The 110,535-nt window shown below is 41.7% G+C and overlaps 3 protein-coding genes and 1 long non-coding RNA gene across 5 annotated transcripts; 2 read left to right on the top strand and 2 right to left on the bottom strand.

Annotated features, from left to right (window-relative positions):
- Positions 1 to 20,348: 20,348 nt before the first annotated feature.
- Positions 20,349 to 27,781, bottom strand: LOC132864786 (uncharacterized). Its single transcript, XR_009650250.1, has 2 exons — positions 27,706 to 27,781; positions 20,349 to 20,664 (listed from the first exon to the last, which is right to left on the bottom strand). It is a non-coding gene; the product is annotated as an uncharacterized LOC132864786 (long non-coding RNA).
- A 6,590-nt stretch (positions 27,782 to 34,371) lies between these two features.
- On the top strand, positions 34,372 to 51,436 carry nos2b (nitric oxide synthase 2b, inducible). Its single transcript, XM_060897767.1, has 26 exons — positions 34,372 to 34,474; positions 34,608 to 34,712; positions 34,954 to 35,055; positions 39,819 to 39,967; positions 40,055 to 40,217; positions 40,323 to 40,414; positions 42,227 to 42,368; positions 42,498 to 42,637; positions 42,747 to 42,921; positions 43,015 to 43,116; positions 43,223 to 43,417; positions 44,371 to 44,456; positions 44,567 to 44,711; positions 44,826 to 44,930; positions 45,179 to 45,228; positions 45,320 to 45,494; positions 45,575 to 45,695; positions 45,795 to 45,873; positions 45,971 to 46,161; positions 46,418 to 46,584; positions 46,686 to 46,896; positions 47,038 to 47,125; positions 47,990 to 48,111; positions 48,222 to 48,370; positions 49,638 to 49,832; positions 50,973 to 51,436. Exons 2-26 carry the CDS (start codon positions 34,659 to 34,661, stop codon positions 51,009 to 51,011), a joined length of 3,237 nt encoding a protein of 1,078 aa, XP_060753750.1. The 5' UTR covers positions 34,372 to 34,474; positions 34,608 to 34,658; the 3' UTR covers positions 51,012 to 51,436.
- Positions 51,437 to 55,891: 4,455 nt separating this feature from the next.
- mrps23 (mitochondrial ribosomal protein S23) lies at positions 55,892 to 88,572 on the top strand. Of its 2 annotated transcripts, XM_060898207.1 has the most exons (6): positions 55,892 to 56,017; positions 64,410 to 64,589; positions 64,687 to 64,764; positions 68,980 to 69,106; positions 75,795 to 75,939; positions 88,247 to 88,572. In XM_060898207.1, exons 1-5 carry the CDS (start codon positions 55,971 to 55,973, stop codon positions 75,936 to 75,938), a joined length of 576 nt encoding a protein of 191 aa, XP_060754190.1. In that variant the 5' UTR covers positions 55,892 to 55,970; the 3' UTR covers position 75,939; positions 88,247 to 88,572. The 2 variants fall into 2 exon arrangements, with proteins under 2 accessions (XP_060754190.1, XP_060754189.1); XM_060898206.1 differs by lacking the exon at positions 88,247 to 88,572 and having other exon boundaries at positions 75,795 to 76,565.
- Positions 88,573 to 93,763: 5,191 nt separating this feature from the next.
- LOC132864789 (olfactory receptor 2W1-like) lies at positions 93,764 to 94,600 on the bottom strand. The gene has a single exon (XM_060898208.1). It carries the CDS (start codon positions 94,598 to 94,600, stop codon positions 93,764 to 93,766), a length of 837 nt encoding a protein of 278 aa, XP_060754191.1.
- Between the last annotated feature and the right edge of the window lie 15,935 nt (positions 94,601 to 110,535).

Below are 110,535 nucleotides of genomic sequence, written 5' to 3' on the forward strand. Positions count from 1 at the left end.
TGAAGGCACAGAGAAGCTACCAGCTGTAGTCAATCATTATCACTAACAGGAAGTTAAGAGACCTCGGCCTTGGCAAGATAAGAGACATTTTGGAAGTTTCAGCACCTCTGAATTAATAATCGAAGTGAGTGCATGTGTATTTTTGACCTTGTATGTATAATTTTGACCCTGTGTTGATTTCAGAAAGCCCAAAGAAAATTAAAACTTGTGCACCAAATTCTAGTGTGTGTTTTTTTAATGAAAGCTGTGTGCTGTACAATCATTCTGCCACAGAAAAAGAACAGTTCAAAGAAATGACTGAAAGCCCAAATATTGCCATGACATTCATATCCGAGTTTCTGCCTGCTGATCTGGAATTGCTTGCAAGCTTCAGTTAAGTCGTGTGCCAGTCCAACCACAGCACATGGGTGCAACTTTGTTTTGAAATTCCCTAGTGGCAAAGATAAGGGCAGGAAGAAAAAAGTAAGATATTTGTATGGGCTCACAATAATATTGTGTTATAAACACTTTTAAACACAAATCTCATGTCCTAGAGATTGGAGTACGCATTTAATTACAACTCTATGATTGCAATAAACTACAGAAAGTTATTTGTCATTTTTCATAGCTGTAGGCGTACTGGTCAACTGAATTATCAGCAAAGTGATATTTGTATTCACGTTGGGCCTCATTAAATCCTCAGACTAGTGAGGATTTAATCTTGAATTTGTTCAGATAGTAATCAGACTTGAGTGCTATTCAGACAGTTCCACATGTAGAGTAGAATTTACTGAAAAACAGAGGCGGGCCTCAATTATGCACAATTCTTACCTTGAAATTAATTTTTTCTTGCTCAGAGTGAGAAGCACTTTCAAGACCAATATTAAATATATGAATATGACACTATTAAGTAATGAATAGTATCATCTCGGGCGGCACGGTGGTGTAGTGGTTAGTACTGTCGCCTCACAGCAAGAAGGTCCGGGTTCGAGCCCCGTGGCCGGCGAGGGCCTTTCTGTGCGGAGTTTGCATGTTCTCCCCGTGTCCGCGTGGGTTTCCTCCGGGTGCTCCGGTTTCCCCCACAGTCCAAAGACATGCAGGTTAGGTTAACTGGTGACTCTAAATTGACCGTAGGTGTGAATGTGAGTGTGAATGGTTGTCTGTGTCTATGTGTCAGCCCTGTGATGACCTGGTGACTTGTCCAGGGTGTACCCCGCCTTTCGCCCGTAGTCAGCTGGGATAGGCTCCAGCTTGCCTGCGACCCTGTAGAACAGGATAAAGCGGCTACAGATAATAGATGGGTGGATGGATATTATCATCTCTTTAAAGTGTACAAAAAGGATTTTTTCCCACATGGAAGACATGTATACTGAGATGTATTTTAATCGGAGATATTGCTAATTTGTTTTATGAATAAAATGAATAAATAATAAAGTTAAAGTAAGTTTAGTAGACAAATGCTTAACCAGATTATCCTTTAAATCTTGCATAGTGTTTATTAACAAAAATCAGTACTAAAATCATGATAAAATAGCATTCATCCTTGATAGAGATATTTGTCTGGCTTGCTTGCAACGTGTTAAATACTTGAACCTTATGTTTGCTTGCACATCTGCTCTCTGTTTTTCATCAGGCGATCCCGATCAGTAATTTTTCAGCACCCGTTGACACTACGCGATCACACTCAGCTAAGTTGGCTTTCTGAAATGACATCTTCCAATCATGTAGCTTCACCACACTCTTGAATGTGGATATATACTCATGTTTCTCTTTCAATAAAGTGAGAAACATCTTTAGACAGCTGAGGCAGAATCTCCAAGGCAGCAGAGATCATTATATTTCTCGATCACTCATATTTTATCCATTCAACTTTCTTTAGTATAGACGAATCAAACCTTATCAATCCTGCACATATACACTACCGTTCAAAAGTTTGGGGTCACTTTGAAATGTCCTTATTTTTGAAAGAAAAGCACTGTTCTTTTCAATGAAGATCACTTTAAACTAATCAGAAATCCACTCTATACATTGCTAATGTGGTAAATGACTATTCTAGCTGCAAATGTCTGGTTTTTGGTGCAATATCTCCATAGGTGTATAGAGGCCCATTTCCAGCAACTCTCACTCCAGTGTTCTAATGGTACAATGTGTTTGCTCATTGCCTCAGAAGGCTAATGGATGATTAGAAAACCCTTGTACAATCATGTTAGCACAGCTGAAAACAGTTTAGCTCTTTAGAGAAGCTATAAAACTGACCTTCCTTTGAGCAGATTGAGTTTCTGGAGCATCACATTTGTGGGGTCGATTAAATGCTCAAAATGGCCAGAAAAATACCTTGACTATATTTTCTATTAATTTTACAACTTATGGTGGTAAATAAAAGTGTGACTTTTCATGGAAAACACAAAATTGTCTGAGTGACCCCAAACTTTTGAACGGTAGTGTATTATGATTTCATGAACTTGGATTCAGTATCTCATGGCTTTATTAAGATGTGTGCACAACTGATTGCACACAATATGAAAAACAATAAAGTATAATAATAATTATAATAATAATAATAATAATAATTTCAATTTATGGCGGCACGGTGGTGTAGTGGTTAGCGCTGTCACCTCACAACAAGAAGGTCCGGGTTCGAGCCCCGAGGCCGGCGAGGGCCTTTCTGTGTGGAGTTTGTATGTTCTCCCCGTGTCCGCGTGGGTTTCCTCCGGGTGCTCCGGTTTCCCCCACAGTCCAAAGACATGCAGGTTAGGTTAACTGCCGACTCTAAATTGACCGTAGGTGTGAATGTGAGTGTGAATGATTGTCTGTGTCTATGTGTCAGCCCTGTGATGACCTGGCGACTTGTCCAGGGTGTACCCCACCTTTCGCCCGTAGTCAGCTGGGATAGGCTCCAGCTTGCCTGCGACCCTGTAGAACAGGATAAAGCGGCTAGAGATAATGAGATGAGATGAGATTTCAATTTATATAGCACCTTTCTCACACCTATTTAGAATTAGAGAGGGGAAAAAAAAAAGTCAGCCAAAAGAGGGTTAGGATGTAATTCCAGTGGTATAGCTGCCCACAATCCCACCAAAAGGCGCACAAAGTATGTCTCACACCGCTTACACAGCCACCACGACGCCACTGGGCAACATCGCCTGGAACACCGCGCCATTGATCCATAAAACGAACACAAAAACACTGCTTTTAAAAAGAGCAACAAGCTCACTGTAGTCTATAGCGAGGAGCACAGGCATCACCCAGAGCGACTCAAGGCCTGAAGGGAACCGACGCCCAAAAGTGGGTCCGGAGCTACACCGCAACCGGCAGACAAAACACCCAAAGAAAGAACATTCAAACAAAGAACAAACCTCAAATCATACAATCACAAAAAAAAACAAAGGGGGAAAAAAGAAAAATAAAAAGCTCCAGTGAGAAGCGTCAGCCAAAATGCGCACAGCGTACTCTCAACCGGAAATGATGATGATGATGATAAGATTTGCTGGATCAAGTGTGAGTTAAAAGCAGCAGAATAATGAGTATGGAAGTCATTTTATTAAAGTAAAGCAAATTCACAGTGATTGTCATAATATATTCGTCATGGATTCGATTTATTTTAATGCTTGCCATCTTCTCTTTCATATATCACCATACCAGTATATAGTCTCTTTCTTTGAGGTTGCATTGTATTACGTTTATATTTCCTTCTTCTTCAGCCTATATTTTCTATCCCTGCTTAAATATTGATATGATTTTTGAACACCAAAAGAAGAAGCCTTTATTTGTCACATGCACACTCAAATTCGTCCTCCGCATTCAACCCATCTGAAGCAGTGAACACACACACACATAAGTGAGCAATGAGCACACATACATACCCAGAGCAGTGGGCAGCTACGCTACAGCACCTGGAGAGCAGTTGGGGATTAAGTGCCTTGCTCAAGGGCACTTCAGCCCAACCTTCAGCCATGGCTGCCCCATGTTAACCAAACTGCATGTCTTTGAACTGCAGAGGAAACCCACATAGACACAGGGAGAACATGCAAACTCCACACAGAAAGGCCCCCTGTAGGTCACTGGGCTCGAACCCAGAACCTTCTTGCTGTGAGGCAACACTGCTAACCACTACATCACCATGCCATCAAGGTCCTGAACAACCTTTCAACACACTTAGTAGGCTTCCTGTTTGTTTTTACTCTTCTACACCGATACACTCGAATGATTTCTAAGCCCACTATCCGATATCACCCGGAAGATGATGGGTTCCCTGTTACGTCTCAAGATTTCTTCCTGATGTGATCTCAGGGAGTTTTGCGTCACACGCTGTCAATAAATCTATTTTGGGATTTCCTTAAAGCTGCTTTGTGAAACTGTCCATTGTTTAAAGAGTGAATTGCAGTACAAAGTATATTTGCTAAGAGATATTATGTAGCAAAGTCTGCCTCAATGTGTCTGAAGTTTCCATATGTCTTCATGATTAAAACATGTGACTTACGGTACTAAATGAATTTTTGGTTGCACTTTGAACAAGAACACTTAAAGTTAAATATTTTTATATGCAGATATGTATAGTAATGACTGAAAGCATATACAGTATATAAATATAGCGTGTGTGTGTGTGTGTGTGTGTATATATATATATATATATATATATATACAGTATATATATATATATATATATATATATATATATATATATATATATAACATATTTGTACTTGAAACAAGACCCATGCCAGAGCTTTCCCATGCAGTCATCAAGAGGAAGCATATTCATATTTTTTATCTGAGAATTTTCCTTTTCATCATTTTTCACATGCCAAAGCCATTTTATAAGAAGAGGCATGCTGATTTAAAAAGAAAGCTATCACTCCTTTTAAGATAATTTGTAGGACTTCCTGATTCCTATCATGACTCATTAAGCATTTTATCTAAGATGGAAACATCTCATCTCATTATCTCTAGCCACTTTATCCTGTCCTACAGAGTCGCAGGCAAGCTGGAGCCTATCCCAGCTGACTACGGGCGAAAGGCGGGGTACACCCTGGACAAGTCGCCAGGTCATCACAGGGCTGACACATAGACACAGACAACCATTCACACTCACATTCACACCTACGCTCAATTTAGAGTCACCAGTTAACCTAACCTGCATGTCTTTGGACTGTAGGGGAAACCGGAGCACCCGGAGGAAACCCACACAGACACGGGGAGAACATGCAAACTCCGCACAGAAAGGCCCTCGCCGGCCACGGGGCTCGAACCCAGGACCTTCTTGCTTGCTGTGAGGTGACAGCGCTAACCACTACACCACCGTGATCAATCCTGAAAGATGTTACTTTTCAAGAATCACGAAAAGTCCTCGAGGGAAAGCGAGAGATTTGCGAAAACAAGGAATGCTTTAGAAACTGATTCAAACATGCAAGATAGTCTCGCGCCCTGATTGGTTCAGAAAACTTGAATGACAAATGTTGTGAACTTGAATGGCTTCCGAAGTATGAATTTGGCCCAATATATTATAAACAAGTAATCGTATGGTTCCTTGTAAAATTAAGGATCAATTTCACTCGTGATTTCGACGTTTTGAAAATTTTCAAAACGTCGAAATCACTCGTGAAATTAATCCTTAATTTTACTCGGCCCCATACGATTACATATACTAAGTACAGTATTAACATTGGGCGGCATGGTGGTGTAGTGGTTAGCGCTGTCACCTCTGTGTCTATGTGTCAGCCCTGTGATGACCTGGCAACTTGTCCAGGGTGTACCCTGCCTTTCGCCCGTAGTCAGCTGGGATAGGCTCCAGCTTGTCTGCGACCCTGTAGAACAGGATAGAGCGGCTAGAGATAATGAGATGAGATGAGATGAGATTATTGCACAGCATAAGTGCTGCTGGGCGGCACGGTGTTGTAGTGGTTAGCGCTGTCGCCTCACAGCAAGAAGGTCCGGGTTCGAGCCCCGTGGCCGGCGAGGGCCTTTCTGTGCGGAGTTTGCATGTTCTCCCCGTGTCCGCGTGGGTTTCCTCCGGGTGCTCTGGTTTCCCCCACAGTCCAAAGACATGCAGGTTAGGTTAACTGGTGACTCTAAATTGACCGTAGGTGTGAATGTGAGTGTGAATGGTTGTCTGTGTCTATGTGTCAGCCCTGTGATGACCTGGCGACTTGTCCAGGGTGTACCCCGCCTTTCGCCCGTAGTCAGCTGGGATAGGCTGCAGCTTGCCTGCGACCCTGTAGAACAGGATAAAGCGGCTAGAGATAATGAGATAAGATGAGATAAGTGCTGCTGCAATTCTGGCTAAGTCACCCAAAAAAAGCATGGCTTGCCTCAAGCCTGGATCGGGCCTGGCAGTGATGGCGACAATGTTACATGTTTAATATGTGATCGTGTGAAAAACATGAGAAAATGCCTTCCAACATGATAGATATAGATAATGTGAATTCCAGTAATCAAGGTATATTGGGATATTTTCCTCTTATAAATGCAAATTAATGCACTTAAAAATGTGTATTTTTAAGTGGGGAAACTATGGCCTAAAGGTTAGAGAAGCAGCTTTGGGACCAAAGGGTTACTAGTTCGAGTCCCTGGATAAGCATTAATGGTTGAAGTGCCCTTGAGTGAGGCTCTAGGTGAGGCACTGAACCCCCAACTGCTCCCCAAGCTGCCCACTAATGAGCGACGTACAACAGGACCCATGTTAGGGTCCTGTTGTACATCGCTCTGGATAAGAGCGTCTGCTAAATGCCTGTAATCTAAAAGTAGAAACTTGCATGTTACATTCGATTACATTAATGGCATTTAGCAAATGCTCTTATCCAGAGCGATGTACAATACACCCGGAGCAGTTGGGGGCTCGGTGCCTTGCTCAAAGGCACTTCAGCCATTCCTGCTGGTCCAAGGAATCAAACTGACGACCTTTTGGTCCTAAAGCCGCTTCTCTAACTATTAGACCATGGCTTCCCCTATGTTATCTTTCAGCAAATTCCTCAGTGTTGAATTAACACTTTCAGAGTTAATTTGTGTCCAACTGGACCTATATAAACACAGTAGGGTGTTAAATCAACACTCTGGGTGTTAATTCAACACTGGGGATTTTGCTGTACAAGTTTTGACATAAGCCTTGCATTCATTGGGATCCAAATGTCTGAGAGCACCATGCATCTATTTTTCATTATTTTCTAATTTAATGCTTTTTTCCCCCATTACAAATTATATTATCAGCCATAACTTGAGCAAACAGGTGATTCTTAGAAATAGTCACAAGAATTTGACTGGGACTTTAACACGGGCAACATTACAAATTCACCTAAACGTTGACTATTTTCTTCTCCTTCCTTGTCCAGCACAATTCCCACACCAACCCTCAATTTCTGAGCTTGGGAAACAACTGTTCACACCTAGGAGCAAATTAGAGTAGTTAATTAGTCTAACTGCAAATCTTTGGACTGGGGGGAAACCAGAGCACCTGGAGGAAACCCATGCGGACACGGGAAGAACATGCAAACTCCACACAGAAAGGCCCCCGTCAGCCGCTGGGCTCGAACCCAGAACCTTCTTGCTGTAAGGTGACAGTGCTAACCACTACACCACCGTGCCACCCCTCAAATGTTAACTTTTTTTTTTTCAAAAATCTAAAACTTTGTTTGCATATGTATTTATTTATTCTTTATTAGGAAATTAGGGTTAGGAAATTTTTGAAAACATATTAGCTCAGACTGACTTTTTTATTCCGTGCATGAGCTCTGATACGCATGCTTATAACACATTATGTGCATAAGAAGGCTTTGTTTGCTGATTTAATTTTTTTTAATCCGCAAGAGGGGAAAAATAGCTACAAAGCAACTATGTGTATAATAACAAAAGCAGCATATTGTCAAAAGCAAACCAAATAATGATGGTGGGTAATTATAAAAAGATGAATTATTATACCTTATACACATTTTTTTAATACTCTGTCCTTTGTTCACGTCTGCCGACAAAAACATTAGGAATAATAGTCCTATGTTGTTTTGCAGTGTCATTTTTAACTTCCTGGCTCAAAAACAAGATGACAGTGAAAAATATGAAATAGGGACATTCAGATGAGAACATTCTTCATGATTATCATGTAGACATCTTGAAGAGAACAAATATGAGACAATCCTCTGTTGTCATGAAACACTGACTGTGATGATTAGGTTTTGTGCATATTTTTCTGTCAGTTTTTCATAATTTTTAAAGAGTGAGTTGTTCTTACCACAGTATGGGGAACCCCTTAAGGGAGAAAACATATTTAATTGACATTTTATACTAGATGTTTCCTTGTTGTTGAACAATAAGACCATTCATAATCTCTATCAACAGAGGCTGAAATGAGCTGAGATGCCAGCTGGTGATTTTTTTTCTTTTCTTTTTTTTGTAAGCATGCAGATTAAAAAAAATTCTCATTTAATTCCCACAAATGAAATGAGAGCTGTTAAATGGTATAAGAAACATCATATCATTTTCATTTTGCTTGGTGTATGCATGTTTATTACAAAACCTAAGAATTTCGTCATTAATTGAATAAAAAAAAGCAGATGACTTAGTAAAATAATTTTAGCTTGAATTAGAATGTATTACCAAAATTAAACTTAATAAATAATATATTTTTAAAAAATTTCAATAATTTTCTCACACACTGTTGACAAACTGGAGATCCTCGGCACATCTTTACTCCTCAAAGACTAGGCCTTTCCTGGATACTGATTTTGTCCCATATCATGATTACAATCACCTGTTGACATCACCTTTAATTGTTTTACCTCATTACTCGCCCTAAATTCCCAACTTTTTTTGAAATGTATTACAGGCCTGAAACACAAGAGTGGATGTATATTCACAAATGAAATGAAGTTGACCAACAAAACATGAAATATCTTCGGTTCATTCTGTCTGCAATGAAATACAAGTCAAAGTACATTTAGAAATCACTGCTTTCTTTTTTTTATTTGCATTTTCCATACCATACCATTCAATATGGGTGACACAACGGTGCAGTGGTTATCGCTGTCACCTCAAGGCAAGAAGCTTCTGGGTTTGAACCTTGTGGCCACATGTTCATCCCCTCCTGGTGCTCTGGTTTCCTCCCACAGTCCAAAGACATGCTTATTAGGTCACCTGGGTACTCTAAATTGTTCATAGGTGTGAATAGTTGTTTGTCTTTCTGTTTGCCCCATGATAGATTGGTGACCTGCCCAGAGTGTACCCTGCCTCTCACCCAAAGTCAACTGGGATTGACTCCAGTTTGCCCTGTGACTGACAGATAAGTGGTATAGTTACATTATATTACATGAATGGCATTGAATAGACACTCTTATCCAGAGTGATGTACAACATACCCAGAGCAGCCTGGGGATCAGTTGGGGATTAGGTGCCTTGGTCAAAGGTACTTCAGCTAGTCTGGCTGGTCCAGGGAATTGAAACAGTGAACTTTTGGTCCCAAAGCTGCTACTCTAACCTTTATGCTTCCCCCAATACACACCTTTAGGGGTACAACAGCATGTATCTGGGGCAGTACCCTCTAAAGTACTTATTTGTACCCTTTATATACTGCTTGGGAACAAATATGTACTGTTTTGGCCTTAAAAAGGTACACAGAGTTACCTTGACGTCCAAAAATGAGCCCTAGGGGGTACATTAGTGTACGGTAGATTGTACCTTAGGGGACAGAAATGGACTCCTACTGTACCCCTATTTCTGACAGTATAGGTAATGGATGGATGGATGGATGGATGGATGGATGGATGGATGGATAAATTCCGGTGGAGTTGTACCTTGGATGTGAAATACTGTATCTATTGTAGCCAGCTATATTCGATTATACCATGCCTTGATAGTTGTTATACCTGTGACATAAATGATTGGTTTATATCAATGCACTGATTGTCATATGCTATCATACTTCTGTAACTATATAATGAGGTTTGGCAGCATGGTGGTGCAGTAGTTCACACTGTTGCCTCACAGCAAGAAGGTTCTGGGTTCGAACCTTGCAGCCAACTGGAGCCATCCTGTCTGGAGATTGTATGTTTCCCCCGTGCCTCTGTCAGTTTCCATTCAAAAACATGTTACCTAGATCAACGGGCTACCCTAAATTTCCCATAGATGTGAATGGATGGTGAAGTTTTATGTTAGAATGTGTTTAATATAATATTTATCTCACATTACATTTTCTCTTTTCATTTTTGTCTTAGTAATGTCAAACAGAGAGAAAAAAAAAGAGAGGCTGCTACAGTAACAACTGTTTATATAGTAGTTGTTGTTATACCGTCAGTGACAAGACAAATTTGTTGGGTCATTTTCACATGGAAGTTCCATAACATTAAATGCAACTATAAATGATTAAACAATGTGACGTCATAAATTAATAAATTAAAACTAGTCTAAAACTTTTCTGACACGACACAGCCTTCAGAACAGAGGAGCTATAATGGAAGTGAGAACAGGAAGTGATTTGTTTCATAGATGTTCCACAATTTTTAAATGCAATGGTAAATGGTTAACAAGTATTTTATCTCATTATCTCATTCTCATTATCTCTAGCCGCTTTATCCTTCTACAGGGTCGCAGGCAAGCTGGAGCCTATCCCAATTAAAAAAAAAAATACTCTCAATGAGGCTGTAGCTCATAACGGCCAAGACACCCATAAAATCGTAAATATGACAGGTGGTGTCACCATCTTGACAAGTTTTATGCACATCTACCCAGGGAACATTGTATGTGAGTTTGATCAAAATCCGATCAATCCTATAGGAGGAGTTGCGATTTTTGTAAATTGTGGATGGACGACAATGGACATTGGACGGACAACAGACAGATGATGGCTGACACGTGATCGCATAAGCTCATCTGGTCTGGCCTATGGCCTGGTGAGATTTAAAAAAAAAAAAAATTATCCAATGCATTGACTATTTAATCCATGACTAAAAAGCCTAACGATTTTTATTCAGTGTATTTTATAATACAGAAGGTGTTTCTCAAATAAAGTTTTGTAATGTGACAGTGTAGCGTAAACAGGAATTGTGTTAAATGTATAACTAATTTGTAATCCCTGTAGCAGGTTTCCCATTAACTGCTAATAATCCCTTGCAGAGTATGTAAAACCCACATACCTGAAAACCACATGTAAATTATCATGGGCTTATTAACAGGTGACGTTATGCAGCATTTGTGTACATGATTCCTTGTTCATAATACAGTGGGGCAAAAAAGTATTTAGTCAGTCAGTCACCAATTGTGCAAGTTCTCCCACTTGAAAAGATGAGAGAGGCCTGTAATTTTCATCATAGGTACACTTCAACTATGAGAGACAAAATGAGAAAAAAAAAATCCAGAAAATCACATTGTCTGATTTTTAAAGAACTTATTTGCAAATTATGGTGGAAAATAAGTATTTGGTCAATAACAAAAGTTCATCTAAATACTTTGTTATATACCCTTTGTCGGCAATAACAGAGGTCAAACGTTTTCTGTAAGTCTTCACAAGGTTTTCACACACTGCTGCTGGTATTTTGGCCCATTCCTCCATGCAGATCTCCTCTAGAGCAGTGATGTTTTGGGGCTGTCGCTGGGCAACACGGACTTTCAACTCCCTCCAAAGATTTTCTATGGGGTTGAGATCTGGAAACTGGCTAGGCCACTCCAGGACCTTGAAATGCTTCTTACGAAGCCACTCCTTCGTTGCCCGGGCGGTGTGTTTGGGATCATTGTCATGCTGAAAGACCCAGCCACGTTTCATCTTCAATGCCCTTGCTGATAGAAGGAGGTTTTCACTCAAAATCTCACGATACATGGCCCCATTCATTCTTTCCTTTACACGGATCAGTCGTCCTGGTCCCTTTGCAGAAAAACAGCCCCAAAGCATGATGTTTCCACCCCCATGCTTCACAGTAGGTATGGTGTTCTTTGGATGCAACTCAGCATTCTTTCTCCTCCAAACACGACAAGTTGAGTTTTTACCAAAAAGTTCTATTTTGGTTTCATCTGACCATATGACATTCTCCCAATCCTCTTCTGGATCATCCAAATGCTCTCTAGCAAACTTCAGACGGGCCTGGACATGTACTGGCTTAAGCAGGGGGACACATCTGGCACTGCAGGATTTGAGTCCCTGGTGGCGTAGTGTGTTACTGATGGTAGCCTTTGTTACTTTGGTCCCAGGTCTCTGCAGGTCATTCACTAGGTCCCCCTGTGTGGTTCTGGGATTTTTGCTCACCGTTCTTGTGATCATTTTGACCCCACGGGGTGAGATCTTGCGTGGAGCCCCAGATCGAGGGAGATTATCTTGTATGTCTTCCATTTTCTAATAATTGCTCCCACAGTTGATTTCTTCACACCAAGCTGCTTACCTATTGCAGATTCAGTCTTCCCAGCCTGGTGCAGGTCTACAATTTTGTTTCTGGTGTCCTTTGACAGCTCTTTGGTCTTGGCCATAGTGGAGTTTGGAGTGTGACTGTTTGAGGTTGTGGACAGGTGTCTTTTATACTGATAACGAGTTCAAACAGGTGCCATTAATACAGGTAACGAGTGGAGGACAGAGGAGCCTCTTAAAGAAGTTGTTACAGGTCTGTGAGAGCCAGAAATCTTGCTTGTTTGTAGGTGACCAAATGCTTATTTTACCGAGGAATTTACCAATTAATTCATTAAAAATCCTACAATGTGATTTCCTGGATTCTTTCCCCCATTCTGTCTCTCATAGTTGAAGTGTACCTATGATGAAAATTACAGGCCTCTCTCATCTTTTTAAGTGGGAGAACTTGCACAATTGGTGGCTGACTAAATACTTTTTTGCCCCACTGTATATAGATTTAGGCAGTGCCTAAAAGCAGAGCTCCTATCTGTTTCTGGGTTGTAGAATTTTCTTATATCATAGCCAGCCTCTTTTGTTTTATTTCGTTACCGTTATATCGACTTTTATCCAAAAAGTAGAATGAAGAAGAATGAGTCAGACTTTTTAATCGAGAATCGCCAAAAAAAAAAGAAATTCAGGCATGACACGCGTGTATGGTGCATGGAGAGTTTCCTGCCATGATTGGGTTGCCTGTGACGGCAGGCACGTGAGTACGCGACACACAGCGACGTTGGGCGACAACAGTGACAAGTTACTCACTACTATACCGTCCCGACTACTACTCTACTTCACACTTCACGACTCTTTTCACTAGTTGTCGGGTTTCCTGTGGTGGCGGCATATATGTCAACCTATACGGAATGTCCGTATTTTATACGGATTTGATTCAATAAACGTAGTATACGGGCGTACAAATAAAGTTATATGGATTCTTTAAAAAAACCTTCAATATTTATTTAGAGCTATAATCAATTCCCACGATGATAAAAGAGCGCATAACATTTACAAACGTACTGTACACTACAGAAAGCACTGACAGCCAGTAAAGAGTCTTATGAAATCACGTGTTATCTTGTGGTAGCGAGACTTCGTTTCACTTCTGATCATGCTCACACTGCATTGTGAGAATCTCGCCAACCAGGAAGTAACATTTCCACCTGAGCGACTTTCACTAGCGACTGAAAAGATTCTGAATGGGCACTCCGTCAAGATCAACACAGACACTTGCTGTGACATGCAGCCTAGTGAGGTATTGGTGCAGAGTGCTAAAAAAAGCTGTCATGGAGTACAATTCAGAACATTAGAGTGACACTTTGTGTTTTTGTCAAACATTGGAGCTTTGTATTCATTCTGAAGGTTTATTGTTATTAATATTGAATAAAAGTAACTGGGATATATCATTGTTAATTATCATTTGAATTTTAGGTAAATTATTTTAATTTGCATCTTATACGGATTTTATAAGGGAAATACGGATTTTGGAGGTTGGTTATACAGGTTTGATGGACCAAAGGTTGACATATATGTGGCAGGCACGCATGCACAGGACCGAAACCATCAGAAAACAACTCGATGGGCTTCCTTATGTATCCACACTCTATGCCTTTGGGGCTCTGCTCGCATAAATTACAGGTTTAATTATAGCCTTAGGAAATTACCAACATAAGGCAATGATTATTAACTTGGCAAATGCTCCTCTTATTAACTTAGCAAGTGAGTCCTTGCCACTGAAACTAGTTCCAGCAAATGGTTTACCCTCATGTGAAAACAGCCAGGAAGTTTTTTGACCTTCATGAATATGGGCAAAATAAGCCTGCGATGCATGTACAATAGTGTAAGTCCATTGTTAATCTTCAGTCAAGCATGGATCATAGTATTCAATTAAAAAAGTTGAGTGCATTAGTTGTTGGCTGCTGGAGCTTCAGATTACTTCTAGAGCAGGCTAAGTTTTCTGTGTTTTGGCAGTTGTTTTTGTGATTGGAATACTGTGTGTTTTTCTGCTGCTTGTACCTGTTGAATACTCTGCTTATCTGCTGCTTGTCAGGTGTGTGCTACTCCTTGTGTTTACATCTGCTTTGCTATTAGACGGGATTCACCCATCAGTTTCAATTGTGTGAGCAATCAACTGTTTTTCATTTGCCAATTAGCTGGACTTTTAGTATGGTTTTGAATGATGCTCCTTCCCAAAATTTCTGCCTCTCTCTTACATCTCCTATAATCTGTTCATCATGTGTCTCGACACCATTCCTGTTTGTTGTCTCACCCACAAGCGGTGCTTCCGTCGTTATGGCCCTCCATGAGGACGATGCCTCTCCAAACTCATCTACCCTTCAGCTACCTCCACTGACACCTTCTTGATCACTGCTGGACTATGGAACTGCCAGTCTACCACACACAAGGCTGATTTCATCTCTGCCCATGCTTCCCTTCTGTCCCTCCACATCCTTGCACTGACAGAGACCTGGATTTCACCTGACAACACCACAACACCTGCAGTACTCTCCACCTCCTCCTCTCACACTCCTCGGCCGTCTGGTCATGGTGGTGGTAGCACTGGTTTGTTGATCTCTCAGTCATGGAAGTTCTCACCTCTTCCACTGTCCCACCTTTCCATCTCCTCCTTTGAATTTCATTCTGTTTCAGTCTCTTCTCCTGTTAACCTTTTTGTCATTGTTGTTTATTGGCCTCCTGGCCCTATGGGATATTTCTTTGATGAACTGGACATCCTACTCAGCTCCTTCCCAGAAGATGGCACCCCAGTATGGTGTAGTGGTTAGCACTGTCGCCGGACAACAAGAAGGTTCTGGGTTCGAGCCCATGGCTGATGGGGGCCTTTCTGTGTGGAGCTTGCATGTTTTCCCCTATGTCTATGTGGGTTTCCTCCAGGTGCTCTAGTTTCCCCAACAGTTCAAAGACACGCAGTGGTGCTTGAAAGTTTGTGAACCCTTTAGAATTTTCTATATTTCTGTATAAATATGGCCTAAAACATCATCAGATTTTCACACAAGTCCTAAAAGGAGATAAAGAGAACCCAGTTAAACAAATGAAACAAAAATATTATACTTGGTCATTTATTTATTGAGGAAAATGATCCAATATTACATATCTGTGAGTGGCAAAAGTATGTGAACCTCTAGGATTAACAGTTAATTTGAAGGTGAAATTAGAGTCAGGTGTTTTCAATCAATGGGATGACAATCAGGTGTGAGTGGGCACCCTGGTTTATTTAAAGAACAGGGAACTATCAAAGTCTGATCTTCACAACACATTTGTGGAAGTGTATCATGGCACAAACCAAGGAGATTTCTGAGGACCTCAGAAAAAGCATTGTTAATGCTCATCAGGCTGGAAAAGGTTACAAAACCATCTCTAAAGAGTTTGGACTCCACCAATCCACAGTCAGACAGATTGTGTACAAATGGAGGAAATTCAAGACCATTGTTACCCTCCCCAGGAGTGGTCGACCAACAAAGATCACTCCAAGAGCAAGGCGTGTAATAGTCGGTGAGGTCAAAGGACCCCAGGATAACTTCTAAGCAACTGAAGGCCTCTCTCACATTAGCTAATGTTAATGTTCATGAGTCCACCATCAGGAGAACACTGAACAACAATGGTGTGCATGGCAGGGTTGCAAGGAGAAAGCCACTGCTCTCCAAAAAGAACATTGCTGCTCGTCTGCAGTTTGCTAAAGATCACGTGGACAAGCCAGAAGGCTATTGGAAAAATGTTTTGTGGACAGATGAGACCAAAATAGAACTTTTTGGTTTAAATGAGAAGCGTTATGTTTGGAGAAAGGAAAACACTGCATTCCAGCATAAGAACCTTATCCCATCTGTGAAACATGGTGGTGGTAGTATCATGGTTTGGGCCTGTTTTGCTGCATCTGGGCCAGGACGGCTTGCCATCACAATGAATTCTCAATTATACCAGCAAATTCTAAAGGAAAATGTCAGGACATCTGTCCATGAACTGAATCTCAAGAGAAGGTGGGTCATGCAGCAAGACAACGACCCTAAGCACACAAGTCATTCTACCAAAGAATGGTCAAAGAAGAATAAAGTTAATGTTTTGGAATGGCCAAGTCAAAGTCCTGACCTTAATCCAATCAAAATGTTGTGGAAGGACCTGAAGCGAGCAGTTCATGTGAGGAAACCCACCAACATCCCAGAGTTGAAGCTGTTCTGTACAGAGGAATGGGCTAAAATTCCTCCAAGCCGGTGTGCAGGACTGATCAACAGTTACTGGAAATGTTTAGTTGCAGTTATTGCTGCACAAGGGGGTCACACCAGATACTGAAAGCAAAGGCTCACATACTTTTGCCACTCACAGATGTATAATATTGGATCATTTTCCTCAATAAATAAATGACCAAATATAATATTTTTGTCTCATTTGTTTAACTGGGTTCTCTTTACATACTTTTAGGGCTTGTGTGGAAATCTGATGATGTTTTAGGTCATATTTATGCAGAAATATAGAAAATTCTAAAGGGTTCACAAACTTTCAAGCACCACTGTATGGTTAACATGGGATGGCCCTGGGCTGAAGTGCCCTTGAGCAAGGCACCTAACCCCCAACTGCTCCCCTGGCACTGTAGCATAGCTGCCCACTGCTCTGGGTATATGTGTGAGTGCTCATTGCTCACTTTGTGTGCATGCATGTGTTCACTGCTTCAGATGGGTTAAATGCAGAGGATGAATTTCACTGTGCTTGAGTGTGCATGTGACAAATAAAGGCTTCTTCTTCTTTACTGATGCTCCTGGGGGACTTCAGCCTCCATCTAGAAGCCTCCTACTCTGCTGCCTTCCATCTCCTACTTGACTCAATTGATCTCTCCCTGCTGTACTCTCCTCCAACCCATAAAGCTGGCAACCTTCTTGACCTGGTCTTCCTCAGAACTGCTCTGCCTCAGATCCCACAGGTACTCCTCTCCATCTGTCTGACCACCACTTCATTTCATTCTCCCTCCCTCTTCCTCTCCACCCATCATCCCCCTCCTACTCTGACTGTTACAGTCCGTCGTAACCTCTGCACCCTCTCTCCCTCCTCTCTTTCCTCCTCTGTCACTGCCTCTCTCCCCCCACTTAGATTCTTTGCCAGTCTCCCCACTGAATCTGCTGCATCCTCCCTGCTCCTCTCTCTCTCTCTCTCTCTTTCTCTCTCTCTCATATCACTGGACACATTATCTCCTCTTGTCTCCAGGCCAGCAATATCTTCCCCTCCTAGTCCCTGGGTGTCTGAAACAGTTCGCACCTACAAAATCAATCTACGTGCAGCAGAGAGGAAGTGGAGAAAATCCAGGGCCCCTGCTGACCCGTCCCACTACCAGTCCTTCCTTGCGGAGTTCACAGCCTCGCTCAAATCGGCCAAGATCAAGTTTTATCACTCCAAAATTTAACCTTCGTCAACTGTTTTCTGTTCTCTCCTCAACTCTCCACCAGCTGCACCTCAGTCATCCATCACTGCAGAGGACTTCATGGTCCTTTTTGAGGAAAAGATCATCGCCATCCACAATTCCTTCACCACACCTGCCTCCCCACCCTCCCTGTCTCTTCCCCATTGATCTCTGCTTCCCCCGCTTTCCAATTCAGATGTCTCCCAGCTCCTGCTCTCTCATTGTCCAACTACCTGTGCCCTTGACCCTATCCCCTTATCTCTCCTCCAGACCATCACTCCTGACATCCTCCCATTTATCACCTCCCTTGTCAACTTCTTCTCCTCTGGATGCTTTTCCTCCAGCTTTAAATGGGCTCACATCATGCCTCTGCTTAAAAAAACAAACAAACAAAAAAACCTACCTTAGACTACTGTCATCCAGAACCATCACCCCATTTCTCTTCTCCCCTTCCTATCAAAGACACTTGAATGCACTGTTGCTAACCATCCATCCCTCATCTGTAGCCACTTATCCTGTTCACAAGGGTCGCAGACAAGCTGGAGCCTATCCCAGCTGACTATGGGCGAAAGGCAGGGTACACCCTGGACAAGTCGCCAGGTCATCACAGGGCTGACACATAGACAACCATTCACACTCACACCTGCGGTCAATTTAGAGCCACCAGTTAACCTAACCTGCATGTCTTTGGGGAAACTAGAGCACCCAGAGGAAACCCACGCAGACACAGGGAGAACATACATACTCCACACAGAAAGGCCCTTGCCAGCCGCTGGGCTCGAACCCAGGACCTTCTTGCTGTGAGGCAACAGTGCTAACCACTACACCACCGTGCCACCCCCTGTTACTAACCAACTTTCCTCTTTTTTCTCATGAAACAACCTCCTGAATCCTCACCAGTCCAGCTTCTGAGCCCGACACTCAACCGAGACTGCATCTCTCCATCAGTGAGGCACTTCATGCAGCACGTGCTGCCTCCCTCTCCTCAGTCTGATCCTCCTTGATCTTTCTGCTGCATTTGATACTACTGATCACCCCATCCTTCTGTCATCCTTATCAGCTCTAGGCACTGCTCGACAAACCTCATGTCTGATCATCCGAGACAACTAAAGTCTATGCAAGGATGAATAAAACTTTAATGGTAATTGTCCGAGTGGACGACAAAAGTTAGTGCTGGCAACCTAAGCAACACAGGCACACAGGTGCTAAGAGAGCAGGGAACCAGTCTAAAGTAGCTCATCTCATTTCATGGGAAATGCATTAAGTTTTACAACCCCAATTCCAAAAAAGTTGGGACAAAGTACAAATTGTAAATAAAAACGGAATGCAATAATTTACAAATCTCAAAAACTGATCTTGTATTTACAATAGAACATAGACAACATATCAAATGTTGAAAGTGAGACATTTTGAAATTTCATGCCCAATATTGGCTCATTTGAAATTTCATGACAGCAACACATCTCAAAAAAGTTGGGACAGGGGCAATAAGAGGCTGGAAAAGTTAAAGGTACAAAAAAGGAACAGCTGGAGGACCAAATTGTAACTCATTAGGTCAATTGGCAATAGGTCATTAACATGACTGGGTATAAAAAGAGCATCTTGGAGTGGCAGCGGCTCTCAGAAGTAAAGATGGGAAGAGGCTCAACAATCCCCCAATTCTGCGCCGACAAATAGTGGAGCAATATCAGAAAGGAGTTTGACAGTGTAAAATTGCAAAGAGTTTGAACATATCATCATCTACAGTGCATAAGCTCATCAAAAGATTCAGAGAATCTGGAAGAATCTCTGTGCGTAAGGGTCAAGGCCGGAAAACCATACTGGGTGCCCGTGATCTTCGGGCCCTTAGACGGCACTGCATCACATACAGGCATGCTTCTGTATTGGAAATCACAAAATGGGCTCAGGAATATTTCCAGAGAACATTATCTGTGAACACAATTCACCGTGCCATCCGCCGTTGCCAGCTAAAACTCTATAGTTCAGAGAAGAAGCCGTATCTAAACATGATCCAGAAGCGCAGACGTCTTCTCTGGGCCAAGGCTCATTTAAAATGGACTGTGGCAAAGTGGAAAACTGTTCTGTGGTCAGACGAATCAAAATTTGAAGTTCTTTATGGAAATCAGGGACGCCGTGTCATTCGGACTAAAGAGGACAAGGACAACCCAAGTTGTTATCAGCACTCAGTTCAGAAGCCTGCATCTCTGATGGTATGGAGTTGCATTAGTGCGTGTGGCATGGGCAACTTACATATCTGGAAAGACACCATCAATGCTGAAAGGTATATCCAGGTTCTAGAGCAACATATGCTCCCATCCAGACGATGTCTCTTTCAGGGAAGACCTTGCATTTTCCAACATGACAAGGCCAAACCACATACTGCATCAATTACAGCATCATGGCTGCGTAGAAGAAGGGTCCGGGTACTGAACTGGCCAGCCTGCAGTCCAGATCTTTCACCCATAGAAAACATTTGGCGCATCATAAAACGGGATATACGACAAAAAAGACCGAAGACAGTTGAGCAACTAGAATCCTACATTAGACAAGAATGGGTTAACATTCTGTGGTATGTTCCCTATGTGTGGGTGGAGCACAGGGGACGGCAGGACAGAGATCAGGTTTACAACTAGGCTTTATTGCCACACTTTTCAGTCTAACAATATCCAGTGACTAACACAGACACACACACACACAACCGGCGTCTGGTTTAGGGATGAGCTCCTTCCGCTCTCGCGCTCCCTCCTGATATAGGGCGCGGTCACTGGGAAGACACACAAACACAGGTTAATTGCTCTCAGGTGTAGTGATTCTGCCACTTACCTTCCCTGACTCCGCCCTCCTGTCACAGACCGGCGCTTGACCACGCCCCCGCTGCCACACATTCCTATCCCTAAACTTGAGCAACTTGTCTCCTCAGTCCCCAGACGTTTACAGGCTGTTGTAAAGAGAAAAGGGGATGTCTCACAGTGGGAAACATGGCCTTGTCCCAACTTTTTTGAGATGTGTTGTTGTCATGAAATTTAAAATCACCTAATTTTTCTCTTTAAATGATACATTTTCTCAGTTTAAACATTTGATATGTCATCTATGTTCTATTCTGAATAAAATATGGAATTTTGAAACTTCCACATCATTGCATTCCGTTTTTATTTACAATTTGTTCTTTGTCCCAAATTTTTTGGAATTGGGGTTGTATTCATCAACATGACAATATATAAAAGTACAAAAAATATTTTGAGGAAATCAATCAAATTTCCTTGTTTTTGGTTATAATTTGTTGAAGTATGGTTGTGTTCAAGTGTACTGGAAAAGCTCGGTTCAGAGGGGTCCACATAATGACGTAATTATACCAGCTGGCTAAGGACGACAAGGGTCAAGGACATCGTGTGCCAGCAACGCGGTTGAAGCGGGCAGGTTTCAAACTTGGAACTTTTATATAACGATTTGAGTTAATAATAAATGATATCACTGAATGTTCTTTACCTCGATCCAGTATATATGATTTTTTATTGTTTTTGATGGTTTCATATATTTCGTAATGATATTTTTATTTTCTAAATATTTATCGACATACCGCCATTGTGGCATGGGAGCCTGTGATTGGTGGACAGCTGACAAAGGGTGTCTCCCACTGGTTGTAAATCGTGACATAAAAATTGTAAACACATAAGGGACTCGCTGATTGCCTGTTCACATACAGAAGCCAAGCAGAGATGGCCGGCATCTGTTGCTGTTGTCCGAAGAAAACTACAGCTAAAAAAAGCTCTACTACCAGATTACTTGGACAGTCTTAGTCAGAAAGAAGCGCAGGATAGATATCCACAGAAATTAGAGTTTTTTAGCGGTTCTGATCCGTACAAAATTCCTCAAAATGACTGGAGTGACAGCGCAGATTTGTGGCCTAGCGTTAGCTACATGTTGGAATATACATTCTTTTTCCCGAAAAGTCCCGACACAGAAGAACAGTTTAAAAAACAAATCAAAACAAACAAACAAAAAAACCTACAGAAGCAAGAAAACCTTCTTTGTGTAAAGACTTTTTCCCGACATCAGCTTTTGGGAACAGAATGTTGGGAAAGCCAAAGCATTTACTCTCAAAGGGCTCTGACCTGAACTGTAGGCTAGATGGTATTACTGCCTCTCCATGTTTCATCAACCCCAAGAACATGTAGTTACACAGCTATCTGCACAGTGATGCTTATTATTGTTCAAACAATATCTGAAGTGTTATTTGTCTCATCTCATCTCATTATCTGTAGCCGCTTTATCCTGTTCTACAGGGTCGCAGGCAAGCTGGAGCCTATCCCAGCTGACCACGGGCGAAAGGTGGGGTACACCCTGGACAAGTCGCCAGGTCATCACAGGGCTGACACATAGACACAGACAACCATTCACACTCACATTCACACCTACGGTCAATTTAGAGTCACCAGTTAACCTAACCTGCATGTCTTTGGACTGTGGGGGAAACCGGAGCACCTGGAGGAAACCCACGCGGACACGGGGAGAACATGCAAACTCCGCACAGAAAGGCCCTCACCAGCCACGGGGCTCGAACCCGGATCTTCTTGCTGTGAGGCGACAGTGCTAACCACTACACCACCGTGCCACCCGTTATTATTTGTAAAATAGTAAAATATTTTGCTCTAGACTGTCAAACAATATTATAAGATTTTATTGGTACAATAATTATAAACACTAACAGAATCAGTACATTTCAGTTGTAGCTATAGTCATATAGTAACTATAATCATTTTTGTCATGATTTCAATAAACGGTTAATGTTCAGTTCCCTTTTCATTAATTCTCGATTCAAAGTCACAGCTGAGTCACACAGGTTGATCAGTATGTAACGGACAGAAACAATTTTATCCAAAATAGTTTTTCCTGCCTTAGTTGATTTATTCCCATTTCACATGCGTGCAGCTGTTGTAAAGTTCAGTGTGTTTGTGTAGAACTTTCTTGAACTGTAGGTACCGTACATTTTGCACAGGACTGTTCCTTTAATAACAGAAACAAAGCTTTAGCATTATTATTGTACTCATTCAAAACTCTCAACAGCTTAATATACCCTAAATTATTAATTCATCTGCTACTAGAACTTCTTTCTTTCTGAATGTTTCTGCATATATTGTCAGTGTTGGGCAAGTTACTTCAAAACTGTTTTGCATTATTTATTACTTGTTACTGTCATTTTAAAGTAATTAGTTACATTACAATATTACTGTATTTAAAATATAAGGCATTACACTACTATTGCATTACTTTTAAGTTACTCTCACCAAAATAACTGGAAGTATGGATTTGGCAATCGAAATGTAGCTCAAGACGCTCAATTAGCTCATCACACATCCAGTGGAAGGTGATGTGGTATCTGACTGAGCTAGGCTTATGGTTAAAAACAGTAGAATATTATAGCCACAGTGATGGCTCATGGCACAATATAAGGAACAATCATCGCAAGAACAGACAAAAGGTGAAAGTCTGGCAAATTGTGATAGAAATACTGTAACTTTAGGCCTATTCATCTCATCTCATTCTCATTATCTCTAGCCACTTCATCCTTCTACAGGGTCACAGGCAAGCTGGAGCCTATCCCAGCTGACTACGGGCGAAAGGCGGGGTACACCCTGGACAAGTCGCCAGGTCATCACAGGGCTGACACATAGACACAGACAACCATTCACACTCACATTCACACCTACGCTCAATTTAGAGTCACCAGTTAACCTAACCTGCATGTCTTTGGACTGTGGGGGAAACCGGAGCACCCGGAGGAAACCCACACGGACATGGGGAGAACATGCAAACTCCGCACAGAAAGGCCCTCGCCGGCCCCAGGGCTCGAACCCGGACCTTCTTGCTGTGAGGCGACAGCGCTAACCACTACACCACCGTGCCACCCAGGCCTATTCATATTAACATTAATTGAACTGTATTGTATTGTAATGTCTAAAGATATGACAGGATATAAAATTAGCATTTCTATGCCTTTATTGTTTTCAAGTTTACAGCATTAAGCATAGTTTATGCTTCATAAAAAAAAAAAAAGATTAGCCCTAAGGGATATGACTCCATTTCAGAAATTTGACAAAAATGAACATATTATGGCAAATCGTAGCCTACAATAAAACTGGCCTGAAAAAACCCACAAGCCTTTTAAATCACAGCTAGACAATGACTATTAGCTATATGAGGCTACCCAGTCACATTTCGAAAAACAGAATTAGAAATAACAAAATCAAAGTGCTTTTAATGATATTGAAGTGCTTAGGCCTATTAGCCCTCGAAGGAAAGGCAGATCAATCACTTTAGTCTGACTTCCGACCAGAAAAAAAACTCTGTTGTACTGTATGTTGCTCTGGATCACAGTATGCACTAAATGCCATGTTGTAATAGAACGGAATGTACAACCCCAATTACAAAAAATTGGGGACAAAGGACAAATTGTAAATAAAAACGGAATGCAATGACGTGGAAGATTCAAAATTCCATATTTTATTCAGAATAGAAAGGTATATCCAGGTTCTAGAGCAACATATGCTCCCATCCAGACGACGTCTCTTTCAGGGAAGACCTTGCAAACTTACAGCATTAAGCATAGTTAAGCATAGTTAAGCATAGTTTATGCTTCATAAAAAAAAAAAAAAGATTAGCCCTAAGGGATATGACTCCATTTCAGAAATTTGACAAAAATGAACACATTATGGCAAATCGTAGCCTACAATAAAACTGGCCTGAAAAAACCCACAAAAAAACCCACCTTTTAAATCAGCATTCCGTTCTATTACAACATTCCGTTCTATTACAACATGGCATTTAGCACCTACTGTTATCCAGAGCAACATACAGTACAACAGAGTTTTTTTTCTGGTCGGAAGTCAGACTAAAGTGATTGAGCTGCCTTTCCTTCGAGGGCTAATAGGCCTAAGCACTTCAATATCAAAATTCCATATTTTATTCAGAATAGAACATAGATGACATATCAAATGTTTAAACTGAGAAAATGTATCATTTAAAGAGAAAAATTAGGTGATTTTAAATTTCATGACAACAACACATCTCAAAAAAGTTGGGACAAGACCATGTTTCCCACTGTGAGACATCCCCTTTTCTCTTTACAACAGTCTGTAAACGTCTGGGGACTGAGGAGACAAGTTGCTCAAGTTTAGGGATAGGAATGTTAACCCATTCTTGTCTAATGTAGGATTCTAGTTGCTCAACTGTCTTCGGTCTTTTTTGTTGTATCTTCCGTTTTATGATGCGCCAAATGTTTTCTATGGGTGAAAGATCTGGACTGCAGGCTGGCCAGTTCAGTACCCGGACCCTTCTTCTACACAGCCATGATGCTGTAATTGATGCAGTATGTGGTTTGGCATTGTCATGTTGGAAAATGCAAGGTCTTCCCTGAAAGAGACGTCGTCTGGATGGGAGCATATGTTGCTCTAGAACCTGGATATACCTTTCAGCATTGATGGTGTCTTTCCAGATGTGTAAGCTGCCCATGCCACACGCACTAATGCAACCCCATACCATCAGAGATGCAGGCTTCTGAACTGAGCGCTGATAACAACTTGGGTCGTCCTTCTCCTCTTTAGTCCAAATGACACGGCGTCCCTGATTTCCATAAAGAACTTCAAATTTTGATTCGTCTGACCACAGAACAGTTTTCCATTTTGCCACAGTCCATTTTAAATGAGCCTTGGCCCAGAGAAGACGTCTGCGCTTCTGGATCATGTTTAGATACGGCTTCTTCTTTGAACTATAGAGTTTTAGCTGGCAACGGCGGATTGCACGGTGAATTGTGTTCACAGATAATGTTCTCTGGAAATATTCCTGAGCCCATTTTGTGATTTCCAATACAGAAGCATGCCTGTATGTGATGCAGTGCCATCTAAGGGCCCGAAGATCACGGGCACCCAGTATGGTTTTCCGGCCTTGACCCTTACGCACAGAGATTCTTCCAGATTCTCTGAATCTTTTGATGATATTATGCACTGTAGATGATGATATGTTCAAACTTTTTGCAATTTTACACTGTTGAACTCCTTTCTGATATTGCTCCACTATTTGTCGGCACAGAATTAGGGGGATTGGTGATCCTCTTCCCATCTTTACTTCTGAGAGCCGCTGCCACTCCAAGATGCTCTTTTTATACCCAGTCATGTTAATGACCTATTGCCAATTGACCTAATGAGTTGCAATTTGGTCCTCCAGCTGTTCCTTTTTTGTACCTTTAACTTTTCCAGCCTCTTATTGCCCCTGTCCCAACTTTTTTGAGATGTGTTGCTGTCATGAAATTTCAAACGAGCCAATATTTGGCATGAAATTTCAAAATGTCTCACTTTCGACATTTGATATGTTGTCTATGTTCTATTGTGAATACAATGTCAGTTTTTGAGATTTGTAAATTATTGCATTCCGTTTTTATTTACAATTTGTACTTTGTCCCAACTTTTTTGGAATTGGGGTTGTAATAGTGATGCATATTTAACACCATACCTTAATCAGCCTGCTATGCATACACAATAGTCCAAAAGTCCATTGCATGCACAAAAATCCACTGTTAATTTTCAGTCAAGCATTAATCATAGTCATGCATATTTACCACCATACACTCCTTTACTTTTGATTCAGCAGCTGTCAAGAATAAAGAAAGCCTGACCAAAACAAAACATGAACATAAGGAAAAATAAAAACTTACGAGAATATGTGTTGAAACAAGGAAGTTCATTTTTGAAAAGGACGGAACATTCTATTCTGCTTCTGTTTGTCTACGGGTTTTTGTTATCTTTGTCTCAAATGTATTCCTGTCTGAATCAATGATATGTAAACAGTAGGCTTGGCACGGTTATGGGAAAAAAACCGAACCGTACGATACGCCTGTTGTGGTGCAATACGCGTATAAACCGCGGTACCCCTATTTAAGACGTTCGCCAAAAAAAAAAAGCCGAATGCCCGTATGAAACCACGTGGTTCTCTTTCGCGCGAACAGGGGTGATAGCGTTCCGGCGCCGCGCCGGATTTCCGGCGTACCGCGGCGCCGGAAAAAAAAAAATCTAGTTCGCCCATTATCCTGTGTCATTCTGAGATGTGCAGATAGACAGTAAAGGGAATTCGGAATTCCCTTTACTGTCTATCTGCGCATCTCAGAATGACACAGGATAATGGGCGAACTAGATTTTTTTTTTTTTCCGGCGAGGGGAGGGGAGGTTTGTTTTAAACAGTGCAGTGATTGGTTTTATTGCAATATTTTATATTGGCTGTGTGTGTATTTTGTTATAAATCGTTCTAAGAATACAGTGGCACTTTAAGATTAGATAAGAAATCCAGCCATACGTTTCAAAACACTGCACTTTAATTTCAAGTGAAAAAATACATCCTCACTCTCAGGGATTAGAAGAGTTTTTGATTCGGTTTTTGTATATAGGTGGTTGGTTGGTCGCCACATAAAAGTTTTAACACACACATCTTTTCAAAAGTAAGCTTTAAGAACTCATTTTTATTTCTTCCAATTATGAAAACTCTGTATGTGACAAAAGACACCTGGTTCCTCTAGATGCCACAACATGGCAGCAAACACTCCTGACACTTTGTATAAATACTGTAGTAAATAAAAAAGCTGTTGAAATCATCCATGTCTTCCCTCTTGCTGTTTCAAAATACTACCTGGCTTTTCATCAGAGATTGTTCATAAAATGTGCTTATGTCAACTCAAACTCAGTTTGTGCATGATTATTTCATTGTAACTATAATTTTAACCTCTCTTAAATGCTGTATCCTAAACTATGTTTACTTAAGGTAAATAGTAGGCTATATGCCCAAATACAGAGTACTTAAGATTTAAAAAAACCGCAATCCGCACCGAACCGCAGACCTCAAACCGCAATACGTACCGAACCGCGACTTTTGTGAACCGTGCCACCCCTAGTAAACAGTGATAAAATAATCATGTTTCATTCATTATAGTTCTTACCCATTGCAAGTCAACTGGAGCCAGAGTGAGAGTGGAGTTACATCCTGGACAAGTCATCCATTGCAGGGCCAACACAGAGACACTTTGGACTGTGGGAGGAAACCCACGCAGGCATGAGGAAAACATGTAAACTCCACACAGAAAGGCCCCGGTTGGCTGCAGGGCTTGAACCCAGAACCTTCTTGCTGTGAGGCAACATTAAGAACCACTGCACCACACTGCAAAAAAATTCTATTTTAGCAAGTGAAAATATCTTGAAAATAGTTGAAACGATCTAGCATTTTCTATTAGAATACAAGACACCAGTTCTAAGATTATTAAACCTAGTTAGAGATTGCAACCAACTTATTCTAAGATGTCTTATCAAGTAAAAATATCTGTCCATACAGCAAGATCGTTTCACTAGTGTTAAGTAATTTTCTGCTCAAATATAGTTTTCAATTTTTTGCAGTGCACCATGCTGCTCTGATTACAAGCCAGTTCAAATATTGTTAGTTTTACCTGTGTACCCAGTTTGGAGAGGATTTTTATTTCCATTTATGCATATCACTTATCCAGCCAGTAAATCCTGAAATACATTTTTTACAATCTGACTGGCTAACAGACACAAATCTGGAGTGATTTTGAAATGCTTCAAACACAAGTCAGAAGGTGAGACAGTCTTCTTCCATAATAATAGTAGCGCACGAGTAAGGAATAAAACACTGTGCTTTTATCGGAAAATAATTAATGAAAAGGTGTTGTGTGAAATGGAGTTAATGCTACCACCCTGAACTTGAGCATGTCCTAAAGTGTTTTATTCCACTTATACAACAGCAGTTTGCCCTCAATAATGTTCACAAATGTTAGATAGATAGATTTATTAAGGTAAAATTACATGCAAGTAGGACAATAAACTCATGTACAATTGAACTAAATACATGAAACTAAACCAAGGATAGCACAACAAAGAGGAAAATACTTTTCCATTGTGGTCCTCAGAAAAGTTACAGGATGGCGCTATGTTGACTGTTTACTCATGGAATTAAGTGTATTATCAATACTAAGTTTGTACAAATAGCACTGAGTAGAATAAAAAAAAATTCTTTAAAGGCACAAAAAAAAAAAACCACCACCACATACTTTTTATTCATCATTACATTTAATGTTGGGGAATGTCCATGAACCAATTTAGTTCCTGTTATTGCTCACCAGCTTCCTTTTTCCTGTTCACATTCGTAAGACAAAATATTTCATATCTACACATACAGACATACATACATACATACACTACCATTCAAAAGTTTGGGGTCACCCAGAGAATTTTGTGTTTTCCATGAAAAGTCACACTTTTATTTACCACCATAAGTTGTAAAATGAATAGAAAATATAGTCAAGACATTTTTCTGGCCATTTTGAGCATTTAATCGACCCCACAAATGTGATGCTCCAGAAACTCAATCTGCTCAAAGGAAGGTCAGTTTTATAGCTTCTCTAAAGAGCTAAACTGTTTTCAGCTGTGCTAACATGATTGCACAAGGGTTTTCTAATCATCCATTAGCCTTCTGAGGCAATGAGCAAACACATTGTACCATTAGAACACTGGAGTGAGAGTTGCTGGAAATGGGCCTCTATACACCTATGGAGATATTGCACCAAAAACCAGACATTTGCAGCTAGAATAGTCATTTACCACATTAGCAATGTATAGAGTGGATTTCTGATTAGTTTAAAGTGATCTTCATTGAAAAGAACAGTGCTTTTCTTTCAAAAATAAGGACATTTCAAAGTGACCCCAAACTTTCGACATTTGATATGTTGTCTATGTTCTATTGTGAATACAATGTCAGTTTTTGAGATTTGTAAATTATTGCATTCCGTTTTTATTTACAATTTGTACTTTGTCCCAACTTTTTTGGAATTGGGGTTGTAATAGTGATGCATATTTAACACCATACCTTAATCAGCCTGCTATGCATACACAATAGTCCAAAAGTCCATTGCATGCACAAAAATCCACTGTTAATTTTCAGTCAAGCATTAATCATAGTCATGCATATTTACCACCATACACTCCTTTACTTTTGATTCAGCAGCTGTCAAGAATAAAGAAAGCCTGACCAAAACAAAACATGAACATAAGGAAAAATAAAAACTTACGAGAATATGTGTTGAAACAAGGAAGTTCATTTTTGAAAAGGACGGAACATTCTATTCTGCTTCTGTTTGTCTACGGGTTTTTGTTATCTTTGTCTCAAATGTATTCCTGTCTGAATCAATGATATGTAAACAGTAGGCTTGGCACGGTTATGGGAAAAAAACCGAACCGTACGATACGCCTGTTGTGGTGCAATACGCGTATAAACCGCGGTACCCCTATTTAAGACGTTCGCAAAAAAAAAAAAGCCGAATGCCCGTATGAAACCACGTGGTTCTCTTTCGCGCGAACAGGGGTGATAGCGTTCCGGCGCCGCGCCGGATTTCCGGCGTACCGCGGCGCCGGAAAAAAAAAAATCTAGTTCGCCCATTATCCTGTGTCATTCTGAGATGTGCAGATAGACAGTAAAGGGAATTCGGAATTCCCTTTACTGTCTATCTGCGCATCTCAGAATGACACAGGATAATGGGCGAACTAGATTTTTTTTTTTTTCCGGCGAGGGGAGGGGAGGTTTGTTTTAAACAGTGCAGTGATTGGTTTTATTGCAATATTTTATATTGGCTGTGTGTGTATTTTGTTATAAATCGTTCTAAGAATACAGTGGCACTTTAAGATTAGATAAGAAATCCAGCCATACGTTTCAAAACACTGCACTTTAATTTCAAGTGAAAAAATACATCCTCACTCTCAGGGATTAGAAGAGTTTTTGATTCGGTTTTTGTATATAGGTGGTTGGTTGGTCGCCACATAAAAGTTTAAGTTTTAACACACACATCTGTTCAAAAGTAAGCTTTAAGAACTCATTTTTATTTCTTCCAATTATGAAAACTCTGTATGTGACAAAAGACACCTGGTTCCTCTAGATGCCACAACATGGCAGCAAACACTCCTGACACTTTGTATAAATACTGTAGTAAATAAAAAAGCTGTTGAAATCATCCATGTCTTCCCTCTTGCTGTTTCAAAATACTACCTGGCTTTTCATCAGAGATTGTTCATAAAATGTGCTTATGTCAACTCAAACTCAGTTTGTGCATGATTATTTCATTGTAACTATAATTTTAACCTCTCTTAAATGCTGTATCCTAAACTATGTTTACTTAAGGTAAATAGTAGGCTATATGCCCAAATACAGAGTACTTAAGATTTAAAAAAACAAAAAACCGCAATCCGCACCGAACCGCAGACCTCAAACCGCAATACGTACCGAACCGCGACTTTTGTGAACCGTGCCACCCCTAGTAAACAGTGATAAAATAATCATGTTTCATTCATTATAGTTCTTACCCATTGCAAGTCAACTGGAGCCAGAGTGAGAGTGGAGTTACATCCTGGACAAGTCATCCATTGCAGGGCCAACACAGAGACACTTTGGACTGTGGGAGGAAACCCACGCAGGCATGAGGAAAACATGTAAACTCCACACAGAAAGGCCCCGGTTGGCTGCAGGGCTTGAACCCAGAACCTTCTTGCTGTGAGGCAACATTAAGAACCACTGCACCACACTGCAAAAAAATTCTATTTTAGCAAGTGAAAATATCTTGAAAATAGTTGAAACGATCTAGCATTTTCTATTAGAATACAAGACACCAGTTCTAAGATTATTAAACCTAGTTAGAGATTGCAACCAACTTATTCTAAGATGTCTTATCAAGTAAAAATATCTGTCCATACAGCAAGATCGTTTCACTAGTGTTAAGTAATTTTCTGCTCAAATATAGTTTTCAATTTTTTGCAGTGCACCATGCTGCTCTGATTACAAGCCAGTTCAAATATTGTTAGTTTTACCTGTGTACCCAGTTTGGAGAGGATTTTTATTTCCATTTATGCATATCACTTATCCAGCCAGTAAATCCTGAAATACATTTTTTACAATCTGACTGGCTAACAGACACAAATCTGGAGTGATTTTGAAATGCTTCAAACACAAGTCAGAAGGTGAGACAGTCTTCTTCCATAATAATAGTAGCGCACGAGTAAGGAATAAAACACTGTGCTTTTATCGGAAAATAATTAATGAAAAGGTGTTGTGTGAAATGGAGTTAATGCTACCACCCTGAACTTGAGCATGTCCTAAAGTGTTTTATTCCACTTATACAACAGCAGTTTGCCCTCAATAATGTTCACAAATGTTAGATAGATAGATTTATTAAGGTAAAATTACATGCAAGTAGGACAATAAACTCATGTACAATTGAACTAAATACATGAAACTAAACCAAGGATAGCACAACAAAGAGGAAAATACTTTTCCATTGTGGTCCTCAGAAAAGTTACAGGATGGCGCTATGTTGACTGTTTACTCATGGAATTAAGTGTATTATCAATACTAAGTTTGTACAAATAGCACTGAGTAGAATAAAAAAAAATTCTTTAAAGGCACAAAAAAAAAAAACCACCACCACATACTTTTTATTCATCATTACATTTAATGTTGGGGAATGTCCATGAACCAATTTAGTTCCTGTTATTGCTCACCAGCTTCCTTTTTCCTGTTCACATTCGTAAGACAAAATATTTCATATCTACACATACAGACATACATACATACATACACTACCATTCAAAAGTTTGGGGTCACCCAGAGAATTTTGTGTTTTCCATGAAAAGTCACACTTTTATTTACCACCATAAGTTGTAAAATGAATAGAAAATATAGTCAAGACATTTTTCTGGCCATTTTGAGCATTTAATCGACCCCACAAATGTGATGCTCCAGAAACTCAATCTGCTCAAAGGAAGGTCAGTTTTATAGCTTCTCTAAAGAGCTAAACTGTTTTCAGCTGTGCTAACATGATTGCACAAGGGTTTTCTAATCATCCATTAGCCTTCTGAGGCAATGAGCAAACACATTGTACCATTAGAACACTGGAGTGAGAGTTGCTGGAAATGGGCCTCTATACACCTATGGAGATATTGCACCAAAAACCAGACATTTGCAGCTAGAATAGTCATTTACCACATTAGCAATGTATAGAGTGGATTTCTGATTAGTTTAAAGTGATCTTCATTGAAAAGAACAGTGCTTTTCTTTCAAAAATAAGGACATTTCAAAGTGACCCCAAACTTTTGAATGGTAGTGTGTATATATATATATATATATATATATATATATATATATATATACACACACACACACATTATATATATATATATATATATATATATATATATATATATATATATATACACACACACACACATTATATATATATATATATATATATATATATATGTGTGTGTGTGTGTGTGTGTGTGTGTGTGTGTGTGTGTTACTAGATTAACCTGATGTTTCTTAGATCTGGTCCTGCTGTCAGATTTGGTGTTTTGGAAAATTAAAATGCAATCAAATGTATTTATTATAACTAAGACTCCAACACCACTGTAGCATATATAACAAGAATGCAGTAATTGTAAGGAATACAGTCTTACCTTTAAAGATAACTATCTGTCAGAAAGGGAAAAAAAGAAAAAAAAACCAAAACATCCACAGTAGACATACACATCTTATGACTGAGATTGTATGTGCTGATGTTGCTTCTATAGAATGACAAGATGGAATGTACAGGAACAATGTTGCTGATCAATGTCAACACTTGTATATATCTTTTAATCTATTGTTTTTATTGCTTTTTTTTTAAACCTAATTACTGGAAATATTGTGTATTTCTAGGAAGGTAAAGTCAATTGTTCACTATCTTTAACTTCCTGCTTTTATTTAATCTCCTCATTAATCCTCGTATAGATATGAGAGAACCTTTCCTTTGTGATTATGATAACTTGGACGTGTTATACGAGTTACAGAAGTCTCACCAGATAAAATCCCAGACACTTCAGGTTTCTCCCTCCCACGTCACCAGGTAAATGTGAAAGGAGTAGATGAAAAATGGACTATTAAAAGGGTAATAAATGTTTACAAAGGGCTGATAACTCCCACTCAAGATATAGTGTTGTAAAGATCATACAGTAGCTACTCAGGCACAGTTCAGTCCAACTGGATCTGGAGTGCTGGTTAGATATGCTTTGTTACTGCTTTTATGGAAAAAAAAAAGACTTTTGTTGAAACAAATCTAAAGGTCCTTTTTGTATATCAGCTCTCACTGTGTCAGGCAGATTCCAGTAGGCAGAGACTCGCAGTTGGCGTAGGAATGCCAAGTGATTCCCCTCAGGTGTAGCTGGAATCTGTGAACTGAAAATAGTTGAAGTATGACTGTACACTAGATTCAGGTCATTTTGTGTGTTTTTACCTGTAAAGAAAGATAAATAAATCATAAAATCTCCACTGTGTTTCATATCTTCTGAAGACTATGTAGTTATTTTAAAAAGTAATTCAGAAACCTTACTTGTTTAACTGGTTACATCATTGTTCTACTATTAGATGAGATCAGATCAGATCAGATCTATGTATAGTACATGGATATATTTCCCGACAAGGAAATCATCCTTGTTTTGAAAAGGCACATTGATAATGTTGATATTCACACAGCCCTGCCCACTGACACAAAACCTGACCAAGATGAAGCCTATAAAAGAAAGGGACGTTCACTTGTTGGTGACCAGGTGTGCACTTGCCACAACTTGTACTACAACTACAAGAAACTGAAGAAAACCTGCTGACACATAGATAGAAAGGTGAGAATCTTTTTTTTTAATCAAAGTTTAACAATACTTCATGTGCATAATATGATATAAAGCATAGTAGTAACCTTTATTTTATTTATTTATTTATTTTTCATTAACATGATCAAATTTTTATCACCAACAGACTGATTTAACATCACAGTGACTGTGTTGGGCATTTTATATTTTAATAAACATGGGAAAGATCATACATGATAACATGAAGGAGCTCCCTGTGACCCAGACAAAGGCAAGTAAAATGAGCCAAAATTAAATATGATGCATGTATTATAATCAAGCACAATGATAATAGTAGTTGTAGTAGCATAAATGTTAAGAAAAAAGTAACGAATATGTATAAAAATTTTATTTATACATATTTATATTTGTAGTTTTAAAATACAAATGAAATTATTATTATTATTATTATTATGTTTTGTTTGTTTGTTTGTTTTAATAACTTCATGTTTTGTTTTGTTTTCCCTTTACAGGTTAGGGAAAACAGAATCAGCCGTTGCCCAATGTCAGTACATATGAAAAACTTTCAAAATGGCTTTAGTCACCAAGACACACTCTACCACCAAGCTGTCAAGGTCAGTGCTGTTATTAGCCATCATATTCAGTTGATAAGTTTGTAAAATTGAAGCATTTTCGCACCGACAACTCCAAGCCAGTCAAAAATGCAATTTGCATTCAAAATCACTCCAACCCACGTGATAATGTTCACTCCACTTATTGATCAGGGCTGGGTTTCCCAAAAGCCTCTTAAGGCCAAGAGAATCTTGCATTACCTCTTAAGCTCCATCGTAAAGCTAACGTGGTTTTCCCGAACAACATCGTAGTCCTTTAGTTTGCTCAGAATTTATAAGAAAGCCGAACCACTCATTCAAAACAAAGAACGTCTCCTTGCAGCCGAATACAAAGCATGCGCATGCGCCGCTGAGGGACTCTCACAATCAATGGGGGAAACTGGTGATGAATCTGCTGCTGGTGTTCAATTATTTTTCTTGTACATCGAGTTAATTAGTAAATAAATATATGTAAAACATTATGAATATATTTCTGTTATGGAATTACGTATGGATATCGTAATGTCCCACTGATGTCGCCACATTTTAATCAAATTTAACTCCATTAGGCGAGGGATTAACTAAATTAGTGTCATAAATGAGACACATTCCTGCACCGGTAACAGCGTGTGTGTGTGGAGAGAGAGAGAGAGAGAAAGAGGTTTGATCTATATATAAAAGGTCAATTCAACCTCCTGAGGGACACACAGATCAAAACCTTTCTCTGTCTCTCTGCACGCACTTATAGACGGAGAACATTGCCCACTTGGCACTGTTGGTAACAGTTGAAATAATGCTGCGTTCATGTGCTATGGGAAGATGATATTTTCCAGTTGGGAAGTGGTATTTACCAGTGTGTTGTGTTCACATGCTTTTGTTGTTGTTGACAAATTAAAGATGGTGGACCAGATTCAAGTTAGCAATAGTTAGTTAGCTATGGTTAGCAATAGCGTCTGCTCTGGATAGGTAAAAACAAACCATAACACATTTTTAAAGGAAACGGATTTCTAACGTATTATATTACACTTGTTAATGACGCAACATTGCATAGACACCAAAAACTACCCACTAGTACTAGTAAAAAAAACTTTAGTAGCGTACAGTGCTTAACATTCAAGTGTCTTATACCGCTCGCCGCCATGTTGAAAAGGTTAAAGTTCATCTCATCTCGGCAACTCGTGTAGCAAAATTTTCTACGAGTTGCCCAGTGGAAAATACCACAAGAGGGGGCGTTCATGTGTGCTTCCCATGTCGGCGTTTGGTATTTACCATAATTCCCATAGCACATGAACGCAGCATAATCCTGACTGCATGATGGGGGTGTAACAGTGAAATGAGTGAGCACAGGGAACACATTTAGCTTATTATTGGCTCACTCTTTAGTGCGAACATTTGTTCATTTAATTAAAAACATGCTTGGAATAAAAAATTGTCAAAAACGTAAAATGGTTAAATTAATTACCATATTATACAGGGTTTTTCAAAAAAAAATTATATTTGAGATGTATATATTCTAGGCAGGGGCGGCACGGTGGTGTAGTGGTTAGCGCTGTCGCCTCACAGCAAGAAGGTCCGGGTTCGAGCCCCGTGGCCGGCGAGGGCCTTTCTGTGCGGAGTTTGCATGTTCTCCCCGTGTCCACGTGGGTTTCCTCTGGGTGCTCCGGTTTCCCCCACAGTCCAAAGACATGCAGGTTAGGTTAACTGGTGACTCTAAATTGACCGTAGGTGTGAATGTGAGTGTGAATGGTTGTCTGTGTCTGTCAGCCCTGTGATGACCTGGCGACTTGTCCAGGGTGTACCCTGCCTTTCGCCCATAGTCAGCTGGGATAGGCTCCAGCTTGCCTGCGACCCTGTAGAACAGGATAAAGCGGCTAGAGATAATGAGATGAGATGTTCTAGGCCAGGGGTGTCAAACCTGATCCATAACGGGCCATGTGGCTGCAGGTTTTCATTCCAGCCATGCAGCAGCACCCTGATTTGGCTTATTCAATCAACTGACACACCCACCCTTTAATCAAGGGTGGGTGTGGCTGCAAGTATTTGACTGTGTGAAGACAATTCAGTTGATTGAATGAGCCAAGTCAGGTGTGCTGCTGCATGGCTGGAATGAAAACCTGCAGCCACAAGGCCCTTTATGGATCAGGTTTGACACCCCTGTTCTAGGCAAATGAAACTGAACAGACTTAATGTTGAGGAATACAAGATTTATTCCTCAAAATTTGAATGAGAAATTCAAAGATCTGTGGATTCCATGAACGATTTCACAAATTTTCAATATGCACACCGCCTGAGACACACAGACAGCCTTCCTCTTTGAACTTTCTGTGCCGTGTCCAAATCTGCATTGCAGTTGGTGCATTTTTAGAGAATTATCTCATGAATGCATGCTGCACAGTCTTATTCAAGCATACTCTAACACAACACCTTTGATTTTCCAGTGAATGGCATTTCTGTATCTAAAAAGTTCAAAATAAGCATTAAACATAAAATTTTGACCTGTTTCCACACATGCTGTTAAAATTTGGTCAATTGAACAAGAATTGGCAGTTATTCCAGTAGATTGAGAAATGATATATAGGGTGTCTCAAAAAATATGTAATGCTTCCAGATGATACTATATAATATCTTATTTTAAACACTTTTTAAAAAAAATATATATTTCATTAGATTTTGGTTAAAAACGAACACCATGTGACCTTATCAACTGGATTTAGCAACTCCTAATGCTTATATTGGGCGTGCATTGTAAAGATGCTCTTCGTCTTGTTGCTCTTTAGGCTCCTTCTTACGAGTGAGTTTGGGAAAACCACGTACAGAGACAATGTTCGTTGCTTAAGGGAGTCTCTCAACTCGCTCTTTAGCTCTAAAGGGCAACGTTATCGGGAAACCTACCCCTGGGCAATACACCATGCGAAACTATCTCAGCTGAATGTGTTTCCCTCCACTTTGTCGCTTTTATTTTACTTTATTTCTCTGTGAGTTAAAATGGAACAGACAATATGCAAAACTCGACCATTAAAATATTTTCAGTCTTGACAGAAGGCTAGAGAAACTGGAAAGAAGTTGTCAATTTATTTGTACAGCGCTTTTAGTTAACAATAGACATTGTCGCAAAGCAGCTTTACAGAAAAATCGATTTTAAACATCAGAATAAATACGTTCATCCCGAAAACAAAGGATTTGTTCACTACAAAGTTGATGAGATGTTAACAGCAGCAATAAAATTTCTTAGCTTTGGGGTTATTTCAGGAAAGAATACAGTTTTTGTAATATCTGAATTCTTTCTCAAAAAGTGGGAAAGTTTATCATAATACCAAATTTACATTTATGTGTGTAATATTTAGCCAACAGGAAATAAAATTAAACTGATAAGATAATTGATTTGATAATATTCATTGTCATTTTCTCACGGTTATGAAATCCAAAGAGCACATGTTAAAAAGTAAAAGTTGAAAGAAAATCAAATTTCCACAGCAGTAAGGCGGTCTCGCCAGAATCTCTGGACATGATGACAAAACCAAAATAGATGAAGAGATGTTTTGAAAGATCCTTTACAGAATGAACATTTGGTATCAATGCTGTTTTGAATTCTTTGAATCAAGTGCTTACTCGGATATATGCTGTGGATCAATTTAAGAGCCCTCTCTCGTTTTATTGGTCAGAAGATATTTAAAAGATGTTCAAACTTTATTGCATGGGATATTCAAGGAAATGTCTTAAAGACTGTAGGGATAATGTTAAGGGATAATGTCGTTGCTTTAGTTAAACAAGGGTTGTTATGACCGCCTGAATTTTTGTATTTGTTTCTCCATTGTTTCTCTATGTCTTGTACTTTTATTGTGAATCACTTTGATTTTTCTGTGAAAGGTGCTATATAAATAAACTTTACTTACTTACTAATGTACAGCGATCTGATCATTATTGCAAAATAAACCCTGGCATGGCGATGCAGGTCTTGAATCACTCTGAAGAGGTTTATTTTGCAATAATAACCAGCTTGCTGTACATTATCCCAATTATTACACAGCTACTCACTAAATAAATCAGTATTTTGATACAGACTATTGATTTAAAATGTTTTACTCCTTCTGCTTAAAAAAATAGTCAGTTACCGATAGATTCTACGGTTCAATCTCGGTCCATAGCAAAGTAACATTATTAATTTGTTAAACTAAACATTAAAATTGCTATTAGAAACATACTGCATGGTGTTTTCTGATTTATTTTTTTGTGCCACAGGGTGTTGAAACAAACTGACGTTGTTAATTTGATTATTAAAGCAATAAAATTTGCCAGCTTCTATCTGCAGATTGAGCTGTTTAACTCAAAATTGCTGCATACACCTAATAGATGCGTCGGCTTGAGTTCGGATCATGTTTCCACCACAAACAAACCGCTCCAGGATTTGTTTGGGCCCGGACCAAGACCACCTCCTCAAAAGGGTGTTGGTGTGGTTGTTTTGGTCTTGGGCATGTGAATTCATGAGTGAACTGTTTACGCCTGCCCAAGCGAAGGGGGAAAATAAACCAGAATTCAATTGAACCAGGCTAAAAAGTGCAAGTGTGAAAACACCCTTAGTATTATAATAATAATAATAATAATAATAATAATTTCATTGTGTAAATGTTTAGTATAATCGACAAACCAAAGGCAGGCAATTTTACATAACCTAAATGGAAGACAAAAATGGTGTAAAATATCAGAAGAAACTTATCACAATCTATTTACTTGATCAAATTTAGCAAGAATTCCCATGAAATGTCTACTATGTCTTTTTATTTTTTCAGAGTCAGGTCTGCAAGCCGAAAATGTGTGAGGGCTCAATAATGACCCCAAAGTCTTTAATACGCTCTTCTCCTGTTTCTCCACCTTCCACCAATGAGCTCCTCACACAGGCCATTGACTTCATCAACCAGTACTACAAATCCTTCAAAATGTAAGTGTACTCCAATGCCATTTGTACTTGCTGTAGTTAAATTAAGCTGAGCCATGTTCTTGATCCAATGGTATTTGTTTAACGCAGCTCTAAAATCGACGAGCATCTAGCTCGTGTTAATGAAGTAGCCAACGAGATCGATGCCACTGGAACTTATCAGCTCACTCCGGACGAACTCGCATTTGGAGCCAAACAGGCTTGGAGGAATGCGCCCAGGTGCATCGGAAGGATTCAGTGGTCCAACTTACAGGTCAAATATTCTTAAGATCTTAGCTCATGTTTTGTGAATGAGCTGCAAAATTAAGACCTGACATGAGCAAATACAAAATTTCATATAAGATTTTTCTCTCCTCAGATGTTTGATGCACGCAAATGCAGGACTGCTAAGGAAATGTTCCAGCATTTGTGTAGTCACATCAAGTTTGCCACAAATGGAGGCAATATAAGGTACACTTCATTTGTGGTCTTTGTTTGATATCCAGTCATTTCAGGATTATGTGAGGAATAAGAGGTGTGTCTTGGTGGAGAGAACTGTTTTGAAAGGAATAAGGACTCTGAGGCATGCTGTTGGATGAAGATATTCAAAAATGGGGTGAAGTGGTGTGTGGAATAAAGCAGAGTCATTGTTACCACCCCAAAGTTGATTATTAGCCTATCCGTCCAACAGGTGATGAGCTTATGCCATCACGTGTTGTCCGTCCGTCCATTGTCGACCACATTTCACAAAAATAACTTCTTTCTCAGTTCTTCACTTTTTAAAAAATATATATATATTTTCAGCAGGAAGGTAGGTCTGCCTGGGGTGCATATAGATAGCTTCTACACAAATTTGCATAATTGCAATTAATAATGAATATATGGAGTAATTAATCAATCCCTAATGAGCAGTTTCCACACAAATTGCTTCTTCACCGATTTTGATTCTTTCTGACATGAAGGTAGGGGTACCTAGGGTGCATATAACTTCTACTCAGATTTTCTTAATTACAATTATTAATGAAGTTATGAACTAATTAAGCTTTAATGAGCAGTTCAACAAAAATCGCTTCTTCTCGGTCAATTCCTTACCGTTCTGGATTCTTTCTGGCAGATAGGTACATATTCCTTGGGTGCATATAGCATGTATACACTACCGTTCAAAAGTTTGGGGTCACCCAGACAATTTTGTGTTTTCCATGAAAAGTCACACACTTTTATTTACCACCATAAGTTGTACAATGAATAGAAAATATAGTCAAGACATTTTTCTGGCCATTTTGAGCATTTAATTGACTCCACAAATGTGATGCTCCAGAAACTCAATCTGCTCAAAGGAAGGTCAGTTTTAGCTTCTCTAAAGAGCTAAACTGTTTTCAGCTGTGCTAACATGATTGTACAAGGGTTTTCTAATCATCCATTAGCCTTCTGAGGCAATGAGCAAACACATTGTACCATTAGAACACTGGAGTGATAGTTGCTGGAAATGGGCCTCTATACACCTATGGAGATATTGCACCAAAAACCAAACATTTGCAGCTAGAATAGTCATTTACCACATTAGCAATGTATAGAGTGGATTTCTGATTAGTTTAAAGTGATCTTCATTGAAAAGAACAGTGCTTTTCTTTCAAAAATAAGGACATTTCAAAGTGACCCCAAACTTTTGAACGGTAGTGTAGCTTGCAACATTTATTGCACAAGGTGGCCCAGTTTAGATCATTCCTTCTGGATTAAACAGGGCTGGAGTGAGCTATGCCGTCATCGACAGTCTCGTTTTTCCGATAACAGCAAATCATGAAATGTTTTATTCCTGTTATACCACAGCAATTGGCCAACAATTATTCATACATTAAAGAATGACATTGTACTTTTACAGTTATAATCAATGTTGTGGAATGTCTGCAAAACAAGTTAGTTCCTATTATCACTCATGTTATAGTCATTTCCCCCACCAGCCTGTCTTTTTTTTCCTTCATTTTGAGGTTAAGACAAAAAATGCAGCTTGTCCAGTTATCAAGAAACTGGAAAATATGAACCGTTTTGTCCTGAAGACTTTCCTGTGGTGGAAAAACGTAAAGCTACAGCTTTACTGCTGATAAAATGCTGACACTGGAGACTCTTTGCTTGAAAGCAAAATAAATGTCTCCTTACAAATATAAAATGTATTTGTTAAACAATATGCTATTGTAATCTATATATTATTAGCCTTTGATTATGTGGATCTCAGCACATTGATGTAAATCTGTGATTTGCAGCTAATTTGATTATTTTTTTAAACAGGTCAGCCATCACTGTGTTTCCTCAAAGAACTGATGGCCAACATGATTTCCGGGTTTGGAACAGTCAGCTCGTTAAATATGCTGGATATCAGATGGAGGATGGCCATGTTATAGGGGACCCTGCTAGTGTGGAGTTCACCGAGGTATCCATAAGTCACACTCCAGTTTACTTGAGTTCTAATTTTTCTGAAATATATATTAACATGTATATTTAACCCAAGCATGATGTATCATCTTGGTTTCTGAAGTATCTGACCTTTGCCTTCTAACAGATTTGTGTCCAACTTGGATGGACGCCAAAGTATGGGTCCTTTGACGTGCTGCCACTGATCCTGCAGGCTAATGGAGAAGATCCTGAACTTTTTGAAATTCCCCCAGAGTTGATACTGGAGGTCGAAATAGAGCACCCACAGTAAGTGATGTGCACACTGCATCTTTGGTAAAGGATACTGTATGTATGCATATAAGTTGATATGATGGATCTTACAGCCATGTGATAAAACCGTTTGGTGTCTCCACAGGTATAAGTGGTTCAAAGATCTGAACCTTAAATGGTATGCGCTGCCTGCAGTGGCCAACATGTTGCTGGAGGTTGGAGGTCTTGAGTTCACAGCATGCCCCTTCAATGGCTGGTACATGGGCACTGAGATTGGGGTGAGAAACTTCTGCGATGCTCACCGCTACAACATTCTTGAGGTAAACCTAGTTCACTCAGTGTGGGGTGGTCCAGATGTTTAGGTTTGGATAGTTTAAAGTTAATTTCTATTTGTAATCCCTTACCTTCTATAGAAAGTTGGACAGCTTATGGGGTTGGATACACACAATCTGTCATCACTGTGGAAGGATGAGGCTCTGGTTGCCATCAATGTTTCAGTGATTCACAGTTATCAGGTACAAAGCTCTTGTATTGATCATTTATGTGCAGTTTCTATACAGAAGAAGAACTTTCTATAGTGTGTTGGAAGTGTGTTTCATTGGAGTGTGTCTTGTGCTACAGAAAAATAAGGTGACCATCACAGATCACCACTCTGTCGCAGAGTCCTTCATGAAGCACATGGAGACTGAAGTGCGTCTGCGTGGTGGCTGTCCTGCTGACTGGGTCTGGCTGGTGCCTCCCATGTCTGGTTCTCTGACCTCTGTGTTCCACCAGGAGATGATCAACTACATTCTTTCCCCCTTCTTCTACTACCAGGTACCACTTGCTCTGCACTTTCTACCAGAACAGTCTAAAGTCCTTCCTGCACCATGCTCTGGTCTTCCCAAGCAGTCTCCCATCCCAATACTAACCAGGCCGTTAAGGTACACTGGGTGGCGCCGATCTCCATTTCCGTAGTCCTTGGCCTCTTGCCTACACAGCTAGGGTTACAGTGGGGGGCTAGTCCTCTGGTAACCATGAGTGTTTGACTCCCCACTCGCATCTGTATTGTAGCGTGCCTTGCCAGACGGCAGTCGGTACCATTTTTATGATGGTCTTTGGTATGACCTGACCATGAGTAGAACTTGCGATCTCTCAATCAAGAGATGGACACGCTACCCACTAGGCCAGCTTGTGGTCTACCAGAACTGTGAATACTGTTATCAAAGCACAATAAAAATAGTCCACATTCAGAGTTGGTGACTTACGTGGCATGGTGGTGCAGTGGTTGGCACTGTTGCCTCACTGCAAGAAGGTTCCAGGTTCAAACCCCACGGACGATGGGGTTTAAACCTGGTTTCCCCCATGGTTCAAAGACATGCGGATGAGGTAAAATACCCAGTCACTGGGGTTGCACAAGACAGTGCATACTTAATGCTAGTCCCAAGCCTGGATAGATTGACGAGGGTTGTCAGGAAGGGCATCTGGTGTAAAACCTATGCCAAATCAAATATGTGGAAGAGATCTGCTTGTGGTGACCCCAAATGTATGGGCGCAGCCGAAAGATGATTCAGAGTTGGTGACTTGCGTCCAAATGTTCAATAGTTACATCTTTGAATACTGGTGTGCTCAATTTCAACATTAAGCCCTCAATGCACACTTTACTGAACTCTGAATATAGCCTGTAGTTATTAGATTATGTTATCAATTATGTTACTAAAAATTTCATTTCAATGTCAGTTTTTATATTGTGTTGAACTTCATCCTGTTGCTTTTGCTGTTGTTTGAAGCCTGATCCCTGGTTAACATATGTCTGGAAAGACGAGACAAAAGGACTAAAGCAGCGAAGAAAAATCAGCTATAAAGCACTTGCAAAGTATGACAACCTCCCGGTTTTCAATTTCCATGCTCATTGGACATATTTGTTTGCTTTTAAAATTGGTTTTAAAAGAATAATGATCATGTGCTTAAATTCTGATTCTTCAGGGCAGTGGTGTTCTCTCAAATACTCATGCAGTCTGCCTTGAAAAAGAGAGTGCGTTGCACCATCCTGTATGCTACTGAAACTGGAAAATCACAATCCTTTGCCAAAAAGCTCAAGTCAATGCTCAGCTCTGCTTTCAATCCCAGGGTAAGAAAACCTTACCCTACGTATCAGTCTCTTTCATGCCATTGAGCAGATTTAAAAAAAAAAAAAATTATCTGTGAGAGAAACATTCAAATTTACTTATTTATTCTGGTACAGCTACTTTGCATGGAGGACTACAATGTCCAGGATCTTAAGAACGAACGTCTTATGGTGATCGTCACCAGCACATTTGGCAACGGAGACCCCCCTGGAAATGGAGAGGTATCTACCAATATACTCACATTTAATAGACTTAATCCCTTGAATGATCTACCTGATCACATCATGGCAGTTATAATTACTGTATGAAGTTACATTAAAAGCAGTTTGAAAAGGTTTCTGGCTTCATATCACTTGAAGGAATGATGTGTTACATTGCTAAATACTCTAATGTAACAGAGAGAAAGAAAAAAAAATCTAGAACAAAATGGATGTATGCAAGATTTTGACATGTTATGTTCTTTTCTCAGAGTTTCAAGAAGCAGCTCATGAACTTGCGTAAGCTGGAAAACAACATGAGGTTAGTCAGAAGTATATCTGGTTAAGATAACAACTAGCAAATTTAGAAGTTTAAAAACAGGTTTGAGTATTTTGTTTTTTCGATCACACAGGTACTGCGTTTTTGGCCTTGGCTCTCGCATGTACCCGCAGTTTTGTGCTTTTGCTCATGCTGTGGATGATAAGCTTGCAGAGCTGGGAGCCAAACGTGTGATTTCCATCGGAGAAGGTGATGAGCTCAATGGACAGGAAGACGCTTTCTCTGCCTGGGCTTGCAACATGTTTAAGGTTAGTGGGACACTGGCTATGTTTAATGGCAACTAAGCTTAACATTTGGCGTTTTCTCAAAATTGTATTTCATCCTGTAGGCTGCATGTGAGGAATTTGGTGTTAAGGGACAAATGTCAGGGTCTGAACACCTAACGGAGACCTGGGATGCTCTGAGACACAGAGTGCAACCTGATAGCAGCACCCTAGACCGCATCTCCGGTACCCTTTCTAACAACAAAACCATACATATAATTGGTGAAGAGATATTAATGCAAAAATATTATGGTTCTGAGCAGTCTACATGTTTTGTCCTTACAGCCCTGTCAGCACTCCACTCTAAAACTGTGTTTCCCATGAAGCTGAAGAAGAGAAAGAATCTCCAGAGTGCTGAATCAAGGTCTGCTCTTAATCAACTGACTCTATAATCTTCTTACCTTGCTTTGGAATGTTGCCAGCCCACTTGTTAACCACGATTTTTCACTGTTTGTTTTCAGATGCTCTACTTTACTGGTGGAGCTGGAGGTGGATGGTGGGAAAGAGGTCTTAAATTATGCTGCAGGTGATCACGTGGGTGTTTTCCCAGGGAATTCACAGGAGCTGGTGATGGGCATTCTGAAGCACATTCCTAATGCTCCTTCCACCAATCAGAGCGTCCGACTTGAATACCTGCCTGAGTCTAGCCCTGGTAAAAGTTCTACTAAATTTACAAGACTTCAATCAAATATCCTCATGGAAAAACCAACATATAAGCAAGGAATCCTGGCCATTACCCAATGACTAGTGAAAGTACACAGCAACTTCAACAATAGTAGACTGTTATGTATCTGTGCTAGTTTGACGATTCAGTCCAAATGGCTAAAATAACCAATTAATTGAGAATCAAGTGTTCTATAGAGCCATATAGTAATTGAAATCTTTATTTTCAATGTGGTGTCCTGTAGGAGGTGAAGGATGGCAGACAGATTCTCGTATCCCAGCCTGCTCTCTCACCAAGGCTCTTACATTCCTCCTGGATATCACCACACCACCTTCTCAAAGCTTTCTACGCAAGCTCTCACAGTTGACCAAGAAGGAAAATGACCGACAACGCCTGCTAGAACTGGCATCGGTATGCTTAGTCCATACTTGATGAACTGCTTCTTTACTGTCAAGTGTAACTTATGAAAGTTGCATAACTTTTGAAACTTATTTTACAACACTTTTCTGCAGGACTTCAAGTGCTATTCAAAATGGAAAGAATTCCGCACACCCAACTTCCTGGAGATTCTGGAGGAGTTTCCTTCCCTGGAGCTCTCTGCAGCCTTCCTTCTGAGTCAGCTACCCCTGCTGAAGCCCCGCCTCTATTCTGTCAGCTCCTCCCCTGATCTCTACCCTCATGAGCTTCACCTAACTGTGTCTGTGGTCAATTACCGCACCCAAGGTAAAGGACAATATGCAAGTTAAATCTTTATACACAACTTGAGTAGAACAGCGCTACTGTACATGACACTCATTCGGGGGGAACAAAAATAAAAACCTTTTTGTATTTTAATATCCTATATTGGTTGTTCTTTCTCACCAGATGGAAATGGTCCTCTGCATCATGGTGTCTGCAGCACATGGCTCAACACCCTCAAAGAAGGACAGACCGTTCCCTGCTTTGTTCATGGGTATGTAAACAAATTACTGACTACACCTTCAAATAAATGACCTGAACAGAGCTGTAAAAAGAGGAGAGACTTTGGATTTGAGTTATGGGCAGCTTCCAGTTAAAGAATCTTGGCTGGGTGGTGTTGAATTAGTCAGGTGAAAATGGGGAGATGGTTTTGAAAAGTCCCTCAATAGTGGAGAAAAAGAGGTGAGAATGTATAGGCAGTGAACTAGTAAGAAGGTGGACCTCTAAACGAAGCCTTTCTTCCAGACTTCAGTTATTTCCCTAACTTGATTTATACTATATACCTGGTCCTGAATTACTATCACTATGCACATTTGAGGGTGGCACAGTGGTTAGCACTGTCGCCTCACAGCAAGAAGGTTCTGGGTTCGAGCCCACTGGCTGACGGGGGCCTTTCTGTGTGGAGTTTGCATGGTCTCCCTGTGTCTGTGTGGGTTTCCTCCGGGTGCTCTGGTTTCCCCCGCAGTCCAAAGACCTACAGGTTAGGCTAATTGGTGGCTCGAAATTGACCGTAGGTGTGAATGGCTGTTTGTTTCCATCAACCCTCCGATGATCCGGCGACTTGTCCAGGGTGTACCCTGCCTCTTGCCCATAGTCAGCTGGGATAGGCTTCAGCTTGCCTGTGACCGTGCACAGGATAAGCGGTTATGGATAATGGATGGACGCACATTTTGGTGTTATTCTGCCAATAATTTACCCTTCAATCTGGTTCTGGCTTGGTAGTGAGTGGACTTTGGTTGGGAGACTGGAAAGCACAGAAATTGCAGAGACCAGGATTAATAAATTATATGCAGTTAGGATCTTCAGCCACCAATTCTGGCATGAAAGTAATGTGTTATTCTCATGGTTATGATTTCAGATCTAGTGGATTCCACCTTCCATCAGATCCTACTACTCCAACTATCTTAATTGGAGCAGGGAGTGGCATTGCTCCTTTCCGCAGCTTCTGGCAGCAGCGCTTCCATGACATGAAAAAGACAGGTACTCCCAAATCCACTCCTGGATAGACAATCAGCAATATGAAATCCAATAAATCAGGATTGTTTTTAGTGGTTTTGAAAAATACAGTAAATGTTAAACTTTTATTGCAGGTTTGCAAAAGAGTCCTATGATGCTGGTGTTTGGATGTCGTAGTGCAGACAGAGATCATCTTTATAAAGAGGAGATGTTTGACATGAAAAAAAATGGCACTCTTAAGAGCATCATTCCAGCATACTCTCGCCAGGCTGGTTACCACAAGGTATGTCACGAACTGCTTATTTTCTTTGGAATAAAATAGTTGAATCTGTCAAGAGGTGCCAACATTTCTAATGAGAAAAATCTTAGCAGGTAGAGAGAGAGAGAAAAAAATAATAATTTTACCATAGAAACTTTTGCTTCTGTCAGTGGATGAGGAAATATTTTTTCTTCAAACGTGAGCGAAGCAACAGTAAGAAAACAATGAGGCAAAAGTTTGGTGTGAAGCTACTTAATGATGAGCAGCTCCTCCATGTTTTATTCTGATGAAGTGAAAGGTCTGTCATTACATTTATAGCATGTAGCAGCAGATGCTCTTCTCTAGAGAAAAAAAATTACAACATACCCAGGGCAGCCTGGGGAGCAGTTGGGGGTTAGGTGCCTTGCTCAAGGGAACTTCAGCCATTCCTGCTGGTCCAGGGAATCAAACCGGTGACCTTTCAGTCCCAAAGCTGCTTCTTTAACCATTAGGCCATGGCTTCCCCCTTGGTATGTATTAATGACATGTAGCAGATACTCTTATCCATGGTGACATACAACATACCCAGAGAAGCCTGGGGAGCAGTTGGGGGTTAGCTGCAGTGTTGCCAGATTGGGCGGGTTTAGGTGCTTTTTGGCTGGTTTTGAACATATTTTGGGGTGGAAAACGTTAGCAATATCTGGCAACACTGGTTAGGTGCCTTGCTCAAGGGCACTCCAGCCATTCCTGCTTGTCTAGGGAATCAAACTGGTGGCCTTTTGGTCCCAAAGCTGCTTCTCTAACCTTTAGGCCATGGCTTTTCTTTTTTAAACCTGCAGCAACAGGAAGGCAATGGAGGTAATGCAGCAATGGGAAACAGCCAAGTGTAGAAGGCTTGGGATGTAGGAAAAAAAAAAGTATTGCACCTGCATTCTGGATCAGCTGAAAGAGTTCGATAGCAAGCAGGAGTAGACTTGCTAGGAACAAGTTTCAGTAGTCCAGTCTTGAGATGACAAGGGACTGGACAAGCACCAGAGTGTCCTCTTTTGGTCCCAAAGCTGCTTGTCTAACCATAAGATTATGGCTTCCTTGTCCGATCTGAAAAATTATAAAAGCTTACTTTCCACGTGTCTCCAATATTGCTGTAGCAAGGGTGCAACAACTGTCAATACAATGGATAAACCATAGATGTTGGCACCTAAAATGTAACCGTTAAGGATGTTATCGTGTTTTAAAGATAGTTGTTGATACTGTTGACACTTTATACCCAGAAAAGCACAGTTGCCTTCACCTTTCCTCTTTTTTTTCCTAGGTGTATGTTCAAGATGTCCTGAGGAAGCAGTTAAGTGAAGAGGTTTGGGAGGCCTTGAACCAGAAGTCTGGACATGTGTATGTGTGTGGGAGCATGAACATGGCCCGGGGTGTTGCTCATGCTATTCAGGAGATCCTGGTTAGCCATCTGGGTATAACACTCTCACAGGCTGGAGAATATCTGGAACAACTAAAGGTGAGCCCTCATTATGTCATGACAGATCACAGATCCATGATGTCCTTAATTGAGGTTTTTCACCCACGTGACCAAGTCATGTGAGGCTGCCATTTTGGATGTCACGGCTCGAATCAGTTTGAATGCGAGGAAGGCGACAAACGAAAAATATAAAAGAAAAAGGAGCGAGATGCAGAAAACACCTTCACTATCCAGCAACGTAGGGCATTTACAGGGCGAGCAGCGGGAGAGGTATTTGCAAAAATTGAGGTTAGCAGGCTTAGAGAACAACGTTTACCTGCTTCCACCAGGATTGTTCACTGACGTACGGAAGTACACGAAGCCCTCGTCTTTACCTGACTTCGGCCCACATGATCTGTATACCTATGTCGTTAAAAACCCATCGCCATACACAGGTATTGATCTGAAAGCGTGTAAGAGTTTGGATGCCTACAAATATTTTGTCAGGCTGGGTAACATGCCTACATCAGCGGGTCGTCCCTGGAGCCGGTGGTCGCCATCTTATTACAGCTAAGGTTTATTCACATTTTCATTTACTTTCGGTCCTCAGGATAAACAAAATGTTATTAAATGTCATTGAAATAACTTCTTAGTCTGAGACATGGCCCGTTATAAATTTGCTGTTACCAGGCAATGACCAAGAACTGTATTATTAGGGTCGGTGTCTGTGTTGTAGCAGTGTACTAGCAGCTAGCTGTTAGCACTAGCTCATGTCAACAACATCGTAGCTAGTATGTTACTGTAGCAATGTTTACGTTCAGTCATTTGGATGACTGTTAAAACCTTTCAGTCTCAAGTTTTTCCTTTACTGTATTTGCTAGTTTACTGAGCTAGCGCGCTCGGGCAAGCTGGGAGCTAGCGCGCTCCAGCGCCGGAGCGCGCTAGCTCCCAGCTTGCCGGAGCGCGCTAGCTCCCAGCCTGCCTGAGCGCGCTAGCTCCCAGTGACTGAACGTAAGCATTGCTACAGTAACATACTAGCTACTATGATGTTGACATTAGCTAGCTTGACCTTCAAAATGGCGGACACCGGGGCGTCACGTGACCCTGTGACATCAGGTGAAAAACCTCAATAGTCTGTTAAGCCTACATCAAAGTAAGATCATTTGCTTATAAATGTAATGGTGATGGTTTTTATTTTAGGCTGAAAAGAGGTACCATGAGGACATCTTTGGAGTCTAGTTCTGGAACAAGCAACACAGGAAGAGCTTTGTTTAAAAATGAAGGAATATGTACATGTCTCACCATGAGTTGCTTCAGCATCAGAGATCCAACAAGCAGTCATACATATTGTATGTGTGTAAGATGTTTTGTCTACCAGTCTCTAGTATCATATTTATTATTATTATTATTATTATTGGACTATTCGGTATAATTACATCATATATACGTCTTTCTTTGCTTTTTTTGTATCTTTTACACATTTAAGATAAAATATAATCTAAAGGATTGATTTGTGTTGCTGAACTCATGACTTTCTCCATGTATACATTTTGTAAATGTGTCTTTTAACAAGTTTGAAAACTGAAATATTTATCTTGATTGTTGACTGATTGTTCAGCCAGTGTGTATGAATTAAACTGTACAATAAAATGAATTCATGGGAAGTTTGTGCTCGACGAGCCTCATTCTTCAAGCTGGATATGAAATCTTATTCCGAAATCCTTCACAGGAGCATTTGCAAAAAAAAAAAAAAATTATTCATGAAATTCTGTTTGGAGAAGTGTATTCGACATTTGCTACCAATTTTGTGTAAATTAAGTATTATGACAATTACTAATGTGACCCTTAATTGATTGGCCTCAAATAGTATCATTGTGAAATTGATTTTATGCATCAATTACTGTGTCATGTTTAAAAAAAAAAAAAAAGAAACATTTCAGTTTCTTACACCAATTTAATACAAATCTTGCAAAAACTCAATCATTTCATATTAATGAGTTATAAACAAGCATTCAATTATGACAAATGTAACGGCACCCTGGAAAAGGAGGAAATGTTCATGTGTGTCTATAACTTAGGAGTTTAGTCTGTTTAACAATTATTTTTGTCTTTAGCTCTCTGTGAGCTTTGCTTTTTATGGAGTTTTGTGGGTGTGGCTAAATGTAAATGAGTTTTATCTTGAACATATGTCGTGATTTGCAGATTGGCATGGATCAACCTACATGCAGGCGTATTAAATAAATCTGAGAAACTTTGGTAAATCTGACAAATGTTAATTCATTTTGTTCTATGAAAAAATTTACTAAATGCACAATTTTACTCAAACATTGACAAATGAGGTCCTCTGTGTGCATTTTAAACATATGAATAAGGCTTAATGAATACAAAACAATGGTGGCAGCCATGGCCTGAAGGTTTGAGAAGCAGCCTTGGGCCCAAAGGGTTGCCGGTTTGATTCCCAGGACCAGCAGTAAAAAAAAAAAAAAAATGTGAGGGGAGTAGAGTGAATGAACAGCACTTACCCCTCCCTCTGTACCATGGCTGAAGTGCCCCTGAGCAAGGCACCGGACCCCCAACTGCTCCTTGGGTGCTGGAGCATAGCTGCCCACTGCTCTGGGTATGTGTGTGTGCTCATTGCTCACTTGTGCATTCAGTGCTTCATATGGGTTAAATGCAGAGAAGGAATTTCACTGTGCTTGAGTACATGTGACAAATAAAGGCTTCTTCTTCTTAAATGCAAAATGGACTTAAATAAGTTATAAGCAATAACATTACTGTCCTACCAACACTAATGATGCCATAATTAGTGTCTAATATTTGCTTATTACTTCTTATTTATTGAGTATTGAGTTAGACTGCTATAACTGGCAACCACAAAACAGCAATACAATCTAATCCTATGGGGCATCCACATCAAACTAAACCAGTTCTTTTGGCCACTGACATGCTCATCATGTTATTGTAAGTACCTGAAACATGGAAATAATCCCTACAGAGCTACATCTCTGTCTGCTTACCTCAATAACTGGAAAGAAACTGTAGAAAATGACTGTTTCTAGAGCCTTTATTTTACCTTTCTTTTCTTCTGGTCTCTGACACAGAGCCACGATCAATGCCTGTAGTCGATTATCGCACAGGGGCTGTTAAAAAAGGGATGTTTACAAAAGGAGAAGTCATGCAGATTTTCTGAAGAAGGCTAAGAAGTCCAGTCAGAGACCAGCAAAAAAAAGACAGGTAAAACAAAGGGTCTAAAAGCCATGGCCTAATGGTTAGAGAAGCAGCTTTGGGACCAAAAGGTTGCCAGTTTGAGTCCCTGGACCAGTAAGAATGGCTGAAGTGCCCCTGCGGAAGACATCTAACTCCGGCTGCTCTGGGTATGTTGTATGTTGCTCTGGATTCTTTGTGTGCATGTGACGTCATGCTTATTTTCCAAACCGGAAGTCCGCCATGTTGGATGTTAACAACAACCAAGATAGTGGCGCTTCATGTCTCAGCTAGTGCAACGTTTTGTGATTTTCTTTTGATTTCATTGCCTTTGAAGAAAGACAATGCTTACTTTGTGTGCAGTATATAATTGCAGCTACTTGTGACAAAGGGAAATTCTAAAATAATTAAAAATGGCGACAAAATGGATGAAGAGCTGTCCAGAGAATGCCATGTGCTATGGTTCAAAAACATACATTGTCAACTGAGGAAAAAGCTAATTACACCCACCATATATATCAACCTATACGGAATGTCCGTATTTTATATGGATTTGATTCAATAAACGTAGTATACGGGCGTATAAATAAAGTTATATGGATTCTTTAAAAAACTTCAATATTTATTTAGAGCTATAATCAATTCCCATGATGATAAAAGAGCACATAACATTTACAAACGTACTGTACACCACAGACAGCCAGTAAAGAGTCTTATGAAATCGCGCGTTATCTTGTGGTAGCGAGACTTCGTTCCACTTTTGATCATGCGCACACCGCATTGCGAGAATCCCGCCAACCGTGAAGTCATAGACATATAAACATAGACGCCGCCTTCTGCGTAGAATCATACATCATCCTCGCCGCCATATTGGATGTGGCAAAGTGGAGATTCTTCAACCGTCTCTGGTATAGCGTCTAGACAGTAGCCGAGAATAAAGATGCCTCATTCATGTGCTGCGTTTAACTGTACCAACAGGTTTACCGTCCAAACGAGATCACATGGGATTACCTTTCACAGGTGAGACTGGAAAAATACTTTTCATTGTATTTGGTCATTATAGCGTAATTTTACAAACAGATTTTCCTGACTTTGTGGCTAATATGAAGTCTCGTGCATAATAGCCACTCGGTGAAACCTGTCTCCAAACAGCGAAGTATTTCCTTCGTAACTACGCTGATAACACTTTGTGTTTTTGTCAAACATTGGAGCTTTGTATTCATTCTGAAGGTTTATTGTCATTAATATTGAATAAAAAGTAACTTGGATATATCATTGTTAATTATCATTCAAATTTTAGGTAAATTATTTTAATTTGCATCTTGTACGGATTTTATAAGGGAAATACGGATTTTGGAGGTTGGTTATACAGGTTTGATTGACCAAAGGTTGACATGTATGACCCACGCGTGTGTGTGGTGACCACTTTATATTCGGTAAGAGTTCATCACAAATTAAAGCAACGTTTTCTGCTGATTAAACTGAGCTTTTGAGCTTTAGTCTGAACATTCTGCTTCTCACCTTGAAGGAGCACCAGCAAACCTATGCCATAAAACAAATCCAGATTGGGCACCAAGACTCAAATTAGGACATGATAAGATCAAGATGAAAACTCATCTCGTAGTATCAAGAAGCAAGAGAATAAATGAAAGATCTGCCAAGAAAGCCAGATTAGAAGCAGCGCAAACCTTAGCGAGTTTGGATACACAAGGAGAACAATGTGGGTCAACTTTGCCAGGTGAGAGATTAGCGATGTTGTTCCAGTAACCCAGTAACTTCGTTTTACTTATGCACTTTTTTTTTTTTTTTTGTAGAACGAGATAGTTCACAATATCAGGGTATTCAATCAGTGGTAATGAGGCTAAATCATCTGTATAATCAGACGGCTTTAATATATACGGATCAAAGCCACAAATTTCAACTTTTTCTCTGAATCTTGACTTGGCAGAGGACTCCAGAGAATCATAATATTTCGAGAAAGTCGGAGATGTATCACCGTTATTGTTCGCACGAGACGGCATTTTGAATTTGTATATCATCCAACATGACCGGCTAGTGGCCTAGTGGTAGCGTGTCCGCCTCTCGATCGTGAGTTCTATTCACGGTCGGGTCATACCAAAGACCATCATAAAAATGGTACCTACGACCATCTGGCAAGGCACACTGCAATACAGATGCGAGTGGGGAGTTAAACTCTCGTGGTTACCAGAGGACTAGCCCCCCACTATGCAAGAGGCCGAGGGCTGTGGAAACGGAGATTGGCGCGGGAAGGACTTTGACTTTTAACTATCATCCAACATGGCGGCGGATGCACACGTCACACTGTTTTGTCACGTGGTTGCACACGAAGAATAAGAGCGTCTGCTAAATGCCTGTCGTGTAATGCAGAAACAGTCATTTTCTACAGTTACTTTACAGTTAATGAAGTAAACAGAGAGATGTGTATCTTTTCAGGCACTTATAATAAGATTATGAGCCCATCAGTGGTGAAAAGAAGTGGTCTAGTTTGACGTGGAAGATTGTTCCATGCAGCTCGAACTCAATACTGAACTGATTTCAATTGTTTAGTCGCAGGAAATATTAGGACTCAAAGAGATAGAAAAATAGGGCCCAGGTTAAAAAAATCGTGATAAAAAATACCTATACTGTTTGTCCATAAAGAGTTGCCGTAGTGATGTCACAGGAAGTAGTGTCCCATGCAGTTGGTATGGCGTGCGCGTTCTGTTTTTGCTAGTCGTATTCCAACAAATCCCGCCTCCTCTTTTGTGATTGGCTAGTTGCTCGCAGCACGAAGATAATTCCTTCGAATTACTCATAAGTATCAATTTCTGGCCAATGAAAACTCAGAATGCCGGATACTACAAACCAATCCCTGCTCAGGAGGTGGGATTTTCAGAATACAGGTAGGAAGTATAAATCTCGGGTGAACTGCAGGTTTTTCATGACCCCTGTCATTTTATTTTCATTTTTCTAAATATTTTTATTCTTAAGTGCATGATGGCTGGAAGCCGACTTGAGAAGGTTGGAACTGTTTTTACACGGTACGTATTTGGAGGAAAAAGCTTTTATTTTTTTCTGATATAGCTTATTTGTCTGAATTTTGGCTGGTTGACCATAAAACTGATTAAAAGGACAAGTGATCCTGTTGCTGTGTTGAATTAAAATGTTTATAAATGTCGCAGAGCAAACCTATAAGTTCAGAAAACAAACCAGACTCATGCATGTACATATGGGGGTGTTACGGTTTGATATGGTCGGTGTGATAACCGAGTCTCGGTATCAGTATCACGGTATTAGAGCGGCGGCTACAATTATCGACACCTTAATGATCTTTTGTCCATTGCAGAAGTCAAAAAGACTTTCAGTGCGTAAATTGTGCATGAATAATTACTCAAACTTCCATTGGAAGAAAAAAAAAAGAGTTGATTCCCAGTTACTGAGTGTATCAGATCACGTGACACCCTTCCACAGGTACTGACACCTTTGTCCACAATTATCGACATACAGATGATTGTCTCATCTCATCTCATTATCTCTAGCCGCTTTATCCTGTTCTACAGGGTCGCAGGCAAGCCTATCCCAGCTGACTACGGGCGAAAGGCGGGGTACACCCTGGACAAGTCGCCAGGTCATCACAGGGCTGACACATAGACACAGACAACCATTCACACTCACATTCACACCTACGCTCAATTTAGAGTCACCAGTTAACCTAACCTGCATGTCTTTGGACTGTGGGGGAAACCGGAGCACCCGGAGGAAACCCACGGGGAGAACATGCAAACTCCACACAGAAAGGCCCTCGCCGGCCACGGGGCTCAAACCCGGACCTTCTTGCTGTGAGGCGACAGCGCTAACTACTACACCACCGTGCCGCCCAGATGATTGTTTATTTAAAAAAAAAATCGGTATGTGGGATTGTTAGTCTATTTTAAATAGACTTTTTTATATTTAGTACAAAATATCTTTTATATAAATATATGGATGTCTGTGTTTACGTAAATCATCATCTTCTTTTGGCTGCTCCCAATTAGGGGTCGCCACAGCGGATCTTTCGTCTCCGTTGCTCCCTGTCTTCCGCATCCTTCTCTACCACACCTGCCACTTTCATGTCCTCTCTCACCACATCCATGTATCTCCTCTTTGGCCTTCCTCGTTTCTGTGTGCCTGGCAGCTCCATCCTCAGCATTCTCCTTCCAACATCTCTTCTCAGGATGTGCCCGTACCATCTCAGTCTCATCTCTCTTAGCTTAATTCCCAAGCTCTCCACATGCGCTGTGCCTCTGATGTGCTCGTTCCTTATCCTGTCCAACCTCCCATCGCAAACCTTAACATCCTCAACTCCGCCACCTCCAACTTTGCCTCCTGTCTCTTCGTTAAGGGTACGGTCTCCAATCCATACATCACAGCTGGTCTCACTACTGTCTTATACATCTTACCTTTCACTTTTGCTGGGACTTTCCGATCACAAATGACTCCCGAAATCCTTCTCCAGCTGCTCCACCCTGCCTGCACTCTCTTTCTCACCTCACTATCGCAGCCCCCATTTTCCTGCACAGTTGACCCCAGGTACTTGAATTCACCAACTTTCTTTACGTCTACTCCTTGCATCTTCACTGCACTCTCATCCCCATTCTCATTGATGCACATGTATTCTGTTTTGCTCCTGCTCACCTTCATTCCTCTTCGTTCCAGTGGATACCTCCATCTCTCCAAACCCAACTCAACCTCCTTTCTACTTTCACCACAAATCACAATATCATCCGCAAACATCATGTTCCATGGTGACTCTTGCCTCACTTCGTCCGTCAAGCTATCCATCACTATGGCAAACAAGAAAGGACTCAAAGCAGATCCTTGATGGAGTCCCACCTTCACCTTGAACCATTCAGTCGTTCCAGCTGCACACCTCACTGCTGTTACACTGTTCTCATACATGTCTTGCACCACTCTGATATACTTCTCATTCACTCCACACTTTCTCATACAATACCATAACTCATCTCTTGGTACTCTATCGTACGCCTTCTCCAGGTCTACAACCCCGATTCCAAAAAAGTTGGGACAAAGTACAAATTGTAAATAAAAACGGACTGCAATGATGTGGAGGTTTCAAAATTCCATATTTTATTCAGAATAAAACATAGATGACATATCAAATGTTTAAACTGAGAAAATCTCATCTCATCTCATTATCTCTAGCCGCTTTATCCTTCTACAGGGTCGCAGGCAAGCTGGAGCCTATCCCAGCTGACTACGGGCGAAAGGCGGGGTACACCCTGGACAAGTCGCCAGGTCATCACAGGGCTGACACATAGACACAGACAACCATTCACACTCACATTCACACCTACGGTCAATTTAGAGTCACCAGTTAACCTAACCTGCATGTCTTTGGACTGTGGGGGAAACCGGAGCACCCGGAGGAAACCCACGCGGACACGGGGAGAACATGCAAACTCCGCACAGAAAGGCCCTCGCCGGCCCCGGGGCTCGAACCCAGGACCTTCTTGCTGTGAGGCGACAGCGCTAACCACTACACCACCGTGCCGCCCTAAACTGAGAAAATGTATCTTCTAAAGAGAAAAATTAGGTGATTTTAAATTTCATGACAACACATCTCAAAAAAGTTGGGACAAGGCCATGTTTACCACTGTGAGACATCCCCTTTTCTCTTTACAACAGTCTGTAAACGTCTGGGGACTGAGGAGACAAGTTGCTCAAGTTTAGGGATAGGAATGTTAACCCATTCTTGTCTAATGTAGTTGCTCAACTGTCTTAGGTCTATTTTGTCGTATCTTCCATTTTATGATGCGCCAAATGTTTTCTATGGGTGAAAGATCTGGACTGCAGGCTGGCCAGTTCAGTACCCGGACCCTTCTTCTACGCAGCCATGATGCTGTAATTGATGCAGTATGTGGTTTGGCATTGTCATGTTGGAAAATGCAAGGTCTTCCCTGAAAGAGACGTCGTCTGGATGGGAGCATATGTTGCTCTAGAACCTGGATATACCTTTCAGCATTGATGGTGTCTTTCCAGATGTGTAAGCTGCCCATGCCACACGCACTAATGCAACCCCATACCATCAGAGATGCAGGCTTCTGAACTGAGCGCTGATAACAACTCGGGTCGTCCTTCTCCTCTTTAGTCCAAATGACACGGCGTCCCTGATTTCCATAAAGAACTTCAAATTTTGATTCGTCTGACCACAGAACAGTTTTCCACTTTGCCACAGTCCATTTTAAATGAGCCTTGGCCCAGAGAAGACGTCTGCGCTTCTGGATCATGTTTAGATATGGCTTCTTCTTTGAACTATAGAGTTTTAGCTGGCAACGGCGGATGGCACGGTGAATTGTGTTCACAGATAATGTTCTCTGGAAATATTCCTGAGCCCATTTTGTGATTTCCAATACAGAAGCATGCCTGTATGTGATGCAGTGCCGTCTAAGGGCCCGAAGATCACGGGCACCCAGTATGGTTTTCCGGCCTTGACCCTTACGCACAGAGATTCTTCCAGATTCTCTGAATCTTTTGATGATATTATGCACTGTAGATGATGATATGTTCAAACTCTTTGCAATTTTACTGTCGTACTCCTTTCTGATATTGCTCCACTATTTGTCGGCACAGAATTAGGGGGATTGGTGATCCTCTTCCCATCTTTACTTCTGAGAGCCATTGCCACTCCAAGATGCTCTTTTTATACCCAGTCATGTTAATGACCTATTGCCAATTGACCTAATGAGTTGCAGTTTGGTCCTCCAGTTGTTCCTTTTTTGTACCTTTAACTTTTCCAGCCTCTTATTGCCCCTGTCCCAACTTTTTTGAGATGTGTTGCTGTCATGAAATTTCAAACGAGCCAATATTTGGCATGAAATTTCAAAATGTCTCACTTTCGACATTTGATATGTTGTCTATGTTCTATTGTGAATACAATATCAGTTTTTGAGATTTGTAAATTATTGCATTCCGTTTTTATTTACAATTTGTACTTTGCCCCAACTTTTTTGGAATCGGGGTTGTACAAACACACGATGTAGCTTTCTCTGGCCTTCCCTGTACTTCTCTATTCACATTCTTAAAGGAAAAATTGCATCTGACGTGCTCTTCCTTGGCATAAACCCGTACTGCTGTTCACAGATTGCTACCTCTCTTCTCAGGCTACGTTTACATTAGACCGTATCTGTCTCGTTTTCTTCGCGGATGCACTGTCCGTTTACATTAAACCGCCTGGAAACGGGAATCCGCCAGCGTCCACGTATTCAATCCAGATCGTGTCAGCTCCGGTGCTGTGTAAACATTGAGAATACGCGGATACGCTGTGCTGAGCTCTAGCTGGCGTCGTCATTGGACAACGTCACTGTGACATCCACCTTCCTGATTCGCTGGCGTTGGTCATGTGACGCGACTGCTGAAAAACGGCGCGGACTTCCGCCTTGTATCACCTTTCATTAAAGAGTATAAAAGTATGAACATACTGCAAATACTGATGCAAATACTGCCCATTGTGTAGTTATGATTGTCTTTAGGCTTGCCATCCTTCCACTTGCAAGTAGTAAGTGATCTGCGCTGGGATCACACACACAGCGGCTCAGTCCCGAATTGTGGCTTGTGCACTTCACTCGCGCGCTGTGTGAGCTGCGCAGGGCCGGAGTGCGCACCCTCCAGAGGGCACTCGCTGTTCAGGGCGGAGTGATTTGGAGCGCAGGATGTCTGCGGAGCTGAGCGTATCCGTGTATTGGTGTTGTTGTGTGCACGCAAATCGTGTATTGGTGTTGCTGTATGCACACTAATCGTTTTAAAAACGTTAATCTGATGATCCGCTGATACGGTCTAATGTAAACATGGGCTCAGTCTTGCCTCCAATACCCTTTCCCACAACTTCATGGTGTGGCTCATCAATTTTATCCCTCTGTAATTACTGCAGCTCTGTACGTCTCCCTTATTCTTGTATATTGGGACTAGCACACTCTTTCTCCATTCATTTGGCATTTTCCGATTCTCTAGGATCTTATTTAACAATCTCATTAGGAACTCCACAGCCGTCTCACCCAAACATCTCCAAGCCTCAATCGGGATGCCATCTGGTCCGACTGCTTTCCCAGTCTTCATTCTTTTAACGGCTACCCTCACCTCATCCTTAGTAACCAACTCTGCTTCCTGATTTGCTGTCTCCAACGACTCTGACCTTTTCTCTCTTGGATTCTCCTCATTTAATAAATCCTCAAAGAACTCTTTCCACCTTCTTAATACACTCTGTCAGCACATTTCCATTTACATCTTTCATCGCTCTTACCTGCTGTACATCCCTGGCTTCCCTGTTTCTCCGCCTAGCTAGTCTGTACAGGTCTTTCTCTCCTTCTTTGGTCTCCAGTCTTTCCAGTCGGTGTTTACGTAAATGAGGAAGTAATTCTAATGTTTGTCAACAAATGAACTGCTCATGTTTAACCTGCGTCAGAAAATCTTTTTGTTGCACTTTCTACCCACTTTAAGTATTTTCGTAGATCACATTTTGTTAATCATTCGTCATTGTTTGCATTAATTTCTAGTTTTGTAGTTTACCAATCAATGTCAATAAGCAATTGATATTGTAACCACATGAAAATCCAGGTCAAAGGTCATGTCATTCCTCAAACCAAAACTTTACGTTTTTACATCTAAAAATATAAAATGTCTACTGATATTGTAATATGTGGTAGATATTTACAGCAAACTGCAAAAAAAAAAAATTCTGAATGGAATCTGAATATTTCAAGCATGTAATTTTTTTATATTCTCGGAATTTAATTTTGCTCTAATTCTATTTACAGTAATAGGATTCCAAATACTCTATAAACATTCCATTCTGTTATGAATCAGAAAAAAATATATAAATCACAGCACTTTTATTTTTTAAAGTACTTCATCTACTTAAGGGTTGTTTTACAATCAGGGTACAAAGTTTGTGTCACAGGGGTCCAAAATTCAAATTGATTCAAACTGGTTCTTGTACCAGTTTTTAAGTGAAGGACGAGTTAAAGAACAGATTCCAGGTAATTTTTTGACGTGTGTGTATGGTAGTTTTGTGTAATCTGCTATAAGATAAAGAAGATTAAGTGTCGCTTTAAGCAGGGCTGGGAGAAACAAATGAAGTGATTCTCGGAGAGGAGTTTTTTTTTGACAATTCAGAATCCGCTACTTCCATAGTGCTTTTAAATATAAGGCTGAAAGCTTTGTGTTAGTTGTCTCTAATATTTATGTCCCAATATCTCGACCACATTTTAGGATGAAAATAATCATTTTAGATATGTTATTTTATATTGAAAAATTAGCTGTCTCGGAGAGGACTTTTTTTTGACACAATTCCATACTAATTTGATCAAAAATAGTCTGAAAACTTACTGGCATTCAACATTAAAACTTAACTATGTTTCCAATGATATGGAACCAAATATGTGTTTTATGGTATAAAGAATGATTTAAGTGCATCCCTTTTGGAGCTACCTGTGGTCAAAAAAAGCACTTTTTCTAAATGATATGAGTAATTTTGCTAAATATGACATATATTGCCATACATTCACCAAAAATAACGTCATCACCAATTTTTTTTTTGCATGGTAAATAGAGCTATCACAGGGCTACAATAAACAAACAAGTCAAGCCTTTTGATATTGAAGATAATAAGTGTTAAATGTGATTTCTAGCTTGTGTACCCTGATTAACCCTTAACAATGTTACACAAAGATCGATCCATAACAGTTGTAAACGACACTTAATTCCACAGGGTGTCGATAATGGTGGACACCGGTGAAAGTGATCACTATTATTGACACCTCACGTGACTTTTCAAACGCGCTTTTAGATACAAAATGGCAACTGTCAAATGAAAGGGTAAGAAACAAAGTAGGTTTCGACAAGGAGATCATGAAATATTGGTGAATTTGATCAGTAAAAACACATCCATAATCTTTCCACCATGCTCACCTGCGATGATAACGTGAGTTTTGCTCAAATTGTTGATCATGCAATAAATAAATAAATAAATAAATAAATAATCTCCGGTGGGCGGCACATTGGTGTTGTGGTTGGCGCTGTCGCCTCACAGCAAGAAGGTCCGGGTTTGAGCCCCGTGGCCGGCGAGGGCCTTTCTGTGCGGAGTTTGCATGTTCTCCCTGTGTCCGCGTGGGTTTCCTCCAGGTGCTCTGGTTTCCCCCACAGTCCAAAGACATGCAGGTTAGGTTAACTGGTGACTCTAAATTGACCGTAGGTGTGAATGTGAGTGTGAATGGTTGTCTGTGTCTATGTGTCAGCCCTGTGATGACCTGGCGACTTGTCCAGGGTGTACCCCGCCTTTCACCCGTAGTCAGCTGGGATAGGCTCCAGCTTGCCTGCGACCCTGTAGAAGGATAAAGCGGCTAGAGATAATGAGATGAGATGAGAATAACCGAAGACTGTGTGTTATTCAACATTTCATATTTTACTTTCTTTTTTATATTCTAAGAATGCAGTTTATCAGAGTGATGTTTACTTTATCAGAGTGATGTTTACTTAGTGTTGTTGTCTTCACAACCAGTAGTGCACTTTATCAGTGTTATCAGTGTGTTTACAATGTTTGCACATGCAAAATTGCTACTATTAATTAAAATCTGTTCAGAAAGGTTTGTAGCCCCAAAATGCCCGTTTTTTTTTTTTTTTTTTGATGGAAGATCGTGATGATAAATCGAAATCAAGATTTTATGTTAAAAAATCGTGATATGACATTTTTGCCATATCGCCCACCCCTAATTCAAACAAACGATATGAACAGCTTTCAGTGCAGAATGAAATTTAAAAGAGAAATTCTGATTTCCAAATGACAAATGAAATTTATCCAAGAAATTACCAAAGGATGAAGGAACTGAAAACTCAATTGCAACAATTACATAGCATTATACTGAGACCTACAAGTTTTTAGCTAGAAAGAGCAGCCTATCAACATGCTCTGGCTTTAAACATGAGCGAAGGCAGGTCACAACATTGCCTCCAGTGCTAAATAGTCTGTTGTTCCGACATAGTTAGCTTTTCTCTCTCACCTCAATCTGTTACCTACTCTCACGCCATTAGGGGGCGAACCGACGCATGTAAGGTTTCGTTACTCCGCTTAAGGCTTGCTTGCTTATTTAGGCGGAGTAATGAAACCTTACATGCGTCGGTTCGCCCCCTAATGGTTTGGTGGAGTACTGGTCAAAAAGTGCTTGATCATATGCAGCAGAGCTCGGATTTGAAATGGAAATAAATCGCGATTTTCATTTAATTTAATCGTGGCAGCCAAAATCGCGATTTTCGATTAAATTCGATTAATTGTGCAGCCCTAGGTGAATACCTCCAACAGTACAAGCCACTGTAAAATCTCAGAGTATAAAATGGAAATGTGTGCTTCATCCTGAAGTTTCTTCTTTTCTGATACTATTCAAGGGTTCGAGATCTTATACGCTCTGGAGTCATCAAAGAGTCGAAGAAACCTGTTTGGTTTGACGTCTATGCTGCGTTTCCTCCGAAGAGAGAACCCGTATATGTGAAACCAGTGAGGATGGTGCGGCGGAAAACTGAGGAGAACGTGCCTGAGATCTTTTACAAGGAGGATCAGATACGAGCGTAACGTCTTAAAGATTTGTCTGTTTGGTGTTTGTGTATTGAATTTTTATCATAAACTGTAATAATAAATAAAGTTGTGCTCTTTTCTTCCTGATAGGAAATTCTACGAGTTGTATGGAAATGGACCGAAAGCATTTGATCTCACAAAAACCAACTTTGTATCAACCTGCCAAAGGTATGATGATCTTCTTTCTCAAAGTAATTTATATTACTTTTTGACAGTTTTCCAAGGGTTTTATGGATTTGAAATGGTTACTGAGGTAAGGAAAGCACCGAAGTTATACATAACTTTTTTCATAATGCGTCATTTATCACATGCCTCTGCTACAATCAAACACCAGCAGAAAAAAACAGGACTCTAGTTTAGTTTTGTGCCAAAATCCACCTGCTCAACTCCCCGACAGCTCTTTTTTTCTAATAATTACTAATCGGATTTAATTTAATTAATAACTAATTTAATATTATAACTATAGACTAAATGGTTCCAGGTAAATTTGGAGAACAAGAGGTGAAATGCACAGATTTGGCTTGAAACAAGTTCTAAATAAAATACATAAACCTTGAAATATATAAGATGTAAGCTCATGGATGATGTTTACCATAAAGATGTTCTGAGACATACAAAAAAAGATCAGAATTGGATCGGACTAAGATTAATCAGTGCGTTGTATGTCCGTGGTCTCTTGATTAGCCACATATATATAAAAAAATCTCTGACAGCAAGAGAACACACTCAGTTCTTGAAGTTGATGTGTTGGAAGCAGGAAAAATGGGCGAGTGTAAGGATCTGAGTGACTCTGGCCAGGGCCAAACTGTGATGCTAGATGACTTGGGCCGAATCCCATTTCACCCCTTGGCCCTTCCCCTCCATTTTGCGCGTTCACGTGAAGGGGTAGGGGTATCCCAATCCCAGTTAACGCGAAGGGGTAGGGCTTCTGTACCCCTCCAAACGGAGATTTTCCTGGAGCTGACTCCGAACGAAGGGGTTTGAGTGATTTCCCACAATGCCATGCGGATTTCAGCGAGATTTCATGCGGATTTCAGAAAGATGGCGGTTCCCGCGGCGAAAGATTGTCATAAATGTATTTTCTCCATTATTTACGTGTTTTAAGTTGTTATCCAGAGGAAACACGCCGCTTGATTCGCTTTCGAGCTGAGAATGAGCAGCGATTTCTGAAATCCAAGCTGCTGCTAAAAAGCTTTGGGAGTGAGTATTGGTTTCGGTTGCTTGACTGCGTACGTTTTGTTCTGTTATTCTCGCTTTTATTGTTTACATGAGTGTTCTGACACCTCATTCTGTCGGATGTGGTGCACGAAGCGCCAAAGATATCCCATTCAGTGGTGTTAGTTAACAAATCACACTCTGCCAGCAGAGATTTCTGGTTCTGGCTCTGACTGTAGTGGCTGGTCGCAGCCAATGACGCATTTGGTCGCGTTTTGCTAACGTAAACGCTGACGGAGGTACGCGATGACGTATGCGATCGTTGAAGGGCTATCCCAATATGTAGGGGTTGAATTTCAAGCCCTATCCCTTGTAGCTCAGTTTCAAGGGGAAGGGCCAAGGGGAAGGGGGAGGGGAAGGGGGAGGGGTAGAAATTAGAATTGGGATTGGGCCAAAGGCTAGCCCATATGGTCCAATCCCACAGAAGAGCTCCTTTAGCACAAACTGATGAAAAAGTTAATTCTGATACCTTTCTGTTTTAGCCAACATTAACTCCTTAGACCACTTTTGGTAGGTACTGACCAGGGTTCTAACGAGACCAAAATATCAGCATAGTGGCACCAGTCATAATGGCTGGGGGTTCGGGGGCCACCTTAGGCTGCTGAAATCTCACGGGTTCTACGTGCTTGGAGATGCATTCTAGTGCATTTCCTGGCACTTGCAGGCCTCCCTGAAAGTCACTCTTTTTTTTTTTTTTAGTAATATGAATAAGATTTTATTTGGCAAAAGTTGCTGTGATTGTTTTTGATTGCCACTTATTATGAAATAAGTAGTCTTCAAAGTTTGTTTGTTTGTCTGTCTTGAGCTAACGTCGCCATTTCTCAACGGATTTTCACCAAATTTGGCAAGTAGGTCTGGGGATGACTCGGAATTTTGCAGATATAAACAAAATTCATGTACGGGCCCCAGGGGATCCCCGGTGGGCCCCTGGGTGGTGGATAATTGGATTTTTGTTTGTCTTGGGTTAACATCACCATTTCTCCATGGATCTTCACCAAATTTGACATGGAAATCTGGGGGCAACCCAGAATTTTGCAAACACCGGGTAACCTGCTAGTAATTAGTCATCTCATCTCATTATCTCTAGCCGCTTTATCCTGTTCTACAGGGTCGCAGGCAAGCTGGAGCCTATCCCAGCTGACTACGGGCGAAAGGTGGGGTACACCCTGGACAAGTCGCCAGATCATCACAGGGCTGACACACAGACACAGACAACCATTCACACTCACATTCACACCTACGGTCAATTTAGAGTCACCAGTTAACCTAACCTGCATGTCTTTGGACTGGGGGGGAAACTGGAGCACCCGGAGGAAACCCACGCGGACACGGGGAGAACATGCAAACTCCGCACAGAAAGGCCCTCGCCGGCCACGGGGCTCGAACCCAGGACCTTCTTGCTGTGAGGCGACAGCGCTAACCACTACACCACCGTGCCGCCCCTCTAGTGATTAGTATTCAACTATATTAGTGACACATTGATGGAATAAGAATAAAACAACCAGTTGATGTTCACCAAGTGTCAGCTTTATTTTCAGCTTCAGCCATTCAATTACAATACATGACTATCCAGCTCTAACTCGAGGAGCGGCACGTATCGCGTGCATGGCATGTAAGCGCCTCTTAACACAGATGGCACTTTACCACGAACACAGCTTAAGGAAGGAGGTAAACGGGACCATCATGATCAGTGATAATCTCCACATGGAACGACTCAGGCAGCTATGCACTGGGTGCTTACGTGGACGGCGAGTGGAGTATTTCCGAATGTACGTAGAACGTTCGCTTGGCGGCGCGCAATCGCCACCACATGGGGATAACAAGAGAAAATTGAACAAAAGGCCATGTTTTCAAGATTTCAAGTCTTATTAGTGTAGTGGCAACTTTTGCAGGCGTATCAGCAATATTGTGGGCGTAGCGGTAAGGAAACACTGTGTATCAGCCTGATGCGCTGAAAAGGCCTAGTTAGAACTCAGCTAACCACTGCATACCGGGAACACCCCATAGGTTTGTGCCATTTTGGAGATGCTCAGACCCAGTCATCTAACCATCACAATTTGGTTCTTGTCGAAGTCACTCATGCCCCTTTTCCACCAAAGCAGTTCCAGGGCTGGTTCGGGGCCAGTGCTTAGTTTGGAACCGGGTTTTCTGTTTCCACTGACAAAGAACTGGCTCTGGGGCCAGAAAAACCGGTTCCAGGCTAGCACCAACTCTCTGCTGGGCCAGAGGAAAGAACCGCTTACGTCAGCAGGGGGGGCGGAGTTGTTAAGACCAACAACAATCTCAAGACCGTGAAAGGTTGCCGTTTTTAAGCGCCGAGAAGCAGCAACTGTACAAACGCGAAGTCATTTATTATTATTGTTGTTGTTGTTGCTGCTTCTTCTCCGTGTTGTTGCTTCGATATTCGCGCCAAGGTTTATGCAAACGCAGCGACGTAACTGACGTATACAGCGACGTAATGACGTGGCTCCCCTTAGCACCACGAGCTATGGAAAAGCAAACTGGTTCTCAGCTGGCTCGCAAGTTGAACGAGTTGTGAACCAGCACCAGCACTGGCCCCGAACCAGCCCTGGAACTGATTTGGTAGAAAAGGGGTATCGGGTTCTTTCACTTGCCCATTTTTCCTGCTTCCAACACATCAACTTTGAGACTGAGTGTTGTCTTGCTGCCGAATATATCCCACCCCTTGACAGATGCCATTGTAATGAGATAATCAATGTTCACTTCTTTACCTGTTAGTGTTTTTACTTTGATGGCTGATTGGTGTAAAGTATATTCTTTTTTTTTTTAATATATATTTAATTTTATTTTCTTCAGGTGATTGGGGAGAGGGGAAGGCAGGACAGTTTGTAATATACATGAAAATGTGTTAAACACAGCTTTTGTCTTTTTTTCTCATCAACAAAGCCAAACTTATGGAATGACAGAGTGCTGCTTTAAGTAAAATCACTACAGCTATTTAATGGAAATGAGCAGACGCTGGGAAAGTTCTCAAACGTTTTTATTTTTCTCATGAATTATCCAGATAAAGACAATGGAAATAGCAAGAAACTAGAATATTTATTGTATGAGGATGTTCGTTTGGACCAGAAGTTTGTAAATATTTTACATGTGCTATTTTATCTGACCAGAGTATAATTAATGTTCACTCTTTGCGCGTTTGCTCAGATTTGTGGAGAAGTACAGTGAATTGGAGAGCAGGGGAGATGTGAAGCCAGAGATGCTGCTCGAGGAAACGGCAAAGGCTCTTCTTGCTGATGGTATTGTGCTCAGGAGGAGAGGAGGCAGACCTGCTGTGAGTCGCTGTTATGAATAAGAATTACACACCCTGTACCCTGCAGACGTATTAGTTGTGTTCTGCAGCATCATTTTATAAGTATGTAACCCTGTGTTTGGCTCTGTACTACAGTGTCTCTCATTCTCATTATCTCTCGCCGCTTTATCCTGTTCTACAGGGTCGCAGGCAAGCTGGAGCCTATCCCAGCTGACTACGGGCGAAAGGCGGGGTACACCCTGGACAAGTCGCCAGGTCATCACAGGGCTGACACATAGACACAGACAACCATTCACACTCACATTCACACCTACGGTCAATTTAGAGTCACCAGTTAACCTAACCTGCATGTCTTTGGACTGTGGGGGAAACCGGAGCACCTGGAGGAAACCCACACGGACACGGGGAGAACATGCAAACTCCGCACAGAAAGGCCCTCGCCGGCCACGGGGCTCGAACCCGGACCTTCTTGCTGTGAGGCGACAGCGCTAACCACTACACCACCGTGCTGCCCCTGTACTACAGTGTAATGATATGAAATAAAGAATAAAACACTGTGGGTCATGCTGGTGTAGGAAAATAATCAAGGATGCGGCTAGTGTTATGAAGCTGAATTACTGTTAGCACCCCGGAGTTAAAGGTTCTGGCTGCAAAGTTGAATTCTAGGCAAAATGTTCTATTTCTATTGCTGTTGGAGTTTCGAGATGTTGCGCTGCTGCGCACACACACACCCCGTGTATCCTATGTGTAAACGTTTTGCCGAGATAAAAAGCATCTCGCGTTTTACAATTCCGGAGATCACTGAAGCAAGTGAGCAACAATATCATGTGACCACTAGGGGGCGTGTTTGCCCGCCTTTTAACCAAAACAAGTCAGTGTGGACAAACATGGCAGACTCTGCTCTCCCTCCACCTAAAAGCCAGCGGCAAAGAAAAGGAAAGCCTTCCTAGTGAGCGCAACTGCAAGAGAAAGCAAGGTTAGATGGCGTGTCATTTTTCTGGACAGATAACTAAATCATTTGCTTAGGCCACACCAATTTAATTAGTTGGTTCTCGGATTTTTTCAGGAAAAATATGAAGCAAGCGGGCGAAATAAAATTTAAAAAAATGCTCTGATGGTAAAATTAGCGGTGGAAATAGACCAAACAATACAGGCAAACCAGTAAACAGAATTTCGACACACCTGTCAAAGATTTTACGCTTCTGTTCGCTGAATATCCTAACAATCACAAACACAGGCTTTGCAGGATTCCCCTCCACAGGCATGTTTCTTCCTTCCACAAGTCTTTATTGAAAGTGAAAGGGGCGATTTGATTGGTTTTCGATGTCACGTGACCTCATGTCACGTGACCTTTTCTGTTGGCGGGAGTTTGATTTCGATTTTTATTTTTTTCATTTTGCATTTTCTTCAAGCGGCGATTCCGAGAACCAACTAATTGAATTGGTGTGGCCTTAGCTATCTTAGCCTTAGAATGCATGTGCTCGACTCCACGGCAGCGAGTATGGAGTTATAAACCTGATGTTTTGATCTTACAGTGAAAGAAACGAGAACACAAAAGCAGTAATAGAGAAAAGATATATTCGTTTTTTGTTTCACGGATCTATTCGTGAATGTCAACCACAAATTACATTCCTGCAACTCAAAACTCTCCGAGGTTGAGGCAGAGTCACGATGTTTTCCTCACGTCGCCATCTTGGTGTGACACAGATTAGATGAGATTAAATTGGATTAAACTTCATTGATCCCTTTGGGAGGGTTCCCTCAGGGAAATTAAGATTCCAGCAGCATCATTACAGATAAACAGAGAAAAGAAATAGAGAAAAACTTATAGATAAATTAAGTATTTACATATACAAATATAAAAGAATAAGATATGGGGAAGAGAGGAGGTGGGGAAAGGGGGGAGAAGTGGGGTTAGGGTGTGTGTGTGTGTGTGGGGGGGAAGCAGGAAAGATCTTGCACGTTGTATTGCACATTGTCCGGTATTGCTTATTGTTAGGCTAGGCTAGGCTACTGCTCCTTCCCATCCTCTGTCCTCCTGTTACCCCCCCCCCCCCCCCACACACACACACACACACAGTTCCATAGTTATGCTAATTAGTTGTAGATCCTCATGTTTGGCTGTTTCTGTCAGGTCATTTCCTAAATGGAGAAATGCGACCCTCAGGACATCAAAATGATCACGTCTCGTTTGCATGATACTGTTCTTGCAAGACATAGGCCAAGTTTACATTAGACCGGATCTGTCTCATTTTCTTCGCGGATGCACTGTCCGTTTACATTAAAACGCCGGGAAACGGGAATCCGCCAGCGTCCACGTATTCAATCCAGATCGTGTCTGGTCCGGTGCTGTGTAAATATTGAGAATACGCAGATATGCTGTGCTGAGCTCTAGCTGGCGTCGTCATTGGACAACGTCACTGTGACATCCACCTTCCTGATTCGCTGGCGTTGGTCATGTGACGCGACTGCTGAAAAACGGCGCGGACTTCCGCCTTGTATCACCTTTCATTAAAGAGTATAAAAGTATGAAAATACTGCAAATACTGATGCAAATACTGCCCATTGTGTAGTTATGATTGTCTTTAGGCTTGCCATCCTTCCACTTGCAAGTGGTAAGTGACGCGCATACCCGATATGCACTGAGATCACACACACAGCGGCTCAGTCCCGAATTACTGCTCATGCACTTCACTCGCGCGCTCTGTGAGCTGCGCAGGGCCGGAGTGCGCACCCTCCAGAGGACACTCGCTGTTCAGGGCGGAGTGATTTGGAGCGCAGGATGCCTGCGGAGCCGAGCGTATCCGTGTATTGGCGTTGCTGTGTGCAGGCGAATCGTGTATTGGTGTTGCTGTGTGCATGTTAATCGTTTTAAAAACGTTAATCTGATGATCTGCTGATACGGTCTAATGTAAACCCCACCTTAGGAAAATGCCGTGCACAAAAAAAAGGAAAATTTCTGATTACTTTGCAGTCAGCACCTTTTAATTAGCTTTCGTATAACAGTGTGACATTTAGTGTTTGATAGTGTTACACTGTAGTACAGAGCCAAACAGTGTTGCATACCAATTACTGAGCAATTTGCCAATGATTTAAAGCACCTAATTTATTAAAGAGTTAGATTTGAGTTTTTTTTTTTCCTCCCCATTTATAGTTACATTTTGCATTGTGGAACATCCACAAAACAAATTACAGTGCCTTGAAAAAGTATTCATACCCCTTGAACTTTTTCACATTTTTCCACCTTACAACCACAAACTTAAAAGTTTTTTTTATTGAGATTTTATGCGATAGACCAACACAGAGTAGCACAGAATTGTGAAGTGAAACGAAAATGATAAATGGTCTTCAAAATTTTAAACAAATAAAAATCTGAAATGTGGTGTGCATTAGTATTCAGCCCCCTGTACTCTGATACCTCTAAATACAATCCAGTGCAATCAATTGCCTTCAGAAGTCATCTAATTAGTTAATAGAGTCCTACTGTGTGCAATTTACTCTCAGCATAAATACACTTGTTCTGTGAAGGCCTCAGTGGTTTGTTCGAGAACACTGAAGAACAAACAGCATCATAAAGAACTCACCAGACAGGTCAGGGATAAAGTTCTGGAGAAGTTTAAAGCAGGGTTAGGTTATAAAAAAATATCCCAAGCTCTGAACATCTCAAGAAGTACTGTTCAATCCATCATTCAAAAATGGAAAAAGTATGGCACAACTGCAAACCTACCAAGACATGGCCGTCCACCTAAACTGACAGCGCGAGCAAGGAGAGCACTGGTCAGAGAAGCAGCCAAGAGGCCCATGATCACTCTGGAGGAGCTGCAGAAATCCACAGCTCAGGTGGGAGAATCTGTGCACAGGACAACTACAAGTCGTACACTCCACAAATCTGGCCTTTTTGGAAGAGTGGCAAGAAGAAAGCCATTGTTGAAAGACAGGCATAAGAAGCCATGTAGGGGACACAGCAAACATGTGGAAGAAGGTGCTTTGGTCAGATGAGACCAAAGTTGAACTTTTTGGCCTAAATGCAAAGCGCTATGTGTGGCGGAAAGCTAACACTGCTCATCACCCTGCACACACCATCCCCACTGTGAAACATGGTGGTGGCAGCATCATGCTATGGGGATGCTTTTCTTCAGCAGGGACAGGGAAGCTGGTCAGAGTTGATGGGAAGATGGATGGAGCTAAATACAGGGCAATCCTGGAAGAAAACCTGTTGGAGGCTGCAAAAGATTTGAGACTGGGAAGGAGATTCACCTTCCAGCAAGACAATGACCCTAAACATACAGCCAGAGCTACAATGGAATGGTTTAGATCAAAGAATATTCATGTGTTAGAATGGCCCAGTCAAAGTCCAGACCTAAATCCCATTGAGCATCTGTGGCAAGACTTGAAAATTGCTGTTCACAGACACTCTCTATCTAATCTGGCTGAGCTTGAGCTATTTTGCAAAGAAGAATGGGCAAAAATTTCAGTGTCTAGATGTGCAAAACTGGTAGAGACATACCACAAAAGACTTGCAGCTGTAATTGCAGCAAAAGGTGGCTCTACAAAGTATTGACACAGGGGGGCTGAATACTAATGCACATCACATTTTTCAGATTTTTATTTGTTTAAAATTTTGAAGACCATTTATCATTTTCATTTCACTTCACAATTATGTGCTACTCTGTGTTGGTCTGTCACATAAAATCTCAATAAAAAACTTTTGTTTGTGGTTGTAAGGTGGAAAAATGTGAAAAAGTTCAAGGGGTATGAATACTTTTTCAAGGCACTGTCGCTCCTGTTCTCATCTGTTATATCAACTACAGTGTCTTGCAAAAGTATTCGTCCTGTTTTGTCTCATTACAAGCTGGAACTAAAATGGATTTTTGGGGATTTACACAACATGCCTACCACTTTTTTTTAAAGGTGCATATTGTGGTTTTTGTTTTGTTTTTTAAATTGTTTTTTTATGGAAGAAGATTCTCTGGTCAGATGAGACTAAAATTTAACGTTTTGGCCATCATGAGAAACGCCATGTATGACGCAAACCCAACACTTCCCATCACCCTGACAACACCATTCCTACAGTGAAGCATGGTGGTGGCAGCATCATGCTGTGGGGATATTTTTCATCTGCAGGGAAAGGAAAGCTGTTCAGGATTGAAGGAAAGGTGGATGATACTAAATACAGGGCAGTTCTGGAGGAAAACCAGTTTGAGTCAGCCAGAGGTTTGAGACTGGGATGAAGGTTCATGTTCCAGCAGTACAATGACCCTAAACATACTGCTAAAGCTACACTGGAGTGGTTTAAAGGGAAACATTTAAATGTCTTGGAATGGCCTCGTCAAAGCCCAGACCTCAATCCAATTGAGAATCTGTGGCATAACTCGAAAATTGCTGTACACCAATGCAACCCATCTAACTTGAAGGAGTTGGAGCAGTTTTGCCTTGAGGAATGGGCAAAAATCCCAATGGCTAGATGTATTAAGCTAACAGAGACATACCTCAAGAGACTTGCAGCTGTAATTGCAGTAAAAGGTGGCTCTACAAAGTATTGACTTTGGGGGGTGAATACCTATGCACACTTCAGATTTCTGTTTTTTCATCTGAAGTATTTTGTGTCACAATAAAACAACAATTTGCACCTTTAAAGTGGTAGGCATGTTGTGTAAATCAAATGGTGCTAACCCTCCAAAAATCCTTTTTAATTCCAGCTTGTTATGCGACAAAACAGGACAAACACCAAGGGGAATGAATACTTTTGCAAGACACTGTTTAAACAGTCTCTCCCTCTGCAGTCTCTTTTATTCCTCTTTCTCTCTGTTTACTAGTGGCCTAGTGGTAGCGTGTCCGCCTCTCGATCGGGAGATCATGAGTTCTATTCACGGTCGGGTCATACCAAAGACCATCATAAAAAATGGTACCCACTACCATCTGGCAAGGCACGCTGCAATACAGATGTGCATGGGGAGTTAAACTCTCGTGGTTACCAGAGGACTAGCCCCCCACTGTAACCCTAGCTATGTAATAGGCGAGAGGCCGAGGGCTACGGAAACGGAGATTGGCGCCGCCCGATGCGCCACCATCAGAGTTGGGCCTGGTTAGTACTTGAGTGGGAGACTGCCTAGGAATACCAGGTACTGGGTGTGGGAAGGACTTTGACTCTCTGTTTACATTAAAAATCCAAAAAACTCCTGTCAGAAAACCTATTGTCTGATACAAAGCATTGACACTGGAGACTCCTAATGTAAGCATTAAAACTTAACCAAATCAGCATTTAAATGTTTTCCTTTGTTAAATAACGTGCTGCCATTATTAAAAAGCGTACCACTGCACAGTTAAATGCTCGAACCTGTTTGGACAGAGGGTTGTGCATTATTTTCATAAAACAGCACAGCTTGGAAAATAGTTCTGGTTGTAACATGAACGAAAAGTTAATATTAACCTGCCCTTTGTAATACACCTTCAATTCAAGTCAAAGAACGTTATTTTTCCGTGAGGAACTTCATATGGGAAAAGTTGAAGTGCAAATGGCATGTTAAAGTGCTGAGTACTTGGTCCTAAAAGTCATTGTAGTATCCATCTTTATTTAAAGCTACACTTTTTAAAATTTTTTATTTTATTATTTTTTTCTGGGAGAAAAATGCATGATCAAGGGAGATAGAAGAAAAAAAAAAAAAACCATGAACCCCATGAGAAACTGACAATTTTTTTTTTTCACCAGGGGGCAGCAGAGAAACACAACCCTGTTCTGGCCATGAAGTTAACAGACATGTTGGCTGAACAGCAAAAAGATGACGTTCATGACGCACACACTCTGGAGGAGCACGCACACACCACTCCCACCGACACTTCACACACCTTATAGCGTAATATACTTTTGTTCATCTGTTCTTTATAAATATAAATCGGTGTAATGAATATAAAATGCAGTTTGCAGAGCACCAAGGATAAGTTTGATGACTATTTTCCTGATGAGCCTTCCTTCATTTTAGTCTCAACAGACAGAACTGAAAAACGGAAGTGATCTTTTCAACTTAACAAACATTTCTGTATTCAATCACAGATTTGTATTGTGGAAAAAAAGTTTGGACATCTGAGCATCACACCCATGTGTTTCTTCCCCAAACTGTTCCAAGCACACAGTTGTATAGATTGTAATGCTACAGCATGCATACAAACAATTTACCCTTCACTGGGACTGAGAGGCCCAAACCTGTTCCAGCATGGCAATGCCCCTGTGCCAAGGTTGGAGTGGAAGAACTTGAGTGTCCTGCACAGATCCCTGACCTCAACTCCACCAGACTGAATGAAATCTAGTGGAAGGCCTTCCCAGAAGAATGGAGGTTATTATAACAGCAAATGGGGACTAAATCTGGAACGAGATTTTCAAGAAGCACGTATGAGTGTTATGTTCAGGTGTGAAGAAAATTTTGGCATACAAAAAATAGTGTATGTTGTATTGTTAATGAAAATAATAAATTTTTCAACATCACTTGAAAGGTCTTTGTATTTAAACTTTATGAAGTCAGTTTAATTTTAAATACATTTTTGTTAAGGGTGGCTACACTATAATTTGAAATTGAAAAAGAAGAAGAAACCTTTATTTGTCACATGCACACTTCAAGCACAGTGAAATTCATCCTCTGCATTTAACCCATCTGAAGCCGTGAACACACCCAGAGCAGTGGGCAGCCACACACAGCGCCCGGGGAGCAGTCAGGGGTCAGGTACCTTGCTCAAGGGCACCTCAAGGGCCACCCCACATCAACCGAACTGCATGTCTTTGGACTGTGGGGGAAACCCACGCAGACACGGGGAGAACATGCAAACTCCACACAGAAAGGCCCTCGCCGGCCGCTGGGTTCGAACCCAGAACCTTCTTGCTGTGAGGCGACCGTGCTAACCACTACACCACCACCGTTGCTGCCCAGAGCAGACAAGAGCTTTTATTAGATGTGTATAATCAGAAGATGTACTCTGACTTTAATTATATTTCATTAGTCTCATCTCGTTATCTCTAGCCGCTTTATCCTGTTCTACAGGGTCGCAGGCAAGCTGGAGCCTATCCCAGCTGACTACGGGCGAAAGGCGGGGTACACCCTGGACAAGTCGCCAGGTCATCACAGGGCTGACACATAGACACAGACAACCACTCACACCTACGGTCAATTTAGAGTCACCAGTTAACCTAACCTGCATGTCTTTGGGGGAAACTGTGGGGGAAACCGGAGCACCCGGAGGAAACCCACGCGGACACGGGGAGAACATGCAAACTCCGCACAGAAAGGCCCTCGCCGGCCACGGGGGTCGAACATGGACCTTCTTGCTGTGAGGCGACAGCACTAACCACTACACCACTGTGCTGCCATATTTCATTAGTGTTTCATACTATTGTTAACATTCTGCTTGTAAATTTATGATTGATTTATTATACCGCTAGACTGCCAGTGCTACGAATTAGCTATGCTATAATTAAGCACTAAATAAATAAACTGTAACAGTAAATTGTTGGGCTGATTATTTTCTTAACAGCACATCTTAAAGTGCTATTCCTCCATATGTCTAAACAATATTTAACATGGAATATTTGTTTAGAGTGTCTGAGAAATAAATATAATGTGATATACGGACACGAGCGTTTTACTGTGAAATACGCCACTTGTATTTTTCATACGAACTATATCTGGGACCTAGAACAGCAACTGCAACATATTTAAATAATATTAACTGGCGTTGAGTGGTGTCACCTCACAGCAAGAAGGTTCTGGGTTCGAGCCCAGAGGCTGGCGAGGGCCTTTCTGTGCGGAGTTTGCATGTTCTCTCCGTGTCCGCGTGGGTTTCCTTCGGGTGCTCCGGTTTCCCCCACAGTCCAAAGACATGCAAGTTAGGTTAACTGGTGACTCTAAATTGACCGTAGGTGTGAATGTGAGTGTGAATGGTTGTCTGTGTCTATGTGTCAGCCCTGTGATGACCTGGCGACTTGTCCAGGGTGTACCCTGCCTCTCGTCCATAGTCAGCTGGGATAAGCTCCAGCTTGCCTGTGACCCTTTAGGACAGGATAAGCAGCTACAAATAATGGATGGATGGCGTTGAGTGGTCATCATCTAACACTGTCTCTGCCTGCGGCAGATTGTGTACTAATATCAGAAATCTCCTTCCAAAGTTTCCTGTTATGTGTAGCTTTGTCAAGGTCATTGGTATTGAGACCAGACCACTGGTATATATTGTCACGCCAATACTTTCTCAGTGTTCCTCTGTTCTGGTTGCCTTCCATCATACCTTCACCACAGATCTTAATAAGTCCTTTTTCTGCTCATTTTACATGGCCAAAGAGTTTGAGAGTTTTGCTCCTGATTACATTCATTATGAGAATAATTTTAGTAGCTTCAAGAAGCTCCTTAATTTTGATGTGGTCTGTTAACCTGTGGTTTGTCATGAACCTTAAAATATGGTTTTGAAAGGTCTTTATTTTTCTATATAGGTTTGCCGTCCAGTTTACACATTCTAGTCCATGAAGGACGACTGGTAAAACATATGTGTTGTAGGTTTTGCTTTTGATATGAAGAGGAATCCTTTGAGAAGTTAAGAGATCTTTGTTTTCGTAAAAAGGCAGCCCAGCCTAAACGTATTCTGTGGTTAATAGCAGTAGAACCAGCATTAGTGCATGATAACTTATGACCAAGGTAGACAAACTCAGTGACTTGGTCATAGCATTGAGTGGTATATCGGATATATTCCATTCAGCTAGCATGGTACTGAATGAGGCGAAGTTGAGTTCAATATCATGCTAGCTGAATGGAATATATCTGATATACCACAAAAAAACATTCATTATTATTATTATTATTATTATACACATTCCTTTCGGGGGGCGGCACGGTGGTGTAGTGGTTAGCGCTGTCGCCTCACAGCAAGAAGGTCCGGGTTCGAGCCCCGTGGCTGGCGAGGGCCTTTCTGTGTGGAGTTTGCATGTTCTCCTCATGTCCGCGTGGGTTTCCTCCGGGTGCTCCGGTTTCCCCCACAGTCCAAAGACATGCAGGTTAGGTTAACTGGTGACTCTAAATTGACTGTAGGTGTGAATGTGAGTGTGAATGGTTGTCTGTGTCTATGTGTCGGCCCTGTGATGACCTGGCGACTTGTCCAGGGTGTACCCCGCCTTTCACCTGTAGTCAGTTGGGATAGGCTCCAGCTTGCCTGCGACCCTGTAGAACAGGATAAAGTGGCTAGAGATAATGAGATGAGACATTCCTTTCGGGTGTTCAACACGTCTTTCTCTTTCAAAATTCTCCTAAAATCTTGCGTATTTAACAAGGCAAACCTGGCAGCCATGTTTGCTTTCAAATTGTCACAGTCATTCGCTAGCGCGGAAGTTTTACATGTAAAATGGCATTTTCAATTCACTGCGACAGTTTACTGCAGGCGCCACCAGCAAACAAGAAAATGCTTGTGCGCATGTGCTACGGAAAACTTTCTCACTGAATATTTGCATCAGCTCCAACGTGTGACATGTTCTCTTGACAACCATGCAATATCAAACCATATTCAACGCTCATTATCCATTGGGTAGAGTGACATAATACATATAGGATAAGCGATATGCTAACAATATAGCATGCTATCAAGTCAAATGAATGAAACCCGCTAGAAGGGAATAGAAAACATTCTTTATTCCATTGAAAAAGTGTCCTATATATATATATATATATATATATATATATATATATATATATATATATATATCTGGGGATCACCTAGGAGGAGCTCAAATCTTTTACTGGGGCTAGAGAAGTCTGGACTCACCTTCTCAGTCTGTGGCCATTTCAAGCCTTGACAAGAAAACTGGCCGATGGATCAATGAATGAATTATAACTGGTCTCTTGAGTCTTCTAAGCTTTTCTTCTTCTGTTAAAATTCATTTTCTTTCTTCGCTTAAGTTTTGCCGTCTTTCTTTTTCACTTTCCCGTCTTCTTAGTTTTTCTTCTTCTGTTAAAATTCATTTTCTTTTTCCTTTGTTCTCCTCTGCCATCATTTCCAGATGTATAATTCCATATACTTTTAAACTGGAAGTTGTTATTATTTATTTCGGCCCGCGTGAGCGGAGCACCATACCTAAGAAAAAATGGTAAACCCATCGAGTCAACTAACTGGCCACTTGCTCCCGGCCGTTCGAAATTTACAAATGCTGACAAAGTTGGTTATTTTTTGCAAACACTTTGCATTGATTTGCTAGCTTTGAATTCCCTGGTCTTAACTTGGACCAACACAGAACGACTATTCTCGATCCTTTTCGTTTGCAAACTTTTCGAAAGCAAAACTGGGCTTCCTGTGGTGGTACACGTACAAACCCCAAAAAATCGACTCGATGGGTTTACCATTTTTTCTTAGGTATGGTGCTCCGCTAAAAACTGTATTTGCACTTTATTTTACTGAAGTTTGTATAAAATATTAATGAAGATAGAACATTATTGAGTTTATTGTTCTCTCACTGTTGCAAAGGAGCATTTTCAAATCCAAAAAACATTACCACACCTCTGGGACAAAGCATTAGGCAATTATGTTTTGGAACACAAATCCTTTCATTAATCACATGTAAGGGGATTCAGCTAATGATATCCTACTAGCACTTCTACGGAGTAATTAATCCTGTGAGACTTCCCTGAAAATAAGTAGCTTGTTTCACTAATGAACACTGTTGCTAATAATGCCTTTGGGATATGTTACTGTTTATGTCTGAGATAGCAATAATTTCAAACAAAATAAACAAATATGTTAGAGTTAACATCGTAATAGTGGTATACTGTATCTGTATTAAAAATGCAGTTATTTAATAGATTTGTGATGCAGTTCTTGGGAAAAGTAAATGAGATTTTTGTTAACAGACTGGATATTTCAATAATAATAATAATAATAATAATAATAACTAAGATATTATTGCCATATTTATAAAAGTATCAAAATTAAAATTAATAAGTCGTATGTGTCTTTGATGTTTGTGTGACACAAATGACATACACTTATGACTTATTCAAAAAGTAATCTTAAACAAAGCCTAATCATATACTTTGACTCATTTTAAACATACTCTTTATTTCAGCAATTATATTCACTTTTTTTCAATGTTAAAGATGAACGGTATTTCAGTAGCTCAATAGTTAATTCTTAAGAACAACTAAATCAGGAATTAATATTAATTATCACCATAAAAAGAAACAAAAACACCCTTAGGAATAGGGGGATTGAGGGCAAAATGGACACTTAATTAAGTCCATACAGCTTTATGGGAGCAGAGACAAAAGGCTCATATGGCCATGGCCTAATTGAATTCTTTCTGGTCTGGCCTGAGTTTCCCAAATGCATCACAACACAAAGATAATCGTTAACTGGTAGAGTGAGTAGCTCAATGAATGCTTGCTCTCCTAGTTTAGATGCTCTTAGCATTAAAAGGCTTTTGGGAAATCCACCCCGATTTGTTTTGCCAAAAACTCTTAAGTGTAAAAGTGAAGCTGGAGGTGAAAGTCATGTATTTAATGAACTGATGTTAAAAATGAGCTTTAAAGACGTATCAGTTCAATTGAGGGACTATTTACATTATTGGTGAGTTAATCCATGTTTTAATCTTAGTAGCCTAACCCACAGACACATTTGATGCATTTGGGGGGGTTGGACACCTGAACAGTCTGCTGCTTGGTGGGGTCAAAGAGGAATCAATCATCCAAATATAGCAGTATCCTGATGCCTCTGGCCAATAGAGGAGACAAGGTCAGCCTGCATATATTTCAAAAACACCCGTGGTGCTTGAGGGTGGCCACAAGTTAGAACAATGCAATTGGATGCCTGATCTTGGAAGGCAAATCTCAAAAGGCATAATTGTTGCACAGATACACCAACATGAACTGGTTTGCAACTTTAACATATGGAAAATGAGGGTTAAAAGATCAGTTAAGCCCTTTCAAATCTAAAATGGACAGACAGAAACCACTGTTCTTTCTAACAAAATACACTGAATTATGTCTTTTATGAGCATCCTCAAAGAGGTCATTTAGTGGTGAGACACAACTCACCATGAGGTAAATGGGAGGCTCTCGGGTCCCTGCTAGATTTGCATGAGGTTGAATGCAGTGTTGTGAGCATTTGAACACAGGACTGGGTTACAGTGACCTAAAGGTGCCATGTGACCTGTATGTTTGGCTATGCTGATTCTGCAATCTGGGCTCTCCTTTCTAAGGTCATGTGGAAGAGGGTCTAAAGAGCATCCCTGGCACCCAGGGCAGATTTCATAGAATTGATTTGGACATATCAGACAAGGCAGACTGCACTAGCCATACTTTGTACCATGCATAAAACAGGCTAAAGATCATTTATCCTGGCCTATGTCAGATTAATACATTGCACCTGCAGCAGTTGGGTGTTAAGGTCTTGCTCAAGGGCCAGTGTCAGACTGAAACTAATTGGTAGCACATATCAATAACTACTGAACCATCACTATCTGGAATACTGTATGTGCCTGTTTACAGTATTTATTGAGACCAAAATATTGTGATTGTTGAAAAGGGTTTTATATATATATATATATATATATATATATATATATATATATATACACACACACACACACACACACACACACACACACTTTCTTCTTCTTCTGGCTGCTTCTGTTAGGGGCCACCACAGCGGATCCTGATCTGCATATTTGGGTTCCTGATGCAAATCTATCTGGACTTGGGACCTGCACTAAGTATGCATTGGCTTGTGGAGTCCCAGTGGCTGGGTATTTTTACCTAATCTGCATATTTTTGAACTGTGGGAGGAAACCAGAACACCCAGAGGAAACCCACACAGACCTGGGGAAAACATGCAAACTCCACACAGAAAGAGCTACTGTAGCACAAACTGCTGAAAAGGTTAATGCTGGCTAAAACAGAAATGTGTCAGAAAGGTGTTGGAGAGAGTTCCCCATTTTTTTTTTTTTTGTGTCCATACTTCAGGAACTGAGAATTATCATATTTATTAGAATGACATTTTGATGGACTTTTTTTTTTAAAACCTATTTCAGGGTCTCCTGAATACTTTTCAGAGCGCTTTCCAGTTCCATACTTTTGCTGCTGGAAGCAGGTGGAATGAGCCGGCCCTTCAAGCTGCTTTCTGACCAAGGTCTGAATTCAGATGTGTTCACATAGCTGGCATACCACAAGGATCAAGTCTCCCTCAACTTATTCATTGGCCTGGCTATTCACTTAGACAACCTCATTCAAAACCTGACCTTGCTCCATACAGCAGCCAATCTCACAGGTGTCATGAACTACTGATCTGAACTCATGCAGATCTCCCCTGCACGGCTTGACAAAAGAACCCCACTCCACCTCCCTCAGCCCAACTTCAGTGATCATGATACTGTGCTGAATGTCCAGTATCTCCTGAAAATCAAGGCCATTGATAGTGAACTAACTGGAACCAGTATCTTCACTCTGTACACCATGCTCCTCATACTGCAAGTCAATGTTCTGCACTATGAGTCCATTTCTTTCCTGGTTACAGTCACTACCAAGCACCCAATAATCTTGGGATTGCCCTGGATGCAGCAACATGAATCCCAAAGCTCCTGGCAGGACAGAGAGATCACAAAATGGTCCAAGCTATGTTGACAGTGCTGCCTGGAATGCCACCATAGTGGAGAGTACTAACCCCCCTTTCTCTAGTCATCCTAGGGGTCTAACATGACTTTGCTGAGGTCCTCTGTAAGACTTAGGCTTGTAGTTTGCTGCCCACAGACCATATGGATGTGTCATTGATCTCCTCCCAGGCACATCTCCCCCACACAGTCACATCTATCCCTCACTAAACAGCAAGCCACAGAGGACCATGTACAGGGGGCCCTTTTAATCGGGTTATATCCATCCATCCACATCACCTGCTTCTTCTGGGTTTTTCTTTTGGGAGAAAAGGGAGGCTGTCTCTGGTCTTGCATCAGCTTCAGAAATCTGAAACAAATCACCATCAAGTATCTCTATCCCATGCCTTTAGCTCCCCCATACTTGGTACAACTTCACACAGCTAAAGTGTTCAATAAGTTACAGTGTGCATACAACATGGTATGTATCCGTCAGGATGATGAATGGAAAACAGCCTTTAGCACCATCTCTGGCCACTTGAAGTACTGCATCATGCCTTATGGGTTCTCTTGTGCCCCCTCAGTCTTCCAACATCTGAGTAATGATGTGCTGAGACACATGCAAGGAAAATGTGTCATCGCTTATACTGTATAGATGACATTCTGATCTACTCACCTTCCCTTGACAGCCATATCACCTGTGTCACATCTCCTCGAAAACCTGCTCTATATCAAAGCATAAAAGTGTGAATTCCATGTCATCAAGATCTTGTTCTTGGGTTATATGTTTTGTCATGAGGGTGTCTATGGATGACACGAAGGTGGCTGCAGTAACCACATAGCCAACTCCCATGACCTATGAAGGGCTCTGGACTTTGTGAACTTCTACAAGTGGTTCATACAAGGTTTCAGCTCCATTGCTACCCCACTCACTGCTCTCCTCAAGAAGGGCCCAAAACACCTGAAATAGAATCAAGCAGCTGAAGAGGCCTTTTCCAGACTCAAGACCACCTTTACCACAGCCCCCATCTTCAAGCCTTTCATTATAGAGGAAGGTGCCTCAGAGCAGTGTTTCCTTGACATTTGGTGAAAAGCCCAAACTTCATCCCATCGCATTCTATTAAAAAAAAAAACTGTCCCCTGGTGAGCAGAACTATGACTTTAGGAATCATGAGCTCTGGAGGAATGGCACTATTGGCTGGAGAGAGCAGTTATCATTTTCACCAAACTAAATCTACCACACTTCATGTACCCTCTGTCTATCCATCCAACCTAACCTTTTTTACAAGTCACCTCTGATGAAACTCATCACATGGGCCCCCACTGCTCCAGCCACATATCACCCTGGGAGACAATGCATGCACAACTTGCTCAAGACCAAGAACTGGTGGCCAAAAATGTTCACAGATATTACATCAGTGTATGCCCAAGCTAAGGTGCCCTGCATTTTCCCAGCTAGTAAAAAGTATCTTTGCTACCCCGAAGAGATCACTACCTTATCATGGTGGGGTAGTTTGTGTGCTTCAGTGACCCCTAGAGCTACGTCGGCAGGAGTATTAAACTCCTGGTAGGGCCTCTAAGTGCTGAACAGGTTGAAGGGTAGAGGCCAGACTAAGTGTGATCTCCTGGTCCTCCAGGTTGGGGGTTGGTGGTAGGAAGGGCATCCAACCATAAAATATTGCTTCAATTTTTCTCTTATGGCAGTTATCAGTAAGCTCGTGTAAGAGAGGGACTGGAAACCATATGGTTGAAGGTGTCACTCCCGGTAGGACTGGTGTTAGATGTGGGCCCAGTCAGATCGATAGTCAGTGACCACATCAGAATTTTAGAGTTAGCACATGGAACGTTGGAACAATGAGAGGGAGATCATGTGAAGTAGTGGAAGCGTTGTCCCGGTGGAACATTGACATCTGTGGCATTCAGGAAGTCCGGTGGAGAGGCGCATCCGCCAGAATAATTACAGGGAAAGATTCTAGGTACAAGTTATTTTGGGTTGGTAATGAGAAGGGCATTGGAGGTGTTGGGATTCTGCTTACTGAAAAGTGGGTGGAAAATGTCTATGATGTGAAGCGTGTATCCGATCAAATCATGCTCATCAAACTCATTGTTGGAAAATGTATTGTGACCGTGCTATCAGCCTATGTTCCACAAGCTGGCCTCAGCGATGATGAGAGAGACTCTTTCTACCAAGATCTACAAGCAACTGTAGCCAAGATAGGTGCTTCGGAGATCCTCTTCCAATGTGGTGACTTTAATGGACACATTCGAATGATGGCTGCTGGATATGATAGTGTTCATGGAGGAAAGGGTTATGGCACTTGAAACACAGAGGGTGAAAGGTTATTTGAGTTTCTGTTGCCAACAACCTAGTTGTAGCCAACTCCCACTTCATGAAGAGAGATAATCATCTGGTGATGTATGAGTCTGGGGGCAATCGTAGTCAAGTGGATTACATCCTGGTCAAGCAACGTGACCTCAAACTGGTGTGCAATGCAAAAGTGATTCCAAATGAGGGATGTGTTACTCAGCACAAGTTAATGGTATGCGACGTCAAGTTATCGCACTTGGTGAGTCAGCAGAAAGAGTTTGTGCCTAAAAGGCGTGTCTGGAAGCTGAAAGAGGACAACATATGCAATGAGTTTAAGACCTGTTTGCAGGAGCGTGTTAACAAAATGGTAGGCGATGTTGAACGTATATGGACGGAACTCAAAGACAGCCTCCTGTATGCTGTTGATAAGACCTGTGGCTGGACAAAGAAGGGGTTATGGAGAAGACAAACCTGGTGGTGGAATGAGGATGTCAGCGGCCCAGTGAAAGAGAAACACAAGCTGTGGAAAGCCTGGAAGTAGGGGGTAGCAAAGAGGATTACCTGGCAGCTAAACGCCAGGCTAGAACTGCAGTTTATTTTGCCAAGAGGAATGCCGAAGAGATCACCTTTGCTGGCATAGATTCAGGCACAGACAGCATCTACCATGTGGCAAAACAAATGTGGAGAGAGAATCAAGATGTAGTAGGTGAGAAATGTATTCTTGATGATGATGGCAACATGGCATTTGATGAGGATGCTAAAAAGAAGGCCTGGAAACAACACTATGAATGGCTACTTAACATTGATTTTCCTTGGTCTCTAAACCTTCCCCCAGTAGATCCTGTCGCTGGACCACCATGTTATGTCACTCACAAAATGGTCTTCGATACACTGAAGAAAATGAAAATGAACAAAGCAGCTGGTCCTTCTGGCATTGTTGTCGAAATGTTGTGTGCATCCCCCGAGGTGTGTTGCCAAGTTGTTGTGGATTTGGCCAATGCTATTGTGAGAGAGGAAAAGATCCCTACAGACTGGGACGAAAGCATAATCCTTAATCTGTTTAAAGGTAAAGGTGATGCATTGATTCGAGGTAAGTACAGAGGCCTGAAGCTTACAGAATAGGTACTTAAGATCATTGAGAGAGTGGTGGAGAAAAACATCAGAGGTTATGTCAACATTGATGAAATGCAGTTTAGGTTTTGCCTAGGATGAGGTACCACTGATGCTATTTTCATCCTCAGACAGCTACAAGAAAAGTATTTGGCCAAGCAAAAACATTTGTACTTAGCATTTGTAGACCTTGAAAAGGCGTTTGATAGGGTCTCCCAAAGAGTGCTGTGGTGGGCGATGCGGGTCACTGGGGTGCCCGAATGGATTGTCAAACTGGTACAAGCCATGTACAGTGGTGCAAAGAGTCGGGTGCAGGTCAACAACTCACTCAGTGAAGAGTTCGAGGTGAAGGTTGGGGTCCATCAAGGATCTGTTTTGAGCCCCTTGTTGTTTATAATTGTGTAAGAGGCCTTATCAAGAGAGTTTCGGGTTGGTTGTCCTTGGGAGATGCTTTATGCTGATGACCTGGTCATAATCACAGAATCCCTGGATGAACTACTTGAGAAGCTGAACTGCTGGAAGGTTGGTCTTGAGGAAAAGGGCCTGAAAGTCAACATGGGGAAGACCAAAGTCATGATCTCTGGTAATGACCTAAACACACTGAGAATCTCTGGAAAATATCCTTGTGGTGTGTGCAGAAAAGGGGTTGGCCAGAATTCAATTTTCTGTAGTGGTTGCAAAATGTGGGTACACAAAAGATGTTCTGGTGTGCAGGGGGAGGTTAGTTGAAAACCCAGATTACAAGTGTCAGTGTTGTCTCAGAGGAGCTCAGCCAATTGATGCAAGACCATGCAGTGAGGTAATGTTGGCAGGTAGCAAACTAGAGGTCGTCGATAGCTTCATATACCTTGGTGATGGTATCTGCCCAGGAGGTGGTTGTGAATTGGCAATGATTATCAGAACTTGTTCTGCTTGGGGAAAGTTTAGAGAGCTGCTGCCATTGTTAAACTGCAAAGCTGTCTCACTTCATACCCATGGTCAACTATACAGCAATTGCGTGCGTAGCACCATGTTTTATGGTTCTGAATGTTGGGCACTCTGAAGAGATGACCAAAAACGGCTTGAGCATAATGAAAGAGCCATGCTTTTATGGATGTGCAATGTCAAAAGAGGAATATGAATTAGCACATCTTCTCTTCTGCAGATGCTGAACCTCCATTGCCTTGACACTGTCCTCAGATGCAGTTGTCTACGTTGGTTTGGACACGTAATTCTTGGATCAACAGATGTACTACCCTGGAAGTTGAAGGATCGAACAACCGTGGCCGACCTTGAAAAAGCTGGAAAGAATCTGTCTGTGCTGATTTGAAGCAATGGAATATTGCAGAGGAGGCAACTCAAGACTGTGCTGAATGGAGAGCTCTGCTGAAGACTGCTAGTCATACACATGTCTGACGTGTCAACTGACTCAAAACGGACAGTGAGTAAACTCATGCCACTGCCCACTCATACATCAAGTCTTTCCAAATATTCAAGAAAAAGCATTTAGTATATTACAAGTGTTTACATTACAAACAAATGATCATATCCCATTTTCATATTGTAATCTATAAACATGGTTGTCACCATGCAAAAAAGCTGCTGTGTTGTGTTGTGTTGTGTCTAGCACTAATAAAATATCCACTGTGGCAGCGGGGGCATGGTCAAGCGTCAGTCTGTGACCGGAGGGCGGAGTCAGGGAAGGTAAGTGGCAGAATCACTGCACCTGATGTTGGTTAATCTGTGTTTGTGTGTCTTCCCCAGTGACCGTGCCCTATAAAAGGAGAGAGAGAGCAGAGGAAGGAGGCTCCCTCCCAACCACAACACATGTGTGTGCGTGTAGAGTGTGTGACAGTGTGAGTGAGTAAAGCTGAAAAGCTAGAATAAAAGAGTTTCTTTGTGGAACTTAACCCTGCCCTGCCGTCTTTCTGTGCTCCACCCATACGAACTGCTACACCCACATAATCATTTCTCCTTGTTAACAGTTGGGGAAAGGGAGGGCAAAAGACATACAGTGGTGCTTGAAAGTTTGTGAACCCTTTAGAATTTTCTATATTTCTGTATAAATATGATCTAAAACATCATCCGATTTTCACACAAGTCCTAAAAGTAGATAAAGAGAACCCAGATAAACAAATGAGACAAAAATATTATACTTGGTCATTTATTTATTGAAGAAAATGATCCAATATTACATATCTGTGAGTGGCAAACGTATGTGAACCTCAAGGATTAGCAGTTAATTTGAAGGTGAAATTAGAGTCAGGTGTTTCCAATCAATGGGATGACAATCAGGTGTGAGTGGGCACCCTGTTTTATTTAAAGAACAGGGATCTATCAAAGTCTGATCTTCACAACACATGTTTGTGGAAGTGTATCATGGCACGAACAAAGGAGATTTCTGAGGACCTCAGAAAAAGCATTGTTGATGCTCATCAGGCTGGAAAAGGTTACAAAACCATCTCTAAAGAGTTTGGATTCCACCAATCCACAGTCAGACAGATTGTATACAAATGGAGGAAATTCAAGACCATTGTTACCCTCCCCAGGAGCGGTCGACCAACAAAGATCAATCCAAGAGCAAGGTGTGTAATAGTCAGTGAGGTCACAAAGGAACCCAGAGTAACTTCTAAGCAACTGAAGGCCTCTCTCACATTGGCTAATGTTAATGTTCATGAGTCCACCATCAGGAGAACACTGAAGAACAATGGTGTACATGGCAGGGTTGCAAGGAGAAAGCCACTGCTCTCCAAAAAGAACATTGCTGCTCATGTGCAGTTTGCTAAAGATCACGTGGACAAGCCAGAAGGCTATTGGAAAAATGTTTTGTGGACGGATGAGACCAAAATAGAATTTTTTGGTATCAATGAGAAGCATTATGCTTAGAGAAAGGAAAACACTGCATTCCAGCATCAGAACCTTATCCCATCTGTGAAACATGGTGGTGGTAGTATCATGGTTTGGGCCTGTTTTGCTGCATCTGTGCCAGGACGGCTTGCCATCATTGATGGAACAGTGAATTCTGAATTATACCAGCGAATTCTAAAGGAAAATGTCAGGACATCTGTCCATGAACTGAATCTCAAGAGAAGGTGGGTCATGCAGCCAGACAATGACCCTAAGCACACAAATCATTCTACCAAAGAATGGTTAAAGAAGAATAAAGTTAATGTTTTGGAATGGCCAAGTCAAAGTCCTGACCTTAATCCAATTGAAATGTTGTGGAAGGACCTGAAGCGAGCAGTTCATGTGAGGAAACCCACCAATATCCCAGAATTGATGCTGTTCTGTATGGAGAAATGGGCTAAAATTCCTCCAAGCTGGTGTGCAGGACTGATCAACAGTTACCGGAAATTGCAGTTATTGCTGCATAAGGGGGTCACACCAGATACTGAAAGCAAAGGTTCACATACTTTTGCCACTCACAGATATGTAATATTGGATCATTTTCTTCAATAAATAAATGACCAAGTATAATATTTTTGTCTCATTTGTTTAACTGGGTTCTCTTTATCTACTTTTAGGACTTGTGTGAAAATCTGATGATGTTTTAGATCATATTTATACAGAAATATAGAAAATTCTAAAGAGTTCACAAACTTTCAAGTATCACTGTATATGGTCGCTAGGGTGCATCAGTTGCCCTCACTTTCATAAAATCTGATGCATTTTTGTTTGGGTGTTCCTTTTCACCAATAAAGACATCCTGTAAAATTTTTTGACCATATTCAAAAGTCTAATGGTGGCACCATGAGGTTCATTTTTTGCCAAAAAACGCTTATTGTATGTTTTCGCGTAAGGTTTGAATCACAATGTTGGACTCCATTTATTGATTTCTTGTGACCCAGAGATCATGTTAAGAACCTTTGCAAGGGATTGAGAAGCATTAATGTGATTTCATAATACATTTATATTGTTTAAAAGTAGTTGAACAATGATTCAATGAACAGCTAAAACTCAAACTGTGCTTGATAATATATTTAGAATATGTACTAAAAACGTGTATCTAAGATATTTGGTATACTCTATAAGGTGCCATAATGTTTCATGAAAAGTGATCAAAATTTTTTCATAAAAGTCATAAAATAGCAGCTTTTTCCATAACTTTGAGCTCCTGGTGCCACCATTAAACTTTTGAATTTTCTCAAAATATTTCACCCAGTGTTTTCTTACCAAAAGGAACATAAAAACAAAAATGCATCATGATTGGAGGAACTTTTCATTTTTAGGGGGCAACTGATGCACCCTAATGATCGCAATAAGGACTGTCCACCTTCATAAACAAGGAATGAGATGGTGAAATAGTGCTGGCTCCAGTGCAGTCCAGCAGGTGCTAAACTGGATCCACATATTAAGAGTAAAGTGGACAGTCTAAGAAGGCAGCTACATATAATGCTGAATCTCTAGACAAAAACAAGTTATAGATGACAGAAATATGAACTATCTGGAGACTCAATGAAGTGCTTGTAAATGTCAGGAGATGAGATCTCCAGTGGGATTGAGGGGGATCATTAATCCATTCCAATGTCCAGCTAAAGAGACACTGACCACCAATACCATGACGTTCATATGAATAGTTGACACCTATCATCAGCTGGCTAAGTAAGAATATAAGCCTTTGGTTTTTCCCCCAGTTTATTTCCTTGCCAAACAATTGCAGACTTCATTAGCCACAATTTAAATTCAAATGTTAATTTTCCACCAAAAAAGGGCAGTAACCACACCATGGCTTGAAATTTCCTGGGGGATTGCTCCAATAGCATCATTTCCTGGTGCATAGTTCAGAGACTTTTTTAAATTCAGAAACAGAGGCAAGTTAAGTTTAGCCAAGTAAAACACCCCACAATAAACACACACAAATGTCAAATTATGTCCGATATACTCAAAAAGTGCAGTTGTAACCAGGAAATTCATCATGAAATAAAATTAAAGTAAAAAAAAAAAATATTCAAAAAGTATAAGTACACACACACACACACAAAAAAAAAATTGTGTTGAGTTATGGTAATAATTGTGATTTGTTAATTCAATCCCTGAAATTATACTAAATAGCACTTTAATATTTGGTTGCAGATCACTTGTTTGCAATAACTGCATCAAGGTGGTGACCCACTGACATCACCAAAATGTTGCATTCATCTTTTGTGATGCTGTTGTAGGCCTGTAGCACAGCTTCTTTCCATTGTTTGTTTTGGGGGTTTCTTCCTTCATTCTCCTCTTCAGGAAATGAAAGGCATACTCAACTGGATTAAGGTTTGTTTATTGACTTGGCCAGTCTAAAACCTTCCAGTTTTTTCTAGACACAGTCCATTGTGTGTTTTGGGTCATTGCTTTGCTGAATGATGAAGTTACCCCCAATCAGACTGGATGCATTTCTCTGTAAGTTGGCAAACAAAATATTTCTGTAGACTTCTGAATTTATTCTGCTACTACCATCACGAGTTACACCATCAATAAAGATTAGTGAGCCTGATCTAGAAGCATCCATGCAAGCTCAAGCCATGACACTACTTCCATGTGCTTAACTGATGAGCTTGTAGGTTTTGGATCATGAAAAGATCCTTTCTATATCTACACTTTGTCTTTACATCACTTTGGTAGAGGTTAATCATGGGTCCATAACATTTGTAGCTCATTTTGTGTATTTCTTGCAAATTCCAATCTGGCATTCCAGTTCTAACTTGTGATGAATGGTTTACATCTTATGGTATGGTCTCTATACAGAAGGTCTTCTTCAAACAGTAGATTGCAATACCTTCACCCCTGCCTTGTGGAGGCTATTGATTTCAGTGACCGTTATTTTGGGCTTTTCTTCACAGGTTTCAATATTTTAAGATTACTCAATCTTCATGTAACACAACAAATTAAATTTGGTGAATTTGGTGTTGAGTGACTTATGAAAATCATTCTAAAAGAAATTATGTAAGACTTTTGGTGTTTAACAAAAAAACAAATGTATTCAGCTCATGATAGTTTATTTGTTATTATGGTACAGCCTGTACATAATTTCCTGTCCTAAATACATAGTCATTTTTATGAAACCACTTGGGCTGAAGGCACCTGTAGAATTGCTTATAAAATCTTGTGAACCAGGTAGTAACATTTACAAACATTGAAGAAAAAAAGTGGAAGCAAAATATATATGCATTATTAAATGATGCAAACAATGTTATTTACTGGACTGTGAGAAATAATATTTAAATGACTATAGTATACTGTGATAATACTGATTTTCATAACAGCACACAGCATTATTTGGGTGATTGAATGTCTTATATAATTAGTTTGATCATAAATATATCTCAAGTTGCACAAGTTCAATCTGCTAGTTTTGTAACAGCACATTAAATATGATTATAAGCCCTTGTAATGGCTCTTCATGTATGTCCTGTGGGTTTCATTTGTTGAATGAACATTATAGAATTTACTTGTTATATAAGCATTACATAAATTTACTGAGTAACAGGAGGAAATTGAAGTTCATTAACCAAATAGATACCCCGCTGTTAAATCATTGCATAATTTCATATAATTGAGCCTAGTTTTTATTTTATGAAAATAAGAATATACAGAGAAGAATAGAAATATGCTTTTAGTTTAGTTTCCTGTTAGACAGATGAAATTTTTCTTTGTAAGAACTTAAAAATTGTTTGCCGAATTTCCCTTGTTTTCAACCCATAAATTAGAGGGTTGATGGAGGAAATATTACAATTGAAACACCAAAAGCTCTTCTTAAGTGTGGAGATACTGCTTCTAACCTGTGAGAAATCAGTAGTAAGAATGTGTTAACCTCAAAAGTTAGAAAAACAACTAAATGTGTCCCACAGGTCTGCATTGCCTTACTTATAGAATTTTTCTGTTTTGTAGAAAGACAGGTAATTAGGATTTTGATATATGTTAATGATACAATTAGTATGGAACAACCTTGAAAAAGAGCTATAGTAAACAAGCCAGAGTGATTAATTGCTCGTGTATCCTCACAGATTAACCTTATTAAAGAAGGATTATTGCAGAATGTGTCCACTATATGTGTCCTGCAGATTTCTTTACTTAGTGTGAGTGTGAATAAAATCCCAATCAGTGCACAATTAAAAACCCAAACCATAAAAATGATTTTTATCAAGGTCCCTAGTGTCATCAGATTATGGTATCTTAAAGGTTTGCAAATAGCAATATATCTGTCATAAGACATAACAGTGAGAAATAAAAGTGACCCACCCCTGTAGATGTGGATAACGATGCCTTGTAAGGCACAGGCAGGGTATGATATTGCTCTATTCTGGGACAGTATACTACAAACCAGCTGTGGATAAAAACTTGTAGCTCCTATAAGGTCACATATGGACAAATTAAATAGCAGTATGTACATAGGTTTATGCAGATCTCTTTTTGCAGCAATAGTCACAAGTAACACAGAATGGAAGAACAAAATTAAGGAGTAGATAATGATGCTAAAAATGAATATAGAAAAAGCACTGGATGGTGGTATGTCCAGTGATTCCATGGTCAGAATTGTCATAAAGCGTATTAAATTTGAATTATTAACAGATGTGTGGCGGCACGGTGGTGTAGTGGTTAGCGCTGTCGCCTCACAGCAAGAAGGTCCTGGGTTTGAGCCCCGGGGCCGGCGAGGGCCTTTCTGTGTGGAGTTTGCATGTTCTCCCCGTGTCCGCGTGGGTTTCCTCCGGGTGCTCCGGTTAGCCCCACAGTCCAAAGACATGCAGGTTAGGTTAACTGGTGACTCTAAATTGACCGTAGGTGTGAGTGTGAATGGTTGTCTGTGTCTATGTGTCAGCCCTGTGATGACCTGGCGACTTGTCCAGGGTGTACCCCGCCTTTCGCCCGTAGTCAGCTGGGATAGGCTCCAGCTTGCCTGCGACCCTGTAGAAGGATAAAGCGGCTAGAGATAATGAGATGAGATGAGATGAGATGAGAACAGATGTGTCTCCTTCCATTGTCACGACAGGGCCTGGAAAACAAGAAGACAACAAAATAGCAGTTAGGGTATTTAACTAGGGCAATTTTTTTTTCTTTTTTTGGTGACAACTACACCATCTTACCTAGAACAAGCTCTTTAGACTGTTGAAAACAAATTTAGGGAAAGTACCACAGCATCACACAAAATGAATAAACTGAACACAATGGAGGCAATGGTATTCATTATCATCATCCACCCAGAGACATAAAATGTTTGGATCACTGGATGTTTATACCACTGGTGAAATACTTTTCAAATCCCAGTTGCTGACTCAAGGTTAAATGGGATTATGAGTTTGAGATCAATCCTATGAGATTTGCAGCTAACAGTGGGTTATGGGGGGAAAAAAAAGTAAAGTGATGAGGACAATCATCCTGGTGTCAAGAAGTGCTTTTGAAAACAGGGGTGTAAGATATTGTTTACATAGTCATGTATTTTGCATTTGTATCTGTTTGAAATAATTATCATAGGATAATCTAATTATATAATCAGGCACACTTTTTTCGATCATTATGCTTAACGTCATTTGCTGTAATTAAGCAAGGTTTGGTTTAAGATTTTGATGCGTCCTTTTAAAACTTTGATCACCTTCTCCTTGAATATCCTCTTCATGGCTTTGTTCAGTAATGTCCATCACTCTCATACAATTAACAAGATAACTGTATCAGATCAGCAATTAGAATGTTTTACTCCCCTTAGATAAATCTGACTAATTTCATTAATCTCCACATCAAAATCTTCAACTTGTGTATTAGATCCCTTACCTACACAACTCTTCAAACAGATAGTACTAGAAGCAATTGAACCGCTTCTAAAAATAATAAATTCTTCCCTTAGAATTGGCTATGTACCCAGATCCTTTAAACTAGCAATTATCAAACCCCTGATTAAAAAACCTGATCTCGACCACTATCAGCTGTCCAATTATTGGCCAATATCAAACCCCCCCTTTTATCTCCAAGATCCTAGAAATAGCTGTGGCACAGCAGTTATTCTCATATCTACATAGGAATAACATCCATGAAATGTATCAGTCAGGATTTAGACCTCATCATAGCACAGAGACAGCATTGGTTAAAGTAGTAAACAGCCTACTGTTGGCATTTGATCAGGGCTGTGTCTCCCTGCTTGTATTGCTTGACTTTAGTGCAACCTTTGACACCATTGATCATTCCATTCTGCTGCATAGACAAGAAGATGTTGTGGGAGTTAAGGGAACGGCCCTCTCCTGGCTTAGGTCTTATTTAACTGATCGCTATCAGTTTGTTGATGTCAGAGTGGAGGCACTTACAGATGCAGGTGCAGGGGAGACTGGGGCTAAGCAGACTGCAGACTAAGCCGAATCGACATGCAGGAAACAAAGTCAGGAAACAAACGAGGGTCGAGTGCTCGGGACAATGTAGATAAAGCAATAAAGCAAGGTCAAGATGAAATGGAAATACTGGTCAAACACAGAGACAGGCAAAAATCAAACAGCTTGGTTTGTTAGTAGGGAACACTGAACAATACTTTGTTACTATATAGAGTGAGAGCTGAGCTTATATAGGCAAGGGGGTAATTGCTGAATGAGTTGCAGGTGGTGTAGTTAGTAATCAGGTGACAGAGGGCACTGTGACTGTTGGGGTTTGTGGTATCCATGTTTGGAGGCTGCTCTGAACTCATGTTTTCCGTGCTGTTACTGACAGCCCCCCCGAGAAGCTCCATCTGGGAGCGATTAACTTTCTTGGTCACCCTCTTCCTCTACATGTGGGCTTGTCAGGGTGTTGGCTGTGGAACACTTGCATTAGTATGTCCTTTGAGCTCACTCAACTTGACTCTTCTAGGCTGTAGCCCTCCCAATCTACAACCCCGATTCCAAAAAAGTTGGCACAAAGTACAAATTGTAAATAAAAATGGAATGCAATAATTTACAAATCTCAAAAACTGATATTGTATTCACAATAGAACATAGACAACATATCAAATGTCGAAAGTGAGACATTTTGAAATTTCATGCCAAATATTGGCTCATTTGAAATGTCATGACAGCAACACATCTCAAAAAAGTTGGGACAGGGGCAATAAGAGGCTGGAAAAGTTAAAGGTACAAAAAAGGAACAGCTGGAGGACCAAATTGCAACTCATTAGGTCAATTGGCAATAGGTCACTAACATGACTGGGTATAAAAAGAGCATCTTGGAGTGGCAGCAGCTCTCAGAAGTAAAGATGGGAAGAGGATCACCAATCCCCCAATTCTGCACCAACAAATAGTGGAGCAATATCAGAAAGGAGTTCGACAGTGTAAAATTGCAAAGAGTTTGAACATATCATCATCTACAGTGCATAATATCATCAAAAGATTCAGAGAATCTGGAAGAATCTCTGTGCGTAAGGGATCAAGGCCGGAAAACCATACTGGGTGCCCGTGATCTTCGGGCCCTTAGACGGCACTGCATCACATACAGGCATGCTTCTGTATTGGAAATCACAAAATGGGCTCAGGGATATTTCCAGAGAACATTATCTGTGAACACAATTCACCGTGCCATCCGCCGTTGCCAGCTAAAACTCTATAGTTCAAAGAAGAAGCCGTATCTAAACATGATCCAGAAGCGCAGACGTCTTCTCTGGGCCAAGGCTCATTTAAAATGGACTGTGGCAAAGTGGAAAACTGTTCTGTGGTCAGACGAATCAAAATTTGAAGTTCTTTATGGAAATCAGGGACGCCGTGTCATTCGGACTAAAGAGGAGAAGGACAACCCAAGTTGTTATCAGTGCTCAGTTCAGAAGCCTGCATCTCTGATGGTATGGGGTTGCATTAGTGCGTGTGGCATGGGCAGCTTACACATCTCGAAAGACACCATCAATGCTGAAAGGTATATCCAGGTTCTAGAGCAACATATGCTCCCATCCAGACGACGTCTCTTTCAGGGAAGACCTTGCATTTTCCAACATGACAATGCCAAACCACATACTGCATCAATTACAGTGGTGCTTGAAAGTTTGTGAACCCTTTAGGATTTTCTCTATTTCTGCATAAATATGACCTAAAACATCATCAGATTTTCACACAAGTCCTAAAAGTAGATAAAGAGAACCCAGTTAAACAAACGAGACAAAAATATTATACTTGGTCATTTATTTATTAAGGAAAATGATCCAATATTACATATCTGTGAGTGGCAAAAGTATGTGAACCTCTAGGATTAGCAGTTAATTTGAAGGTGAAATTAGAGTCAGGTGTTTTCAATCATTGGGATGACAATCAGGTGTGAGTGGGCACCCTGTTTTATTTAAAGAACAGGGATCTATCAAAGTCTGATCTTCACAACACGTTTGTGGAAGTGTATCATGGCACAAACAAAAGAGATTTCTGAGGACCTCAGAAAAAGCATTGTTGATGCTCATCAGGCTGGAAAAGGTTACAAAACCATCTCTAAAGAGTTTGGACTCCACCAATCCACAGTCAGACAGAGTGTGTACAAATGGAGGAAATTCAAGACCATTGTTACCCTCCCCAGGAGTGGTCGACCAACAAAGATCACTCCAAGAGCAAGGTGTGTAATAGTCGGTGAGGTCACAAAGGACCCCAGTGTAACTTCTAAGCAACTGAAGGCCTCTCTCACATTGGCTAATGTTAATGTTCATGAGTCCACCATCAGAGCACACTGAACAACAATGGTGCGCATGGCAGGGTTGCAAGGAGAAAGCCACTGCTCTCCAAAAAGAACATTGCTGCTCGTCTGCAGTTTGCTAAAGATCACGTGGACAAGCCAGAAGGCTATTGCAAAAATGTTTTGTGGACGGATGAGACCAAAATAGAACTTTTTGGTTTAAATGAAGCGTTATGTTTGGAGAAAGGAAAACACTGCATTCCAGCATAAGAACCTTATCCCATCTGTGAAACATGGTGGTGGTAGTATCATAGTTTGGGCCCATTTTGCTGCATATGGTCCAGAACGGCTTGCCATCATTGATGGAACAATGAATTCTGAATTATACCAATGAATTCTAAAGGAAAATGTCAGGACATCTGTCCATGAACTGAATCTCAAGAGAAGGTGGGTCATGCAACAAGACAACAACCCTAAGTACACAAGTTGTTTTACCAAAGAATGGTTAAAGAAGAATAAAGTTAATGTTTTGGAATGGCCAAGTCAAAGGCCTGACCTTAATCCAGTCGAAATGTTGTGGAAGGACCTGAACCGAGCAGTTCATGTGAGGAAACCCACCAACATCCCAGAGTTGAAGCTGTTCTGTACAGAGGAATGGGCTAAAATCCGTCTAAGCTGGCGTGCAGGACTGATCAACAGTTACCACAAACATTTAGTTGCAGTTATTGCTGCACAAGGGGGTCACACCAGATACTGAAAGCAATCATTCACATACTTTTGGCACTCACAGATATGTAATATTGGATCATTTTCCTCAATAAATAAATGACCAAGTATAATATTTTGTCTCATTTGTTTAACTGGGTTCTCTTTATCTACTTTTAGGACTTGTGTGAAAATCTGATGATGTTTTAGGTCATATTTATGCAGAAATATAGAAAATTCTAAAGGGTTCACAGACTTTCAAGCACCACTGTACAGCATCATGGCTGCATAGAAGAAGGGTCCGGGTACTGAACTGGCCAGCCTCCAGTCCAGATCTTTCACCCATAGAAAACATTTGGAGCATCATAAAACGGAAGATATGACAAAAAAGACCTAAGACAGTTGAGCAACTAGAATCCTACATTAGACAAGAATGGGTTAACATTCCTATTCCTAAACTTGAGCAATGTGTCTCCTCAGTCCCCAGACGTTTACAGACTGTTGTAAAGAGAAAAGGGGATGTCTCACAGTGGTAAACATGGCCTTGTCCCAACTTTTTTGAGATCTGTTCTTGTCATGAAATTTAAAATCACATAATTTTTCTCTTTAAATGATACATTTTCTCAGTTTAAACATTTGATATGTCATCTATGTTCTATTCTGAATAAAATATGGAATTTTGAAGCTTCCACATCATTGCATTCCATTTTTATTTACAATTTGTACTTTGTCCCAACTTTTTTGGAATCGGGGTTGTACCAGGCACTCCAGCTGACCTTGTCTGTGATGGGAGTTTAAGATCTTGTTTACTTGGTAGATGGGTTTGCCATCAGTGTCAGGAGAGGGGGGCTCTTGGGACATGTTTCCATGGATAGGGAACCTTGTATGGCAGCTTTTAAGCAGGACACATGGAATGTTGGTGCCATTCTGCTGTGCAGTGGAAGTTCTAACTTGTAGGACACTTAATTTATTCTGTGCAATACCTTGTATGGGCCAGTGTAACATGCTTGCAGTTTTTTTACACATTAGGTTCCCTTAGGTCCCTTGTGGAGACCCATACCCGATCTCCTGGAGAGTAATCTGGTTTCTTGCCTCTGTGCTTGTCTGCATATTGCTTATACTTGGTATTTACCATTTCCGGCCTCTGGTGAACCTCCTCCCACACCTGCTGGCTTCTTTGGAACCAAATATTAACTGCTGGTAACTGAGTGGGTGTGTCGTCCCATGGAAACAGGGAGAGTTGGTAGCCGAGCATGCACTGGAAAGGTGTTAACTGAGTCACAGAGTGCTTGAGAGAGTTTTTGTGCATACTCGGCCCATGGGAGAAACTGTGCCCAGTTTTTTTGGCTTCTCATACAAAATATGCATCAGAAGCAACTCACCTCCTGATTGGTATGTTCTGCCTGCCCATTAGACTGTTGGTGATATCCGGAAGTGAGACTGACTGATACGCCTAGTCTGTCCATGAAACTAGTCCAAATCTGGGAGATGACTTGAAGACCCTGGTCACTTACGATGTCCTTGGGGATACAAAAGTAGTGAAACACATGATTAAACATTAATTTGGCTGTTTGGAAAGTCATTGGCAGACCTGATAGTGGGATGAGTTGTAGCGCTTTGGAGAATCGATCAGTGATTACCATGATGACCATATTACCTTGAGATGGTGGTAAATCTGTGATGAAATCCGTGGCTATATGTGACCAGGGTCTCTGAGGTACTGGGAGAGGGCATAGTTTCCCAGCAGGTGGGACACATGGTACTTTAGCCTGAGCACACACTGAACATGAGGAGCTAAATGATTTATGTCAGAGATTATGTTCTCCCACCAATACTTGCTTTTGATGAGTTGGTATATATGGTGACTGCTCCATTGGCAGAGGAAGAGTGGGCCCAGGTGATGAGTCTCCCTCTGAGTTCAGGTGGGACATGAAGGAGTCCGGGGGGAGGAGTTCTTGGGGGGGGGGGGGGGTGTCTGTGTTTGTGATTACTGGATTTACTTGTCAATGTCCCAAGTGATTGCCTGTACACAAGACTCTGGTGGAAGTATGAGAGTTGGTTCAGAGGTGTGGGATGAGGGGTTGTAAATTTGGGAGAGAGCATCTGCTTTGGTATTTCTGGAACCAGGGCAGTAGGATATTGTGAATTGGAAACAAGTGAAGAACAGGGCCCACCTGGCTTGTTGTGGGTTCAGGCATTTAGCGGTCTTCAAATACTCTAGGTTTTTGTGGTCAGTAAGGCGAATTTGATAGCTAGGAGCTCTCAGTTACCAATGTCGTAGTTCCTTTCTGCAGGTGTGAGTTTCCTCAAAAAGAAAGCCACTGGTTGCAGCTTATTTTTCTTCCTGACACGTTGTGATAGCACCTGTCCAACTCCAGTTTCAGATGCATCTACTTCTACGATAAATGGCTTAGTAGGGTCTGGATGCTGTGAATGCTGCCTTGAGTTGGTTGAAAGCCTCCTCAGCTGCTTGGCTCCATTGGAGGTGACATGGTCCATTCTTTAACAGGGAGATTAGGGGGCTGGTGATAGTACTGAAGCCCTGAATGAATCACTGGTAAAAGTTTGAGAAGCCTAGAAAGCATTGTAGCTCTTTAACCGATGTGGGAGTGGGCCATGATGTGACTGCTGCAACCTTGGTCTGGCCATGCTTACTCCCTCAGAACTGATTATGTATCCTAAAAATGAGATCTGATTGTCATGGAATTCATATTTCTCTGCCTTGACAAAAAGGTGGTTCTAGAGCAGGCAAGACAATACAGACCTGACGTGAGCAAGACCTTCACATGCAGCAGTAAAAGATCTCAGTGTGATCATTGACTCCAGTCTTTCATTTGAAACTCATACTGATAACATTACCCGGATAGCTTTCTTTCATCTCAGAAATATTGGTAAATAAGAAATATCATGACACTACATGGACGGCACGGTGGTGTAGCGGTTAGCACTGTCGCCTCACAGCAAGAAGGTCCTGGGTTTGAGCCCAGTGGCCGGCGAGGGCCTTTCTGTGTGGAGTTTGCATGCTCTCCCCGTGTTTGTGTGGGTTTCCTCCAGGTGCTCCGGTTTCCCCCACAGTCCAAAGACATGCAGGTTAGTCTAATTGGTGGCTCTAAATTGACCATAGGTGTGAATGTGAGTGTGAATGGTTGTCTGTGTCTACAGGTATGTGTTAGCCCTGCGATGACCTGGCGACTTGTCCAGGGTGTACCCTGCCTCTCGCCCATAGTCAGCTGGGATAGGCTCCAGCTTGCCTGCGACCCTGTAGGACAGGATAAAGCGGCTACAGATAATGGATGGATGGATGACACTACATGATGCAGAAAAACTAGTTCATGCTTTTGTTACCTCTAGGTTGGATTACTGTAATGCCTTACTGTCTGGATGTTCCAATAAGTGCATAAACAAGCTCCAGTTAGTTCAAAACGCAGTGGCAGGAGTCCTTGCTAGAGCTAGAAGATACGACCACATCACACCTATCTTATCCATGTTGCAATGGCTCCTAATCAAATTTCATATTGACTATAAAATACTACTATTTACCTTTAAGGCAGTGAATGGTCTTGCACCACAGTATCTGAGTGAACTTCTGGTCCTTTATAACCCACCACACCTACTTAGATCAAGAAGTGCAGGCTATCTGCTGGTACCTCATATAGTGAAGGCTACATCAGGGGGCAGAGCCTTTTGTTACAAAGCCCCACAGTTATGGAACAGCCTTCCAAGGAGTGTTTGGGACTCAGACAGAGTCTCAGTGTTGAAGTCTAGGCTGAAAACATATCTTTTTAGTCAAGCCTTTTGTTAATAGTTTTATTCAGTAAAAAGAGAAGATCTTGAGGGTATTCAGGCATAGAGTATTTTGGTAAACTGGGATGTACAGATGCTATCACCCCCCCCCACACACACACACTTGTATAATGAATAGATATTTTTGCATTCCAATTAAATTTAAGGTAATACTCACACTGTTTTTGCCATCCAAACTGGTCCTATTGCAAGAGGATAGTATGGCCACAGCAGTACTTTTTATAGTTTTCCTTGTTCAAGATTCAGGTGATCACTTAATTCATACCTCATTAAGTAAAATGAGGTGTGCTTGTGTTGGAATTCCAGCACAGACACTGGAATGAAATGGCTTCCATACATAGAGATGCTGATTTAAGGAAAAAAGTGGTCTCTTCATTCTTTCCAGACCTGTATGTACACACACATCTTATCATCAGGGTCATGGGGAGAAGCTGGAGCCAATCCCAGCTGACTTGGGGTGAGAGGTAGAGTTCACCCTGGACAGGTCTCCAATCTATCACAGTACCAGTCAAAAGTTTGGACACAGCTTTTAATTCAACGATGGTTTTTTTTGTGATTTTCTACATGGTAGAACTATGAAATAACACATATGGAATTATGCATGGCCACACTCCATTGGATCCTTTCATGGTGAGGGATGCTGCTTTGGCCTGAAACCTATTAGGTGAATGGTGGTGCACTGGCACCTCCTAGGAGCCTGAGGGCATGAAATGTTTGGCCGAGAGCTAATATTAGGTTGATGACACATTTATGATTCCTTCAATATCAATAAATTACTTATGTACCTACCTAACTCCCTTCCACCATCCATCCATCCATCCATCCATTATCTGTAACCGCTTATCCTGTGTAGGGTCGCAGCCAAGCTGGAGTCTATCCCAGCTGACCATGGGCGAGAGATGGGATACACCCTGGACAAGTCACCAGATCATCACATGGCTAACGCATAGAGACAAACAACCATTCACACTCACATTCATACCTATGATCAATTTAAAGCCCTTCCACCATCTCTGAGAATGAAATCTTCAATCTCCTTTCTAGTGCCATTTAGGCAGCATCTCTGGCACACAGGTCATCTTGCATAAGGTTTATTTACACACTTTCAGCAACACAGACTGTGCTAACCAGACTTGTTATTGTGCATGAAACAGACTGGGGCAGAACCTGCTCAATTCCTGGTGCACAGTCCATCATAACACAGTACAACTACAGCAGCCAAGGGTTAAAAGTCTAGTTCAAGGTTCGGTAGCAGATTGACACTGATCAGTAGTTCAGATCCTTCACCATTGAGCCATCACTGCCCAAGTTAAATGCTTTACTATATATTTGTCTTATTATTTATTGAAGCTCTCTATTTATCATTATGTGATTAATGGAGAGGACATAGAAACCCAAAAGAGAGAGCTTCTGGGGCATGGACTGGTTTTAAAAAGATTTACAATGTTTCATCAGATTTACCATGCAAGCCCAAGCCATGACACTACCTCCACTGTGCTTGACCAATGAGTTTATGTGTTTTGGATCATGAACAGATCTTTTCTATCTCCACACTTTACAACACTATGGTGGAGGTTAATCAAAATATCTCTCTCAAGCTAGGCATGCTCCTCCTGATATACCAGTGACCTTGACCCCTTTTGCTCTCCAGATCTAACAGATCCATCCTGATGAAAACCACTGCTGCTACATTATGGTGGATAGAACAGAAAGCAAAGAAAGCACAGTGGTGATTGAAAGTTTGTGAACCCTTTAGAATTTTCTATATTTCTGCATAAATATGACCTAATACAACATCAGGTTTTCACACAAGTCCTAAAAGTAGATAAAGGGAACCCAGTTTAACAAATGAGACTAAAATATTATACTTGGTAATTTATTTATTGAGGAAAATGATCCAATATTACATATCTGTGAGTGGCAAAAGTATGTGAACCTCTAGGATTAGCAGTTAATTTGAAGGTGAAATGAGAGTCAGGTGTTTTCAAACCATGGGATGACAATCAGGTGTGAGTGGGCACCCTGTTTTATTTAAAGAACAGGGATCTACCAAAGTCTGATCTTCACAACACGTTTGTGAAAGTGTATCATGGCATGAACAATGGAGATTTCTGAGGATCTCAGAAAAAGTGTTGTTGATGCTCATCAGGCTGGAAAAGGTTACAAAACCATCTCTAAAGAGTTTGGACTCCACCAATCCACAGTCAGACAGATTGTGTACTGTGGCAGCGGGGGCGTGGTCAAACGCCGGTCTGTGACAGGAGGGCGGAGTCAGGGAAGGTAAGTGGCAGAATCACTACACCTGAGAGCAATTAACCTGTGTTTGTGTGTCTTCCCAGTGACCGCGCCCTACTTAAGGAGGGAAAGCGAGAGCAGAGGGTCTCTTCCAGAACCAGATGCAGAGTGTGTGTGTGTGTGTGTGTCAGCAAAGTGCATAGTTGTTATACTGAAAAGTGTGGCAATAAAACGCTCTGTTGAACCTGATCTCTGTCCTGCCGTCCTCTGTGTTCCACCCACCAACACTGAACCGCTACAGTGGTGCCGAAACCCGGGAGAATTGTGGAGTACAGCAGCCGATCAGCCCCATGGAGTCCTCCCCGTTCGCCGACCTGGTCCACGCCCTCGCCACGGCCCAGCAAAGCCAGCACCAGGCGCTTGTCACCCTCCGCAAGGAACAAGAATGGCGCTTCGAGGCCCTGGTGCTGGCCCAGCAAGAAGATCGGGAGGCGTTCCGGCACCTCGCGTCGGCGGGGTCCACCAGCGCTCCCTCCGTGGGCCCATCCCCCCTCACCGTAACCAAGATGGGTCCGCAGGACGACCCCGAGGCTTTCATCACGCTCTTCGAGCAAGTCGCAGAGTCCTCGGGGTGGCCGATGGAGCAGCGCGTGGCGCGCCTCCTCCCTCTGCTAACGGGAGAGGTGCAGCTGGCCGGGCTACAGCTCCCCGCCGACCGCCGGCTGGCCTATGCGGACCTCCGCCAAGCCGTCCTCCAGCGGGTGGGGCACACCCCGGAACAGCAGCGCCAGCGCTTCCGCGCCTTGCACTTGGAGGAAGTTGGCCGGCTGTTCGCATTTGGCCAGCAACTCTGGGACGCCTGCTGGCGGTGGCTGAGGGCCAACAACCGCGATGCCAAGGAGATCGTCAATCAGGTGGTGTTGGAGCAGTTTGTTGCGCGCTTGCCAGCAGGAACCGCGGAGTGGGTCCAGTGCCACCGCCCAGCGTCGCTGGATCAGGCCATCGAGCTGGCGGAGGACCATTTGGCGGCTGTTCCGGCGGCAGGACAGCAGACAGCCTCTTCTCTCCTCTTCTCTCTCTCTCCCTCCCTCCTCCTGTGTCCCGTCCTCGCCCCATTACCCCACCGCGGAGGCGGGGGCCGGCACCACCCCAGCCGGCCCACCGCACCCGCGGTGCCCTCCCATTTCTCCCTTCTGTGTCTGTCTCTCCCCCCCCCAGGTGAGTGAGCCCCAAAACACTGGTGCAGAGAGGAACCCTGGGCCGGTTTGCTGGCGCAGCAGGGAACCGGGCCACCTCCAACAGCAGTGCACGGCAAGGGAGGTGGGCGCGGTGGTTTGGATCCCCGACGCGCCAGAGGCCGCCCTCGATCGGGCCGGAGCGTATCGCATACCGGTGAGTATTCAAGGGGATACATATCAGGCATTGGTGGATTCTGGTTGTAATCAGACCTCAATTCACCAAAGCCTGGTTCAAAACGAGGCATTGGGGGGAGCACAGGGGGTGAAGGTGTTGTGTGTGCACGGGGACGTTCATAGCTACCCTTTGGTGTCAGTCCACATTTTTTTCAGAGGGGAAAAAGTTATAGTGAAGGCGGCAGTTAATCCTCGCCTTACCCAATCTTTAATTTTGGGGACTGATTGGCCGGGATTTCGGGATTTAATGACGCACTTTGTAGAGAGTGGGTCCTGCCATTTAGCAGGGGGAGGTCCCGGGGTCGCTTTGGCGGGAGCAGCTGTCACAGAGCCGTCTACGTCATCCCCGCGTCAGAGTGAGGAGCCCCCGGCTCCTCCTCTCGCTCTCGGGGAATCCCTTGCGGATTTCCCGTTAGAGCAATCGCGAGACGAGACTCTGCAACATGCGTTTGACCAAGTGAGAGTAATCGATGGTCAAACGCTCCCACCGAATGCCACCCCATCCTTCCCCTATTTCTCTATTATGAAGGATAGATTATACCGAGTGACGCAGGACACTCAGACGAAAGAGCAAATCACGCAGCTTTTAATTCCAAAGAGCCGCCGGGAATTGGTATTCCAGGTGGCTCACTTTAATCCCATGGCTGGACACCTAGGGCAGGACAAAACACTAGCCCGAATAATGGCCCGATTCTATTGGCCGGGGATTCGCGGCGACGTTCGTAGGTGGTGTACGGCGTGCCGCGAATGCCAGTTAGTAAATCCAGCGGCCATTCCAAAAGCGCCTTTGCGCCCTCTGCCTTTAATCGAGACCCCGTTCGAAAGAATTGGGATGGATCTCGTGGGGCCATTAGATCGGTCAGCACGAGGGTACCGCTTTATATTAGTTCTGGTGGACTATGCAACGCGATACCTGGAAGCAGTGCCTCTGCGCAATATCTCAGCACGCAGTATTGCAGAGGCACTCTTCTGCATCATCTCCCGAGTCAGAATCCCGAAAGAGATTCTGACTGATCAAGGCACTACATTTATGTCACGGACACTGGGCGAACTGTATGGGTTATTGTGGATTAAGCCGATCCGCACCAGTGTGTATCACCCACAAACGGACGGTTTAGTGGAACGGTTCAATCGCACCCTCAAAAATATAATTAAAAAATTCGTAAGTGAGGATGCACGTAATTGGGATAAGTGGCTCGAGCCCTTGTTGTTCTCAGTGCGAGAGGTCCCCCAAGCCTCCACGGGGTTCTCCCTGTTCAAATTATTATATGGGCGTAAGCCGCGCGGCATCCTAGATGTGCTGCAGGAAAATTGGGAGGAGGGACCTTCACAAAGCAAGAACAAAATTCAATACGTTATGGACCTGCACGCAAAACTCCACACGCTCACCCACCTAACCCAGGAGAATTTGCAGCAGGCCCAGGAATGGCAAGCCCGCCTGTACAACAAGGGTACGCACCTTAGGGAGTTCACACCGGGAGATAAAGTACTCGTACTGTTGCCCACATCGAGCTCCAAATTGATCGCCAAGTGGCAAGGGCCCTTTGAGGTCACACGGCGAGTCGGGGACGTCGACTATGAGGTGAGGCGAACAGACAGGGGTGGGGCGCTACAGATTTACCACCTCAATCTGCTTAAAGTCTGGAACGAGGAGGTCCCCGTGGCGTTGGTGTCGGTGGTTCCGGAGAAGGCGGAGCTGGGGCCGGAGGTTCAAAAAGGGGTATTGGCATCACATACCTCTCCGGTCCCCTGTGGAGACCACCTCTCCCCGACCTAACTCACGGAGGTCGCCCAGTTGCAGACCGAGTTTTTGGATGTGTTCTCGCCCCTGCCCAGTCACACTAATCTCATAGAGCACCACATAGAGACGCCCCAGGGGGTGGTAGTGCGTAGCCGCCCTTACAGGCTACCCGAACACAAAAAAAGGTGGTTCGGGAAGAACTTCAGGCCATGCTCGAAATGGGCATCGTCGAGGAGTCCCACAGTGACTGGAGCAGCCCGGTGGTCTTGGCACCCAAGGCCGATGGGTCAGTCCGGTTCTGTGTGGACTATAGAAAAGTCAACGTGGTGTCTAAATTTGACGTGTACCCAATGCCTCATATTGATGAGTTGCTCGATTGACTCGGCACGGCTCGCTTTTATTCGACACTGGATTTGACGAAGGGATATTGGCAGATCCCCTTGACTCCACTATCCCGAGAAAAAACGGCCTTTTCCACACCATTTGGTTTACACCAATTTGTCACACTTCCGTTTGGGCTGTTTGGGGCGCCCGCTACATTTCAGTGGCTGATGGACAGGGTCCTCCGCCCCCACGCCACCTATGCGGCCGCCTGTCTCAACGACATCATCATATATAGTAATGACTGGCCGAGGCACCTTGAACACCTAAGGGCCATCCTTAGGTCGCTGAGGCGAGCGGGTCTCACAGTCAACCCGAAGAAGTGTGTGATTGGGCGGGTGGAAGTACGGTATCTGGGCTTCCACTTGGGCAACGGGCAGGTGCGTCCCCAAATTAACAAAACCGCAGCAATTGTGGCCTGCCCGAGGCCCAAGACCAAAAAGGGGGTGAGACAGTTCCTGGGGCTGGCTGGCTATTACCGTAGGTTTATACCTAATTATTCGGACATCACCAGCCCGCTGACTGATCTCACTAAAAAGGGGGCACCAGATCCGGTCCAGTGGACGGAGCAATGCCAGCGGCTTTTTCTGAGGTAAAGGCTGCACTGTGTGGGGGGCCACTTTTACACTCCCCTGACTTTTCTCTCCCCTTTATGTTGCAGACCGATGCATCGGACAGAGGGCTGGGGGCGGTTTTGTCCCAGGAGGTGGAGGGGGAGGACCGCCCTGTCCTGTACATCAGCAGGAAGCTGTCCGTGCATGAGGGGCGCTACAGCACCATAGAGAAAGAGTGTCTGGCCATCAAGTGGGCGGTCCTCGCCCTCCGGTACTACCTGCTGGGGCACCCATTTACCCTCTGTTCGGACCACGCGCCCCTCCAGTGGCTCCACCGCATGAAGGATGCCAACACGCGGATCACCCGTTTGTATCTGGCACTCCAACCCTTTACTTTCAAGGTGGTCCACAGGCTGGGGGCGCAGATGGTCGTGGTGGACTTTCTCTCCCATCAAGGGGGGGCGGGAGTCGGCTGCAGGCCAGACGGCCGCCCGGCCTGAATCGGGCGGTGGGGGTATGTGGCAGCGGGGGCGTGGTCAAGCGCTGGTCTGTGACAGGAGGGCGGAGTCAGGGAAGGTAAGTGGCAGAATCACTACACCTGAGAGCAATTAACCTGTGTTTGTGTGTCTTCCCAGTGACTGCGCCCTACTTAAGGAGGGACAGCGAGAGCAGAGGGTCTCTTCCGGAACCAGACGCAGTGTGTGTGTGTGTGTGTGTGTGTGTGTGTCTGTCAGCAAAGTGCATAGTTGTTATACTGAAAAGTGTGGCAATAAAATGCTCTGTCGAACCTGATCTCTGTCCTGCCGTCCTCTGTGCTCCACCCACCAACACTGAACCACTACATGTACAAATGGAGGAAATTCAAGACCATTGTTACCCTCCCCAGGAGTGATCAACCAACAAAGATCACTCCAAGAGCAAGGCGTGTAATAGTCGGTGAGATCACAAAGGACCCCAGGAGAACTTCTAAGCAACTGACGGCCTCTCTCACATTGGCTAATGTTAATGTTCATGAGTCCACCATCAGGAAAACACTGAACAACAGTGGTGT

The sequence above is a fragment of the Neoarius graeffei genome, chromosome 17 (genome assembly GCF_027579695.1).
Source record: "Neoarius graeffei isolate fNeoGra1 chromosome 17, fNeoGra1.pri, whole genome shotgun sequence".
NCBI lineage: Eukaryota > Metazoa > Chordata > Actinopteri > Siluriformes > Ariidae > Neoarius > Neoarius graeffei.

What these genes read in the sequence shown, in the direction of transcription:
- nos2b (XM_060897767.1), top strand. Translation starts at nt 34,659, where the DNA reads ATGGGAAAGATCATACATGATAACATGAAGGAGCTCCCTGTGACCCAG. An exon ending in CCTGCCTGAGTCTAGCCCTG is followed by an intron (nt 46,162 to 46,417) that starts GTAAAAGTTCTA and finishes GGTGTCCTGTAG; the next exon opens with GAGGTGAAGGATGGCAGACA. An exon ending in CCATGACATGAAAAAGACAG is followed by an intron (nt 48,112 to 48,221) that starts GTACTCCCAAAT and finishes CTTTTATTGCAG; the next exon opens with GTTTGCAAAAGAGTCCTATG.
- mrps23 (XM_060898207.1), top strand. Translation starts at nt 55,971, where the DNA reads ATGATGGCTGGAAGCCGACTTGAGAAGGTTGGAACTGTTTTTACACG. An exon ending in GTTGGAACTGTTTTTACACG is followed by an intron (nt 56,018 to 64,409) that starts GTACGTATTTGG and finishes ATACTATTCAAG; the next exon opens with GGTTCGAGATCTTATACGCT. An exon ending in AAGGAGGATCAGATACGAGC is followed by an intron (nt 64,590 to 64,686) that starts GTAACGTCTTAA and finishes TCTTCCTGATAG; the next exon opens with GAAATTCTACGAGTTGTATG.
- LOC132864789 (XM_060898208.1), bottom strand. Translation starts at nt 94,600, where the DNA reads ATGACAATTCTGACCATGGAATCACTGGACATACCACCATCCAGTGCT.